This window comes from Anser anser (genome assembly GCF_964211835.1).
Source record: "Anser anser genome assembly, chromosome: 3".
Lineage (NCBI taxonomy): Eukaryota > Metazoa > Chordata > Aves > Anseriformes > Anatidae > Anser > Anser anser.
This window is the reverse complement of record NC_139722.1, coordinates 12132209-12238945: the sequence shown is the minus strand read 5'-3', so window position 1 is coordinate 12238945 and position 106737 is coordinate 12132209. Positions and strand designations below refer to the sequence as shown.

General features: G+C 39.9%; 1 protein-coding gene and 1 long non-coding RNA gene across 9 annotated transcripts; one reads left to right on the top strand and one right to left on the bottom strand.

Annotated features, from left to right (window-relative positions):
- Positions 1–5134: 5134 nt before the first annotated feature.
- On the bottom strand, positions 5135–17730 carry LOC310896223. Its single transcript, XR_014581293.1, has 4 exons — positions 17014–17730; positions 15764–15820; positions 13495–13597; positions 5135–11127 (listed from the first exon to the last, which is right to left on the bottom strand). It is a non-coding gene; the product is annotated as an uncharacterized lncRNA (long non-coding RNA).
- A 122-nt stretch (positions 17731–17852) lies between these two features.
- VSNL1 (visinin like 1) lies at positions 17853–106350 on the top strand. Of its 8 annotated transcripts, none has more exons than XM_083827974.1 (4): positions 17853–18030; positions 55806–55972; positions 104234–104449; positions 105382–106350. In XM_083827974.1, the coding sequence occupies exons 2-4, from the start codon at positions 55811–55813 to the stop codon at positions 105577–105579; spliced, it is 576 nt and encodes a 191-aa protein (XP_083684100.1). In that variant the 5' UTR covers positions 17853–18030; positions 55806–55810; the 3' UTR covers positions 105580–106350. The 8 variants fall into 8 exon arrangements, with proteins under 8 accessions (XP_083684100.1, XP_083684106.1, XP_083684104.1 ...); XM_083827980.1 differs by having other exon boundaries at positions 17859–18030; positions 55810–55972; XM_083827978.1 differs by lacking the exon at positions 17853–18030 and adding an exon at positions 18153–18387.
- Positions 106351–106737: the final 387 nt, after the last annotated feature.

Genomic DNA, 106737 nt, shown 5'->3' with positions numbered 1-106737 from the left:
GTAGCTAAGAATAACATTGCATACAAACAAACAACTCTTCAACAAAGCACATGGTGAAGATACACAATATCTACACTTCTGCTTTCCTCTTGAACTCTGTTTACAGTTAAGAAGTTATGTTTCAGAGGCACACTGTAAAGCTACAAGTTAGTCACAGCTACTTATCAGTAGATTTCTATGTCCTTGGAAATGAGCCTGGTTAACCACAAACACAGCAGCCCCTTCTGCCATTACCCAGTGAGTATACTGTACAAGCTGCAGGGAGCAACTGCTCAGACAGTGTCTAAGACAAGTGGAGCCACTTTGGAGGTGATAAAGTATCACAGAAATTCGCAGAAAGTGCTGCTTTTGTTGGGAAGACGACAGTGTACACGCTGAGCGTGAGCTGTACACCCATAATATTCTGCAAAAGCACATAATCGGCATGCAAAATATCTTTGGGACAACTGAAAAGTTTTGTAGGATAGTTTCCCCTATATTGTTTGCAACTCATTTCCCACATAAGCAAAAGAAAAAGACAACTAAAATAGGTACTGCAGTGTCTTAAGGCAATAAAAGCAGTGCAGACTTCTCAGCTTGGTTCTTGAATTCTCACATAAAGGTACTTGTCCAAGTGCGTGATGTATCATGGCTTGATAATTTGGGGATGTTTAGGAGGCAGAAAAATAATGAACTTCTGTCATCGGGAGAACTTAAAAATTTCTGAAGTCTGCTCAGCCACTTCCTATCTACCTTCTTAAGATTTTTGAGATTTTATTGCTTTTTTCATCAGCAAGAACAGATGACAATTAAGTGTGCAAGATGAAAGTACCTTTTGAAGTGAAAAATCAAAAACTGAAATGCACCTTTGAGTATTGTGCATTTAGCCTCTACCTAAGGCCATCAAACCTCATATGAAACCAAACTGATGAGCTTGACAAGGCCTTTAGTTGTTTTCTCTTCATTTCTGAACAACCTGTGCTGGGAACTATGATGTTCAACATATTCATAAATGATCTGAAAAAGTATGTAAAGCAGATCACAGTTATTAGAGGAAGTCAGTTAGAGCTGATTGTGAAGAATGACAGCATCATCCTGCAATACTAAGTGACTACATGGTAAAACTCTAGATAGATTTTATTATTGATAAATGAGAAGTAATATGTAGAAGAAGAAAAAGAAAACTAACTGTATATATATAGGATACATTTACTAGCTGTTAATACTCAGAAAAAAAAAGGGGGGGGGGACTGGAAGACAATCTCTGAAAGCATTCATTCAACACTATCCATCAGTCAGAAAAAGGAAAAAAAAAAAGGGGGAAAACATTGCCATAGGTTTTTATAACATATGTCCAAATCTTTAGTAGTAGTCATCCTATCTGAAAACTAAACTAAACTAGACTAAACTAAACTAAACTAAAATGGTACCATAAGAGTGCTGAATGTAGAAAAAGCAATAGTGATGATCAGCAATGCTAAACAACATCCAGATAAGAAAATTAAATAAATATAATAGGATTTATAATTGAAGAAGGAAGATGATTAAAGGGAAACAAGATAGAAGTCTATAAAGTCATTAGTTTTAAAAAGCATAATGCAGGTAAAAAGAAAAGATTCACTGAAATTTAGAAGTGTTATACTGAGCTATACTCAGGTCAGTCCAGCCTAGCACCTTATCTGATAACAAACAAGAGCTCAGACAATCTGTGAAGACAATAAGAATGGGCTAAAACATGTGCATCTGCTAAGAACAGTCTGTAACCATTTCTAGTTTGGTCCCTGTCTAAGTATTCAGGATTTCCATGAATTTCTTTTCTATATTCAATAGATCTTTTCTCCAGTCTCCCTTTAAATCCACATAAACTTTTAGCACCCACGAAAATCAGGAACAAAGAATTTCGCAACTTAACCTTAATGATTTTTAGAGCAATCCCTTTTTTGTTTATTTGGAAACCTCCCTTTCTCATGTTGAAAGACAGCAAACACTCAGTCCCTACACCCCCCCCACACCCCCACACCCCCACCATGCTATTTATTCATGTCTTTTTAAGAACTCTATCATATCCAGCTCAGGGATCTATTTTCCAGATTGAAGAAGAATCTTATTTGGTTGATCTTAGTACAGAAGCAATTTAAGTACCTTTGATTATCCTTGGTGCCTTCTCCAAGCCTTTTTCAGTTCTACTATATCCATGTATATAAGATGGGGATCAGAAGTGTATGTAGCGGTCAAGTTACAGGTGCTTCACATATTTATGCAGCGGTATACTAGTATTCTCTTATTCTCTAGTTTGGTTTTCAGTCCTTTCTTAACAATTTTTAACATTCAGCTTGGTGTGTTTTTGTTATGCTTTGTTTTATTTATTTTTTTTGTGTCTTTTTTTTTTTTGGCTGCTGCTGAACACTGACATTTTCATTGAACCATCTATCATAAATTGAAGTGCTGGCTTCTGTGCAATAATGGTCATTTCAAAGCCCATAATTTTAAATGTGAAGCTAGGACTATTTTTTCCCCCTCTTCAGCAGTTTACATTTCTCCAAATTGAATTTTAAGTGCCAGGTTATTGCTCAATCTCACAAGGCCCTTCTATAGTTCTTCACATGTGGTTCTCATTTTTACTGCCCTAAACAAGTCAATATCATCAGTGAACTTTGTCACCTTGCTATGCATTCCTTTTTCCAGATTTATTTTTTTTTTTGACATGTCAGCTAAACTATGAGAAATTCCTTGCAGGACAAGAACTGAGACATATCACTGAAATTAGTATTTTAGAAGCATGGCACAAACAAAACTTAACACTTTTCTTGCATAATTAAAATGTGGAACTCCTGGTAACATGTAGTGATGAGGCTCAAAAACATAAGTGTTTCCAACACTAATAATTAAGGAAAGATATATCCTTCCAGATACTAAGATTCATAAAATAGCAAAATGTTGATTGTCAGAAGCTAGAGGTTACTAAGTGAAGGGTCATTTTATATTTGCATTATTTCTTATACACTTTCCCTAAGCATCAGCTACTGGACACTGTTGGAGACAAGACACCGTGCCATCTATACACAGACCAGATATATAAGTATAAGCCAGTATAGACATTTTTACTTTTTTTTAATTAGATTTGTATTTCAGATTGTTATTTAAAAATATGTTGTATGCTCACAAAATTTACAAGAAGAATACATTTATTTATGTTTAGTTTGAAATATGCCACTAATGAGAAGTGTTCAAATCCAAATATTCATGAAATCATAAGTGACTGGTCTTCCAAACTCGGTGCCCAATCAATATGCAGGTTGAATACACATCCCTCTTTAAATCTATTAAAGATTTTTGAATGAGTTGTTCCTCTTTTTCTTGATTATTCCTGTCTGAATTACTTCCAAAAAGTATATCTTTCCAGTGATAAAAAAGAAGGTATGTTGATCCTTCAGTAAACAGAATAACATAGTATATTTTGTTCTAATAACAGAAGGTTTTGACTATGAGAGAATTACTCAACAATGTTTCAGAGGCTGCTTTCATTATGCATTCATATTCCATGAGTTCTTCATAATAGAAACATCAGATTTGGACGTCAGAAACATTTCCTCTAAAGGGATCACAACTGAAGACTTAACATATTTCTTAGTCAAAGACCTACTCACAGTTATTCACTTAGGCAGTCAATGACTCTAAAGGTCTACTCCAGACACATGCTCCTTAGTTCTTATATACCAGCCATAAATATTTTCTGAATTCTTTAATTTAGTGTGATTAAGACATATCTGCCAATCATGAAGCAAGATTTAAACATCGAGAAATCAGGTGCATTGTTTACATTGTAAGGGAATCAGCACACTGTAACCCATATATACATTATTTTTGTGTGTTTTTATTACTATCCTCCATGTGATCCTAATCTAATAAAAAGTATTATTTGTGGGCACTGAAACACAATTTGTGGGCTTAAAACACGTTTTTGTTCAGACATCAAAATGTGGTTCTCAAGGGTTGACTTTCGGTAGGCATACAAAATTAATGAGAGGTAGCAGAAGTGTGTCACAGAGCACACAGACAACTTATGTGTTCCTTTTTAGTTCTGTAAAGTCTCCAGATGTTGTGGCAGTAAATATCAATATTGTGGATAGAAGCTGATTCCTGGTTTACAAAAAAACTGGAAAAGATTAAGCTCCTGAACTACAGAAAAAATTGTTCTCCTAAGTTTCAACTGTCATCCCAAAATATAATTCCTATCATCATACAAAAGTGAAAACAATTTTATAACATATGGATCACATCCATATGAGCCTTCTACTTTGGAAACTAAAATGATGCTTTTTCTTTTTTTTTTTTTTCCCCAAGGATGAAAAACATCTAACAAACAGGCATGAGTAGGACATCCAGATAAGGTACATCTAGTACATCAACACATCTGGAAATGTGCTGATTTAATGGACAGAAGCCACAATTTTTACAATGTAGTTTGTATAACTGGGCATTTTTAAAACTGTTTTTTCATGCACTTAATATGGAATCATTAAGAGTTGATTATGACTTATTGTGAATAAATCATCTACTATATATAAAATGATGACAAAAATGAATGATGTAAATAATGTTGACAAGGCTGAAACTCAACAGAATTACAAAAGCAAGAATATTTGCTAGTATTTGAGGAAACTGTAGCTTATAATGGCAAAATGCTGTACAATGCTGATAATCAAACTGTAAATATTTTTCCCTGAGGAAGCACAGCTCAAAATTACCTGCTGAATTTGGAATAATCAGTAACAACACTTAGACATCCTATGCTGTACTTGTAAGGTGAAACCAAGTGAACCTAAATTTTTTATCCCAGCTATTTTAAAGAGAATGGATGGCAATTTCCTATTCATAACTTTTAAAGTTATCTTAGTTTAAATGAGACTAAATATAAGAGAAAAACTAAGTATAAAGTACTTTAAATGCTGATGCATCCTTTAATTTGTTAGCATGTAAGACTACAAAGAATAGGAAAAATGAAAAATATGATATGATTAAACATGGAAATCATGATGAAAAATATTATGCCCACATTAATATAAGCAAGCTTATACCTGTTTAAAATGAATAACAAATAAGTAAAAATAGAGAAAAGCATTTTTTTTTAATTTTTATTTTAAGGAAGGTAACAGAGTAGAATGCCACTGCTAAGTAACAATTCTTTGGCATAAAAAACAATGTAGTATTCTTCCTTCTTATTTTTTTAAAGCTTCAACAATCAGACAACAGATTATAATAAAAAACACTGGCTTTTTCTCTCTTGAAAAAAATAACATCCTTTTGTTCATACAGTTTCATGTATAAGATGGTTTCTGACATATACCATGAAGCCACAGCGTAGCTACAGTGTTAACTTATATGCTTATATTTATTTACAAAAATCTTCCTCTCCGCAGACACAGAAAAATCCCTAAAGAAGGAAGAAATAACAAGTAGACAAGCACAGAGATAAAACTTCCATTCATCAGCACTCAGTTCTGCCCATCCTGTTGATTGAGCTGGATGGGAGCATATTTTCCTGTGATCCCAAGCCTTCCTGACACTGCTGCAAATTGCAAGAGCATTGCACAAGAGCAAAGCACGTTGTTTGTGTCTTCAGCAAGCCCCAGGAATCAGGCATAGCGTACAGGTAGGTAGGCTGTTCCTCTCCACTATTTCACAGCATGTAGTGATTTGATATAGCTGAAGGTCAACACTATAAATGAGACATCCTAGCAACTGGTAAATGGTTTCCGTACTGACTGCTTCCTAAAACAACTGCAAGACTATGTTGATTTAATAAGCATTTTGCTTTTAAATTCGGTTATTATTCTTTATAATCTATTTTCATATATTCAGGTGTTGCTAGTTTGAAAGAGAAATGGAATTTCAGTAATACTCCTGGTATGAATAAAGATCAGTTAATCATTTTGATCAAAATCTCCCTTTTAAATATTTTTCACAGTCAGAAAAAAAAAATGGAAATTATGGGGGAGGAAAAATAAATTGAACAAGGACTACTGCGTTCATAAATCCAGGAAGAATTTAATGTTCTTTTTTCAAGAATATGCATCAGACATTTGTGTTCAACAAAAGCCTTAGGGGAAAAAAAAATAATCTTTAAGAACATGAAGATTATTCTTGAGTTTCATGCTGTACAGCAGTAAAGTTAGATGGCTTCCGTCTCCTGCTTGGTCAAAACTAAACATGGCCAACTGTCAACATCTTACTTGGGAGAGAACACAGAAGCCTTTCTTTTTTATAAAGTATCTTGTAAACTGATCAACATCATTCTCACATAAAAGATATACCAGTTATATACATATATATAGATATATACATAGAGATATATGATATAGATACACGATACATTATTGTAGATCATAACTGGAATACAATTTTACATAGAATACATTATTATGTGTACAAAAACACATATACAGAAAAAATAAGCTTTATAAACCCCCTACATTTTTTGTGTATTTTAAACTGTGTATAGCACATTAAAATAGACTCAAGATGAGGAAAGAAAACTGATAAAATGTCTACAAATCAGATGTCCTGTTAAACATCAGATAACTTGTTAAACATCAACAAATTTTTAAAAGGGACCATCCTACAGAAAGGCTTAAAAAAGTCATACCCAGCACCCTGAAAAAAAACTAAATGTCCAGTAAGTAATAGACTAAAAAATTTATAAACCAAATTTTTCAAAGAAGACAACAAATCATTTAGAAAAATCCATAAACAAGAGGAGTAATACATGAGATTGGGCAGTAAAGACCGCAGATTTAACATTGTGTATATTTGTCTGTGTGTGGAGTTGCCTACACCTACAAATTTTCCATATACCCACCCACACCTAAACAACTCTGATAGACCGTAACATACATTTCTCTAGACTTATGCTATTATTCAAAATTAAATTAAACACTTATTAGATTATCGCAGAGTTTGAAATGAGAAAATGATCGGGAATTACTGTCTGTTTTGCAAAGATGAGGAATCTAGAACACAATAAGACTTTAAAACTTAAACCCCAGCTCTCTTAGCATATGATGCCTAAAAGGGATCTTCCTGGTAATAAATAAATGAGCTCTGAACTGTGGGCCTTTTCAATATGTAGCTAATTATCACCTACAACTCTCATTTAAAAGTTAAACGTCCAGGGTGGGAGACTCTTAGCCAGATGGTTACTCACCTAAGTCTCTATGACAAACAAGACATGCTGCCATGTGGTGGTATCACAGCCAGCTGCAGAGAGTGCAAAATGTCTTGCACGGATGATGATTTCTTTATAATAAAGTTTATTTAGGTACAATTATGTCCACTAAACTGCTGAAAAATCAACGTGTTTTAGGTCCAAGAAATAAATCTACAGTTGACCTATTACCCATTTTTTACCAAACTTATCTAAAAGATAAGATTGAAAACAGAGTACTGATTAACGGATTATTAGACTCAAATGATGTTTCATGGACTGGATCCTCTGTTTTAGAAAATACATTATGTCTGCAGAAGAGGAAATATAATCTAAATCAATGAAAATTCAGCAGTGAAGCAGCTGGGTCAGTGGTGTAGATCCCACAGATTTGAGCACCAGGACTGCCATTTATACAATTAGAGATATTTCTTATCAGTCTGAAAACTACAGGGTGCTTTTCATGTAACCTAATTTAGGACATCTGCATTTGAGCTAACCACTCAAAGTTCCTTTTACAGACAGTGGAAAAAATAGGCACTTCTGGGCTGACATTAAATCTCAAGTATTTTAGATGTTGAGGATGAGATAAACCATAAAAGTGCCTATTTCTTCCAACTGACTATACTGGCAGCACAGCGTGGCTAACTCAAATCATAGAATTACAGAATTATAGAATTATAGAATCATAGAATGGCTTGAGTTGGAAGGGATCTTAAAGATCATCTAATTCCAACCCCCCTGCCATAGGCAGGGATGCCACCCACTAGATCAGATTTGCCAAAGTCCCATCCAGCCTGGCCTTGAACACCTCCAGGGATGGAGCATCTACAGCTTCTCTTGGCAACCTGTTCCAGTGCCTCACTACCCCAGTGAAGAATTTCCTCATAATGTCTAGTCTAAATCTATCCTCTTTTAGTTTAAGACCATTCCCTCTTTTCCTATCATTATCTACCCGAGTAAAGGGCCCCTTTCCATCCTTTTTATAAGACCCCCTTAAGTATTGAAAGGCCAAAATGTGGTATCCCCAGAGCCTTCTCTTCTTCAGGCTGAACATCCCCAGGTCTCTCAGCCTTTCTTCATAGGAGAGGTGCTCCAGCCCTCTGATCATTCTCATGGCCTTTCTCTGGACTCACTCTAACGGCCCCACATCTTTCTTGTGCTGGGGGCCCCAGACCTGGACACAGGGCTCCAAGTGGGGCCTCACAAGGGCAGAGCAGAGGGGGACAATCCCCTCCCTCCACCTGCTGGCCAGTCCTCTGTTGATGCAGCCCAGGATGCAGTTGGCCTTCTGGGCTGCAAGCACGCACTGCTGGCTTGTGTCGAGCTTTTTGTCCACCAGAATCCCCAAGTCCTCTGCAGGGCTGCTCTCGATGAGTTCTTCTCTTAGTCTGTCCTCATGTCTGGGATTGCCCCAAGCCCAGGTGCAACACCTTGCACTTGGACTCGTTCAACCTCATGTGGTTCACATGGGCCAACTTCTCCAGCCTGTCCAGGTCCCTTCGAATGACACCATTTGTTCCTTCTTTTGTATCAACTGCACCACTCAGCTTGGTGTCATCTGCAAACTTGCTGAGGGTGTGCTCAGTCCCATTGTCTATGTCATTGATGAAGATATTGAAAAACACTGGTCTCAAGACAGACCCCTGAGGGACACCACTTGCTATTCCAATGTCTGAATTTGGTCAAGGGAATGTTAGCCCACATTTACACTGAGATGTCAGTGACTTGAGAAGGTAATATAATATGGCTTCAGAAAAGGATGAAGAGAAATTAAAGTGAGAAAAGATTGTGCAATGAACTTCACTGCACAATACAATGCCATGAACTCTAAACAATTTTTGCATATAGAAAGCCGTTGCACCGGGGCAATCTGTGCTCTGGAAAGCATTAGCATGACTGGAATATTGCTGGAATCTAAGTGAACTCATTCAGAATTACGTATCTCTATCTGGCAAAGCACTATGAAGCACAGACACATCTTATGACCAACACTATTATTTTATCTTTAACCCCTTGTTAAGCTGTCACTTTTCCACTGGGCAAACTCAGCAGGATTAGAGGAAGGAAATATCTTCACTGAGACTAGTGTTTGCAAGAAACCTTTAGGCTGAGGCATCTAGGCTGCCCTTCAGTTGCTAGATTGAACATGACAGTAGAGTTGCACTATTCAGGAAAGAGAAAGTGGAACACACATTGCTTTTAGTCCCTGGGCAGCTCTTCAGAAGAAAAGGAATGAGGAGCTGTCCCCCTCCTCAGGCTTGTCACTTAGGAAGGCAACTGGCTAAGAGCACAGGAATCATATGCTGCAATCAGCTTCTGGAAAGTTCACAGTTAAGGTATTGAAGAAATATAAAGAGGGGATCTATCTTATTGCTTCATCCTAGTTTATGAGCACAGGGTGTAATGAATCTTTGTCTAATGATGAATGCCAAAGTACAGTGCAATATAGGGAACAGGTCTGAATAGGTTTGCCATTTTCATAGACTTGCACAGTTCCAGTTCAGTTATTAGAAAATTATTTATACTCGTAGTTTTTAAACTGGGAATATATGTGCTCTTTTGGCTTACAACAGTCTTCAGAGCAAACCACTTTGCCTGTAAAATTCTTTCAAAAATTGTTATCTAAGTCAATGGAGAGGTGTATTACAGAGACATTTTTAGCTACTTGTCTAACACTTCTGATCCAGAGAGAAAAATTACTGATCCAAACCTCAGGACTGTTGGGTCACATAACGTTACATGGAGTTAAATACAATTGAAATTTCCTTAGACCTTGTTAAATCTGATGAAAATGTATTATAAGTAATGGTTAGTTAAAATATCTAGTCTAAGGGCTCTATTAGTTTCTGGGTTTATTAAACCTCATCCAACTCAGTACTGCTATCATTTCTTTGGTGTTATATTTCAGTACACCATCCAGTTAGCAGCAGCCTGCAGGGATACAATAATGAGCTAGAGGCATGGTTGCTTTTTTTTTGTTTGTTTTGTTTTGTTTTTCACAGTGAGTTGGTTTTAAATTGATTTCAACTTGGTCCATGATTTTTGGTTCACCTCCCAAATTATAGAAACTGACAGCCGCATTATTGAAAAAAACAGCAGCTGGGAATGACTTGAAGTATGCCGTCCAGTAATTTAGATATCATGTAGTATATATACATATCATGTATTTATGGCTACAAAAATCATGATCAGTAAAGAATCTGAAAATTGGAAGATGAATTGTGTACAGTATACACTACTGTATAACATGAAATACTTTATCAAATTGTTAAGAATTAAAAATCTGTGTTAAAAATGAAATAAGATTCTGTTCACATAACAAACATTCATTATTGCTATATTAAACCCAATTTTGATAAGCACAAAAATGCATGTAATAATGAATAAACATTTTCCATTAATCTCCAGATACATAGATACTCAGGCAACCACAGTGTAATAAACATATCCAGAAATGTTGATAATGCTTCTGACAACAATTTTGCAAAGTTATTTGCTGCATTCGTTTCAGGTGTTCTTGTTTCAAGTCTATACTGCTACAGCATCATTTGTTTCTGACAGCCATACTATACTCTTCCCCCTTTTGCTTGGTTTACTTTTCTATCAGTACTAAGCAAATCACAGGAGCAAGTACAAATATTTAAATTCTCTTATATAATAAGCCACATTTTAATTTTAAAATATAATACATACACAGTAATCTTCCATTTTTATATATATAATAATCCTCCTTTACACACATACACGTATATATATATATACACACACTCCTCCTTTATATAAAAAATATACACTTAATTTTTGGTACAAACCTCCTTTGAGAGCAAGCAGCCATTCTGGGAGAGGGCTTGTGTCCCTGGTAACTGGTTACTCAACGGAGCAGAGGACATGGCAGACTCCAGAAATGAGGTGGTAAACAGAGATGTGGGATCTCTGGGGATCTGACAAGTAGAAAAAAAAAAAAAAAAGGATGGAAATGTAGCAAAAATGGCTAACTATGAGGCTTCAAAAGGGAGTGAAAGTTATTCAGGGAGGTTCAGGGAAGCAGAAACACTTGATAATAACACCTGATGCAGGGTCAAACCATTTATGATGGTTCTCACAGGTAAAGGGTTTTTGAGTTCTTAGGAGTCTTAGGAAGCAGGTTCCGAGAAAATCACCCTTCTTTGTCCCTCCCTCTTCATCCTCCCTCATCAAATATAATAATCTATCAGCACATGCTCAGGTGCTCCCTGAGGTCAGCAGCAAGTGTGTGTGGTGATGTATTATGTTACGGAACACTTGTTTACAAGCTTAAAAAGTATTTTACACATTTATCACAGAAAAGCAGTAGAGTTAGCTCAGTACTAGTCATTTTAAATGTCATGCCTATCTTTATATTATGCATTTTAATAAATATTTACAAATTTGTACTTTAATAGTTACTTTTGTTTTATATGCTGATATAGTAGTTTGTCTTCAGTGTGGCACTACACTTTCCAGCTGAGTGCACTTGGTGTTGTATTTTGGAGAGAGAAGCAACAACATGATTTTGACAAATACAAATGTTGGCAATTAGAAATGTGGGTTAACACATACAGAAAAAGATTACCTAGTATTACAGATGGAAAGATTTAACTGCAAATGAAATGGTGAAATATTTTTTCAATGTGTTGGATAACTTCTTTTGGCTCTGATGAGCACCTCTGTCTGTTGGTTTTGCACACATTACTTCCTGTAGCCTACCTTCTGAGATGCATCTCCACTCTTAGCAGTACATCCTGCTTTTCCAAGTTTGGTTCAAGAGTGCTGATTCTCAAACCAAATTATATCAAAATGTATTAGATCTGAAATAAATTGTACTATGAGAAGTCATTGTGTCTCGCAAGGTAGTTTAATTATAATAAGACAACTTCTTTATTTTTACTTTTTAATTACAGAAAGTCCACGAAGTTATAAGTACATTTTCTCCTTAAGCCAGTAAACAGTCCTGATGTTCTCTCCATCTAGCCTCCTGTCAGTTTTAAGTAGAAAGTATATTCATGTTACGGGCTACAAGTGTATTACTAATGCATAACTGTATGACAAACAGTAATAATAAAGATGATGACAAAAATGAAGCCAAAGTGGTTCCATCCCCACTACCCTCCCCAAAAGGCTAGGTAGCATCTTGTTTGTTTTGGTGTGCATTGGAAAAAATAGGTATTTCATTATTAAGAAATCTGCTAATCTCTCTAACATTTCTGCCTTTCCCTTTATTATTTGCAGTAATTCCACAGCTGTGCTTCAACTTTATTTCTTATTTTTATTTTTATTTATTTATTTATTTATTTTTACATGCCACAATTATAGTATTTTAGCTAAGGACAATCACTTATGGATCAAATAAACAAGCAATACCCTCTTGGAACATCTCAAGACTGCATGACCATTTTGACTTCATAGGAATTGTTTTGTATATGTAAGAGTTCTGCCTTGAGCTAAATGGCAGGGGAAAACATGATGCTATGTTTAGGACATTTATAGAAAATGAAATGCTTGTAAGTTTTGTCATTCCTAAGCTTCTAAACAACCATTTTTTACTTGAAGCTTACACTTCTCAGGTCCAGAACGTCAACTTTTTATTTCCACTTGAGCAAATGCTCACTTAAGAAGAGCAACCGGAACAGCTTCTGTAGGGAACACAGCTTACTGGTGTAAAGTCTGGGCTCATGCCATTTAGCTTTAGACAGTTTACTAAGTGCCTAAATTTAAATGTATTTTTTCTTGATTCTCAGTTGCCAGGTTTCTGGTCTGAATCACTCTTTCAATGCTTCTTTTTATTTCCATTGACACCAGAGGCAATGCAAGGAAACAGAAAATTAACTCAGCTATCAGATTTAGGTATCTAAAGTTAGGCATTGCATGCACTTCTCAGTTGTGAGTGTATTATGTAACATCCAAGATGATGTTACATAAATAGTATTTTCTTTGCATTTCATTTCATGAACCTGACAAAATGAAGACTAACAAATAATGTCATTAATAAAAACAATGAGTTATAAATTATTTGGTTTGGCACATAAAAAAGTGACCTGAATACATAAACTCTTTACATTTCATAAAAAAAGAAAATGTAATATTAGTAAAGTACATCTTGCTTTATCTATATTCTTAGGGGCATCACTTAAAAAAATGAGTAAGACAGATGAATGTGAAAGATACGCATAAAATGTAATTTTCATATAATTATATATAGCACAGTAAAGAAGCAAGACAATCTACAGTCATTTTGAAACAGATAATCTCAGTCACACTCATTGTTTTCTGTTGAGTATCAAGGATCTCACCCTTTTCCAACTGCAGTGTGTTACAGCAGCTCCATTTAATCATAAAGCCTTGAAGCAGCTCCCTTCTGCCAATCCTTGCAGCCGCATTGCTGCTTTCAGCTCCCTATGTAACAGACAAGTAAATTCCAGCATGCAGAAATTGCATGAAGGGGGCACAGAAGGGAGAAAGAAAATATCTCCTTCAAACGGCCTGGCAGAACATGAAGTATATAGTTATAGATCTAGATACATGCTCAAATTCTTTCTCATTACATTTATTCTGCTGTTGATTCTTGCACAAAGCATGTGCGTAGATGTCATTAATCACAGAATCATAGAATGTACAGAATCATTAGCAAGTATATAATCATCAGCAAGTATTCTGCATAAAGGAAGAGAGAAAATACACCCACTGAAATGGTATTCTGCAATTAAAGTGGTGTCTGTAAATTAGGAAGTAATGAAAAAAGAGAAAGAAAGGAGAAAGAAAAAGAAAGAGAGAGAGAGAAAGAAAAAGAAAGAAAAAGAAAGAAAGAAAGAAAGAAAGAAAGAAAGAAAGAAAGAAAGAAAGAGAAAAAGAGAGAGAGAAAAAAGAAAGAAAAAGAAAAAAAGAAAAAAGAAAAAAGAAAAAGAAAAAAGAAAAAAGAAAAAAGGAAAAAAAAGAAAAAAGAAAAAAAGAAAAAAAGAAAAAAAGAAAAAAAGAAAAAAGAAAAAAAGAAAAGAGAAAAAAGAAAAAGAAATATCTCATTACCGGTAAGCCACCTGCTGATACAATGACTCCTCTCAGAGACTACTGTGTCTTTTAATAGTGAAATCTCTACTCTGAAGCAAAGAAGGGAGAGAAAAAATGAGAGGAAGATCCTCGATTTCATTAGATTTTGAATTTCCCTCTGGAGATGCCTATCTCCCTTGGTCTATCTCTCTTCTCCTTAAGCAGAAGCTTAGGGCATCCCTTGGCTTCTTTCAAAGGCATAAGCAGACGTTTAGGATTCAGTGTCCAAAGCTTAAAGGAAACCTGTGTAAGCCATCGGAAACTGTAAAAGGAGCATATACCTAGACTTATGTGCTATTCATTTCCATGCTAAGAATTCTTATGCTTACACTGTTCATTCTTATGCTAAAATAAACTCTGATACAAATTAAATAGAAAATTTTGGGTCAGATCCTGACTTTGTTTAAATTCCTGTGGCTCCATTATAAGCAATCTGTTATTTAGCTTCAAAAAATATTTAAAGTTGCTAACTGGCAACAATTAGCTCCACTTGCAATATCTGAAGAACCAAACAGCAAGAAAATGAAAAATCCTACAATTATCTATATGATAAACAAGCATGGAGAATCTATTTCTCCAGAGACTAAAATACAGTATCATCATTTACATAGATTAAAAATGAATGTGAAGCGGCTGAAAATGCCAATGGTCTGAACTGGTAAAATTCCACACCCAGCTAACAAAAGCCTTCAGTTATTGCATAAGGTATAAGACAGCACAGTCTAAAACATGCCATAATAGCACAACTGATGATAATACCATGATTTCCTTTTTAGTGATAACTCTATGCATCATTTATTAGGCAACATTTATTAAATTGTTGATTTATGGCAAAATAAAGCTTTTTCATGGGCATTTTAGATTGAGCAGTAACACAGAGAGTTTTCACTTATATTTACTTTTCAAATAGTCATTTGTATGGCATTGTTACTCTGATGCAATGCATAAAAAAATAAGCCAAATTTTTCTAGAATGATTAATAGCTTACAGTTTCTCTATTTATATATTTATTTTTAATGAGCATCATGTTTCCAAATGCAGTTGAAACTATGAAACTATGATCTAGGTAACCTGTTTTTATACAGAATTATCCAAATGTAAACAAGGAAAGTCATACATGAAAACACATTATGGAATATCTTCTGCTTAAACTACATTTTTGTATTGTAGATGGGAACTCTGCCACTGGACTTAATGAAAAAAAGAAAAAAAAAGCCACATGAAAAGTCCTATTTAAATGTGCATTATCCCAAATGTTTTAAAATTCAACCTATACTTCTATTTTTTTGCAGCAAGCAAATGCTCAGCACCTTCTTGAAAAGCATGCCCCTCAAGGATATTGACAGGCATGTCATCTGTAACTGACAGTCACTCAGCAGACAACCCTAAGCTAGCTTTCAACTAACTGACGGAGATATCGCCACCTCGGTAGCTATGAAAGAATGAAACAGCAGCAAAACCACCCAAGACACCGAGGTATTACCCAGACTGGCTGCCAACGCAGAGCTCTGTACTCACGTAGCTACACTGCTGTCTCTAGAAGAGTTACCATGATGAGGTGAAGTCATGCAGTAACTGAAATATGGACACAATCAAAATAGGTCACACAACTAGTATTGCACAGTGATGCCAAGAGAAAAACTTACAAAAAACAGAATAAGAGACTGAAAATAGGAAGGAACAAACTGGTTAAAGCTTGTCAAGCAGATGCCACAGCACTCTATCTTTCATTATGCTAAAGATGATTATTAATGATCTGGCAGGCAGAGCAAGCAATGAGGTAGTAAATATGAAGATGACACAAAACAATTTAAATTAATCAAGACCAAATAAAACAGGAATTTCAGAGATACTCGGTGAAGTGAATCACCTCCCAACTGTTTATGCTAAGTCTGGAAGCAATCTAAATTTTTTGCATTTTCAGGCTGCATTTTTTTTTGCACATGCAGAAAATCAAAATATGAATTGAGGAACAGGAATGTTCTGGGAAATTAAAATACATATGTATATAAAATCTTAAAATTATCATCTTATTGCACAAAAATTAAATCTGGGTGTAAAATTAGAGATTTTTGCATATCACACAAGGATAACTTTTGAATTCAATTGTCTGTAAAGTGAAAATATCTTCCCGTGTATTTGTACAGTACCTAACACATCAGTTTGTGTTATAATTGGATTTTTTTGGGCGTTTCACCAGTACACTAAACATTTTTACCATCTATCATGTGTCCTGCATATTCATGATGTTTTTTTTTTTTTTTCTGAAATAAGTAGCAGAATAAAAATGGTCTTGACTTGCTCTAGCTACTCCATTTTGTATGTGCCTTTATTTTGTCCTCCTTTCGTCTCCTTGCTGTATATGTCTACTTTCCTTAGGGTTACTCTTAGGACATGCTAAATGTAATTAATTTATGTATGGTAAACAGTAACAGAACTCACCGTGCATAAAAGTAAACGTTTATGTGCTTCCTTGCCACAGGAAGGGTCTACCAATTAGCTGTATGCCACACACGGTCATCAGGTGCCATGGTCTTTACTACTACCAGAGCACCTACTGCCACTGCAGCAGTGACAACAAGTGAAGGGCAACAGCAGTTAGGTTTTATATTGAAGGGCAACATCAGCTGGGTTTTATATCAAAGGGATGAACAGCATTACACCAGTTAAAACATCTAATGCTAACTTCAATTCTATTTTCAGACATCCGTTAGAAAGAGCTCTTGCTGAAAGTGTAGCTCATGGTGTGAGGCGCTGCCCCCACACACCTGGTGGTTACGGGGAGCTCCAACCCATGGATGGCGGTATGGCCCACGATGTGAGGCTACATCCCCACACACACGATGGTTCCGGATGATGCTGGGGGCTCCGGGAGAAGCCTGTATTTGACCCCTGCTCACTGGGAGTGCTGGGGAACATCTGTGGCAATCGTGAATCATAGAATCATTAAGGTTGGAAAAGACATCCAGGACCATCTGGTCCAACCATCCCCCTACCACCAATGTCACCCACTAAACCATGTCCCTAAGCACCACGTCCAACCTTTCCTTGAACACCCCAAGGGACAGTGATGCCACCACCTCCCTGGGCAACCCGTCCCAATGCCTGACTGCTCTTTCTGAGAAGAAATGTATACTAATTTCCAACCTAAACCTCCCCTGGTGCAACTTGATGCCATTCCCTCTAGTCCTATCACTAGTTACCTGTGAGAAGAGGCCGACCCCGAGTTCACCACACCTTCCTTTCAGGTAGTTGTAGAGGGCAATAAAGTCTCCCCTGAGCCTCCTCTTCCCCAGACTAAACAACCCCAGTTCCCTCATAGGACTTTTGCTCCAAGAGAAGATAAGCAAAGACCGGGGTGTCCCTGGACACTGCCCCACCTCGCCTGAGGGAAGCCCCACACTGTGCCCGAGACGTGGGGACTCCCCTAAGTCCAACCTGAACCCCGCTCTCCCCTCAGAGGTTTCCCGGTGCCTCCACCTTCCCCCCCCCAACACGACGCCTCAGCCCCGGGCGCACTCCTCACCCACCCCTTCCCCTCCCCTCCCTCACGCCCTCGGCGGGCGGCGGCCGCGCGCATGCTCGCGGCGGGCGGGCGGCGCGTGCGCGGGGCTGGCGGCGGGGGCGCGCGCGCGCGGCGCTCTGCAGTGCGGGGCGGGCGGCGGCGCGGGGGCGCGCACTGAGCTGCGGCGCTGAGCGGCGGGCGCGCAGCTTGAGCCGCCGTCCCTCCGGCCCCAGCGCCTTGCTTTCCCTTCATCCTCCTCCTCTTCCTCACCGCACGCTCTGTAAGTGCCCCCCCCTCTGGGGAAGGAGGGGAGCGGGAAGCGCGTTCGCGGCTCCGCGCTCGTCCCCGCCGGGAAAGTTGCTCCGCGGCGGCGCGCATTGGCGAGGCGGAGGGGAGCGGCGGGCGGGTGGAGGGGGAGCGCGCTCCGTGGCTCGTTCGCGCTTGGAAGCGGCTCGGTGACAGTGGAAGTGTTGGGCGGGTTTTTTTTGGGGGGGGTGAAAAAGAGCGAAAAGGTCGCTGGGGTTTGGGGCTTCCAGTAGGAAACAAACCCAAAAACCCGCGCGGGGCGGGAGCAGCCCTCGCAAGGTCATCCCAAAGCGGCGGGCAGGCAGGAGCGCGCCCCATCCTTGCGGTGCCCGTAAGAACCTTTCATTTTTTTTAAATTATTTTTTATTATTATTTTTTTTTTTTTTAGCTGAGTTGTTCTCTAGCAGGACGGGCGCGTCCCCGAGCGGGGGCTGCCCCGCGGCCGGCCGGGGCAGGAGGGGAAGCCGGAGGTGGGAGGAGGAGGCGAGAGGCGCTGCGCGGCCCCGCTCCGCTCCCCCCCGCAGGCGTGAGAAGGAGGCGGAGGGACGGGGAGACGCGAGGCGAGAGCGCTTCGCCTCCGGAGAGCAAAACAAAGGAGCGGCAGGAGCAGGTTGAGGCACAGCGTGAGCAGCGCGGGAGGGGAAGGGGAGGGATGGGGGGGAAGGAGGCGATTGCGGCGCTGCCCCCGCTGCTCGGGATGCGCGGGGGGCTTCGGGGGGGGGGGGGGCGGGGGGGGGCGCAACTTTGCGCGCCCCCCCGAGGAGCGGGGATGGGGACTTTTTTTTTTTTTTAATTTCTCCGTAAAGCCGGGTCGTGGGTGCTGTGCTGGGTGCGGTGCGGAGCCCCGCTGGTCCGGCTCCGGTGAGGGGGGAGCTGCTGGAAGCCCCCTCCCCTATTTCCCCCTCAATTCCCCCCCCCCTTCCATGCATGCCGCCACCTGCAGGGTGTCCCCCCTTCCTCATCCCCAACCCCATCAGCCTTTACTTTATCGGGCTGTCCCCCCCTTCCCCATTTCCTCCCCCCCCTCTTCCTTTGCTCTAGCCTGAGGTTGGCTCCTCCACCCCCCAATGTGGGGAGAAACCACAAGGATTTATTATTATTATTATTATCTGGGGGGGGGGGGACGAGATCTTATGTAACTACAGACACCCCCCTCCCTTCCTCCCCACCCTAAGATGAGCCTGCTTGCGGGCTTTACAGAGCTGGGATGGGGCTCCCCGCTTTTTTGGGTGAAAAAGAGGGAGCCCGAGCCTGGCCCCGCAGTGGTCGCGGAGCCCCGGGGGTGCCCGCAGCTGCGGCACCGCCCGGGGACCCGGACATCTCGGGGTGCACCTAACTGCACCGCCTGGCTTCACGGCCAGGGTAAGTGGAGAGAATGCACCCAAAGGCCAGGGGAATTAGAAAACCTCCCCTTTTCATCGGGATTGAGATGTGGTTACTCGCACGCCAGAGCCCTGGGCAGTTAGCGAAAGGGGCGAATGTAGGGATAAACGCCGTGTTCTGGCGCTGAAGGTGTTAACGGAGCAGATGCGTTTAAGAGATACAGCTACTTTTCCCAACGATTCCGCTGGCAAAATATTTTTAGCGATATTTTATAGCGAGCGTTTCTGTCGATAGGCGTTTTCTTCCTTTGTATATCGGAAAGTTGAGCGCTCAGAGATCTCGCCACCTCTTTCCGAAGAAGAGAAAGATGCACGTATCTATTAACTGGGATTTGCTGAGGAGCAGAATCCTCACATTCAGAGGAAAATGAGTGTGTGAGGAAGCTCAGTCTTTGTAAAATGCATATTCACTGCCTCTTTTCAGAGTACATGCTTATTAGTAGTTTGTTTCTATGGCACGCTTTCAAATTTATTAGATTTCACTACGACTCTTTTTCCTAACAAAATGCTTTTTTTTTCTTTTCTTTAAGAACGCAGCTCATTTAACAACATCCATTTACTTGAAAAGTTTTCCAGTACAATGTTAAACAGCACTATCCATTTCAGTTTTGCGGATTGCGATCAATTTTAATTAAAACTTTAATTACATTTTGCCTCTCCACTCAAACAAAGCATGTATAGTGGTCTGGGCTAATGCTGCTGTCAAGAAAAAATAAGGAAACACGTTCTTAATCTTCATCGTGTATTATTCCTGCTTTTGAATTAAGGACTGAATCCTTGTCCTGATGGGCTCGAAAGGAACTGAATCACAAACTTTTGTGGCACAGAACCGCAGTACTTAGTCAGGTTTGTGGGCTGCTCCATCTTCTGGCCCCATACAAACACATGGTACAAAAAAATTACACCAGTGAATTTTCCCTGATTTTTAGAAGTGCCTCACGTTGTGGAACATTGAACTATTGACACCACATCAGCTGTGTTGTTGAGCAACACCTGTCTCAGACGGTCACGACTTTACGTAACCACCCAACTGCAGGATGCCAGAGCTGTCCCCGATGCTTTCCATTGCATTTCATAGTTCCCCGTGTACACTCCCAGTAACACACCAGAAGAACCACTGTTGTTACAACACTGTGGCACCAACCTGAGCTAAAATGTGGACAGAAGGGTAAAGCAAAGCCTCACTGTGGGCTGGGATAGGGTGGGGTTGGGCAGGGCAGAACAGAAGGATGGCGCTTCTGCTTGTGGAAATCCCACTGACTGTGTAGGGTGGCGATGGTGCAGCAAAGCTGGCTTTGATGCTGCTCAGAGAAGCATCCCGCTGCCTGCAGCGCTCTGGGCTGTGCCAGGTCTCCTCACCAGCCCTCCAGCACCTCTCTGGTACCTGCCGTACTGCGCTCCCGCGTCGCCCTTCCTTCTCCTCTCATCGGTCTGTTGGGGTGGTGTAGCCCTCTGGACTTTTCTGTCTCCACTCTTCATTCAGCTGCAAGCAGGATCTGAATCTCAGAGTGTAGATTCCTTTCAGCAGGCACATGGACGTAGCGAACTTTGTTATGGAGCTTCTGAAATTGTTTACTTGTCAAGCTGTTCTGGTTTTGTTTTTCAGTTTTGGAATTCTAATTTTGTCTGGCTGCACTGTGCATTCCTATGTTTTCGTATTTCTTTTCTTTTTTTTTTTTTTTTTTTAATTGCATCTGTGCCTCGCACTCATTTAGGGATTCAGTTCTGCAAATTCTGCAGATTCCCCTGGATTTCCAGAAGTTTGTGTCGCTGGGGCAAATAATGCTGGCTCATCCTCTGAGTGTGAATTAAACAGCAGTGTACACTAGTTGGAATTAGTTAGAGGGTTTAAAATATGATAGGTAAATTTGTTTTTAAAGTACTTAGAAAGACATAGCACTTACCATGAGAAACTGCGTTCCTTATCTGTGATGTAACATTTTCTGTGATGGTCTTTGTCCCTTCCTTTTTTAATGCATGTTTTTTCCAGTGTGGGTTGGGGCTAAATGCCCTTTGTTTTTAACAGTTGTCTAAAGGGAAGCTTGTTTCAGAGTGGTTTTGATTGCCTATGGATTCTGCCCTTTCTTTTAATTTTGTGTTACACTCATAAAGACGAGCAAATGTGGTCTTCCTGCATTATTTCTCTTGCCTAAGTTTGTCTCAGACTTCATCATAATGAGGCAGATCGTTTAAACTGTCCCCATTTTCTTGTGGGTCCACATTACCCACATCTGCATGCCTCCTGCCATCTCATAAATCCTTTGCCTTTTTCTTTTTTCCTTTGGAGTGTAATTTTGTTTCTTCTCTGACCTTTGTGTGCCTTGATTGCATCTTAGGATCCCTTTTCCCTGCCAATTATGTTCTTCACTGCTTATTTCCCTTAATCCACGGGAAAGATCGTGACTTACTCCATCGCCTCTCTACGTGGCATCGCTAAGAGCGTTGCCTGGTACAAGAGCACAGCACGAGCAGGGAAGGCTGTGAGCACGTGTAGTGCTGTAGGATGTCAGGATCCGGATAGGCTCCCAGCGCAGTGAGGCGCTTTCTCACCTCCAGCTCCCATCTTTATTCATCAGAAGCATCTTATCCTTTGAATTTTATACCGTTGCTTTGAGAGGAATAGCCATAATCCATTTCAAAGATAATGAAACATTTGATGAAAAGGATACTTGTTAGTGGAAACCAAAATCTCCAGGTAGGGCTTCAAATCCACATTGCTTTTTAAGTTGTGACTTAAGTTGCTAAGGATACATACGTACTTTTTTAATTTGTGTTTTAAACTTCTGTGGACATTATCTACGGGGTCTCTTCTTTCAGGAGCTTTTCTACATTTAAATATGAATATGACTCAGAGGACAATAATATGCATGTAGGAAATTAAGTCAGATTATTAGAGATGGTATCGTAGCTGAAAGTTGTAAAAGCTAAGTAGTTTCAAGGAGACAGTTGAAGGAGAAGGAAGAGATGTCAAGCTGTTTTTGTTTGTGGTTATTCCCCCGAGGAGAGTAAAGAGCAGAATATATTTTCTAAAATATCTCATAAAACCACAATTAATTGAAATAAACAATGTTTATTGAGAGTGAGATGATAATGTATTGTTTGTTGACCTGAGAATGATGTATTCTGAAACTCCAATATCGAGGACAAAGGAGGAGGTGTGATGGATCTTATTGAAGATTTTCTGCCTGGAATGAACCCCATTTAAGTCCCAGACTGTACAAATTTAACAGACCATATTATAGTTTCCACAGTTTTAGTGTTTTGAAAGAGAAAGAGTTTGCTATGTTCCTGGTTTTGTCAACAGTCTGTGATTTCTGTAGTCACGAGAGTTGATAACTTGAGGTAATGAAGTGGATGTTTTAAAATAATTAAAATATTTTCCCATGAGAAAAATAAAGAATTAAGAAACAAACAAACAAAAAAATAAAACCACCACTTTATAATGACAGAGCACAGAGCCATTTAGGAATATCTACACAATCAATCCAAAATGAGGGGAAAAAAGAACCCACAAGCTGTAATGGTGATTTTTACAGCTTGTAGACTAAAGTATATGAGACAATAAACTTTTTAATGAGAGTGACTTTTAATCACTTGACTTATAGCTGATTTAATTTTAAATAGTTGATGGTTTCATAACAACGTCGTTGGTTTTGTGCAGCTCCACTGTATAGCTTACGAAATATCAGAAAGAATTTCTTGTCTGCTAACAGACCTTCTCAAAGTTCATTGATGTAAACACCTACAAACTGAGTGAGATTCATGATGGTAACACTTCCAAGTGGTGTATTGGCTCTTTTTCCAGTCCTACCAAAGTATTTCCATAGGCTTAATAGTGGAATTTTGTTTAGCTCCTGAAGAGTTGAATCAACCAATATAATATCAATCAATGTGGTTACTTTGCTTGTTCAGACTTCGATGAAGAATATACTGCCAGCACTGTACAACTCAAAATGTATACTCAGGAAGAAAACAAGCTGTGATGGTAATTTAAAGAGCTTTTAGACTAATAAATATAAAACTCTAAACCATTTGATGAAAATTGCTTTAATTAATTTAGACTTGTAACTAAATGTGAAGTTCAGAGGGATGAAGGGTTTCAGATTCACGAGTGTTTAAGTCTACCAGGGGTATTGAAACTTTTAACCAACTGTCCACAACAGTCCATGAGCCACATTCTTATTTTGGGGGGAGAAAATCAGTCTTGATTTAAAGACCGCAGATAATGGAAAATTATCACAGTTCTCCCTAAGATTTTCTAGTAGTTAATTATTCTTGGTGTTAAAAACGTACACCTCGCACCTTGCTTCTGGACTTGGTTACCAGTTCTTGAGCCAATCAGTCCCTGAAGCAGTTGAAATATCAATCTTAAATAGGTCAGCTGTTGAGCCAGGTGTATGTAAACTATCCATGGCTTGATTTTAGTATCTAAAAATAATTCCACAAAGGCAGTATGTTACTGAAAATGTTTGTGTTCTTTTTTTTGTGTTTTTTTGTTGTTGATTTTTTTTAATAAAAGATTAGTGTTCCACTTAGTAGAAAACATTTTTATTCAAAAGTAGATATTAAATCATTCACTATGAAATGGAATTAAATGGCAGTGAGGAGAGCTGAATAATGTCCTTTTGGCGGACTACATTTCAGAATATCTGTGTATTTAATTAGACTTTATTCAGAATGGAGTCATCTAAAATTAGAACATCTTGTTTATAAAAGCTGGTAGAATACAGCATATTTCTGCGTACTCTTATCAGCTATATTTAGAAATACAAAGTAACTGAAGACTCTTGGAGAATGAAATTGGGAATATTAGCAGTTTGAATTAAAAATGCTTTTGCTTTTTAAAAGAATTTGGCATACAGAGTTTTTTTTTAAGTTAAAAAAAGAACATTTTTACAAGGCATTGGCACTGAAAATAAAATCTGCTTATGTAATGGATAACGCTGCAAAAAATCATTTGTGTCGCTGCCGCTAATACCCAGCACATACCCAATTAATATCACCATAGCTGGTGTTCTTTCATTGCAACAGAACATATACCGTACTTTTTCAAAGCGGTCATTTTTCATTTTAAATGTACATTTTCTTCAAACGGTACAAATGAGTACAGACATTCAGGAGTGATCTTGGAATACCTATATTGAAATGAATAAAAGGCTTTCAATTTGAAAGTACGATAGCCTGAAAAGGAATTTTTGTTTGATAAGTAAAACATTGGATCATACTGCTGATTTCTGCAGACCTGACTGATTTATACAAAAGGACTGTATCTTCAAATACACTCCGACTAATTTTGACCTGCATTTTTCACCTCTTTTTTTTTTTTTTCTGGCATCTCTCTGAGTTAGATGTGTTAGTAGTCTTGGATCTGATCACATTAATCACATTGTAAGGGCAAAGGATGCTTGGCACTGTGCTCCTGCTGGCATGAGAACATGAAGAAGGTTAGTGTATTTTTGCCTTTGAAATCAGAAGATGGCATGTTTTATGCTGTTAAAACTTCTATATTATGCCTCCTTAAATGAGGAGGGTCAAAGAGTTGTAAACTGTTCTTCCTGAATAAGTATGTAAGATATGCCTGCCTTCTCCTGTCACAACATACAGACACAGCTGTATGACTGAAATGACAGAGAGTTTAAGAGCAGTAACTGCCAAGCCTCCATTTCCCTCCTCAGGTATGGTAAGTTGATCACAAAGTAGCCTTTATCATCCTTTATTCAGAAGTTTCATTTGCAAGATCTGTCTCTCACTATGGTACATGTTAGGCAAGTGCTTAACTATTTAGTTCAATGTCTATTTTTTATTTGTTTTGATTCTCACCTGGGGAAATAGGAGGATTGGAAAGGGTTATGATTCTTTGTATTTTTCTCAGGTACCTACCACAAATAGGTGCTACTGCAACACAGGTCAATAAGAAATACTAGTTTCTACATGGTTAAAAGGTGAACATAACTCATCTGGGCTTCCCACTCTGTTATGTGAGAGTGTAATCCTGAAGTGTCAGCAGGAGCTCACTGCCTCCTGTCTTATCTCATCCTTCAGCTTTTCCCTGATCCCTTTTTCCTCTCTCTGGCCTTGCTTCCTCGCCTCTGTAATTCTGCTCCAACAGCCCCCTGCTTCCCGAGAGGCTCCCTGTGCTTGGGGACACCTGGCAGTGCGTGCTGCACCACGGTGCGCGTCTCCTCCATCTTCACGCATCTTAACTGAGCTTTTATTTTTATTTTATTTTTATTTTTTTAACTGTGAGCTTTATAAAACAATGATCTGGCCTTTGTATACGTTCTTGGAAGTGCAGCTGTGTGTATATTTACAATGCTCTAACATTAAATATTTATATTAAAATTTTAACAACATATAGGAGATGTATTAACTGCAACCTGTGCAGAAAGGTAAGATGCATATTCAGGGGTTTCATGGAGTGATTCTGAACCAGTCCATGGCTGGTAGCAGCACCTGAGTCCATCTCCTGCAAGACTAATTGAGGCACATTTATTCTGCAGTCTCTAGGTTGTGAATGAAATATGCTGACATACTCAAACCAGCCCTAAACCGAGCATTAGATGTACCTGCAGCAAGCCGGACACAGCAGTACAGTGCTTAGCATGGCTTATGTGCTCGGGTCTTCGTCCTGCCCTTGAATAGGTTTTGCAGCCTACACTGCCTTCTGCTTTGGCCCCAGTGCCAAAGCCAGCAGGTTCAAAGCTGCTCCAGCTGCAGGGGCTGCAATGCAGACATACCCTAGAACACATTCCACGCAGCTGGGTTTGTATCCACATACCTCTAGACTGGTATTTTCATAAAGAAGTCTGTATGAAGGCACAGTACAGTGTGAGCAGATGTTGAATACAGCTGTGTTCCTCCTGTCTGCCTTGTCTGGTGAATCAGTCGCCAATGCCATAACTCTCTGTATTTTAGTGCAGGGTCCCATGTGTCGCTCCTGGTAAATCTGCATAGTGGGATCAGAGCTTATGTATTATTTTTTATTGTTTTGTTTTGTTTTCTGGCTTGTGTAATGGCAGGGTAGGAAGATGTGATGTAGGAGGCTGAAAATGTAATAATTTAGCATAATACATTCTCTCACTTTATTTCTATGTCTTGTTATCAATGATCAGTATGTATGTTACCAGTTAATGCTGTATCATCTATGTTTGTTAATTGGCTTAACAAAATCCATTAATGCAAGTTCTTCAGTTGCACAGCAGTTTGTTTGCTTTAGACAAGAGTGAGCAAGAGAACAGTTTGCTAGTTAATTGCTATTACATATGTGATGCATTGCTTTAGTACCTCCTTCAAATATTTTTCACTGAATGTAGGTTTTTTTCATGATATTCAACTATAACTGAGAAACAACAAGTTTCTGAATCATTGCATGAGAAATCTGCAGGAAACATAAAAGAATAATTTGTATTTCATTATCAGGCAATCCTATCATTGTTTTCTATTGTTGTTTTAATGTTGGTGAAAAAGTCAATTTAAAGCTAATTAAAAATCCTGTAACTTCATCTGCTTCAAATATGTGAAAAATAAATACATTTAACTGTAGTTTGAGTTTTAGTAGGTGTCTTATATTTCTTATTGGGCTGAAGAAAAGAGAGTAAGATATTTTGTAAATTCCAGTTCTTCCCTATATGTTGCAAGGTGTTCGGGGTCATAGTATACATGCGACCCATTTCAGCAGTATGCAGCTCCCTGTTGCCAACAGGAATGTGTTAGTAATGATCAATTGCAATATATCAATGTCAACTAATCTCCAGATATGTGAAATAGTTAATGGAACATGTGAGTTTATTTGGGATTATACATCACAGCAGTATCTGGAGATTGTAATTCTTCGTGCTGCCCAGTAAACCCAACAGTTCATCATTGTAGGCATCGATATATTCAGAAGGGCTTCAGTGCCTGAAGCTATGCAAGATAACTAACGTATTCAGTGTTTCTGCAACTCTGCATTTATTTTTCCTTTTACTCAGAATAGTAATTTATGAGATTCCTGATTCTAGGAAGACGTACGCAGCAGCTAGTATCTGTTTCAGTCCTGTACTTTTGTTTCCCAATGAAAATACTTTCAGGAAGCTTGCAGAAATGATGAGGTTTTCCCTTGTTCTGGATAATCAAAGTGAGTGGTAACACTCTGGACACTGGAATGATGAAGTATTGTTTTATAAGTACCGAGTCTAGCAGAATAATACAAGAAATAAGGGATCAAATTCACACAAGTTATAGGGACGAAATCACCATGTGTGAACAGTGCTATGGTAACTGGCCATGGTATAAAAATTCAGACTAGAATAGAAGCAACTTAGATGAGGCTGTACAGTGAAAGGAGATGTATGGCATCGGTGGGCAGTGGCTTTAGCACCTGGCATCAGGAGACAAGCAGGGCTATCAGGAAATATTTAGGAGAAATGGAAGGATGGCTTGATGTTTCTTCATTATTAAACATTCTCAGAGAGTTGAAAGTGAATTGAAAATTTCATTTATGAATCAATCCCTTCTTGAACGAGCTGGACCAAAGTCCAACACCACACAAATATATGGAGTCATTCTGTGACCTGCTCTGTGAGATCCCTACTGGGAAAAAAAAATGGATCGAGGAATAGATGTGAATAGTGCAAAGTATAGCCTGAACCACCAGAACGCTTCTGCAGGAGACTAGATCACAATTCATGGGAAAATCTGTTGGTTTAAACTTCGAGTTGACTAGAAATGTAGGTGTAAGTGTTCAGCAAGCTGGTAGCCTAAAAGAGATGAAACTTGGGGAAAAAGAGAAGGTGTGATTCTGAATCATGTCGGAGATGTAGGCAGGATTGGATCTGTGAGGATTTCAGTGCAAGGGATATGAAGTTTTACATGAATCAATAAGGAGTGGGTAAGTGAGCACAGATATTTAGGAAAGGGAATTGGGTAGCATTTGAAGATAACAGAGTGTAGAGGTGTCAGTGTCCAGGAAAGACTGAAAGACTGAAGAGTAGAGAGCCTTTTGCAAAAGAGGTGATTAATTTGAAAAGGAAAGTTACAACAGTTCGAGCACTTTTCATGACTTTTTAGGTGCTGTGAGAAAACTACGTTGAGAAAATATGAATTTGAATCACTTTTTTCTGAACTTCTTCTTCATATGTAATGATAGCCAAGGTATATCAGAGCTGTACTAGAGCAAAAGCATTCACTGAGCTGGGTGCTTAGAGGATGCCTTACTGAGACACCAGTAGTTTGCCTGCTGCACTGAGATAACTTTGTTTATATGTATGATATGGGTGCCAGATGTTGCTGTTGGGGAAGAAGTGGAACTGAGCTGGTTTTAAGTCACGTACAAGTCCTAAAAATGACCGGAGGAGATTCCCCCAATGCATGCTCCCTCTGGCGATGAGTTGTGTGTGGGTGTAGGGGAGATCTTGCTCATCTAGAGGCATTTGGGACATGAAACTAAGCAGGGAGACGGATTGAAAAATAAAATGTGAAGCGTTTGCATAAGACTTTTTAAGTTCTCTCATCATATGATTCATTGGTCTCATGACTGAACTGCTGCTTTTCAAAATCCTGCTTTCCACAGTAAAAAGCTGTTAGTTTGGGGCTCTGATTTTGAAGAATTTAAATGACAAGTTGCTCATTGTTTTGCATTTGTTTTTATGTGCCATGTAGTTTTTCATCACTTATGTCAGTTTTGAATGGGATAAGACACCTACAGTATTGGCAGATTTATAGAATTTGCCATGATTTCATTCACATCATATATGATGAAGCAGGAGGCAGAAATGTGACTTGTCCCAGAGCTTTTAGCAAAATAATGGCAGAGCAGAGGATGGTATCCAGGACCCTGAATATCATAGCAAATTGTAGACTGTGTTTTACCTATCTGCTTGATACGGTGCTATAATGCAGTTCCTCTCGTGGGAGGAACTCAGTTTGCGCTACTAATTTGAAAGTGGTGGGAAAAAAAATGCTCAAAACCCCTATTTCTAGTTGTCACATGTCACAGTGAAAAATGTTTGGCATTTGTATAAATCATCTGCTGAATCTACAAGAGTTTTTCCTGGACATAGTAAAGGCCAATCCCTTCCTCAAAAGGGTTGCCCTTGCAATTCAGGTATAGCTCCCATACTGATGACTGTCTTCTGCATCTGTCAGTGAGAAAACTCATACAAGAGCTTCTGGTGGCAGGTTTGGCGTTTAAAAAGAATGAGAATGTGGACATGGAAATTTGGATGACAGCAGGGTCCCATTGCACTTTTGTTGTTGCACTGGCCTGTCCTGCCATGCAAATCCTTGGTATACTCAAGACATTGGGCAAGGAGTTGTTTCCAAAAAAGGCAGAGATTTTCTTTGGAGGATATAACCCTTTTTGGCAGCAGAAGTGAGTTATGTCAGATTAAAATCCCTATGTAATTATCCTTCCATGAAGTAATGGGACAAATACAGAGCTGTTGTCTGCCTGTGACCTGCCCCTGAGACTTGCCTTTCCTCTTGGCTCTCTGATGTGCTCATCGTGAAGCTAGACAGGATGGTTCAGAAATATTGGCTACCCTTATAAACTCTTACAGAAGCAAGTAGTTTCTGAAGTGCCTGAGTGTATCATGAAATAATGAAAGCAGTAATGAACTAAAAACAATAATGAACTAAAAGTGTTAATTTGAACTTAAGGTATAAAATAATTACTAGGCTACCACTAGTCTAATGTATAAGTGGAAATCAGCAGGTATTTACATTTTTTCCTAGGTTCCTGTGCTTTTGCTGCTGAGATCTGTCGGGTGGTGGCGTGATAATAATGATCCACTTGGGCTAGAGCTGTGGAGGACATGGATTAGAGAGCAAAGATTGGGCTCTTAAAGTAGATAGAGGAGATGCATGTCTCTCTTATCTCTGAGTTTTAATTACATTGGATTAATTACATCACTTTATTACATTTACATACAATTATTGTATCAGTTTTAATTATCAGTTTAGCCGTAGTCCTTGACACATTTTTTCTTCTTCATTTTTTGCATAATAATATGCAGTTATCAGCACTCCACTACATATGTGAAAGTTGCTCATGCACACATGGTTGTACTGTGAAAAAATGAGGTCCCAGATCAGTTTCTCATATGGATTTGAACATTTAGCTTTATAAAGAAGCCAGCCACTGACCTCCTCTCAGTTGTGTGCTTTATGGAAGACTATAAAACAGTAGACGTCTTCTGTAACTTATACCTGAATTCCTCTTTAGGCAGGCTTTGCGGCTTTTCTTCTTCGATATGTGAGGCATTACCTAGAGATCGGTTTGGTGAATAAACTGGAACACAAAAATTTCTCAGAAGAGTACAATAAACCTGTATAACCAGTTACATCCTGCTAATCTGTGGGTTGTGCCTGAGATTTGTCACTACAATAAGAGTTGGCAGAAAAAGCTATTATCTGTGCTTGCTTGTTTCTGAGGGGAATGGGTGTGACACTGTCAAGACTGAGACCAGGTAAAAATAGATTTTTTTAAATATTAGAGCAGAAGAAAATGAAAAGTCCATGTTTTTATGTGGAAGGGCCCAGAAGTTGTGTGTTCCTTGTTACTCCTTTGAAAAATCTCTATTTCTTTGGCCAGCCGCGTTGGTGATCGTTACTGCCCATCTCTTATTATTATGGCAAAATGTTGGAAAGTGAAGTCATTTGAGCACCAATCTCACTGGCTATAAGCCAATTCAACTCCATGAGACTCCATTAAGTTGTTATTAAGTGCTGTCAGCCAGCTCCACATTATGAAAGAAGAGAGATGAAAATCCGTCATGTGTAAGAGTTGGTTATCTAATTTTTTTTCGCATACAAAGAATCTGGAGCTCGTACAACAAACTTTTCATCTTAGTTGTGTGTTCTGAAACTGGAACTCCACAGTCTGGTTGTTCTTCAGCAAAAGAGCTTGCCAGTTTTATTCTGTAGCTCCAGGCCATTCAACAGGACTTTTGAGAGCTCTAAATAAGGTTTTTAAAGGCATGTTTTAGCTGTGGTGGGTCTTTGCTTTTGCTGGAACATCCCATGGCTAGCTGAAGGGGCTCAGTCACTTGATTCTTTGCTTATTTTTCTGCCCAAGACACTTCAACAACATGTGCACTAATGTGTCCCTGCAGTCGAGCTTGTTCCCAGGGGGCAGATGAACGAGCAGGGAGGAAACGGTGTCCATCCTGCTTCTCCTCTGGGCAGCAAGCATCGACAACCAGCAAGGCAGCTCCCTGCACTGTGTCATTCCTGCAAGGTTTTCCCCAAATCTCCCTTCCACTTGTCCAAAATAAAATCAAGCCTCGAGTAGAGGAAAAACAGAATATGCCTGGTGGAAAGCACCAGTGGAAAGCACCAGGCAGCCCTTTCATCTGCAGCAAGCAGATGAAATAGTGGTTCAGAAAGAAGATTATGTTTGAAATATATTCACTAGCATGGAGCTTACTCGACCTGTCTAAATTTTTCTCAGAGTGTATAATCTCCTGAGTGTCTGTACTGCATATATATTAGCTTGTGTGCAGAACGCTGTGGTGGGAAGTAAATCCTTCCTTGGTTGGCATGGACTCCAGCATGGAGCTTGCTATGGGGGTCCTACACCTGCAGGCAGCATGGGCACGGCCTGCTGCACAGCTCACCTCAGTGCCCATGGTGTAAAGGCACCTGGGGACTACCCTGCTGACACTCAGAGTGAACCAAGACCTCGAGACACCACAGACTGCTGACATGACAACCCAGTTTTTCCTAAGAAATACATATCCCTCATCAGCTGTGCCCAGGTCACAAGTTTAACCTCCTGTTTCCCAAAGGTCTGTGTGAAGCTTTGTAGAAAAGTTTCGGCTGTGTGAAGCTTTGTAGAGAAGTTTCTTATTCGGCTGTTTCACACAGACACAGGGTACCATGCCATTTCCTCTGCCCTGTCAGTTGGCTGCAGAAGAGCCTGGCTTTTCCACTTTTCTCTATGTCATTCATGAAGAAATTTGCAAAGCTGCCCTCTACCTACTCCCTCTGTCCACAAACTATGCAGTATAATACTATATAAAGGCTATATAAAGTTTATAAAGTCTTCAACACCAGTTGTGTGGTGCTTGTGTGGGGATCTGTGGGGAATCTTTTTTAAACAGGTTTAATTTAATTTAATTTAAATCTTTTTTAAAATATTATACAGCTCAACACAGAATCTTTAGAATTTTTGAGTATTTTTATGCTGTTATTCTCCTTCCAATACACTCCTGATAAAACCCCTTAGTAGAACCAATTCTGGTCTTGATTATCTATTAAAATTAGTAACAAATAAAATAAAATTTCTGTAAATTTATAGATCCATGGATGTTATGCCTCCTATGTAAAATAAGAGGTCATGTTTCTGTAACAAAGCAAATAGCAAAGAGGAGCTCTCCTGCTTCTGATGTTCTTTGTGAAAAGCTATTCAGAAGTAATTCTATGTATAGATACTCTTAGTCCAGAAAATTGTTGTTCTCTGGAAAAATGGCTATGTTAACAAGATGCTTTTCTGAAAAACAAGAAAGGGATGTGAGTGTTATTACCTTGAATTTCTCCAGAATAGCTTTTGTAGTTGACATCCGCTACCTATTTTAGTCTGAACTAATATTCAGGTGTGGGCATGCCCATAGTGATTGAGTCATTAGAAGAATTTGAAAGAATTACAGGAACTTGAAAGACTGCAGTTATCAAAGCAGTGAGAGCTCAGGAGAGCTCTCTGTATGGAAGAATAGGGAGCTAAGCGTGAGAGTGAAACCATGGCTTCGTAAATGGACTTCTTGCACACGGCGTTCCTACCCACAAAATCCAGGAGGTAATTACCTGGCTTAATCAGTCACAAATGAAAGGCTGTCCCAGGAAGAAATTACCTCATCCTGAGGCTGGAACTAGGACAAACCTTCCTGGGCCTGAGAAAGGTGTATTTACCTTTCTCAGGGTTTTCATGTTGTAACAGCCTGTTCCTGAGGTGGTTGGTGGTTAATATCTTCTTTTTGTCTCAATGACGCAACCAGCCCGAAATCTTTTTCCAAAAGCCGAACGTTGTGTGAAATGCCACCGTGTGACCCGTGGAGCTCACTGCTTGGGTACGTGGAGCTTGAAGGACAGCCTACGCAGTTTCCAGGGTGTAGGAAACATTAGGAAATACTGACAAAATCAGTGTGATGAAATAAATAGTGTTCTCAGGCTGCTCTTTGTGTGACTTTGAAAACATTACTTTTTATGGCCACAGATTTTCCAGTGGGAAACACTGAATGCAGTTCAGGACTAGCTTTGTCTAGACTTCCACTGGTCCTAACTCCAAAAAAAAGCCTATTTGGCTCCTTGCTTAGTGAATAAAGTTGGAATTAAATTCACTTTTTCTGACAGAAAGTCACCGCTTGATTCAGTGCCTAAGGCCATTATTGCAGTGCTAGTGATGCACTGGGGACCCACACTGGTGTTTTTTGATGGATAAATAACTGTTGCTTTACCTACATCTGTATGTAATATCCTGACTCGGGTATAATGCTTGTTGGTCATGTAATCTCAGGTATTTATTTATCTGAAATGTGCTCCGTAAGTGCATGCTGCCTTTGTCTAGGTGGTGGAAGTGGTCTTGCTATTTATATATTGGTGTTCTACAAATATTAATAACGCTGCGCTTCAGAGAGAGCGATAGCCATAAACTCGTGAAACGACTCCCAACAGTTCAGCTTGATAGTCTGTTGAAATTGGGTTGCTCTGGCTGTACCCCCTTGAGGCTCACTGCCAATCTCATATTTTATCCTGAAATTCCAGGAGGAGACACTCAAAATAAACACTACGCTAACAACACTTTGAGTTATCTTTAAGGCAGTAGCTAGCATCAGTTTCTCTTGAGCCTCTGTGTGGCTTTCTTCATTTGAAAATCCATGAAGTTTGACCTTTTGGATACATTTGCTCTTATTTATTCTCTCTGTTGGATACAGTGGGAATTGAATTGATGTAGCTGAGGAAAGAATGGGTATAATGTAGATGCTAACCTGTTACGACTAAATTGTTCCTGTTGGTCCCATGTTGCCCAGTGCCAGCTGCTTTCTGTAGTGCCTATCTTCTCACTAGCTTGCTTTCAGGATAGAAAAACACAACTTTTAGATTTGTGTTTGATTTTTCTTAGGAGGAGAAAAAAAAAAAGCAACCTGGAAATGACAGGACTATTCCAGGCACCATTGCAGAGTTGTTCAGCTTTTTGTTATGCAAATGCTTCTTCTTTGTTACTGCTTTTGAAAATAAGCTGATCTTCTCATTTAGTATTAAAGCCTAAAGGTGAATGTGATCAAAATAACCCGTCGCCAAGGTCGGTATAGCCCTTGAATCAGAGAGGTTTGCTAATTTTAAACTTCAGTGTTTTTCAGAAAGTAATGTATTTCACAAGAACAGAAGAGAGAGAATGTAGGATCCGGACAATACGCATCGCTGTGCACACACATCGCTGCCAATGAAAGCAAAGCTTACAGGTCTAATTTTAGGCATTTCAGCCTTGGTATTGTTCCTTACAGCACAGTTATTTTCCATACAATACAAAGCAGTCCTTTTTTCAAGTTTTATAAACTGCTTTAGAGAGCAAAGCAAGGACAAAGTGAGCATAAGTCATAGTTGAAAGCAAATGAAAGAACCTTAACTAAGGCTGAGGTTAGCAGTGATTGCATGTCGTTTCTATTTTCAGAAGACAATTCTTTAAGAAAAGCAAAAATCTAGAGAAATATATCAGGAGACCTGAAGTAAAGAGAGTGTTATGGTGCCTGAACTAGGACCCTTGGGTATGACTGGATTTGCTTCAGTACATTTAGCTTAGGTAATTAAAATACACTGTGTTTAGATGCCTAGTAACTCATCCTCTTAAAATGTCAAAATTACCCGTAGTGTTTGGAGAGGCAGGACTTCATAGGATGTCTGCCTATTTCCAGCTGCTTAAAACTAAGCATTGTAGCTGCAGTGGGAATGTTATAAATAATTCTTTATGTAACACCATATAGGTGCTATTTTCTAAAATTACCATTTATTGATACATTCATAAATAAAGAGTTTGTAGAGTTCTAGAAATATAATATATAAATGCTTGTGGTTTTTCCTACACATGAAGTACCACGGATGAGAGAGAGGCAGTGGGTACTAAGCTGTTCCCCATGGAACTATCAGAAAGTCAGTGATACAAATCTGTCAAAACTATTCAAAATAGCTTTAAAATTACTTTAAAAACGCTAAATTAAGCTTAAAAAATAATTGAATGTAGTCCCCATTTTCCATCTGAGAGAAGCTTATCAACTAAATAAATGTATGATAATGGCTTCTAGATTGAGATTGGAGAGGACATAAAGCAGACTTTGCTTTCGTGTGATTTTTGTTAGTAAATCTGGGCCCCAAAATGAGCTGTTTGAGGCAGGTGGGTAATTGGCCATATTGTCAGAAAGACAATTTCTTGAGCAGAGCCTACACAGAGGCTGCTCTAACATTGAGCTGGTATTTTATCCCCATGGTTTCAGCAGAGATCCAATGCCTCTTCACTGGATTTCACTAGCCAGTGCCTAGAGGATTGGAGCAAAATTCGGTTATAGGCTCTGCAGTTGGCCTCAAACTGGGAGAGTCAGTGCAGTCTGAGCTCCAGGGGTGGACTTTGTTTCATGCCATTTTAGTTGTCTAAAAGTTAGATGTATAGTGTAAACTAATCACATGGCCATTCCTGCTAGTCAAATGAGACTAAGCATCCCCAGAAAGCAATTAATCCCACTTATCTTGTATATATACTTCTAACATGGGATGAATTACCTCTTGGTGAATTGGGTGCTTGTTTCTCTCTGTTGCACACTGGAGCCTTGATGACTAGTTTAGATTAGATATCCAACTTCTAATGGCTACCACCCAGGTAGAAACAATGGGGATTAATCAAGTTCCCTGCCACATTCACTATTCTGTGCATGGTTTGTGGATACTGTGCTAGAGAAAAGGTTTCCTTGGTTTCCTTTGCAATCATTTCAAATTATGTGGCATTAATAGAACAATTTCTCGGTTTTCTGTTGTCTCTTATCACATGAAAGTTTTGAAAATCGTAACCAATTTTTTGCTATTAACTGTCATCATTAATAATAGAAACTATTGTCATTTGTTTTCTTGAGGGAGCAGATTATGGTACAGACAGGCGGTTTGATGTCCTTCTGGATTCTGGCCAGATTCTGGGAGTCATAAATCAACCTAGCTCTTTTCAAGTTAAGAAGAAAAAACATTTCTAAACAAGTTTGGAGCAGCAATACTGGAACAGGGTGGAAGTATGACATCAACGAAGAATGAGGAGAGTGTCGAGTGCCTTTCCTTGGTGGCAGGAACTAATTTGATGGAAACTTCAAAACAGCAATTGCTTGGTTGTTTGGAGGATTGCAGCTCCTCAGGGCTTTCCCATGCCTGTTGGAGTCAAGAGTTTTTTCCTTTTTTTTTTTTTTTTTTTTGGCAACCAATCTATATGGCAAGCAGAGCAGACAAAAAATTGGTTGTTCCTCTTAACCTTAAAAAGCCTTTTTCTAGATGTTCTGCTTTTTTCTTTTTCTTTTTTTTTTCTTTCTTTCTTTTTTTTTTTTTTTAATGGAGGTGACATCTCTGACCCCACTACCTTTTCCATTTCTATTTTATCCTTTTGTAGGGGCAAACTGGCAGCAGTGAGGGTCAGCTTTGTTTCTGCTTTTGTTGGGGGGGAGAGCAGTTCAAGCCTCTGCTTGAGCTGAGAAACCTAGGTGAGGAGAGAAACTTAGGTGAGGGAAAGGGTAGGCAGGGGTCTCTGCTTCTCCGCATGTAAGTGACAGACAAGTAAGTTTACTTGACACTGCTTTGTTAGGGGTGAGGAGAGAAGGAGGGATATAGAATAAGGAAACAGAAAATAAATAGAATAGAAAATAAAATTTAAAACCTTTCTCTCTGCTACTTTGAATCCTTATTTTCTACTGTAGGACATCAAAATTGTTTCTTACTGCAGGGCTATGGACTTCTCCCGTGGTTCTTCCTCCCGTCCCGCTTTATAGGTGATTACCTTCACCCAGCCCTTTAGGACCCAAAGGCATTGTGCTGTGTCTCACACACCAGCTCTGTCAATGAACGCAGCTGCTTCTGCTCCTCCAGCCCACCAGTCATCCTCCCTGGGAGTGTTTTCTCCTCTGACCAGCCCGCGGTGGTTTCGGGTGGCCAGAGGAGTACACATGGATGCACAAACCCCACACGTTTGCCCACATGTGAGGAGGCATGCAGCGGTCTTGCCTTCCTCCCTGCAACTGCACCTCATGCCTGCAAACCACAGCGTTTCTCGGCTGGCTGCCTTGGGTTGTTTAAGCTTTACCCAACATAATTATAAGCTGCATAATTCACTTAGCTTTACAGCCTGATTTTTTTAACAGAAATGCTCTCAAATGCTGTACAGCGTGCAGCATCGGTTAAGCACGCCGAGGCCTGCCCCATCCCTCCCGTGGGGCTGCTGCCTCTGCGAGATGCTGACGGAGCCCTTCTGGCAGCCCGGGCATCCATCCCTCCTGCTCAGCTTGCCGGGGTGCCTGCGTTATCTTTGTGCCTGAAGACGCCAAGACGGTTTAAATGTCAATAAGACGTTGGCCAGATGATTTTCCTACAGCGTAAACAAGCCTACTTTTTTTTTTCTTTTTTTCTAATGCATACACCTTGCGTGCTATGAACATAGCTGCTCTCGCTGCTTTTGCTGATGAAAAGCCAGCAAAGGAAAAGAAAAAGTGCAGATGAAACAGCAGGGGTGATGAGAATTGGCACTGAGTAGGGAATGAGAGCCAGGTAGGAAGGAGGGAGGGAAGGAAGCTGGGAGAAGGAGTCGGGATGAGCTTGTGCAGACTTACTGGGACTGGCTTGCAAGAGTGCTGGCAGGGCAGGAGGAAGCCAAAAGCACAGGAAAAAGACCAGGCGAGGAGGCAGAAGAGGGACGACCTGGGGCTGAGATTCACAGTCAATTTGCTGTTACCTAACCTGCCTGACAGCAGAGCCAGGGTAATACTGCACGGACACTTAGCGCTAAGCATGTCTGCATAATAAAACCAGCTTAGCCTATATTTCTTGCATCTATATAGATATACATCTGTATAAGTGTAGGTGTTACTCAGCAACATTACAGCCAGGACTTGCACTGAGCCGTGCAGGCACGTTCCTCATCCCAGTCTGTCAATGTGCGCTCCCAGCTTGGCCCGCTCAGCTCCCCAGGACATGGTTAATGCGACATATGATTATTCATGTGCCCAGCTATTTTTATGATGCATTAAATGCCAACCCGAATGTTTCACAGTGGCGAGCATGGGAGAAATTGGGACCTTCAAATTGCTGAGAAGTGGTACCATGTAAAGCAAGGAATGGGTGCAGAGTTTATCATGGTGAAGTTCAGTGCCTGTCCTGCTCTGTATGCTGGTGTCATTTTCTTAGAAAGTAGAGGTGACAGAGTTTAAGTTGCATTTTGAGCAGGGGATGCAGTAGCTAAATACTTCAGATCAGATTTGCATAGCTATTTAGGTAGTTGGTGAGATTTCATAAGAGCACTCAAGCTGCTGGAGAGCCGGTAGGTACATTTATCCTGAACTTCACCTTGACTTGCTTGAATATAAAGGAACCAAGGCAATTAGATAACAGTGTCTGCATTAGCAAGTAGTCCAGGCCCATGGAAGCGCTTACATGTCTCTGGAAATCTGGCTCCCTATACCACTTGCCTTGAAGTCTACGTTTTCCATTCCAAGATACACACATTTTCCCACAGAATATAATGCAGAGTTTGGTGTAAGTGAGAAAAGACATACTGGATCCTTTTCCTTGAAACTATTTCTTGACATACACTTGCTTGCCTCCCCCTTTGCTTGGCCTAAGTAACAGGCCTGCTCTGGTCAGGAAAGTTGAAGGGATTTTTTCCACCATGAATAAAGCAGGCAGATTTCCTGAATATCATTTCTTCTGTATTCCTTTTTTTTTTTTTTTTCTTTTTCTTGGAGATTGAAAAACATTACTACCAAAAGCCCTTCATTTGGAGTCTTTTCAGCTCTAGAGGGGATTCTGTAACAGGTTCTCTTTATACTGAGTCTTTTTGGTGTTATTTACAAAAAAAAAAAAAAAAAAAGTGCTACAACTATAACCAGCTCAGACAACTCTTTGCCTTCTGGCAGCCAACAGTATTTTATATTGCATCCTCTGATTTGATTTACTAGCTGTTCCAAGCTCCTGGCAAGTGCCACAGTAGCTTTTAAGATTACTCTGTTTCTTGCTTCTGCTTTTTTTTTTCTTTTTTTTTCTCTTTAAAATCCAGTGTTTGCCTTATTTCTAAGCTGTGTTCTTCATTTCCTTTAACTTTTCTCCTGTATTGTCATGCTTGAGAGAGTTAACAGCTCTACTGATACAGCATTTAGCATAAGCAGGGCATGATCCAACTATAGACATGATAGATTATCTGTCATTTTAAAGCTTTCAGTCAAAACCAAGTGCCGATCTAAAATCTGTACTCCAGTTCAATGACAAAGATTGGAGATGAACTGCGAATTTCTGTGTGAAACTCTATTTACCTCCTAAGTAATCACAACACTCCTTCCCAAGTTGTTAAAATACATGAATCTATGAAAAAGCTTTTAGACTTTAATGATAGAAACACGTTGAAGCCATTTTATATCTAGTTGTAAAGTTTTAAACTCACTTTTAATATTCGTGTACTCATAATAAGGTAAAAGGTAGTAGGCAGAAGAATAGTTATCACACATCTTTACAATTTATGGAAACATGGAAAAAAAGTGTTCATAAATGGTTTGTGGAGTTGACTAGTAAAGTGAAAAAGTTTACTTATGATTTGAAATTACCCATGACAGTCAAATTTAAATGCAACTATTAAGTGCCACAGCATGATTATGTGCTAGTGAATACTGGGAAGATAAAACAGTAGGAGAATTTGTTGGCAATAAGAAGAAGGTAATGTACGTGGGATAAAATATATTAATGGACTGTAGATAAGTTAATAGAAATCTGGAGAGAAGCTGGGCATTCCTGAGGATAGGTTTCTGAAAATACTAGTTCAGTACAAATAGCAGTTAAAATGGCTAGGAAAGACTAAGACAGAAGTGGAAAAAATATGCCACTGCTTGAGCATGGGGAGCATCCTTTATGTAATTATAGCCACTTGTGCGACTTGGTAAAATCATCAAATTATAGAAAAAAGAGTCACATTTTCTTAGCTAGGCAGAGTCTGGCTGTGTCATGACCGATGAGGAGCAGACGATTAAGAAATAGTCACTGTTTCTCACAGTACAAGAAATAGGGTCACCAATGAAATCATTGTATAACATTTAATTAAATTATGAAACTGATTTCCACAGGATGTTGTGGAGACCAGGATATAAATGTGGTCAAAAAGGGATCAGACAAATTCAGGAAAGCTAATTTAATCAGTGATTATTAGACATGATAGTCTGGAGAGTCAACAGAGAGAGAACAGCACCTCCAAAGTATGACTCATCCCATCCTAGGAGAAATGTCTTAGATCAAGTTGCTGAATCGCTATCTGGAGGTGACTGTGTCTCTCTGTTGGCCTGAGTGACGATCGTCATGTAGACACCAAAATCAGAGAACGTTAAAGCTAGGTGATTTGGATCCCACTGTAGGTGTTATATTCATATAGTAAAGTCGTAGGGCACTTCTGAAGTTAAAAAAGCTGTGGGTAAAATGAGATGGTGAAGATGTCATTGACTGTAAAGAAAGGATATTTTTGTATTTGCCATCCAAGATGTTTTTGTTCTTTCTTACCAGCAGTTGTGCACCCTGTCGCAGAAGCATAATAAATATGAAATAGATTATGTCATCATCAAAATCACTCCCAGCCTCTGGAGTCATTAGAGAGAGCAACAGTCATATTTTATCATAAACCTTTTCACTTCCACATTCTCTAGCGATGAGTGAAGTAATCATGAGGTAATGCCGAGGAGGGCAGTGTTTGATATTTCTAGCTTCCCAAATTGTACAGACCGAAATAGTCCAAGGTAGCTGTCAGTGTGGTTGCAGCTGCTTAGTGTCACAGCTGGGAGTAAAGGATTTCAGCCGCTGCTGCCTCCTGTCACCTGGGAGTAGTTACTGTGAAAGGCACAGCCACGTGAATGCTACCTAGACTCTTCCTCCTTGCCTGTTGCCTCCAACAATTCCCCTTTTACGTGGGGAAAGACTCCCTTGTTGGCTTCAGCAAGACCCTCAAAGTTGTCTCAGCAAGTGCAACTCTCTTTAAAACAGAATTGTCTTTTTTATTTTATTTTATTTTATTTTATTTTATTTTATTTTATTTTATTTTATTTTATTTTAATTTTATTTTATTTATTTATTTTTATTTTTATTTTTTTCTTTTCTGTTCATCACCTTTGTAGTCCAGTTCCATGGGCCTCAACTATTCCCATGGACAATCTAATGACAGCCTATTAGGAGCAAACATCCTGCCCCTTGAGAATCAGAGCTATATGTCATGCCTTCTGGGGCTCATAGCCTATATTATTGTCTTTTTCTTGCTGGGTCTTCTAAAGTAGTTTTCCCAGGTGGCTTTTATCTGTTGAGGTAGGCAGTGAATCAGAACAAAATTTTATTTTCCTAGGCCATTTAATGGAACTGCAGGCTGGCATTTTAGATTTAGTATATTTAGATTTAGAGGCCATTGAAGGGATTTCTGAATCAGCTTGTCAGTATGTAACAGTCTCTATCAATTGCTCTTGTCCTGGCCGATAATAAATGCAAGGAGTTCAGACAGTATTTTTGGTGAATTTCATAATGCCATAATTTAAATATTTATATAGCTTTCACTTGTTTCATTCATATTTTTATCTGCATTGCCATTGCTTCTTTCTGTTTTGTTCAATATATTGCTACCGCCTGTTGTCAGAGCAGTTCCTTTGTAACAGCTTCCTTTGCTGAAGGAGTTCTGCACACACGGATGTCCAAATCAAAAATGTTGCTAGCGCTTTTTTGCTCACCTTTTTCTCTCATCTCCAGAAAGGTAACTCCCGAACTGTGTAACTGTGTGACCTAGAAAAACAGCATTTAGAATGTAGTCTGAAAAGCAAGCATGTCTTTCAAGTAAAAAAAAATATAAAATAAAAAAATCTCTACCTTGTGTGTTGTCTTTTGGATGGTGAGGCACAGAAGTTCTTCTGGATGTGGCAGTACTACAAATATGTCATGTGTTGTAGAGGTCTCTTTCATTTCCTCCTCCTTCCTCAGCAAAATATTATATTTGGCCATGATGAATACTAGTGAAATTTAGATTTTGTCTCTCACTTATTTTTGTCTTTCTCTAATTTCTCACCAAAAAAAGCATGTGTGCGCACACATGGATTCAGCTGGGCAAGTATATCAGTGTTTTATTAGCGCAGCTGCAAAAACTGGTTATAAAAATTTATTCCAGTAGAGCTCTCATTGAAAACAGTTGGAAGAAATTGTTCCAATTATTTTTAATGTATGAAATTACAAAATTATGCAGTCCTTTAGCATGAGAGAATTTTTCTCTCTCCCTACCACCCTCTGGCTTATCTTTTAACAGAAAGACCATATGCTGTGATTCATACTTGGGACTTCTGAGAAGTTCCTTTTTTTTTTTACGTTGCTGTCTTTCGTAACTATTGTACTATATAAAAGAAGCCAAAACTAGAAGAAATAGCTAACAACTTTCAATTGTTGCATATCCCAGGTCTGTTTTGTATTTGTAATGAATTTTATGTTATGAAGGACATACACGAGGCTTAGAGCCTTGCCATTAAGGTCATGAAATAATAATGAGGTTCCTGTACTGGGGACACAGAGTTTCCTCAGAGAGAGACAGCTTTACTTTTGCTTTGTCTTTCTTGCTCATTTTGCAGTTTCTATCGATATTAATGTCAGAGTGCATTCTTTTCTTTTTTTTTTTTTTTTTCCCCTAAATATATAACCTTGCTAAGACCTTTGTCATCTGTAAAAATACTTGTATTTTTACAGGAAGAAGGGTTTGTGAGACTCATCTATGTTATCTGTCAATCTGATTTCAAATAGCATGCACTGATTAATGATGAAATACTAGGGGATGGTAATGATTATGTGCATTATTACTTTTTGATGCTGGATTTGCCCACGTAGAATAGATTCTCCATGCCAAAGAACTCATTTTCTTAATCTCCATTATAGCCATTTTTACATTTTGAATCAATTGTGTGCTTTATGACACAAATTATATTGACAGCTCTGGAAAGTGAAACTCATAAAGGAAGAATCACACAGAATGAACACTTTTAAATTCAATCCTAGAGGGCCCAGTTCAGCTTCATGCTTTCTCAGCCTTGACCTTTTTGCTCTGATGTCTATCAAGGATACTAGCCGAAGCTAAAAAATGACTTGGAGATCTCAACTATGATTTGAACCCCTTGTGTGTCATGCTATAAGCTAGCAAGGACAGGCACAAACAACAGGGCTCCCTGTGCTTAGCAGCTCGCCCTCTGGCACAGCTGACATGATGTCTGACCGCGCGCTCTCGGCTGCTTGCACGCGTGCTTGCGGGAGCGAACGGGACGGCTGACAGCTTCTTGGTTAACATGGCATAGCAGGCAAATGTCAGCTCATTCAGCTAGACCAGGAACACCTTATTTCTCATCTCACCTTCAGGTGCACACAACAAAGCCGTCCTACTAGCATAAGCACGGATTAAGGGGAGGCAGGCATTCTTGAAGGTCCCCAGAGGGTGAGCCTGTCGATAAATCTTGATGAATAAATTTAAATGGTTTCTGTGATGACTTCTCTCTTGACAAAATACAGCAAGGCATTTACAGCTGTCTAAAGTAGGTGGGCAAGATCTCATTCAACTGATTCAGCTGCTAAGCAGAGGGGTCTGGTGCCATCTAAAAGGTGTCTGAGATGTCACAAGGAGCTAGCAGATACCAACACAGAGATCAACTACTCTGTCTGGGCAGCTGAATCCAACTCAGTGTGGTTTAGGTCATTCCAATCAATACTCTCTAAAGCATGACTTCATCCTCTCTTTGCTATGAGATGGTTACCAACATGCCTTCTTAGAATTACAGTGAAAAAATGTCTCAAATAAGCTGTCAAACAGCTGTAAATTAAACTATTATGTTCCAAACTGTAAAAATCAAATGCAATGGAAAAAAACTTTACATTTCACACTAGAGCAATGAAGAATTTCTTGTTTGAAAATTATTTCTGAAGAAAACATTTTCAGGTTTTCTTCTGTGTTTCTTTTATAGTCAGTGTTACTGAGGGTCAGGTTTTAAGTATATTTTTCCTGTTCAAGTTGTTTATGTGATTCATTTGCTCACTTGTTTCTATGAGTAACATTTCTGACTGCCCCTCAATGTCCAACTCAAAAGAGTAAAGCCATTGATTTCATTCTGCAGAATTATGATTCATCATCGCAGTAATGTATTTCCTCTGCATTTAATCATGCTCCATCTGAAGCAGTCACAAGGGATAGTTCTGATGATTGGTTTATAATGTGTTTGGGGTGAGCGTTGTACCAATGGATCACTAGCCGCAATGTTATAAACACTTTGTTTTGACTCTGAAAGGTTTTTAGGAAAATAAAAAGCTGTATCCGCTTTCCTGCTAACTACTTTTGTTAATATCTGTCATAATATAGTCATGTGGTTTTTAGTAATGTAGCTGTTTAGCACACAAGTCAAAATCATCAGTTGAAGTCAGCTCATTCACAGTGGTCAGAGATGTGTGTGCAAAAGCAAGCTAACTCCAGAGTCTTCAATGTTCCCTTCTCATGGAGAAATGGAACAGAAGCAAGAGACTGAAAACATATATATATGTATCAGCTTACATTTATTTCAGTCGTTACAACCCTATTTGTAGACCCTATGCTGTTGTCCCTTTGTCGGTCATAGTTGTCACCACAGGGCACGGGAGCAAGAAAAAGGTAAAAAAGAGAGTTCGAGAGAGTTCTGTGAGTTGGGAACAGAAAGGATCTAATCTAGGCACTAATCTTGCTGCAGTTATTCCCTGCAACAACCATCCGGTGCTCACCACACCTGCTTCTCCCTGTGCATCCAGCACTATGAGACAGTTTCTTGCACTGTTGGGCACAGCTGCAGTGGATAACGAGAGAGCTCGGTATTAGAAAGGGGTTGGAGAAGACCAACTTTTTATATAGCTTTAAGGTGCTCAGAGTGAAGTTTCTTATCAAATAAAATTATATTTAATAATAAGTATTATTCTTTTTACTCTTTGAGGCCAGGGCTTTACTTGACAATAAGAACTATGCTGAGGAAAAAGCACAAAGTGACAAGGGGGTAAAGAGACCGTCTTGAGCAGCATGTTCTCTGCAGTTCAGCCATTCTGTTTTGGGGGAACCTGAAAAGGGTGGAAAAGAATTAATTTTTCCACTGTTTTGATAGGAGAAAATAACAATACAGAAGAGAGGGCTTGTATTTGGTAAACCGTCACATGGTGTTTGTAATGGCATTAGTTACACCTGATTAAAGGTTGTAATGCAGAGGAATAGCAATCAACTTCAGCAATGTGTGCATCTCCTGGTGAGATCAGGAACTACATTTTGATTCGAGGTTCTCCACTGTTGATGAGCAGGATGGGATCTTTCTTGCTTCACTTTAACCATTTAGAAATCCAGTTTCAGATCTAAGCAAGTTTACAAGGCTGCCTCTACAACCGTTAGAAAGAAAGAGACACTTGTAGAGGGTGATTCATCCTGTCTTAAAATAGGCATACATATATTCATCCTGCCTCTTTCAGACATCTCTCTCTGCATGGGGTGAATCACTCTGAAGATGTCTTGCCATCTCCATTGACTGCAGAGGAACCAAAGACAACTAATGTTTTAAACAGCTAATGTTCAATGTGGTTAATCCACCTTGGCAGAAAAGTAAGGTGGTATTGTTTAAAAGCTGCGATAAGGAATGTGGATATAAATGAAGGATGAAGCTTATATCATAAGCAGAGACCAGTGACTCAGAGATGTGGTCCTAAAAGGCACATGATGGGTTCAAACCCAAATTACAATGAGGCTGAAAGGTGAGCAGTAAGCGTACCTATTACTAAACATCCCAACTTAGAGAATTTGGCTAGTTTGCGGAGCAGGTGGGGAGAAGGTACTTCTATGAAATTGTGAGCAATGGCTGAAGTCTTAAAAACTCTTATCCCCAAGCCCAAGGAAAAATAGCATTTGAATAAACTCTGGTCTACAAATTGACATGAAGGCCATTTTTCAGGTAGAGGAAATGCTGGTCAAGTTTGGCATAACAAAATTAGAAGTGTAATTACAGTCTACATAAACGTGATCCCATGGTTCCAGAAGGCTGGAATTCACTCAGGGAAATTAATTTTCAAGCATGCCTCGTCAGTTTTGCCCCCCAAAAAAGAGGTGTGCAGCAGCTGTCGCAGAAGAGGTGGAATACTGAATAGTCAGTAAGTCTCTGAAATACCTAGAAATCACATAAGCAGTTCTTTTGAAATGCAAGAGTTGGAAAGTAATGATCAGTGCTGAAACACAATTTGTTCCAGTGGCCACTCCTAGTGATGTCCAGGAAGTTATGATTTTCAGGGCATCTCACATGGGAAAACCTTTTGGAAGACGTAGATTCTAGGATAAAATCTCAGAGAAATCAGCAAAAAACAGTTCTATTTGGCATAGGACATAAAACAAACTTGTCAGAGCAGTCAAAGCTCTGCTGGTGAAATATTCTGGATAATCAGACTAACTGTTACTCAAGTTTATTGGAAAGGTATTTAGCATATGAATTATTACAAAAGATACAGTAAATGTTCTGCATGCATTTTAAGATTGTTATTTATGAGGACAAAAATGGAGAGCATAGACCTGTTAAGAAAAAAATCAGCTGCTGATAAACAAAACTTCTTCCTCAATTCACACCTCCTTGTAACTTACTAGTGACCACAGCTCACAGAGGCTGAGCCAATAGCAAAATGAAATGATGGCAACTGATGCATTTAAGTGTTTGTCTGACACTCAGCATTAACAAGGATATTGTTCCCTTCAGAAAACATTCACAAAATTGTCTAGGATATCTCAAATAGGTCACCAAATTCTGTCTAAGTATTGGAGAATTAAAAGTGGGCATGACCAAAAGAATTACCATTTAAGTTACGGCGTGCAACAAAACCAAACAAAAGGGTGAAGAAAGAAGTCTTCAGTAAAAAAAAATTTCTTCAGAAATCTTCTTAAGATCGTCCAGAACCAAAACTTTCTGTAGAAATATGGATACCCTCCTCCTTGTGGTCTGAGGCTGAGAGAAAGAGCAAGCAAAAGAGAGATTTTGCCCCCGTCTCTCCAAGGCTAGAGCTAAATGCTAGAGCCTGGAAGCTCTTCTGAGCTCTTGGGTCTGGTTGAACAACCCAGATAAGTCTCTCCTTTATGTATTTATGTATTTCCTCCTATGTCCACCAGTAAAGGAGGAAAGAAGGCTATGGCATGCTGTAAGCAGTTTCCCAATCCAAATGAGGAGAAGGGGCAGAAATAGGACCCTGAGATGTACTTCAGGTTAGTTTATACACAACCTGCTGTCTTCAGAGTCGGGCTTTGAATAGAGCCCTACTGTGACCCACAGGGGTGGATCAACAGTGGAGCTACTGGTGATTCTGGTATTGTCTTTGATTTGAAAATGCAGAGAATTCCCATTTGGTTTTATTTCAGACTCAACAGAAGACAAATCCCAATGTTTTCACACTTTTAATGAAATAAATCCAAATTCTGTTTCCTAGACACCTAAAGAAAAAAAGCCCTACATACCAGTTGTTATTTTAGAGCATCGTCCTGTGTAGCTTTTACCTTTCAAATGTTTATTATTATTGTTATTATTATTATTGCTTGAATCTAATTGAATATCCATCTCATTTCAAATAACATTTAAAAATATATCTCTTTTCTTTTGCTTAAAACTCTTCTCTCCATTTATTATTCAATTCAGTTGGATAATTGCATCCCTTAATGTCATTACTCTCAATTTTTCCCCATTTCTTTTATGCAGAGAGATTGCAGACCTGAATCTGATCTTTGGTAAAACCAGTAGAGTAATCTGAAATCATTGGATTTATTCCAGTTTTTACTGTAGTGTAATACCATCAGAACCTAGCCTGTTTGCTTCACCCTTATTTCATTGTTCGTTATCAGCAGTAAATTATGACTGCTCCTAATTTCAGTATGGGGTTGTACACAAAAATTCTGATTTTTTTCCCCTACTGCTAGACTTCCTACCAATTTTTCTGGTGCAAAGAACAGTATAAATGTGGTGAAAATTTCAGAATATAGGGTTAAGCATTGTATAAAGGGGAGAGCTCTGCATAGCCTGTCCATGTTGGGCTTCTGCTCTGTCTGGTCCCTCTGCCATTATCTGGAGTGTTGCTCCTTGCCTGGCTTTTCTGCCCCAACAGTAACATTGAGAAGTGGATTGCATTCGTCTTCCGCTCCTGCTGGCTGTATCAGCTCTTTCTTCCTGCTGGCAAATTGCACGTGTGGAGCTGCAGTGTGTTAGGATCCATGGGTTCATGGTTCAGAGGAGCAGGAGGAGGGCACTGAGCTGTGGGGAGCTGGGGGTTGGCCTCTTCTCATGGGTAACTAGTGATAGGGCTAGAGGGAATGGCCTCAAGTTGCACCAGGGGAGGTTTAGGTTGGAAATTAGGAGACATTTCTTCTCAGAAAGAGCAGTCGGGCATTGGGACGGGTTGCCCAGGGCGGTGGTGGTGTCACCGTCTCTGGGAGTGTTCAAGGAAAGGTTGGACGTGGCGCTTAGGGACATGATTTAGTGGGTGATGTTGGTGGTAGGGGGATGGTTGGACCAGATGGTCTTGGACGTCTTTTCCAACCTTAAAGATTCTATTACCCTGTGCTTCTGTGATTTCTTCTGCGGAACAACAAGTGTATTTGAGGGAGTGAAGCACCTGTGGTTTGGTAGCCTGCTTCTTTCTATCCTTCATGCTGACATTAGCAGAGGAAAGGCTATAAGTATTAGAAATAGCCCGAGGAGAAAGGAACAATGCTGGGAGTTGTCAGGAGCTATAGTTATTATCAGCACACAGCTGGAAATTTGATAAACAGCCTGATCAAAAATAACAAGAAAATTATTCTGTTATTGTCGATTATGTGCATAGTTCTGTGCTTTCCCCAGCATTTAATTGTTTTGGGTTTTGTTCCCCCTATATATCTCTGTATGTTGGAGGCTATACGGCGCTTAATGTACCGTTTATAGATTTGTATTGTGTCAAAGATTGCAAAGACACCCACCACACTTGCCTGCTCAATGCCTAGATTTCACATGTAGTCCCCAGGAGTCAGCACGTTCCTGTGGGAGCTTGTGGGCTGGGAGTGGGCAGAGGGGTGGGGATGAAGCACAGCTTTCCTTCCAACCTAATGACTGCCTGCCAGCACAGCTGAGCTGGCAAAGTGAACGTTGTCATTTGCTTCTGGCATAGTCCACACAACTCGTTCCCGTTTCCCAGAGCCAGGGAAGAGCAAGAAAAACATGTGCCTTGCAAGGGGACTCATTTAAAGTACACGCCCCATGTGGCTGCAGAGATGTTGATTGACTACAGCTTTCAGCTCAAGCAGGATTACTGGGAAAGCAAGAGCAAGAACACTACCATGTGCGAAAGCAGCCAAAATATATTGAGATAAGTTGGGGCAGTCCCAGTGCTTAGCATCAGTTAACATCAGGTGCTTGTGCCCAGGGATGTGGGTGAATCTGCCGGCACTCCTTCTGGAGTCAGTGAGGGGAGGGAGGTCACCCCAGTCATTCTCCAGATGATCCTTTGGATGAACCCTTTTACTTTCATCTTCCTATGGAGGGTACCTACTGTGGGTATGAGAAGTTAGGCGGTATGGCTGCTGCATTTCCCCCTCATTGTTTCACAGAATCACAGATGCCGTAGGCCAAACCCCTTCTCAAGCAGGGTCAGCTAGGGCAGGTTGCTTAGGGCTGTCCACAGCTGGGCGTTGTGTATCTCTGGGGATGGGGACTCCACAACCTCTCTGGGCAACCTGTGCCAGTGTTTGATCAGCGGCAGAGTAAAAAAGTGTTTTCATGCACCCAGACAAAATTTTCGGAATTGCAGTTTGTGCCTATTGCCTCTTGTCTCACTGGGCACCCCTGAGAAGAGCCCGTCTCTGACTTCTTTAATTTAAATTCCCTCTGGGAATTTATACACACTGATAAGATCCCCCTGAGCTTTCTGTGCTCCAGGCTGAACGACCCCAGCACTCTCAACCTCTCCATGTACGACAGATGCTCCACTCTCCTAATCACCTCCATGGCCCTTCACTGGCCTCTCTCTGGTATGTTCCGGTCTCCCTTGTTCTGGAAGCCCAGCACTGGACCCAGCGCTCCAGGTGCATATCACTGGTGCTGAGCAGAGAAGGATCGCTCCTCTCAAACTGCTGGAAACACTCTTCCTAATGCAACTTAGGCAGAAAATAGCTTTATATAACTGGATTTAAGCAAAGGGAGCAAAAAGGCACAGAACAGGATTTTTGGAGACATGACTGGACATTGCTGATGCTGTCCATTCAAAGGAGTTTGGGTCCTTTTTCAGCACAAATATTTAATCTTTAGCAGCACTCAGTTTACTCTTCCATAGAAATGGGCAGAGTTACATTTGTTTGCACTTGGTCCCTTTGAAAATTGAAAACTTGCCGAGGAGGCCAAAGGGGAATGGAGAGGAGGGGAAAGAGAGGAAGCAGGTGGGACTGGAACTGTTAGCAAGAGTTTGGGGATGTTTTGAAATCATTAAACAGCAAAGGAGCTTCCGTAAGCCATGTTTTGCTATTGACATTTAATTATTATTTTTTTCTGCTTAGGTCTTTGATAAAATTCTGATTTGTAAGACTGACCCCACACTGGTAGTTTAGTACTGGCAAGCCAAGTGGGAGATACAGACCCAATAAACCTGTGTAGGAACAGCTGTAAAATATTCCAGGGGAAAAACAAAACAAAACAAAACAAAAAACAAAAAAACTTCAATTGACCAAGAGATTTGGATGATGTCCGTGTGGAGAACAGAGAACTTTTGAAATACCTGAAGCTCATGTGGGACACACGGTAGCACTGCAGGAGACCTACCAAGCAAAAGATTTATCAGGGAAAAACTGGACGACCAGGTATGGTTTTAAAACCGGAGGAACCATTATCCACTTGCTGCACATGACTTAATCCCTGTTGTCTCCAAAGTCCCTAATAAGTCGTATAAAAGCAGTTTGCTAAGCCATGCTCCTGAGTCCTCTGAGAGGAACTTCCAGCTCCTGCAGCCCCTTGCTCGAGCTGGCTGGTGGTGCCCATCCTGAGCTGCAGCGGGGCAAGTTGTAGGCACATACGTCCTCGTGTTGTTCCTGCCTGCTGCTGGCACAGCCCGCAGGGCTCCTGGATTGGAATCTGTTTAATAAAATTCCAGCTTTTAAAACTGCCCCTCCTACTGTAAAAGCAGCAGCTAAGGTGTTGCTGTGTGAGAGCTGAAGTACTGTAGTACTAAGCATTGCTGGGAAGCTTGTTTCTCTGCCTGGATAATGGTCGCTTGCAGCATTTTAGCTAAGAGGATGGATGTGTTTTTTAAGCTCAACTTTTATTGCTGTTGCTGCTTGTGACACAACACTAGAGTTTCAGTATTTTTCTTGATCTCTAATCTGCATTGTGTTGCCCTTGCTAATACTAATATGTTCTCCTACCAGAGTAATCTCATTGGGAATAAACTTGACACCTTTACTCGTGCTAAGTGCCTCCCTCTTTGCTGGTTCCTTGTTTATTGTGAATCTCTCTCGAACATTTGTTTGGAGTTGAAACATGTTGCCTTTTTTTTTTTTTTTTCCCTTTCTTGTTTTTTACCAATCAGAAAATGCAACAGAAGATGAATAACACTGCTTGAATCGTCACATTGCATGGCTGGAAGCTTGGAAGTTGGAAGCAAATTTAGAGTTTAAAAGAATAAAATTTTCTAAACAAAGAAATGCTTGCAGAGTGACCTTTCCTCTTCTTGAAGACTTAGTGATTGTGCAGCTGTTCTCTCCTGTATTTTCCTAATGCATATTCATAGATTTTCACAAGGAAAAAAAACATGTTTGGGAAACCATGATTCTAAGTTAATTAAAAATAGTTTTTCATTTTAGAAAATTAAATGTGTTGGCAGTGGCTTGCTCATTGCTAATGGGTAATTGTACTTTTTCAATAATAATAAGAGATTCAATGAAACTCTAGAAGATGTTAGAATGTGATTAACTAGATAATCTGTGTATTTGAGTTTTTATTCCCAAATAAGACGGATCTCCCAGAGCCAGAAGTGTGAGTTTATATTTGATAATTATATGAGACTCTTGAGCTTTCTTGCAGATTGTAATTCAATTCTGAAGGGAAAAAAAAAAAAAAGGAAGAATGGGTGCCTCTAATTACAGGAAGACATTGTGACTGGCTCGGTCAGCTTGTTCAGTCCCTCATTTCAAACAGAACAAGGCAGAGTATGTGCCATACTGTGCTGGAGCTGCAAATAAGAGAACAGAACCCATCAGTCCCAAATTATACCTTCCTCAAATACTGGTTGTTTCTGTGGAACAGTTTCTGAAAGTGTTTATTAAGATCCTAGCCATGGTTTTCATTGATTTAGTAGAGGATATTAAATGTTGAAGTGCATTAGAGATGGCTGGAAGGTGTTTAGGATTTATTGGACAACCTGTGGCTGAGCAAGCAGCTTACCAAAACTAGGGACCCGCATCACAGAGGCAGAAATCCTGGGTCTCATTTCTCTGAATCTGATGATAGGACAGGTTTTATGTATGGATGTTTGTTCAGCTCTGTATTCAGGTATTCTTCAATATGTGCAGACCTACTCATTTTCTATGGTGTTTTATGTCCACACTACCAATAATAATAAAGTTAACTTCAGGAGATGGTGCTAATTCACAGGTCTCTGTTTAGTGCCAGGTCCAAGGGCTGTAAAGCTAGCAAAATAAATGCAGAAAAGTTACTTTTACGTTAACAATAACAGAAAATTTGTCAGTGAAAAACACTTGATCTTTGCCCATTGAAAATGCTTTTTTTTTTTTTTTATGTGTAAGTGCTGTTGAGATAAATATTAATGGAGGTAAGGATCCAGGTGAGAAGAGTCAAATAAAAGCACACTTGGCTAAATTAAGAGATCTGGAAGATGCCTTGTGAATCTACCTAAGGTAGTTAGTATAATTGCTGAGAATCTTTAAGGGTCCTCTGGGCCCTAAGCAAAGCACCTTAAGACTTCAAAGGGTCACACAGTTTAAAGGAGAAAAAGAAAAAAAAAAGGAAATAAACAGGCCCCTTAAAGATTAAAACAAATGAAACAAAAAAAATTAAAAACTTAAAAAGCCATCTTAAAAGCCATCTGAACTGGAATTACTGTACTTTAGTCTCTGTGGGATTAAAATTCAGATTATGTCAAATTAGGTCAATCTCATACGCGAGAGGATGGGGACTTCAAAGCTAAGGCTGGGACAATTGTTCTAAATACTATAAATTACTAACCCACCCTTTAGCAAGACAGCTAATTTCTAGGCATCTGCATGTACAGTTAGGCCTGTGGTAATTAACTGGAAGGCTGAACTCTCCAATATGGCTGAGTTTATCAAAATGTGTGGATGGGAGATTGGCAAATTTCCAAAGCGAGTTTGGCACAAGCAGTGTGCTGCCCTTAAGTAGCAGCTGTGTGAGCCCATGTAGTAGGGTTCCTGTAGTTCAGAGAAGATGCAGGGCCCTGAGCAAGAAAGTGCTGCAGCATGTTGCAGGGTTGGTAGAGGAAGGAGGTGCAGAGTGTGGGGAAGGAGCATCTGCTTGCTGAAAGCCCCCCAAGAAATTGTGGACCAGGTCTACCTTCAGTTGCTCATTTAGTAGCCAAGGTCCCGAAGACATCGCTGGAGTTTCTACCTTGATGGATTGTAGCACTTTGCACTGTCTGAAGACTGAATTTCTCAATTTTGTACCAGCTGAATGCTTTGTAGAAAGCCACCTTCCTTCTCAGTGTTGGGGGTGTTTGTGTGACTGAACAGCTTTGGCAGGGATGTCCCAGAAGCCCTGACCATCCCGTTGGACTGTGGGAGGGGATGCTGTGGAGGGGATGAGGACAGACCAGGCAGGGGTGTCCCCAAAGGCTCCCATGTGGTGGCCATGTGGTGTTTCAGGAAGAGAGCTGGTGCCACTGGTAGCATGGCACTGGTGGTTATATTGGTTACGCATAAACCAAGAGGAATGGAAAACTTTGCTCCGGTTCAAAGATGGTTCCTGTAAAGGGAGTTTTATAAATATATTGATTCACTGGAACAGAACAAAATATCTCCTTCTGAAGAGAAAGAAACTAAACTTAGTAATAGGGGAAGATGCCAAAAGCAATAGATTAATATCAGGAATGGGTGGTGATATGGACTAGAAATCAATGCATTCAATGTGGTTCTGTCATTAGAGGCAGATGCTATACTGGAAGATAAAAATGGAAATGCCAAGCTTGGCTCAGGAAAGAAATTATTCATCTCTTTGCAGTGCTGTACAGGACAAGTTAAGTGCTGTGTGTCATCTGATTAAAAAATAACTGAAAGACATCTCCTGTCATGAACAAACTGTAGTACAGTAGTACTGGAACAGGTTAAAGGAAAGGATTTCTTAAAAGATATCTCAAAGGATATCTCAGTTTTGTGTTTCTATATGTTTTATGTGTAACATTTACAAGTATGCCTGTAAGATGCGTATGTCGTGGATATCTCTGGAGTTAACAGTGGTGATAAACCAGTGTGTGGAGCATCCAGTGGTTTATGTTATAAACCTGTCTGTCCATAGCCCTGCACCTGTGAGGAATAGCTGCTAACGTGAGTGTCATACCAGAGAGATTTTCAAGAGAAAGATAAAGAGGAATTCTGCGGGCACCCCTGAATGTGTGAAAAGTTTTTGTTAAATTAAAAAGAAAAAAGAAGTGATCCTTTTTCATCCCTAGTGTGAAGAAAAGCTAGAAATTACAGAAATCACTAAAAACGAGAGGCAGCTTTTCAACGTGATACTAGCACTACGGTGAAACATAGTACTTTCCAGAGGAAGGAAAATACCCTCCCATCAAAGCCAAAAGAAAATAAATCTTTCACTTAGATGATACTATTATTAAAGACAGAAAAGATTTATTTTCATCGTTAATTTAAAGGCAAATGAGCAGTCTTTCTCCAGGCCTTGAGATATGTGAGTGAAAGATGTATTTTTCACCATTTCAGCCTCTAACATTCAGGCATAGCTTAGGTTCCTGTTCACTAGGGAATCTGTAAAGTTATGTTTTGACTAAAAGCAGCAGTGAGTGCAAAACAAGTGATGTGTTCGAGCTTTGTCGCTAATAAGTTTAAAATGATCACAGCAACTTGGCTAATTGTATTAATTTATTTCTTCTTAAGGCAGAATGGGGAAACAGAATAGCAAGCTGGCCCCTGAAGTGATGGAAGATCTGGTGAAGAGCACGGAGTTCAATGAACACGAGCTAAAACAGTGGTACAAAGGCTTTCTAAAGGACTGTCCAAGTGGTAGACTGAACCTCGAGGAGTTTCAACAGCTCTACGTAAAAGTAAGTTATTAAGTTCCTACTGTTTGGCCTTAGAAAAGTTTACAAAGTAATACAAAGCAAACACATGGTCAAGAGCTGTCTTTCATTTAAACTAAGGAATCCTTCATTAGGAGAAGCAATGGTGGATATAAGGAGGTAAATGGGAAGTGCTGCCCTCATTGTACCAGCACTTCTGATAGCTACAGTGACCAGAACCAAAAGTTTAAGAAAAAAAGCCATGGTTTAGTCAAAGAAATACAGTCTCTTCACTCTGTAATTTATGAGCCTTTTTCACCTTCAATAAGAACTTGCAGCCCTGTTCAATAAGCCATGCTTTACCTATGTAATACCACTGGAATGTAAACCCTGTGATTGCTGGACCTACTCATATAAAAGACTTTATTTCTTTTGGTTTCAAACAAAAGTAGCGAGGCTTCGTGGCGGTATGTCCTCCGCAGATAAATTATGCACTGTGTACAAAGGATTTCCTTCTCTAGATTTTGAGTATTGCCTTTCTTTTTTCTCTACTGTTTCTTTGCCCTTGTTAGATATGAAAGGAAAGCCATGCTGCTGTTCATTTTATTTTCTTTTTATTCTTCATTATTTTGTCACGTCCAATGTAGTCTTTTCCTTACATTTAGTATGTATTTATTCTGTAACAAGAAGTGCATGGGGGCAGCATAAGAAGTGTATTTGTGTTACAAAGATAATTATATTTTAATTCAGAATCGAGTGTCTGCCTAAAGGTCAGAGACTTCAAAGTAATTTTAATTAGGAGGAGTACTGGATGGTGATGATGAACGCTAGGATCAGAAACAGTTCATAAATACAATGTGAGGCTCAATGAAAATTTAAAAAGCCTTTCAAATGTGTTAATACTAAGCACACTGACAATTTCTGCAGACAAGTGGGACTATCTGTCTTTTCCCCTAAATGCATACTACAGTCGTATCCTCAATTTCTTCAGTCTAGAACCAGATCACTCTGTGAATCATCACCTAGCCCCTTTTACTTTCTAATGAGTGGTCTTACAAAAACTGTGAACTACAGTTCACATAAATAAGCCTCTGTCTTCATGTTTTAATATTTATGGCTAGAGATGTTGCCCCACAATCTTTTTCTTAAAAAAGACTGACTTTGTAATAACTGTTATTTTCAGATGAAAGAATTTTTCCTGCCTCAGGTATTGTGCTTGTTATTGACTGATAATTTATAGCTTCTATTTTAAATTGTACTCAGTGTACATCCACAGGATTGGACATCTAATCATTTCTCTGACGTGTTTCTGAGGAAAGTTAACAGTCTTTACAAAATATTCCTAATAAAGTATGTCAAGTGTTTAACTCTTTAGAAATAGTTATTTTCTTTTTGGCAAATTGTAATAAAGTGATTTTTTTTCAATGACTTTATGTGTTGTGGGGGAAGCTATCATCTGAAAATAGCTCGAAGCTGTTAGGACTTCCTCCCTTCAAAAGGCTGTTTGAAGTGTTCGCAGATAATTCACGAGATACTTTACTCATGGAGGAAATATCAGAGAGTAAATTCAGGATCAAGTTTACAAAATGGTACTGCAAAATGTAAAACAGAGAGTACAGAAGTACTGAAATCTGGAGACATCTCTGTAGTCTTACTGAACTGCAATATCTGGCTTTTAGTTTTATGGCCTCATATATTTTTAGAAATGCACACCAAATAAGATTGTCTCCCTTGCTTTGGTAGTTATGTTTTTTTGAAATCTGCTCTGTAGTGTTGCTGTTGTATATTTGGTCCAGTTTATTGTTGTTCTATATATAATGTCTATATACAGGGCAAAATACTAATTTTGCAGAAGAGAAATACGATTAGCTGTAGTAAATCCAAAGCTTTACTTCTCCTTCTGTCACTGAAATGCTTCTAAAATAATGGCCCTCAGCTGTCTGAGAAATTAATAGTCTGAGTGTTGTCAGTGGCGGCGACTTCTCGTCCGTAGGATGTTCTGCCTGCCCTGGCTGCAGACAAAAACACAGATCTGACATTTGATCTTTCCAGGAGAAGCCACCAGAAGGAGACCCAAATCACGATTATTACATTTACAGCATTTCAATTTCTTTAATGCATATGTGGGGTAAAAATGTGTGAAGCTAGTATTTATTAATAATTTCTCTGCATGAACTTATAGTTGGGAGAGATGACATTTTAGTTCTTGGTCTGAACTGAATTTTATCAGAGAAGATTTCTGTAAACAAATATACTTGGAAAAGGAAGAACTATTTTTTTTCCAGTTCAGATTTACGTTTTCTTTACATGATAATGTTTCTTTGTTCACAGGAGTTGTGTGGTACACTTTCATATGGGTTGAAGGGTGTTGGTCATCTTAGTAAGATGCAAAGAAAGCTTTTCTTTTACTCATACATAACAGAAAATATCCCCAACTTAAAGAACAAACACATTTTAGGTTTCTCAGGAGCATTATTTTTTGGTGAATTTCTTGAATATCACTAGTTACTACTGTTCTGGCATAATTACAGAGTGGGGTGCACAAACTTGGGGTGCACAAGCTACATTGTTGTGGAGGAAACTTATCTGGAAGATGTGCCCTGGAATCACACCTAATGTATTACTGTTTCTAATACCAGCTAATAAGCACTTACTCCGTGGGTCCAAACTAGAGCTGGTCTGAATTAAAACATCCAGAACATGTGTGATGTGGATGTCAGGTCCTCAACACTAACTCTTCCACTCTACGCATTTGCGTCAATTGTACTGTGCTGTTTACTGGTGTAGATGAAGACAGTATTGACTAAAAGGGAGAATTACTCTAGCTTGGCTTGGAAGCGTTTGCTATTGAAATTTCCATTAGGAATACAAATCATGCAATGCTTAAAATAAATAGCAGTTGTACAAAAATGGACTCTACAGTAAAATTATTTGCAGCACTTTTAGTGGAAGTGCCTATAAGAATATTTAATCAAGAACACTCTTTTAAATAAACAGTAAATAGGAGGAAATATACTTTATACTGCTGCGTATTTAGCATTGCTTGCAGTCTCAGAGGTTCAGTAAAACTTACATTTTTGGATGCACAGATTCTTTTTGGAATGTGGAACCTGTGATGAGCTATTACGGCTTGTGTGAATCCATGGTGCTGAATGACTGGAGGGCTTGTACAGTTTTTAAATTCATTTACTGAAGACTTGTTTGTATATTAGAGTCCCAGAGCCACAAAGAGACCTACATGTTGAAACACCGTGTTAGCTGTCCCGACAGTCTACACAGAACATGGGAGTGGGGAAAATTTGTGGATACTATTAAAAAAAAAAAAGTAAAAATCAAAGCAACATGTTTTAAAGAAGCGTGCCAATGCAAAGCCACAAGGTAATGATCGAGTCAGGAATTTGTATTGAATTCCACATTTCTCCAGGGTATATGCATCTGTTTCCATATGGGAGTGGTATCCTTCAAACCTCTCCTGCAGAGAAATATCTAGGACATTAGAAGTCAAAGCAAAATCAGGTGACTGGAGTCCTTTTACTTTCTCTCTTTAGTAAGGAAGATAATGTGAATACCTTGTCGTTACCACAGTGCTTTAAGTACTCATCAAGCCGTAGGAAACCCAGAATCAATTATCGTGTCCCTGTAAGGAGCTTGAATCTGTACTACTCACCCTCTGTAACTGCTCTGCTGATGAGATAGGTCCTTCTGGTCTGCTGGCAATGCCCCAATCAACCTCTTTTGCTGCAGGAAATAGTGGTAAGTAGCTCAGTGGGTCCATGGGACAGTCTGGTTCCTGCAGTTTCCATCTCCACAGTGCATGTTCTAAGCATTAAGCTAAATCCTTGTTTGTTTTGTTCAATATCTTTTTTTTTCTATCTTAAAAATTCTTTAATTCTTTTATCTTACGTAAAACATCATTAGCATTGTGGGCAGAGAGCTGAAGGAATTAATATACAAAATTCTCATTAAAATAAAATATACCAATAAAGCATGCTGGAATGTTCCCATCATTCTTTAGAGTTTCTTGCAGTCTAGAGGGCCAAATACATTTTGCTTCAGATCTTTTGAATTCACTGGATTTAGATGAATATGCCCTAGAGTGTGCAAGGGTGCATAATCAGTACTAATGTTCACAGGAATTATGCGTGTTTATTAAGTGGAAAATAGGCTTCTATATTGCGATACTTGTTGGAACTGGGTCACTGAACATGAGAAGCATATCTGCTGGATTAATTACGGAAACAAGCATCAATGGTGCTTTAACCGGAAGGGTAGGGTTGAGAATCGTAGTGTAATGCTAGCATTAAATAAAGTGAATTTATTTGTGAATTTATTGCACATCTATTATTTAGCTATGTTTTGGGGTTTGTAGATAACATTTAAGTGAATAAATATAGTAATGCCATTTGATTAATTACAGTCAAATGGTCTGTCATATTTTTGGCTTCTATCTCACATTTCCTGCCTTGAAGGGAATTGATTCCTAGTCACTCATTTTAATATTTGTAGGAAAAAAAACCTCAAAAAATCTATTGATATGTAAGTGCATATGTTTGCATCCTCTTCTTCTCTATTCAGATTTTTAAGACACAGTAACATCCTTCTAAAGATAGCACATTGCTCCTCAAAATGTTAGGTTAGAGCTGCATTTTAGGCTTTCAGTGCATTTGAAGAAGTGGGATTCTGGCTGTGTTTGCAGATGCCCCAAACGTAGATGCACTTCCTCTGGTAAAAGCTGATTTTCCTGGGATCATCTCTTTTAACTGGAAGAGCTGTGCTGGCTTTACAAATACTATTTGGCCGCTGAAGTTCCCCTGTAACAGGAGCAATTTTTAAGTGTATTATACCAATACTCCTGTCTCGCTAAAGAACTACAGCATTATTTGAAATCAGGCAGATTATAAAAAGTACCGATGTGTCTACTCCTACAATGATTTTAGTCCATATTGTTGATACCTTCCAGAAGACTGCATCTGCAGTGCTTATAGTCCTCCTGGGCAATATGGTAGGATGTCTTCGTGGACAGTAAAGCAGATGCACCACCTAATTTTGCCTGCAACTCAGAAAACATCATATGTATTTCTTTATTGTAAACATGACTCTAAAAATCTTTAAACGGGTTATTAATACTGCTGTATTATTAAATTTTTTAAATTGATATGGGATAATAAAACCATTATTGTTACATTAGAGCCAACTAGAGATATTAGTAGATGCAAACAAGTAAAGAATAGCTCTGGTCCGGGAGCATTACAAGGTGGCTCTATAAGAAGCAGCACATATGTAGATAGACAAACTATTAAGTAAGGAAGAGGCTAGAAAGAAGTAAGAGGAACAGTATTTGCATCAGTGAAAGTTTTGCTTTGTGGGAGGGTTGTAGAAGGGTCTGCTAAGTGAAGATTCTTAATGCATTCCTCAAACACTTAAAATCCACACATTTAAGACAATTACAGTAAAATTGTTAGAAATACATGCTCTTAAAGAGGAAAAAAATAAATCTTTCACTAGGAGTGCAGTAAAAGTTCCCATGAAAGGAAAATTAATGTAGCAGAAGCCAAAAGAGAGAGTGTAAAGTATGCTGAAAAGCACAAAGCACATGTATTTGTGGTCCAGCATTATCACAGGGGAGAGCTTTTCAGGCTGAACTATGTGTTTAGTGCTCCAAAGCTGTATTAAAATTGAGTTCTGATGACTTTAAAAACAAAAGAGATCACAACTGCTTTTCATACAGAACTTTGTTGTTGTTGTTGTTGTTGTTTTAAAAGGCATGATCTTGCTGCCAGGATGTCTTCCATACAAACTGCTTTTGCCATTATTTCTCCTCCTCTTTGTCCATATAAACATGAATAGTCAGGTGCCGTGCCAAAATGTAGGCCTACTGGAAAACCACATAAGAGGCTTATTATATGTTTCAAACAGAAGCTGAGATTGTGCTGTATGAATTTTAAAACAAAGGCCAAGGATGCTCCTTACACATAAAAACAAAATCGAACAAACCCCGAAGGCAGTGTTAACTTTGAAGCTGACTTTGAATGATTCAGGGAAGGGGAGGATGCTGCTATCATGCCCTTCTGCATTTCTTTCTCTGCACGTATCCCAGGAAAAATAATGGCTGGAAGTCATTTTACTGAACATCTTTTTAAATCTTTCTTTAGTATGCAGAGCTTTAAAGATCAACAAGCATATTGAAGAATAAAATACAGTAAACAAACATGAATTCTCATTTAAGCTGCAAAGTAGAATGAAAACAGTAATTTTCAGAGGAGGACTGGCACACTGCATAGAGAACTTTTCTGAAAATATGGCCATAAATCACACCACTGGATACTAAGAGCCTTTATAAAAGTAGAATGGAGTCACTTCAGACTGAAATCCTAATCTCATTGAAGCTAATGGGAGTTTTCATTCCTGATCCTTATTTAAGAGCTTAGAGCTGCACTGAGCTCTTGAAGTTGTTTATTATCCTGAGTGCTGGGAAGTCTGGTGTGAGCTCCATTAAAATCCAGTCCTGCAAGCTGGATCTGGTGTCTGGAGAGCTCCTCTCATGAAGTGTAAAGAACATACACAATACTAGCTGTCATTTAAAGGCAGCAGTTATTTATAAACTAAATCTGCACGGATGAGCGTTGAGAGTTAGGGTCCTGAACTTAGAAAAACTTGGAAACGCAGATCCAGAGGCGAAGGACAAATCCCTTTCTTTTTTGCACCATTCTGGCTAGTGGCTAATTTTAAAGGCTAAAATATATTTTTCTTTGCTTCTGTTGCAGAGCACATAATGGCCCATATCCTCCAGATGATCTCTGGAGAATCTAAATCTAGAAAATGAGGAAGTTGGGCAATTCTGGGAGATGAAATCTAAATAACTAAATCTTAATTGCTCCTAATAGCAGCTTGTGGAGTGTCCAGGCTTACGGGATGAATCTTCCTGATAACAATTCAGTTATATATGCTGACACCCGCTCCGTGAGAGGAAGGAGTGATGGCCACAGGAATCCATAAAGCAGTCCAGTCCATCTCCAGGGCAGATGTGTGTGCATGTGAAGGTTTAGACAAAAAACTCTGGTTATTACTAAGTATTTACTAAGTAATGAATAGTTCTGTACTGCAGTGGTTGTATGTGGTTCCTGGAGGCACTCCAACTGGAAGTTCAAAGCATTGAAAAGAGTATGTCCAGCCACAGCAAAACGATCCAACCTGGAATGCTTTCAAATTTTAAAATCTCACCATGTACACTACCTGCATGCCCTAGTTTCCAACTTGTCCTGGTAAGAGAAGCCAGACTGGGTAAATTCGCCAACAATAGCATGTAAATTACTTTTACTGCTTTTTAAAAAATTATTATTTTTTTTGAATGAAGCTTGCTGACTCCAAAAAACATCATGCATTTTTATAAGAAACCTTGTTCCATTACAGCTTAGCTTTGCTCTGTGTTGGATTCCTTCAGAGAAATCAAAACAATGAATTTTGGATGCTGTAATTATTTCTGTAGCAAAACACTGAATTAATGAATACAGTTATGATTTCCCTGAAGGGTAACACAGAAAGCATGGTGCTGCTATGAAGGAGAGAGCCACCGTTAACATGTAACGTGAAAGACCTCAAAAAAGTCCAAACACAACAAATCCACTGTCAGAGCCAAGTCCCATAGCTGTTAAGGCGTTCAGGTTTACTATTTCTTGTAACAGTACTTATTTTAACAGTATTACAATAGTCCTTAGAGCAGTTTTCAAGACTGATCAGTGGTTCACTACCTTTACCCAACCTGTTACAAAAGTCAAATATTTTGGACTTCTTCCATCCTGTCTCCTAAGACCTAAGGTCTTTCAGTGACTTTAGTTTGTCACATTTCTTGGTCTAGAAACATTTGTTTGTTTAAAATAAAAATAAATAAATAAATAAATAAAAAGCTGTTTGGTATTATAGGCTTCCTGAAGGAGCCTTTGAAACCAGGGCATTTCATTTCAGCACTGGAGTAAACTAATACGAAGTCATAGAAGTAATGTAAAGTATTTTATTTTAAAACATAGAAGTGTTTTTCTCCAGTATCAGAGTCTGCTTCCAATATCTCCCTTGCACACAAGACCTGGGGCTGAAAACAGCTTTTGTGTTTCGTAAGGCATAAATGGGAACTTTGTGTTCTGAATGAGTCCCTTGACCCCGATATGACGTCTGTGGCTCCATGCCTTAGCTTCACACCCATTCTGCTCCCTCCACCCCAGTGAACTCATCAGTCCTTCAGAAAATTACCTGAGTGATATGTACTTCCAAAGCTTCCCAGATGGGCTCTTGTGAGTCACCGTAACTGGGTATGAATGCTCCAAAAATTAAAGGATCCCAATTAGTCTGGAACATAGCTCTCCCAGCCATGCATTGCACCTCAGCGTGCTCCATGTGCTTGTGGTATTTGACATGACAAATCACAATTACCACCGTAACGCATGTTGCTGTGAGTAGCTGTAGCTATGCAGGCAACGAAATCTGAGGTGTTTTAACACGGTTCTGAGCTGTGGAGAACCCTCAGAGCTCAGTTAGTTACTAACTTAAATCCAGTTTTTATCATCATGTAGACACTAGTTGAGATTCCAGTCAGGTTTCCACTAATCATAGTCTGAACGTTTCCAGTACCTTGGGATATCAACTTTATTTCTCTTCAATGAGAGTAAATTTCCATCTTCTCATGTTTAATTAAAGCTCATAGGAATAGTTTCTTTTCACCGACAAACCTATTGATTGCTGAATTGAGATAACTTACCGCTGCTTGGCATGAGAATTAGCTAGCTATCTTAATTGTATATTCAAGCACAAACGAAAAAAAATGAGAAAAACATGTGGTCTGGAAGATAAAGTAATCAACACAAGGAAATTCAGACTAGATAATACTGTTGCTATTTTGCAGAAATACGTATGAAACATTTTCAGAGGAGTTTGGTGTGAAATACACCTGTATAAGAAGTTGTGAAGTTCAGCTGTCTGGTTGCACTGATAGCCCAGAACTGAGTACTCAGTTTTAAATAGAATTTCCCTGTAGACCAGAGAAACAGCAGTATAGGCATAAGTGTAAATCAACACTAATAGTTCGCCTCAAAGTGAGTATTAAAAAAAATAAAAAATTGTAACTCATTATCTGGAATAAGATTTTATATGGACCTTGTCAACATTTTTCAGTAGAAGCATATTGAATTATGAAGTTATTTCTAGATGCTTGTATCCCCTTTAGTTTGGAAGGATATATCTTAGAATTACTGTTATTCCTTGCTTAGAAATTACACACCTGTATGCAAACTCATGACTCTTCACAGTTTTCTTTGAAGGGAATTCACTATTTTGCTCCTTCTTGTCAAACTGATCATACCAGGGGACGGTTAAAATCCAATTGCAAGATACATGAGTTCTGGCTGTGTGATTCCTGTTCTTGTTGCTAATACCAAATACCTAAGAACTGATTAAAAGTAAGGTGCAGTCATTGAATTGGCTTTCATGCTTTTTTCCACTTGCTTTCAGGCTCCAGTTACCAGTATTTTGTAAGTCCATGTTGACTAGGTCTATGCCTCTCCTCTTACACCTATTTGGGACTGGAAGCACTTTTAGTTTCATTGGTATTTATTAATGTAGCAATTACAGTGCCTAATTTTATAGTACGTGTCAATGCAAATAGTTATGTAATTAATTAAAACTAGATATTGTGCAGTGAAAGCCTTGCAAGGCACTGCAGATAAAGCCCACAGATGACTTTGGAAGACAACCTCCCTCCTAGCATAGTTCTGCTTTCACCAGAATAAACTCCAGCCAGCTGCTTCTCAGCCAGCTGCTAAATACGGGTAGCTGGAAGGTGATGCTCTTTGGACGTGGTCCCAGTGAAATGCTAATATCCTCAGTTCCCTTCAGTCTCCCTGCCCACACACACATGCCTTAGCCCTGGCAAGAAAGGATGCAGTTCTTCATCCCACTAAATCACTGCTTCCTGCTTTCCCTCTCATGGGTGCTGGTGTCACTTGGGCAGGGCAGGTGCTGTCCCCTCTGCTCGATTAGCACTCCTAACTTCATTTAGAAGTAAACCACATCTCATTTCTTCAGGGTCCAATTTCTACATTTTAGTATCCAGCGTCTTCAACCCAATGAGTCTTATATTACGTGTGGGTTGGTAAACTTGGTGCGAACATTATATGCGCACATTGAACTTTTCCCAGTTTCTTAATTAGAACAAGTCAGTTAGGTGGTGATTCATTGCCCTGAGTTCACAGTTGCATAGTGGGGACCAAATCCCTAAGCTGTCTTGGAAAAATACAATCCTATTGTTTTGTGCACATATAAAGCTGCAGAAAGGTACAGCTGAGCATCAGCTTCACAGTAATAGTACTGCACACAGTTTTCTTTTCATCTCTTCTGTTGCTCATTTGTGCAGAACAAGGGACTCCTTAACATTACAGTTATTGCTTTAGAAACTTACAGTTCCCAATATTTGACTTCTTTAAATAAATGTTGCTTTTTTAAAAAGAAATTTAATACTTCCAATAATACTTGACCCGAGAAAGGTATTTTTTTTGTGTTCCAGTAGTTCTTAAAAAGTGGTTCTTAAAAAGTCAGCAAGAAAACTGCAGTTAAAATCTAGACCAGCTCTTTAAAGCTTATCTAATGTCTTATTTTTATTTTTTTTAAGCTGGAAGAAATGCTGGTATGTGAAATATGATTCTGAAAATGGGCCTTTATAATTGAAATAGTTATATTATTTAATTGTAAGGATGCTGTATTAATATTGGCGTACTGAAGCAATTATTTATCTATCAATTAGTTTTTTTGCTACAGATAAATACATTATGTAACTCAGGGAGCTCAACAAATTGCTGGCATTGTGTTAGAACTGCAAACTCCATACCACAAATTAGCCCCTATGGTGTGTTAGTGTATCTGCTCATTTATTTTTAAGATTCTTTTCCCCTGGAGTTTTTCTATATGGCAGGAAAATGGTGTTTAATGGACCTGATTTTATTTTCACAGAGCCATAAATTCTGGAGTTATTCTAATGTACGGCCAAGAACAGGGAGAATAAGCACGATCTCTACTTCTTGTGTCTTCTACCCTGGGGTGTCCTTGGAACATGAAAGATCATGAAAGAGAGCACATGCTCTAAAAGAACATGTACAGAAGCCCTATCTTCACTCTCTGAAGATTAGGTTGATCATGTAGAAAATCACCAGCAGGTCCAGGGCAATAGAACTGAATAAAAAAAAAATAATGCTAGCAAAAACGGTGGAAATAAAAAGTCTTAATATGAAACCGTTTCTTGTAAAGTGATGTACCTCTTTGTTACCTCTTTATGTAAGAATAATTACATTTCTCCAAAGTAAGCAAATTTGTTTCCAAAGGCAGAATTTAACATATTCAGTAAGAAAATTACATTAACATGTAGCCAAATTTATTAAAGCCTTTGGAAAAGGATTAATTTGGCACACAAATTTCTAATAGGCATCCTGTAGAAGGGAGCTGTCAGTGGGAAATTAGCTCTTGAGCTCTATCCAGCAGGCGATTGACAGTGTGAGGTGAAAGAACCACGTTCTGACTCCATCGAAGAGTGGAATTTTTCCTGCACAGGGACAATAAATACATTTCTGCTAGAAATAAAGAGGCTGCCAAATCAACCTATCTGAATAAAAAGTATGTTGTGCTTTACACATGGGAAAAGTGCTCGAGAACAGTTAATCCCTATGAAAACATTACCCCTGCATTATCGCCAATAGTACATGCCTTTGGGCAGCTTTCAGTTATTTGTTTCCACTTTCTATACATGCACCCAGTGTTCTTTATTTCCATGTGATTGTTCATCTCAATCATTTTCTTTGCTCTCATCTATTTTGGGCTCATGCGCATGCTTTTTACGTATTGCCAGAATACTGTGGGCTATTTTTAAGTTTCCAGATTCATAGAAATACTGTTCTATATACAGTGTTACAAAAGCAAGTGCACAGTCCTAAGAGGACCACTGATTTCCATGGGATAGCTACTGTCACTGCCAAATACAGCAGTGAGCAGGAACACTTCTTCCTCTTCTCCCTCCCTTTTCTGTACAGGAAAAACCTGGAATGGTGTAAAAATCCCATGGGTGATGTGAGTAAGTTAACATAGCTCACGGGTTGAAGCATTTTGATGCAGAAGACGAGAATTCATTCTCTTCCAGTTTTCACTGCCAGCACATTGGTGTAATAGTTGGGTCAAGGGACAGCTGAAGGTTTGTTACTGTGCAGACAAGAATGCATGTCTTGGAGCCAAACGAACAAGGGGGAAACAATTACAAGAAAAGTGTTTAACTTTTTTTGTTTTGTTAACTAATATTTTGTTAGTTAATTCTTGCCATATCTGGCTAAACTCACTAAATGGAATATGATGAGAAATTAGTTTTCTACCCCAAGAAGCAAAATCTTTCCCTCTTTGTGGAGTGGGTCAGAAGATGCAACCTTGACATCTCCAAGGTTCTGTACAATCCTGGCTGTCAGGCATACCACGTCCTGCAAACTACCCCTATCTATTTTTTTAACCATAATGTGCTTTGCTTTTCTTCTCAGCCAGCTCCTCTCTTTCTGTACTAGAGCACTGGCTAGATGAGTGGTGCGGCCTGATGTGATGTGTGTATCTTTCTCCTTTTCTTCTCCAGCTTTTGAATTAATGCAACTTTGTCTTGTTGGGCAAGGGATGCTGTGGCTTCAGCAAAATGAGAAGCTTGCTGTTGGTTGTGCTCATTCAGCCAGTGTTGTGGGCTTTATCATTTTATTTTCTCTCTCTCCTTACCTTGCAAAAAGGGCGGTCCAACATCAGAAAGCAAGCCCAGTCCTTTATGCAAAGGGTGACTTTAATTTATAGCTGAAAATATATGTAAAATATGAATCTATGAGCAAGTTTCTGCATAAAAAAGCAAAGTGAGTGGGCACAGTTGAACATTTCATATTCACTGTTAATGGAGCTTTTTGAGAAATGCTTTAAGAAATGGATGTGTAAATGAAAGTTCTACAGAAAGATTTTTAATTTTTTTTTCTTCTTAATGTTTGAAAATATGCATTTCTAATTTAGTATTTCAATTTTACTTTTTTATTCTCTTTTTTTGCTTTTTTTTTTTTTGACAAAGTGATTGGGGTGTCAAACAGCACAGGTTTAGGTAGTGAAAGAAAATTAAAAAGAGAAGAAATGGAGGCCAGATAGATGTAAATTTACTATAGACACTGGAAGATTTACAATGCCATATGTTATAAACCTAGGTGTTTTAAACCTTAAGACAGATGATGAAGGGAATGTTGTTAGGAGACATTATCTAGAGAATCCATTCCATGTTTGATGTTGCACATCTGTGATGAGGTATATAGTTCTGATAAGAACTGTACTGCCCTTTTTACACAAGTATTCCTTAGGTTACAAATGAACAGATTGAATATCCACTGGTCCCATTGAAATCCATGGGAGATTTTACACCTTCTGTGGAACCAAGACTTGACTGCGTTTTGCCAGTTTCTTGTTTTGTAACATATGATATACTCCGGAAAGGAATGACAGATGGCCTTACAATTCATTTTTTTGTCATGAGAATATGTTCACCTCTTTTTGTCATTTGTTTTGAAATTCCTTCTCTCTTGCTAACTTCCACAGGCAAGTAGTTTGTTGCCAAGCTCATCCTCAAATGACAAATATAGTATCTGGACGTACACAAAAGAAGCTGGACCAGGCACTTCTGGGAACTCCCATTCAAGCCATTGTGTTCCGTTATTCTTTTTTTTATTTTATTTTTCCAGTTCATTTTTTCAGGCTAAGCAAATTATATTAGCACATCTGTTTAGCCAGATGGTCTTTCAAGTGTCATGAGGCAAGTACAGTCAAAATACTGTCTACAACTAGCACAAGAACTGTGGAGTAAAGGAGTTACATGATGGAAAACCACTGTTGATGGCATTTGATGATGACTTACTTTTCTAGGAGGCGAATGAACTATAATCATGATGTTTAGCTGTGGTTGGGGTATGCAGGTAGTGGGGGGGGGGGGGGGAGGGGCAGCCTAGGAGACTGAGTAGTTATCTGGCTGGTCTCTGGATTGCCAGTTAGGAACATTAATCTTCCAAGGTAAGGCCCAATAGGTTTAATGTTATCAAATTTTTTTACTTTGTTTATTTTTCCAGCAGCTGTCAACAAAACTGTATTAAAAGTATCTTGAGTTCATTAGACTAGTTCTCTTTCTTCTATTCTGTTGCATCCATCGTATGTGCATTAGTACTGTTGTATTAGTACTGTCTATACAACATAATTAAAAAAGAAAAAAATATATCAGAATTGTTGTCCTTCCAGGTAAAAGAAATTATCTGAGAGGCTTTTCCAAATTATAATGCAGTTGATTACAGCCCTACAAGGAAGCTTTTCCAGAGGCTAATCCAGCCTTGGTTAACTCCAAAGAATTTGCAGTGAGTGGCTATAACGATAAAGCCAGTTGAAAGTTCAAATGTTGTGTGACACTTTTGCATAGTAATTAAATTGTTCCCATAGACCTCGAAAATTCCAGTATTGCAGCAGAAGATTATGGGAACATGTTATTACTGGAGACCAAAGGCATATCCAATGGACAAATCATCTCATTACAAGACAGATGTATGAGAGAGGTGGCAGAAACCATTCTCCACTAAAGGGTGCCGGTGAATTGTTAGATGGCTAGAACTGGGAAGAGGTATCCAGACACTCGTGAGAGGTATTAGAAACAAAAAAACAATTCTACATAATACATTAAAAATTCATTCTAATTACAACATAACTTAGAGGCTTTATAATGTCATTTTGAACATATAAACGTTTCATATCAAGATCTCATGTTTTCTTATCAAATTGTAAAAATCATATAGATAAAGTCTCTTCACGTACTTTTTTTTTTTTTTTAATTGTTAAAATAAAGGACACAATCTTGCAGCTAGTGTGGTCATTGGCGAGGTTTTCTTTCCCTTTGGTGGAAGCAAAATCAACTCCTTGGTGGACTCAGATAGATAATGGGAAGTAGAAACTGAAATACTTAAAGGAAAAGTGTGCTTATAGGAATTTGTAAGGTCTTTCTTTGCTTAGCTTAGTGCAGTTTTGTACCACAAAAAATATGATTGTTTCTGATTCTTATTAGTTTTATGATAATTATAATAATTACTTTAAAAGTCACAAGCCAGGAAATTCTAAATGAGACAGTATAATTATAATATATAACCATAATAATGCTTCCTTCCATTCCTCACTTGGGTATTGTGAGGCTTAATTAGTTAATGTTTGTGCAGCAGTAAAATGCAAAACACCATACAAGTATTAAGCATTTTTTCCTGGTTCGATTCTTCAGTATATCTGATTATCTTTAACAAACGTCTTAAAGGGGGACAATTTAAAAACATCTATATAAACCAAACTGTATTTTATACCTCTCTTGCCGGTAGTCAAATGGCAAATCACTGTTAACCGCGTCAGTATTTCTTATGGACACACTGACACTGTGACAATGGATTTGACCTAGAAATATTTGTTGATTATCATATTTCTGGGCTTTGCAACAAAACTGGAGTGTTCTCATGGGAGCCAGAGACACAATTAATAGAAGTGAATGGAGAATGAATGACACAAGCTGACAAACCATCATATTTAGAAAGGATAAAAAATCATAAATAAATGGTGTTCAGTTGGAATAAATAAAACCTTTTGTAAAATGTTAGAATAGGAAACTCTGAAATATGATTTCTTCCTTTCTTCTGAACAGAGTTCAGTAAAAAAAAAAAAAGTCAAAAAACAAAACCAAAAACCTTGTGCAACGTGTACATCTGCAATGTGTAAGCACCAAAGGGAGTTAGAGCTCTGGGGATGTGGCACTGTGGCCTGGAATATGATGTTTTAAATTATCTCTGGGTTGATGGGGTACCAAACAAGATCTGGGTATCAAAATAACTACTTTACAGGCTGTAAGAGCCATTCTGGGTTAGGGATGGTTAAGTTAGTTTTCAGGAGATTATTAGCACCTTTGGAGATAGTACTCAGATCTTGTGAGTTTAAATTTAGGACATTGCTTATTTAGTCACATTCATCCTTGCCACTGAGCTCCACCACAGATGTAAGGATTAATTTTGATATCTGAAGGCTAGTTTGTTACTGAGGCTCCATTAGAGTCAATGGAAAGAAAGAGGCATTTCCAGAGGATTATTCATTTTATCTGCTTTATATAAAACTACCTTAGTTTCTTTAATAGCCAGTGGATTGAAGGAGAGTACTCAAAAGAATTCATCTGATCTTAGACATATTTGGAAGAAATGAATGATACTATGGAAATACTATTCACTATAAAGGGATTCTCAAGTTTCATAGATGTCTTTCAGACAATTAACTGTTAGATGCCTAAGCTAGGTTGTATTCTATGTGCAAAGAATTAGGCCTTATACCTGTAGTGATGAACATGGTGATGAACAATTCTCCAGGATGCTACATACCAGCAGAAGATATTTAAGTGTATTTAGGAAGCGACAGCCCCCATCTTTGACCTGACCATGCTCAGGTCTATTTGTTTCAGTCTGGGGACCATTCCTTCTTGCTGATGGTACCATAGAATCAGGAAGCATAAGCTCTAATCCATATGTTTCTGTGAGCATATGGACCTGTCAAATACAGATTAAATACGTATCTTTTTTAAGCAGAGATGAAATGCTAAGCTTTGGTTTCACATGGACATGTGTCATTGCTTTTAAAAATAGGTTTTAATGAAAAAAACGGAGATTTGAAATCCCAGTTCTACAAAGGCAGTAAAAATTTTGTAGTTGACTTTCATGAATCCATTATTTCACCCACTAAATGAAATGGAATGTAATCTGTTTTACTGGTAATCATATGATGGTTAAAATGCTAGAGAGATCAATATATAAAAACAATCATAATTAAATATTGACTCCTTTTTTTTTTTAACCTCAGTCTATTATCTAGGTTGTGTCAGGCTGGTTGGCTTTTTATTCAAGACTATATTTTGTTTGGAAAGAATTTTTCTAATCTAATATTGCCACTTACTCTGCTTCCAGCCGATTTATAAACATCCGCTTTTAGCAGGCAAGAGCTTTCCACTTTTGTAACCGCGAGAATTTCCATTATTGCATTTACATGTGTCTCAGCTGCTGCTAAGCAACAGGTCTGAGTTACCTGCCAAAGCTGGGATTTAAATCCCAGGTCTGTAAAAAAGATGGATAGAAATATAGATGTGTAATATACTTAAAATAACAAGTGAAGAATGTGGTTTTGGAAATATGTGGAAATGTGGAGGTATAAAAGCAACAGAGTTCCAATCTAGAAACATGTAAATGAACGTAGTATATTAGAGAAAATTTAGAGAGTGAAGCAGTTTGTTTTATTTAGGTGATTTGTTCTTGAAAATAAACCGTTAGACTGTTTTTGTTTTGCCAAATCTTACCATGAAAGTCTACATGCAGTGTTACATAGCTGTGAGCAAGGAGTAGGGTGAACATCAAGAAGGAAACTTGGTTAAATATATACAGTATTCACAAATAGACAATGTTTGATTCAGTGTTTTGTATAGTGTTTTCTGTGTTTTTTTGTTTTGTTTTGTTTTGTTTTTTAAGGCTGATGTATTTATATTTGGATAAGAAATGAGTCAGTCTCAAGTGTTTTTCAGAGATTCGATTGACTTTCTTTTCTATTGGTGTTTTTCTTTCTGGTCTCATGTTTGGCGTGACACACTTTAGTGGTGGGACTGTTTCTAAGAAATGGTTTGGATGTTAGAAATGCTGTTGCTGTTAATAGCATCAGCATTTAAGGCTAAGGGTTCATTCACTTATATGTGGTGTTGTACCAACACATGGCATACAGATGGTCCTTACCCTGAAGACCTTAGGGTTTTGTATTTAAGGAGGAAGTCCTGGATAGGGGAAATGGACCACAAGAATAAAAGTGAGTAGTGAAACACCGATAGCCCCAGAATTCACAATCCAAAAGCCAGCCTTTGGTAGCCACAGACAGATTTCAAGAGGACATTTTGAAGAGGAAGAAGTATCCTGTAGTAGGTGTGTAGTGGAAGGATGCATAGTGCTGTTTGCTCCAAAACCACATAGTTATGGGTGGCATCGCTGCTTGAAGAGCTAGTCTATATTTGTCTCTGTGGTGAGATGGTGGGCAAGACAGGATGGAATGATTTTCGAGACAATTAATTTTTGCTTGGTTCCACAAAGGCGGCAAGTTTTTTCACTGCTTTTGAAGCCATTTTATGATTCTTTAAGACACTCCCGCCTTTGAAGAAATTGCAGTCTTTAATAGAGCATTTAAGAGATGTTTTCTACGAAATGGTTGCTCTTTTCTTCACTTCAAGACACAGTCTGATGAGAATATAGCATCATAAAATGTCATTTTAGACAGGTAGTTTATTCAATAAATTCCTAATACTTTCTTTAGTTCCCTGGGTTTGCTTGGAAATGTGTATACATGTAATCCCTTAACACTGAAGCTATAAGAAAGAAAGCAGTTTCACACATATTGCTTGTACTTTGGCACACTGTTTTACTAACAAAACTGTTGAAATGAGGCAACAAAACTGTTGTGACATTTGGGGCAGAACATTTAGGTGCTGAAAAACAATGGAAAAAAAATTGTGCAAAAAAAATGATACTAACAAATTTATGGCTGTGGAAAACAAGAACAGAAAACTAAATTTGCAACATAATTCAGAAAATTCAGGACTGATTTATCTTTCTGTAATAAAACTACACTGTGTTTTTAGGAAGAAATTTGGCAAGAGTCATGGAAAAAATGACATATAAGAAATCGGATTAAATCAGTGATTCTCTCTGACTGAACTCAGATTTTTTCTTCAGCACCCAGATAGCTATATCCCCTTTATCTGTTTTTTAGCAACATCGCTAGTATGAAGTCTGCCATTCATCCACTGAGATCTATGTATTTACAATCTGCTGGGAAAGTCAACACTATGTATTCCTTCCACACCTCTTGGAGTTCTCTGAGGGGCTAGGTGTGGCCTGTGCATGAAGGTAGTCTGGTTGATACCATCTACTTGACTTTCCAAAGACTTCTGACAAAGTCCTTCATGAAATGAGAAATGAGTGTCACCTATATTTTTTTTTTTACAATGAGAAAAGAGATCAGCTCCTCCCCAGGGTCACCCAGCACAAGGACCTCATGGCAGTTCTCTGATCTGACCCTACGTGAAATGTTTCACTCTCTGTTGACTACAGAGGATCCTAAGGAAACACATCTCCCTTGGACAACCCCAGCCTTTAGAGCTGCTCCCTTTATATCCATGCTGGGCCTTTAAGTGGACTTTCTGGATTCCTGTGTCTCACTGTACTTTATTATTTTTGTTGAACATAATATGTTAATACTGTTTTAAAGGGCAATGTATTCTCAGCCTAAACTGTCTTTTCTTCTGGGGATATATCTAACGCTGTAATGAGAAGCAATGGTTATCTCATTTAAAAATCTTGCTGCTATTCTCAGGGAAGTAATTGATATCTCAAGGAGTACGGCTACCTTTTCCTTTTCTCATATGTATTATGATTCATAAGAGTGGATCTAATTACTTCTTGAATAGCAGTACCTGAAGTGCTTGGAATAGAGATTCTGTCATTGGCACCAGTGGAGGAAAGCCACGGGAACAAAAATAAACCATCAAATAATTTGATTACTTCTCATGCCAGGACTTGCATTAAAGTGGGCTCTTACCTGGGCTCACGTGTTTTAGCTTCGCTGAAACGATTTGAGCAAATTTACCCAGGGAGAACTTCAAAAGCAAGATAAGACTAAGACTAAATAGCATTTTAGGTCACAAGTAAAAGGCTTATAAGTAAATTAAACAAACAACATCAATAGAAAAAAAAATCAGCCAAAAAAAAAAAACACACCAAAAAATCCTGGATTACATCAGTCAAGTCAACCATTTATCATTCTTTTCAACAGCCCTCTTAAAGAGAAGCATAGAGGAACCCTGTTCCCCAAGTTAACTAGCTGAGAGAATGATTTCCTAATCACACAGATTTTGGATCAGAGGGGAGTTGTGTTTGCCCGTGGTTGTGCTGGCAGCTGTGCTTGCAGTGACCCCAGCTGGGACTCCCTGGGGGTCAGAATTGTGTTATTGTTCCTGAACCAGCAGCTCTTGAAGCTGGGACCACAGGGCAAATCAGGAAAAAGCAGTTAGTCTTTGTTCTTGCTCTCTTCAAAGTGCCACCTCAAAGCATCCTTGCAAATTGCTGTTCTGCATTGAGCAAGTAAGAAACAGTGCTGTGAAACTGGCAACGCTGTTTCATTTACGGATAAACAGGAACAGTCTACTCAGAACAGAGGGAAAATTCACAGTCAGATGGACAATTCTGGTAATGGACAGACAGCAGGAAAAGAGACTGCAAAAGCTGTGGCAGTTTCAGTCAGTTGTTAAAACAATTTTTAGTTCTTCTGGACAACCACTCATCACTAAACTGAGAAGAAATAAATCAGTGAGTGGTCTTGTGAGACAATGTTTTAACTCATTACGAATATGTGTTCTTCTCGTTGGCTTGCCTTGATCTTTAAAAGACATCTTCCTTTTGTATGTAAAAACACTTTTCCAAGAAGGCTTACTAATATTGGTGCACAACCAAGAACGTGTGGTTGTCATTTTGCTTTCTGTTGCTAGTGGAGAGCTCCACGTGTGCTGTGTGTAATCACTAACTTGTATGTGAGCAGTGGCTGTTCTGTATGGCAAACCATGTGTTTTACAAGCCAGGGACCCATTTATTACAGTGTATTTGCTAGAGTTTGTTTTCTTTTTCACTGTGGCAACTTGTGAGAAAATCATTGTTTATCTGTCTTGGCCAAGAAGAAGGATCTGGAATAGATGATTCAGTGCCAAGATCTCTGTCTTAAACATCCCCATGTTACACTCCAGCTTCAGAAGGGAAAACCAGGTGCTAACAATCTACCTGAAGTACTTGAAGCACTTCTCAAGGAAGAGCTGCCAATTATTTGTGAGTGGACTGATTTGGAAAAAGCAACAAAAAACATCTGCATAGAAGGAAAGTAACTTTGGAGAGAGTTTGTACCAATAACGTGCACAAATTGTCCTGCTTGTACTGGTATAATAAAAATGTTAAAGAAACAAAAAATGGATTGATAGGATTGACCTATCCAGACAGATTCAACAGGAAATCATTTTTCTTTTTTTTTTTTTCTTCACACAAGTTGTATGTGTGTATGCCTGTTCAGTGGGTAGGGAGAGCTGAGACAATTGCGACCTTGTTCTTGGGGGAGAGCTGCTTCTGCGATGAGAAATACCAAGGAGGGAGTTGTAGGTTAAGCCCTGCTTCCCAGCAAATATTCATCCCTAGACCCGGGCTGAAGATGGTTGTGGCCCTCCATTCTCGAGCAAGGCACCAAGGCGAATTCCAGCCTTGCCACAGAAGAAATGTTTCTGCCTCCTTCATAGCTCGCAGTGTAGTACCTAAAGCATACCTATTAATAGCACACCTATTAATAACACACCATTAATAGCCCACTTTTTAATACCTTCATGTAGGAAAGACACCACTGTGCACTGAAACCTTCATAGATATCAGAAAATTCACTTGGGCACTCTACTGTGAGCTACTAAAGGCAATAGAGTCTTCTGCTCAAGAATTTATCTGTCCTGTTTAACAAGTTTGATGGCTCATTCAATATTGTCCTTAATAACTTATGAAGACTATAGAAGCAATCAAGTTCTTGCTTCTCTCCCGTTCTATTAATGATATTTCTAAATGTGTTAAAATATATTAAATTATTTTAATCTTATCATTCTGATTTTTAATGAATTGCTTAAAATCTAGTAGCTTGTAATCAAGCCTTACATACAGATCTTGATAAACGTCCCTGTCTATTGTAAATTTGTTAGTCAAGACCTCGGGTATGTGCTGCAGACTATTTTAATGGCTTTTTAGTTTTGATATATCCCTTAACACTCCAGTGATGTGATACAGTGGTTGTGTATGTGGAAGAGGACTTCATTAATACAGGTAGTAGCTCTCTTTAATAACTACATTTGCTCAAATGTCCCCATATTTTAGAAGCATTTTAGGTTTACGCTTATCTGTGATGTCTGATTTTTGAGGAATGACCAGTTTAGTGCTACAGACAGCATCGTATAATATTTCCCATTTCTTTCAATCCCAAATCAACAGACGAAATCTAGCAGTTTTACTCCCAGTTGTTCCCCATCCATGATACCTTGAGAAGTGTCAGGTTCACTACCTGATGAACTGTATAGCTTGTATCAGAAAATAACTGCTTATGAAAACAATATAACTAGAGCATAATTAGAAGTAATATTAGCAGGCAATATCATGTAATCATTAGAAACCATGACATTGCTAAGTGATTTTTGTTTGCATTATGGCTGAGTTTAATAAGTGCTTTGCTGCAACACATCAGTATTCTAGAAGGGAATAATCTCAATTCCTTACACTGACGGACATCACGTTGTTTAGTACCCATGCAAATTCAAGTGGTTGAAAGATGTGCTGAAGGAGATGAGAGTATGCATCTCTTGTCCAGTATCATGTCTTAAATGTATTTCTCTCTTTGTAAAACTACCCAATGATCTTTTCTCAGGTTAGATCATTAAAATAATCTTCTTTCTTTCTAATCTGGGATGATCAGCTTTAAATGAGGTTTGGGGGTAGGGCTTTCCATTTGCCTGCTGTTATCAGCTAGTGGTGATTGTATTGAAATTAAAAGTCTCGAGAGCTAAGCTGTTAATGCCATAAATGATTGATTTATTATCACTCTTTGGAAATTAATTTTGTCATGGAAAGGGACTCTAGAAATCTGAAATCTCTCCATTACAGATATAAGGGGACAGGTTCTCAGTGAAAAACCGTTAACAAATTTTAAAGAGAGGCTAGGTGTGGATGTCGCAGCTGGTAGACTCATTGATCTGTTACTGTTAGGGAGCATTCAGAAAGGCTCTGTGCCTACCTTTGCAGCCCAACCCACTCACAGGCAGCAGAAGGGCAGAGCAGGTCGGTAACTGTGGGTGCACTTCGCACTGGGTGATGTCCCAGTCGTTCTGGTGTCCCAGCAGAGCAGATGCCAGGGAGGATGATGCAATAAAGGGCCCCTCCTTATGTGCTTTTTCTTAGAGACAGTGTAAACATAAGGGAGGTATAATGCCAGGTCTTCCTTGGCATAGTGGGGAGAGCTGCTCTCGGTGGGAGACAATCTCGGCTGGTCCAAGTGGTCATGCAGGAACTGAGGTCCCAGTTTTTCCCAGTAGAAAGATGTTCCTCCCTCCCTGTTCCCTCCAATTCTCTGTGCAGGACTTACTGCAGTATTCCTGTTCCCATCTAAAATGCCTTGTTGTTGTTTCAGATCAGGTTGGGGGAGGATTTTTGAGGATGATACATTGATTTCAGCAAAAAGCCTTCAACATTGAAGAGCACTTGATTATGCAGCCTCCCGCTGCTCAGAGGCTGGATATTCTGGGGGATATGGTTTGTGGGATGAGCTGTATAATCTAGCCCGCATCAGCAGCACAACTCAGAACTGGGCTACCAATTGTAGCACCTTTCGAAGTGAAGAGCTTTTAAAATGCAAATTGCAAGAAGTTGACATATAACAGACTCTAGATTACAGTACGCCTGAAGAAGTAGTTTCACTTAAAGCTGAAAAAGCCTTTGGGATACAATCCCATTTCATCCAACCTGTTTGCAAATTAATTATGCTAAGCAGGTTCTTTTAATTACATTGCTTGAAGGAAGAGCAGTAGAACATGTAAATTCCATACAAGAGAAAGCAAAGATTTCCACAGCCAATTATGGAGCTAGATTCAACAGAGGCAGCTGAATCATGATGTGATAGAATGCGATTATTTTAAATGAAGTCTAGAGAAACTCCTGAATTCCCCGTTTTTGTTTTTGTATATATACTGCAGAGCTCAACTGTTTCACACTGGGCATGATGTTATTGCAAACTATTAAGGCTTTCTATTATGAAACTTGTGATGCAACAGTCTGTAACACGTTAAAGCACTTGGCTCTTGCATGGGAAAGATCAAGGGTATTGTTGGACTTACACCACAGTGGAGGTCTGTGTGTGAAATGTTTCTTCTTCTTCATTGTTTCTGAAAAAAAGCAACCAGAAAGCTTCCAGATACTTACTGTGTGGTGTACATCACCACCATCTAGTGGTTACCTTATAGCGTGGTGGGTAGTTGGATGGAAAGTACAAAGCAGGATTAACAAGGAAAATGGGTAAATTCTCACTTGGAGCTGTTCTACATCAGTATATTTCAGTATCCTTAATTTGTATACTTAGCAAAGATATTCAGAGACAAAAAAAGAATACTGTTGATAAGTCTATCCCTGCTTATCAGCTGAGTGGCTATTTGAATGAGTATGGAACTTGGACAATGATGCAATAGGAAAGTGTGCTACTTTTATAAGGTAATGCTGAGTGCAAAATACTTGGAAGTGTGTCTCTTGGCATGTCACTTGCACAGTTCCAAAAGTAAGTGGAGAAATTTTAAAAATTACTTTAAAAGAATGAGATGGTTTTACCCTGTTGGGCAGCTGAACTCCACCACAACCGCTCTCTCACTCCCCATCCTCAAAGAAAAAGGGAAGAAAACATGATGAAAAGGGCTCAAGGCCTGAGATAAGGACAGGAAGATCTCTCACTAGTCACCATCACAGGCAAAACAGACTCAACATAGGAAGATTAATATAATTTATTGCCTATCACTACCAGCCTAGAACAGTGAGAAACTACAAGAAAACTAAAAACACCTTTCCCCCATCCACCCTATTCTACATACTCCCCCCCCCCCCCGAGCAGTGCAGGGGAGCGGGGAATGGGGTCTGTGGTCAGTCCCTGATGCTTTGTCTCTGCTGCTCCTGTCCCGGCTCCACATGAGGTCCCTCCCACGGGATGCCGTCCTTCCCGAACTGAGCCTGCGGGGGCTGCCCACAGGCAGCAGCTCTTCAAGAACTGCTCCCACACGGCTCCGTACCACGGGGTCCATCCCCCAGGAGCAAACTGCTCCAGCACGGGTCCCCCACGGGCGGCAGCTCCCCCCAGACCCCCTGCTCCTGCGTGGGCTCCTCTCCACGGGCTGCAGCTCCGGCCCGGGGCCTGCTCCTGCGGGGGCTCTCCATGGGCCGCAGCCTCCTCCAGGCCACATCCACCTGCTCCACCGGGGGCTCCTCCACGGGCTGCAGCGTGGAGATCTGCTCCGTGTGGGACCCATGGGCTGCAGGGGGACAGCCTGCTCCACCAGGGGCCTCTCCACAGGGGAACTGCTGCTGCGTGCCTGGAGCACCTCCTGCCCTCCTGCTGCACTGACCTTGGGGGCTGCAGGGCTGGGTTTCTCACATTTTCTCATTCTTCTCTTCCAGATGCAGTTGCACAACATTTTTTTTCCCCCCTTTCTTCAATCTGCTCTCCCAGAGGACCACCCAGTGTCGCTCACTGGCTCAGCTCTGGCCAGCAGCGGGTCCGTTTTGGAGCTGGTTGGAGCTGGCTCTGATCTGACATGGGGCAACTGCTGGGCTCTGCTCACAGAGGCCACCCCTGCAGCCTCCCTGCTACCAAAAGTTTGACACATAAACCCAATACAAAGAAAAAAAGCACAACTGTTTTGGCATGTTTCTTACGCTGAACAGATAAAACAGTGCTGGTTATTGTGAGGAAGAAAGACTTGAAACCACCATTTTTAACTATAAGCTTCTGTTTAGGCACATAATTGGTTTGTTGTTTTTTGCAAACAAATATCTTTAGGTAACTTGGCTATTACGTGTAAAAATGTTATGCTTTGTATAACAGGATGGCATTCTATATGTAATCAGGAATGCATTGTTCACCCAAAGTATTCATGCAGAATGTTCACAAAATGCTTGAAGAGCCACTCTGTTTGCAAAAGGTGGTGTTCAACTCCCGTATTTTCTGCTGCATTGGAGTCTAAGTAAGTTAGATAGTGGGCACCTCCACCAGCCACCCACTGAGGGAAGAGTTCATCTTACCCATTCCGAGCAGCCTCCTATTTTAAGGACAAATCTGATGGAGGCGATTACTTCTCTCTGGGCACTGTCGATGGAACCTTGATAACTCACTGAGAGGGGATATGTGGTTTTGGGGCAGGTAAAGTGAGATAAATCTCTTCCAAAACAACAAAGGCACAAATATTAGAGGAAAGTAAAAACATTTTTTTTTTTTAATTTAAAAGTAGAAAATAGAGCTCTCTGTTCTTGTCTGCAGCTGGGAGGATCTGTCTGGAAGCTGTAGAATAATCAGGCCTGTCCCATATTCTAAGAAAAAGGCCTTGAGAAAACAGCAGTAAGGACTTCTGCTTCTTATTCATCATTTCTGGGTGGACCCTTGATTCTGACTGTATGACTTAGAAATTCATCCTCTCTCCAGACCTCACTTACCGGTTGGAGTAGTGCTCTTAAGGAGTGGGTTGCAGCACAAGTTAGTGAGATGTGGCCATGCAGGCTGTTCCCACTATCCGTGGTGTCAGGCGTGACACACCTCAGAGGCAGTAGTGGGACCCACAGTGTACGTAGTAAGTGCTTCTCTGGACCAGGTTGTGACAACCAGAGATCTCCATGTGGAGAAAGACCCATGCTAAGGTCATCTCCTGTGCCATCATTCTCTAAGCTTATTCAGAGTACAGTACTATTTCTTTGCTCTCAGTCTCTTTTTCCCTGCTTTAGTCTGCTCTCTGCCTTCCTTCCCCAACTCCATGGCTCCATGTATCTGCTTCTGTTTGAAAATATCTGTGAGAGGTCCTGGGGAATGTAAACTGATGTAGCTTTGGTGGGAGCACCAGCTGGGGATCTAGCCCTTGATCTGGGTTTACGGCAATAGGGTTTCCACAGCTCTCTTTGAACTTTTTTTTTTCTTTCTTTCTTTATCCTCTGTTCCCTTAAAAAAGATTTATTACTCTTGAGATATCTCAAGTTGACACTAACAGACAATGAAGCTTTTTGGTAAGGGTGTAGAGGTCCTCTCTCAATACCCAGTCAGTCCTTGACCTTCCTGCCTAGACTTTTAACAGCATTAACAGCTCTGTTGGTATGTTTTATTTTGCAGATACCACTAGCAATTAAACCAGGACCACCATCTCATTCTTTGTCACTGCCAGACAGCTGTCAGATATTAATGACCAGAGTATGTTATGACCAGAGCTGGATTAAAACTGGTGACCTACATGTGAAAGACTTTGTATCTCATTACTTCAAGCTATTCACCCCTTGCTTTCTTTGAAATGTAATGCTATTTTCTGGCTTGCTCTTATTAATCATGTTTGCTAACGTCTGCCTGCTCTGTTCAGTGAGGTGTCTGGGGATCAATACTCTGTGGTCTTCTCTCTGTTATTGCACACATTTTTCACCCATCCTCAGTTTTGTTCACTCTGATTGACCTTAAGAGAACTAGAAACTGGATAATAACCCAGGAGTAAGAAGATCAAAGCTTTTTGCATCTAGGTCACTACTAATAATCCAGTGGTGGTCATTAGAGCATATGTTTAGCAGCTGATGGAAATTGTTTCAATTGCCTTCCTTGTAGTCACAAAATAAAATGTGGCTTTTTTTTTTCTTTTGACACTTTTGTTGACTTCAGTGGGTGTTTGATTAGGAACGAAGCTTCTGTGAGCATGGCATCTATTCAGGATTTGACCCCAGTTTAGTAAGCTGCTTGGTGACTGCACTCATTTCTGTAAAATGGGAAGCAAATAAAGATCAGGTGTTGGAAAATTAAGATGCTCCAAGCTATCAAGAGTGCTTAGACACTGCCTTGCCATGTGCTTCCATTTTGGGGGAAGATTGTTGATGTGGGGGTCCTACAGAAAGCCTGTAGCTGCTCTGTCTTTCCAGAGAACACATAATATGAAGAAATAAAGGTTCTAGGCAGGGTTCCAAATCAGGGATGTTGCCAGAGTTCAGTCTGCATTTTAATCTGCTAGCACACAAAATTTCCAGACAGACTGGTTCAGCAATTCAGATGGTCCCACCCTGACTCCTGGACAAAGCAAGTGAGATGCATGACATATACACGTGTAAGAGGGAGAAATCATTGTGCTGCATAGCTACTGCCAGATATAAAATACCATTATGGAACAGAGAAATGCTTTGAATTCTGTCATGCATGCTTTTGGAAAGAGAGTGATGTTATTAGCAGTGAGATTCTCTCCTGAAATGGAAATACATAATTCAGTTTGTGGTTGAGTTAGTTCTATTAAAACTTTGTCTTTATTTCTGCTGTCAAAATACATTTAGAACAAAACCTTCAAGTAGAAGGCAGGAAAGATTAAATTGCTCTTATCTTTTCAAGTTAAACTGAAAAGAGATGTTAGTGGAAGGGGAATCTGGAGGTAGATGGAACAGTCTGTGCCAGAGCCTCTTTGTATCTGCTGCCCAGGCAGAGGGAGGACAAGCCTACAGCATCTCCATGCAAGCTGAGAAATGTGGGGGAATCTTCCATTCAATGTCATAAATGTTTCCAGTGCAAGTGGTCACTCTTCTCAGGACCCCAGAGCTCCGCCAGCTCCCTGAAGCTCATTTGGATCCTGCCTGGGTTTTAGCAGACTGCAGATATTAAGCTGTGATAGACACAGGGACAGCAGGAAACCAGCCCCTCACTACAGAGGCCCCTAGTAGGTCCTTTATGCTTTGTATTCCCCCTTGGTTTTGGTCAATCTTTTAAGCTGAAAGCCTGGCTGCAGTGTAAGGCTATGAGTGATGTGGTATTCAAAAGTGGATGACTAACTTTAAGGAAATGGCTGGGACTTGTTCGGAAACATAACACAGACAGAAAAGCCTCATCTTACCTCATTGGTTGGCCTTGGCTCTGTTTCTAGTGCCTGAAAACAAAAACCAACCTTTCCATGGAGAATTTGGAAGAAGATCTGACTTGTGATCCAAGGTATTTAGAAACCAAGATACCACCTGCTTTACATGGAAACTGTAATTCCTGGTCTTTTCAGAGCAGCCAGAAATGTGCTTGCCCTCTCAGTGCTGCACTGTTTGCTGGCTTGAGAGCTGCGGATGATTCAGCCATGCTAATTCTTGCCAATACCAAAAATTCAAAAAAATGCTGGTTCTCATCATTGTGTCTGGACTTGGGAGTCTTCCTGGGGAGAGTTACATGATCCCACTCCTTTCAGTATAAATAACAGTTAAATAGCCACGTCCCAATGCCTGCGTGTTATATAATTTGTGCCAGAGCAATGAGCTTTGCACCTTTTGGTGTCAGCACCGGGCATGTTGTACATGTGCAGATTGATTCTGCAGTGCATGGGCTTTGGCTTTGTTGTGCCCGGTACATCCCAGACTTGCTGTGCTTCAGCGGGGACTCAGTCTGCAAGTGTGGGGTGGCCCTTTCCCTGGAATTTGAGTTTTCCTGAAGGCTGCTTAGAGCAATTAATCTATGTTGATCTCCACCCAAAAGTCACAAGCATGTGGACCCAAAAACTAATCAGTTGATGGGTATAAAAGTGGCAGAATTGGTAGGTGGCTTGTATGTGTATGATCTTGCAAGCTTTTTTATTGTCTTGCTTTGCTGGTACTCTGGTGTCCACCTGTGTGGGTCGACTGTAGGATTAGACTGATGCTAGAAAAGAAGTTTGGGATCACTCAGATCTCTGTAGGTATGAAAACAGCTCTTTTTAAAATTGAAAACCTGTTATTAACCACACATCTTGTGAATCCATATAGCTACCTAAATCTACAGATTATTGCATCTCCTGAAGCGATGGCAGCTTTGATATCTGTCAAAGGAAAAGCACAAAATAGTTTGCTGTGACTAGAAAATGTACATTGCCCTCTTGTGAAAACATAGTCAGCTCCACTGCAGCAGTAGAAATAACCAAAGATACATTTCAGTTCAAAAGTCAACGTGTTATGCCACTCTTTATAAATACAGCACAGGTCAGTTGTTGCTTCAGACTGACATCTCAGAGAGAGTGTGCTCGTAGGACAACAGCAACGAATCTTTCCTATTTATGTGCTCAGGGTAAGAAAAAAAAACACAGCTTCTTTTCCTTGGCTCTCCAGTCATTCTGGATTTTAGGTTCTTTATCAGCATGCTAAATGATACATGTCACCATACTGCTGTGACAGCTTAACTTACATTTCAGTGTCATGACAGGTCTCAAACACATGGTATTGTGACCTCAAATTTGCATTGCGTTCAAGCTTCAGTGCCACACCATCGCTGTCTCTCACTGTCATTTCACATCAGAGGTTAGAATGTTTTTTTACAGATTGCAGATATTTATGAGTTTTACTGGAAATTCAACAGGGCTGTCTAGTTCATTAGTAAATCTAGAAAGGTTATAGGTATGTCATCAGTTAAAGACTGCAGCAGGAAATAACACTTCGTATTTCATCTGAGAATTAAAATCTTGTTCTTTACTGATCTATTCTTGTATTCAGGATAGTGTCGTGCAATCCTTCATAACACAAGTCACAAAGTGCTCACACGAAATGGGATTCATGTCATGGCTGCTGTTACATACCTGTCCTGGGATGCATCACCCCAGCAAGATGCATCATTTCTTTCCATGGATAAAGAAGAGTGAAGCAATGAACTCTAAGCTGGTGTTTGTCAGGCTGCCTGTTAAACTACACATTCCAGACTATTTAAATACATTCACTAACAAAAACATTTTTTTTCAGCAAACGCTGCTGCCAGGATAGAGGTAGTGTATTCACAGGAGCTGCTGTTCCAGTTAGTTATCAGGACTGTCCACAGCTGAGTGGCAGTCAGAAATCTAGTGAATAAGAGAAGCCAGATAACCATTTTTCAGGATGGGGGTGAGGGTCTAAGAAGTATTGATGCATAGTTCCCTCGACAGCAGGTGGAAATGATTAGGTTTGAGACCTTCTTTTTCTACCAGCAGGGCTTTACTTAGGTTGAATTTACATGGTTTTCTTCATGAATAACCTGGACAGCTGTGAAAATCTACCTTTTTCTGTGCTTCCTTTGAGTATGCTATCACTGTTTCCAAAATAAAGAGAGCCAAAAGCTTGGCACAGGGACTCTCCAACTGGTAGACCTCTGTAAAAATACTATTGAGCGCTGTTAGCTTCCTAAGAATTGGTGGTCTGCTTAACCTCTACCGAGAGAAACCGAGCTATTTCAGAGATAAAGACTTTCTGATACTTGGTGTAAGAAAGGAAGGACAGAGTTATCACAGAAAGCAATTTCTGGTTGACCTGTAGAGATTTTGGCACTTTCAAAATTCTCTCCCCATCATATTCAGACAACACAAAATACTGCTACTAACTGCTAGTGATATTTGGTTGTGTGAATGCTTAAAATACTCAGTTTGAGAGCTCTAGTGCTGTGGTTTAGAATTTCACCTTCTTTCTCATGAGCTGTCTCTGCCCAGGGCCATGTCAGATGCTGCTGCCAAATCTGCCCAGGCAGCAAGACCATATCCTAGTCTTGCTATAGGATAGAGTGGACTTCTATATCCTGTGGGCTTCATCCCAGGTGTGGGTTGAAATGCCAGTGTTGTATTTTCTAGTTGGACCCTAGGCCCCAGCCTGCAAGACAGGCTTCTCCATATTTTGACAGCAGTAAAAAAGCACTAGAGCCCATTAGCTATGATAGGCTTTTTTAAATTATTTTCTTTAGACATGTCCTACCTAAGGCATATTTCAAATTTCTTCCCTCCTATTGTTTAACAGGGACTATATATATACATTTGTCCTATGTTTCTTGTTCAGTAAGAACTCATTACACCCTCAGAGACTGAATTCCGTGGCTGCTTTGTTGAAGGTCTTTGCCTGGCTAGTATTATCACCCTTAGATATTTAGCCGTCACTGAGGAAAGGCGCAAAGAATTTCGAGACTCCTTTACAAGGAAATCTGGTTGCAACGTTAGTTATGGAGATGCTGCCACTTCTCCATAAAAATCTCATGCTATGAGGAGGGGGTTATGCCCTATTTTTGTGAGAGCATGTACAGATGAAATGCCAACTCTGTCATATATTTTAAATAAGATGCCATGCAGAGTTACATTCTAGAGACAGCTGTCTTAACAGAGTGGTTTTTCACTGAATGCCTCTGGCAGATGATTTATAGTGTTTAGAGGCTTGAAAATCCTTTGGCCGTCAAAAAGACCCTTCAAGCCAGGAGCGTGTTGAGAAAGGAATGCAATAGGAGGACAAGTCCAGAAAAGCACCCATGCTGGATAAGGTATCTACCTGTTAATTCTGTGGTAATAGCAGCCAATCAAGGTGATGCTTTTTTGTTTAATTCTCATCTTCGTGCAACTTTGGTTTTGATTTTTTTTCTTGTTTGAGAATTTAACACTTTACCAGAATTAGCTCATTATTTTTCAACTTAATTACATTTGATACATAAAGTTGGTCTATCAGATATGTGTGAAATATATTGCATTAGTGTTTCTCTAGAAATGAATCCCTAGAGACCATTATATGCAGTCAACTCATAGAGGAGGTATGAAAGAACTTGGAAATGTCAAGAACTGGGGTGTATCTCCCAGCTGTAAGCTTCAAAAGGACATTTTGGCAATTGGCATCACCAAGAACAGTCAGTGTTCCTTGGAGTATCCCTCTTGGCAAATGTAAACCAGACTCCTTCTGGAAAGCAGCTGGTAGTATAAGAGTTTGGTTATGATTACAGAGTTTTTTGTTCTACTATTAATGTCTGTAGGGCTTTTTGTTCATCTTTATTGACTCTATGATACAAGACTATTAAAGATGATGAGATCTGCTCCACTCATAAGATAAGAGAGCTAACTTATCCAAAGGCATGTATGACTAATCCTCCTTTGAATTCTCACCGCTATACTGAACTCTTTTTGCTATTATTATTGTTATTGTATTGCCTGTTTGCTAAGGATTGAGTAGCTGTTATTGTTTATTCATGAAAGCCTACAAACTGATTTATTTAACATGTTTACCAGAATACTTGGGGGAAAAAGTCAAATCTATTACTCATATTCATTACTCAGTGTGAAAAAGCAACAGTTGTTCCCCAGTGTGAGCTAGTTACCATAATTATAATTCTGGGCTGTTAGATTACATCAGTCTACATTTTTGAGCGTATTTTTGAGGTAATGTTTATTAATGGGAAACATTGGTTCTGATACATCCCTCCAGTTATTCCTTGCTGCATCTATAAATAGACCTTGTATTTTCCTTCTTGCAAGTGTATTTAGTTGGACTTTCAGGTTTTTAGAGGATTTTTGTGTCTGAGGGGAAGAATTCAGATGGACTTGATTTTGAAACAAAATTGCAGTCACCAGTACAGTGAAGGCATAAGCTCTACACTTGTCATTCTCAGAATTTTATGTGTGATGTCAGTGGTATGGATATCTTCAGTTGGTCTGGTGCACAGAGGGTAATCTGATCCGAAGAACGTGTAACTACTCCAAGCTTGTGTGATAAATAAAGCTGTAAGGACTCAACATTAGAGAAGTGTATTGCTGATGTGCCTTTATTGTCTCCTTTTCAGCTGGCTTGTAATTATGTTATTGAAACTTTAGTCATTATGGTGATGTCAAATAGTACATGCAATGAGATATCTTAGTGATGAAAAATGGGCATGGATAGCAGCTTTAAAGATGCATATTGATGTACCTTTTTTTTTAGTAGAATTTTCTTCACCTTTTTAGATAAAGCTCATTTTTAATTTAAAGGTCACATTCTCTGCAGTTTTTAGAATTTATTTTATGCTGTCCTTTTGTATGGCTGTTCTTGGCAGGTCTTACTGCATTCTAGTGTTAAGCCATTTATAGACTGAGTATATGAATAATTGTAAGATCTTAAAGGAAACAAGTGTTGGGTAAAATCTTAGCTGACTGATTTATCAATAACAAAAGAGGCTGCTCTACCCATTATAGCTTTTTGCTTCAGAGCAGCACATGATGGCTTTCTGATTGCAAAAAGGAGCTTCAGCTCCTTTTCAAAGGTTCTATGTACTGACAGATTAAAGTTACTCAAGAGTTTCACTTCATTACTCCAGCAGGCCGATGCAGAAGAGATGCCTGCTTCTCACTTCCAGTGCTTTAAATCAACAAACAGCATGCACCAGTTTGTACTAAAAGGTTTATGTTTTTTCTCTAAAGTGGGCCCTTGCCATCATGTCTGATACCTGGAAGGATGGATAAAACCACAGAGGTCCACTGCAACATGATAATACAAAGTTAGCACTAAGGAAACAATCTGTTGGGTAATTTCCCCCCTCCAAACATCTGGTTCATTTAAATTAATCTCAGAAGCCTGCATCCCCAGGAGTTTATTGGAGTAGGAGTTAGGGATGGAACTGGGGGGAAGCTCTGCTCTGCTAGATGATACTATCTGCTTTAGCTGGCCAATAGCATAAAAAGGAGAAACCTTTGGGAAACATCTATTACTGAATATCGCTACTATCAATACCCATGTTTTATCTGCATTGGCTTGTGAGCACAGTCAGTAATAGCACAGCAATAGCATGTCCAGGGAGATGGCATCTCTGCATAAAGACAGGGATCCATATGTCTCACAGGGAGGTGGTTCTACGTCTCTTTCTACAGATGATAAAAGAACATAAATGATGGAAAAAAATAATTTATATACAATGAGGATTTTCCCTTCTTCCTGAACCCCATTAGGTTCACATGGGTCCACTTCTCAAGCTTGTTCAGGATCCTCTGGATGGCATCCTTTCCTTCTGTTGGATCAACTGCACCACTCAGCTTGGTGTCATCTGCAAACTTGCTGAGGGTGCACTCAATTCCACTGTCTATGTGACTGATACAGATATTAAGCAGCACTGGTCCCAGGACAGACCCCTGAGGGACACCACTCATCACCACCCTCCACCTGGACATAGAGCCATTGACCACCACTGTCTAAGTGCAACCTTCAAGCCAATTCCTTACCCACTGAATGGCCCACCAATCAAGTCCATACCTCTCCAATTTGAAGACCAGGATGTCATGTGGGACCATGTCAAAGGCCTTACCATGTCAAAGGTCCAGGTAGATGACATTGATTGGTCTTCCCTTGTCAGCGGATGCAGTCACTCCATCACAGAAGGCCACCAGACTGGTCAGGCATGATTTGCCCTTGGTGAAGCCATGATGGCTGTCTCAGATCACCTCCTTGGCATCCCTGTGCTCTCCCCATGCCACATGTCTCCACTTCCACTGCCTGTGCATTCCTTCTTACACCTCAGTCTGACCAGCAGGTCCTTGCTCAGCCATGCCAGTTTCCCACCTTCCCTGCTTGATTTCTTACACATGGGGATGGAGAACTCTTGTGCTCTAAGACATGTGTCCTTAAAGAGCTGCCAGCTCTGATCAGTTCTTCTGTTCCTGAGGACAGTGTCCCAAAGGATCTCATTCACCAGTTCTTTAAGCAGCTGGAAGTTCACTCTTTGAAAGTTCAGGGTCCTGACCCTGCTCTCTGCCAGCCCCATATTCCATGAGATCACAAACTGAAACAGGGAATGGTTGCTGCAGCCCAGACTGTTTAGTGAGTTCATCCGCACTGGTGAGCACGAGGTCCAGTAACGTTTCTCCTCTGGTTGATCTGTCTAATACCTGGACCAGGAAGTTATCCCCGATGCACTCCAGGAATCTCCTGGGTTGCTCACAGCCTGCTGTGTGGCTTTCCCAACAGACATTCAGGTGGCTGAAGTCCCTCATCAGGATGAGAGCGTGCTAGCATGATGCTTCTTGTAGCTGAAGCAGCAAGGCCTCCTCAACAGGCTCCCCTTGATCAGGTGGCCTGTGGTAGGCCCCAAACACAAGCTGTCCTTTATTGGTCCAGTCCTTAACTTTTATCCACAAGCTCTCAACCTGTTTGTGACTGTTTCTCAGAGGCAGCTCTTTGCAATCAATCCCTTCCCTAACATAGAGGGCAGTACCCCCACCCTCCTTCCCTGCCTTTCTCTTCGGAAAAACTTGTAGCCTTCTATTCCAGTGTTTCATATACATATGCATGATCCCTAGTACCGGAATGTATTTCATAGTTTTTACACTCTAATGGGATTGCCAGTCTTGGCGTTGACCTTTTAAAATGTTTGTGCTTTAAGAGAAAGCCTAGATACGGAAGAAAATATGTTGTCTTGCAAAGCTGGAATCCTAAAACCACATTGTGTTGAAAGAGTCCTTTTTTGTTATTATTGTCTATGACAACAGAATCTGAAGGTTTGCAGATGGATGAATCTCTTAAGCAGGTCTGTACAATTTTTTCAGAAAGAGACCTGAAAACCTATCTGCTCACAGCTTTGTTGCACAAGAAAAGCTTTGGAATAGACCTTGAAGCACTTAGAAATGTGGGCCTATTTCCAATTTCAGATGATTAGAAACTTCATTTTAGGACAATTCCTCTGTGACTTGTTGGGTTGCTTTCAAACCCAGTACTGAAAACAAAAGTCAGTAAGATGTGCCTAGGGACAGCAAGGAAAAAAAAAAAAAGACGATACCAAGTCACTGCCCATCTACCCCTTATCTATTACTTGAACTATTGCCACCATCCTTCCTGCATCTCATGTCAAACACTGGGGTTCTTTCCATTTCCTCAGCTTTTCTCCCTTTTGTACTGCATTGAAATCTTATTGTGTAATACATGATTTTAACAGCTCTGATCAGGTATCTGTTTATGTGCCAAAAGCTTAGGGACACATATATGGTCTCCAAGCAAAGAGCTGTCAGGATTCACCTGTGTTGGTTTCCAAGCACTCTATCATAAATTAATGCCCTTAGGCATTGGTAAAGGTTTGCACTTTGGGGTACGAAACAAAAAATAACCACTCCCAATCCATTCCCCATGATTGGTTGGGAACAGAGGGATGAAGATGGGGGTTATTTGCATACAACTCCACAATGACTGATTTAGAGACGGTGGGTGTAATCCAGACATTTAGCCTGTTACATATGTTCCTGTTGGGATCGAGCTACCCGCTAGGCATGTCTGGAGGTGCAGGCTGGGGTTCCCTCTTCTGGCCTATGCTGGCAACAAGCAGCAGGGCACACTGATTTTGTGGGCACTCAGCCCTTCCCATTTTCTGTCTTTGAATACTTGATACTATTCTCAGCAGGGCAAGTTCTTGCAAAGTGCTTGTGGTATCGTACAGCTTTCATCTTTCTCCACTCCTTTGGTCTTTCTGGACTGTGAGGGTGCTGAGGCACTGGAACAGGTTGCTCAGAGAATCTGTGGATGCCCCATCCCTGGAGATGTTCAAGGCCAGGTTGGATGGGGTTTGAGCAACCTGGTCTGGTGGGAGGTGTCCCTGCCCAGGGCAGGGGGATTGGAACTGAATGGTCTTCAAGGTCCCTTCCAACACAAATCATTAAACGATTCTGTGATTTCAGGTTTTAGTTGTCTTCCTTGGATTAAAAGGTTTATGGACTGCCCTACTGTCAAAGGTTGGATGAGCTGGAAAAGATATCTGAGTCCACCAGTTCCCAGCTCACTGGAGTGATCTGTACATGTGAGGGAATTGGTAGGTCTCCCCAGAAGCTAAGGCTTTTTGTTGATAACTCCTGAAATGGCAGGTTTTGCACTTAGTATTAAGAAAAGGAATTCTGTAGTTTAGCACTCACTGAGTTCTTGAGGTTCAAATCCTCAGATCTCTGATACTCCCAGCTACAGCCATTTTCCTTCTCTTTCTGCAGTTCCCTTTCTGCAGTACTGAGTTATAACAACTCCATCGTGTTTAAGAATTTTAGGAGGGCATGTTACATAAAGTGTATGAGACATTTCAGGCACGAGGATCTTTTCTGTGGTTCCATCTGCATCTGTTCATAAGATGGATATCTCAGACTTTAGTGACTCGTGTTTCAAATCCCTTTTTGGCTGGAAATAGCACTTACCGATGCTTCTATAGCTCTATTCTTCTCGGAAATTTGCACTAAGGGCTTCACAACACAGCAGGCACAGCATTCAAGTTAATACTCTGAACCTTTGGAGCCAAAACTCACTGGGAAATTAAACCCTTTTTTCAGAATTCGAAAGAAGTTGGATGATCTTTAAGGGGAAAAGAAAAATAAAAAAAAGAAAAAAGAAAAAAGAAAAAAAGAAGTGTCCCAGATCAGTGTATTCTCCATCTGGTATGTTCCCAGATTCCTAAAGAGATAACATAGTGTCAAGAAAAAGGATGTAATTAGTCTGGGGCATAGCTACAGCACAGCAGGGTCCTGACATTGTCATAGCCCTGTGCTATCACTGACCTTGGGGTAGTGGAAGACTGTGCCAAACTTAAAATAAATAAAGTGTTCCAGTGCTGTTTTTCAGTTAAGGAAGATCAAAGAGAAATAACATTTAATTAGCCCTGGTCCTCGAGTTATGCATTAGCAATACTAATTGTTTTGACGACAATTCTCTCTGAAGATTTTTTTTTGTTGGCACTGACTAATAACTGATCTGCTAGCATATTGACCTATAGCACTACCACAGCTCAATTAAGTTTCTCATTGTCCAAATCTAATCAGAGAAAAGCTGAGATTGAAAATCAATTCATTTCCTGCTAGTTAATGACTAATTCCCCACAAATGTGAATATAGAGATTAAGTTTTCACGTTGAAAGTTTTTTAGAGGAAGACCCTGCCAGATGGGTGTTTCAGAAGAGGAAGTGCTGTCTCTTTTTTCCCATCCATCTTCCTCCAACCCCTTGGCATATGCTGGCTGTAGCTTGTGCTGTTTTACTGTGGGACTCGCTTTGTCACAGGCTTTGGTTTGTGCTTGTTCGCTGGTCTCTTAGCCTGACCTGTATCTCACATAAGTGCAAGGAACCAGTACTGATGATCCAAGGTCTGTGCCTGAATTCTCAAGTATTTCTTTTCTGCATGCTCCAAATGGACATTTCCTCAGTGGCTACAAACATGTTCAAGACAGGGTGACTTAGGCCTCAGTACTAATGTAAGAGCTAGTCACTGTCCCTGGAGGCCTGAGAAAGATACAGACTCTTCTCTGATCCTAACTGAACCTGTATAAGTCTTGAATTTTCCCACTGAATGGGAGAAATTTCATGGCTCTTCCAAATATTTTTTCTTTATGTGAAGAACTGACAGCTACTTATAAGCCTCCAGGTGTGTCTATGCATGCACACATGTTCACAGCATTAAAGCTACTGAGCAAGAGACACAATCAGTAAACATCCATGAGATCTGGCAGCTCTCCCCTGTTCTTGCTGGCTCTATGACTCCCACTGCAGCTGTATCTGAAATAGTCACAATCTTTTGTTGTGTTGATCGCCGCACGCCTCTGAGGTAAGGATGCATCATGAACTTACACGTGGAGAACTGAGACCTGAATCTAAAAAGTCATTTGGATTCTGGTATTTGGTAGTCCTCAAGATTATCCTTCATAGAGGCTCAGCCCTGCAGCTCAGCTACTGATTATTTATTTATTTATTTATGCCTGTCCTAAATCCTTGTCTCAAGTCTTTTTAACATTATTTCATTCTTCTCACATCCTTTGATGAGACACATTTCTCATGTTCCTATATCCTTCCTGCTCTGGAACTGATGTTTTATCCCTGATGCCTTTTTTTTTTTTTTTTTTTTAATTGATGCAGAAAATACCTTGCTGGTTTCTGCTTTGCAGCAGTAGCAATGAATTGTGTCAGTGTTGAAAGGCTCAGGTCCATACCTTTCAGCTGAAGCCCAGCTGCATGTGTATCGATCCACTGCAATCCTATGGGGGTAATCTCTGCCCTGATACTCAGCAGAACATAATCAGACTCATATTTTTGGACAACTTGAGAGGAAAACTTGATTATAGGCCTCAGAAGGAATCAGGCTGATAAAACCCATGCGGACCTGTAGTACCAGGTTGTGGTATTACATGCACAGACCTTGAGTTTTCCCATTGTGACAGCCCTGCACCTTTTGTATACATAAAGCACAATAAAAAGAATAGAGCTGAGACAGAAAATGCCTTTCTCCCAGTTACCTCGCAGGGATACACATGCGTTTGGTGAGAAGTGTTTGGGTATGTGTACAACAAGCCAGGAGGAGTTAATAACCCTTGAAACACTGAATGGGAGAAGAGGGTAGAAAGAGGAAATCAGGTCATATTATGCTCTCAGTAAAGGCAGCAGCAGGAGGAACACAAACATGAATCTGACTTCTGAAGTGGTGCAGCTACGTTAACACACGAGAAAAATACATCGATGCAGTTGCTTCATTGCCTATTCCATCAACAGAAGCTGCAGTCTTAACATATGGGCAAGGTAAATGTCATCATCTTGCAGTTTCTTGGGTTATATTAGCGTCTGAGAGTAATACGTGGAACTTGGATTTCAAAAGGTACAAACTCTGATGCAGTAGCACCATTTTTATCCATTTATTTGCATTTTGGAAGGCAGAGAGAACACAATTCATGAATCATGAACAGAGTTTATTAGAGGGCTATGCTTGCTTCTTCCAGCTTCATCTGCAAAGTAAAAATAGCTAGGAAAAGATAATTGAAATGTTCTCCACAAAACCCTGCTGCTATTCCCCGCAGTTTTCACATGCATCATTAACCCAAAGAGCCCAATCAACCAGCCAATTTTCCCCTGGCTTTACCTGTGATGGAGCAGAGACCTAGGCTCCCCCACGAGATCCACTAGTGCAGCACTTGCTTCAGCTCATGTGGAGTGGCACAGCATTGCTTCTGCCCCACTGAGATCAGTGCTGTAGCTGGGGGTGGCTGTTGAGAGAGCTTTGGGAGCTCTCCTAGGATTTTTCTGCCTAACAGAGTGATGAAGCAAGGTGAGGAGGAACATTGGATAGGGAGAAAGTCAGAAGATGTACCACACATCTGAATGCCATGTCTGGAAGTGTTCCTAGTGTTCCCACGTGTTGCAGCATCACATCTCTAGCACAGCATGGAGGCGTCCAATTCCACTGCTTGGAATTTCAATGAAATTGAATCCTAATAGCCTTCACTTGATTTCCAATGTATATGAGCAAAACAGCTCGGCCCATTTAAAGGCATGCGATGCAATGGTGTATGTGTGCCTTTCTGTGCTGATGGCTGCTGCTCTGTGGCTGAGAACTGGACAGAAACGTCCACATCTCTGGGATCCAGATCAGTTAATGCTGGATCAGATTGTTAATGGAAGCCTGCATAGCTTCCAAAATTACTTCTGCTTTCATGGAGCCAAATTCATGGATGCTTGTTTGCCTGACAAATTTGTGCAGTAAAGTTCTGCCTTGGAAAGCTCTGAGACTCAAATGCTCAGTGGTTATCTACATTCGTCTAAATGCTTTTTCATTTAAATGGCAGTTGGGGATAGTATCCACAGAAGGATTTAGTTGGAATATGGTGTGAGTAACTGCCTCTGGAAACAGGATCTCCAAAGTCTGCTGAAAAGACCTGTGTGAGGAAAACCCTTGGAAATCCTAAGGCAAAACATTTGGACACCTTAGAGTGGTGGAAGACCAGGCTATGTATATGGTTGCTCAGCACCCTTCATTGCCTGTGTCCCTTTCTGTGTTTTGCCTTGGATGCCTAAATGCCCTAGGGAGTTTGGACTTAAACACCAACAATTAGTTATGTTTCAGTTCATTAAATATCACTTCTAATCGTAAAATGGTTTGTGTTGGAAGGGACCTTAAAGATCACCCAGTTCCAACCCCCCTGCCGTAGGCAGGGACACCTCCCACCAGACCAGGTTGCCCAAGGCCCCATCCAGCCTGGCCTTGAACACCTCCAGGGATGGGGCATCCACAGCTTCTCTGGGCAACCTGTGCCAGTGCCTCACCACCCTCTGTGTGAAGAATTTCCTCCTGACATCTAATCTCAATCTCCCCTCTTTTAGCTTAAAACCATTCCTCCTTGTCCAATCTTTATATGCCCAAGTAAAAAGTTTTTCTCCGTCTTTTTTATAAGTCCCCTTTAAGTACTGAAAGGCCACAATGATCTCCAGGTCTCCCTGGAGCCTTCTGCTCTTCAGGCTGAACATCCTCAGCCTTCATAAGAGAGGTGCTCCAGCCCTCTGATCATCCTTGTGACCCTCCTCTGGACCCGCTCTATCAGCCCCACATCTTTCTTGTGCTGGGGGCCAGACCTGGACGCAGTGCCCCAAGTGGGGCCTCACAAGGGCAGTGCAGAGGGGGACAATCACCTCCCTCCACCTGCTGGCCACACCTCTACTGATGCAGCCCGGGATGCAGTTGGCCTTCTGGGCTGCAAGCCTGCACTGCTGGCTCATGTTGAGCCTTTCAACCTCCAGAACCCCCAAGTCCTTCTCTGCAGGGCTGCTCCCAAAGAGTTCTTCTCCCAGTTTGTACTCCTGTCCAGGATTGCCCTGACCCAGGTGCAGCACCTTGCACTTGGACTTGTTGAACCTCATATGGTTCACGTGGGCCCACTTCTCAAGCTTGTCCAGGTCCCTGTGGCTGGCATCCCTTCCTTCTCTTTTATCAACTGCACCACCCAGTTTGGTGTCATCTGCAAACTTGCTGAGGCTGCACTCGATCCCAGTCTGTCGTTGATAAAGATATTAAGCAGCACCGGTCCCAGGACAGACCCCTGAGGGACACCGCTCGTCACCGGTCTCCACCTGGACATAGAGCCATTGACCGCCACTCCGGGTGCGACCTTCAAGCCAACTCCTTATCCATTGAATGGTCCACCCATCAAATCCATGTCTCTCCCATTTGGAGATCAGGATGTCATGTGGGACCGTGTCAAAAGCCTTACAGAAGTCCAAGTAGATGACATTGGTCAGTCCTCCCTTTTCAGCTGATGCAGTCACTCCATCACAGAAGGCCAGCAGATTGGTCAGGCACGATTTGCCCTTGGTGAAGCCAAGCTGGCTGTCCCAGATCACCTCCTTGTCCTTCATGTGCCTTGACATTGCCCTCAGGAGGACCTGTTCCATGATCTTTCCAGGCACGGAGTCTTTCCAGGCTCACTGGTCTGTAGTTCCTCGGGTCCTCCTTTCTACCCTCTTTCAAAATGGGAGTCATGAAAAAAAAGGGGAGTAAAAAATGGATTAAAAAATGGGAGTAACGAATAGTAACATAGGAAAACCTTTGACAGAACTAGAAGTAAAGAAATGGTTTCAAATTTAGCATTAACATTCATAGGCACAGTTCAAACCCCACTGAAGTAATTAGATTATTTGCATTGGCCCATACTGCTCTAGTGTCAGGCCCACACAGTATTTAGCATCATAACATTTAAGAGGCAGATGAGCTTAAAAGAGAATTGTGAAAATTACCTAAGATAAAGTAGAGTTTAAAATATGTTTACTGGGGGAAATGCTAGAATCCAAATCTTCTTTCTCCTAAAGGAATTCCTCAACAGCTGATTTGATAAAAAAAGGTTTGTCTCTTTCTGATTCCTCTAATATTAGTTTGGGCAAGCTGTTCCCAGTTTGGCAACTCATAGTCCCCTGATCCCCAGTGAGCTATATCTGGCACTTTTCACCTGAGCTCCAGTTCAGTTTGTCTCAGGCAAGGAAGGAAGCATATGTGGGGTTTCCACATCCAGGCCGAGACCTTTCAGCAGGGGAAGGATGTTGCATCATCCCACTGCTGGGATTTTGGAAAGCCTGGTATGTAGGCAAGCACTGAAAACACTGCTCAGCCAAAAATATATGGAAGATAGCTAGGAAAAGGCCTAGTCTGAGGATTACAAGAAGCCTCCCCATTTAGGACTGTGAAAACTTCTCAATTAAAAATAATTTAAGCTCAGTGATCCTTCTGCTCCCCCTACATCCAATCAAGGGAGAAGTTTCTTTGATGACTTCAGGCACCTCTTCAGAGGAGCCACTCTCCATTAACCCAAGAGTGATGCATGACACATCCCCAGCCGATGCTGTAGCTCTCACACCTGCAGATGTGGGCTCACAAGCAAGGTCCTGCTTGGCCTTGCCCCGTCCTGCTGCTCCCCTCCCTCCTGGTCCATGCCACCCGTGCAGGGATGCTCTTTGCCAGCACTCTCCACTACAGCATGGGCATGGTTGCAGCTCCCAACCTTTCACATTCATTTCACTGTCATTGCTCTGGAGAATGAGACTTAACACGAATAATAGTGGCACATTGTGCCTTACCTACCCTTATTTTGTGCATCCTCAGGAACTCTTTGCAACATGGGTTTTATCTATTTTAAAGATGTATCAGTCCTGACCTGCCCTTGAGCTCTGTTCCCAAGGTAGTCAAATCTCATCCAGAAGGACAGAAGTACTGGGTCATACAGGCTATAAAAGGGCATGTTCTGCCTTCTGCTGTGTCCTTTTGTGCTGTTCTGCTTATGCCCCTGTTACATTAGGTTTCAGTTTTGTACAAAAAGATGCTGGCAGCCCTGCACTTCACCCCGGTGCCAGAGCAGGCACAACTTTCCCAAAGGGTCCCAGCCATCTGAGCCTGTAAGTCTTCTCCTGTTCTCATGCCTTAACACATGAAGTGTAAGAGTACAGTAGGTTATATTATATTACTTTTTTTTTTTTTTTCCTAAAGGACAGAGTTGAAAAGGAACCTGTCTTCTTATCTCACCAGCTCTTGTGTTTGTATGTCAGATTTCTGGCAGGAACCCAGAGCTTTGTCCTCCTGAAAAGCTACTGTGCAGCATCCCACATTATTACAGACATCCCCCTCACTGACCAAAATACTGCCGCAGCTTTAGCTCATGATGAAAATATCCATCGTGCTCATGCACTGTGGTTTCAAACAGATTTAATGCTGTGGCTCTGCAGAGTGGGAAATGTATCTGATCCAGCTTAAAATGATAACACTGACATACATGGCTGGGGATAAGACCTCGTCTCTGAAATTGGTCCCTCTACAGAAAATATGGTGGGTAACAGCTGTTACAACTGTTAGGAAAATACACTTCAAAGGGCTTCTTTCTTCTGAGGATCTGTAAGATGGGACTTGACCAGCAGCAATCGGTGTCTGAGTTCAAATTTAAGAAGATGGCTACAAAACCTATCAGTCTGAGCTTCCAAAAGAAGCCAAACTTTCCAATTTTCAAAGTGCTCATTTTCTCTCTCAAAGGTGAACCGTGTGGCTAGAAAACTTATTAAAGGGATGAAAGAAAACCTAACAGAGTAGATAAATAGAATATACAGCTACTTCCTAAAATGTATTTGTAGCAGGAATTGTCTAAGGCTTTTCCCGTGGGAGCCAGCTGCACCGCCTGCCAGTTGCAATCCCTTGCAGTAGTCTTTTACTGACCCTTGGAGGTTTAAGACTTGCTGGGTGGCAAGATTGCATTTACCCTCCTCTCAGCTGGTCCCAGCTCTGTCACCTTCAAGACATTTTTCTTCTCCTCCAAAATTTAGTGGTAAAATAAGAGGGACTTGTATTTTTCTCTTCCTTTTTCCTCTCCTAATTAGTAGCTGTCTGTAGAGAACAGTTTCTTCACACACCAGCTTGTTGAGCTAACCGGTCTGGGAAAAAGCACAGGCCAGGAAAGAGATGGGACTAGACAAGCAGAAATAAAGAAATGACCGATGTTTGGTCACCCATAGAACTGAGTGCTGTAAAAAACCCAGGCAGGTAGAGCTGGCCTTGATTTTTGGATGTAAAGGGTAAAGCAGGATACCTGACTGGTGTGTAAAGTGAGAGTGCACTTTTCAGTAGTACCGCTGCAGCAGAAGCGAACTGCTGCCTTTAACGTGTAAATTCATCACCTGGGCAGGGTTTCCCGAGGAGGCTGAGGATCCTACGGACCTGCCCGGCTGCTGTAGGCCCCTGAGAATCCCGGTTGTGTTTCTGTGCTTGTTTTTGAAGCGTTCAATGAGCCTATGCCAGAGTGCCATATGAGGCGAACTAAACCACCCTCATATTCCTTCCTGCCAGAACTGGTGTTTGTCTTCCAGTGAGCCTTGTCTCCCATTTCCACTTGGCTAAGACTAACATAGTTAACAGCCTGTTTTTAATGGGAAAAAAAAAAAAAAAAAAAGACCTTTACACCTTGCTAAGGCTTCGCTGTATCTTAATGGATAAATAATATTTTGCCAGAGCTGGCTTCTTTTGCTCTGCAATTGTTTCAGTTTTCTTTTACTTCATTTCTTATTAATGAATCATTTCAGAATGGGCCAATGGACAATGGAAGTCTTCAAGCAGGTTTCTAAACAAGCTTTGACATTGTTTTTGAGTTGTTCTGGGCTAAAAATAATACAAACCAGCAGGTACAGACTGGAGAAGAGTGTCCTCAGTCCCTAAAGGACCTTTTACTGCATTTGCTCCCCAGAGGGAACCAAACAGAGAAAATAAAAAAGGCTTCAAATCCAATCGTTCCCCTTGCTAAGCTGTAAATGCCACCACCTTTCTCAGCTCAGAAGAGAAAAATTGTTGTCCTGTTTGCGTGAGAAAACTGGGAGGACGCTTTTCTCCCTGTTACGTGAGGTCAATGTTGTAAGACAAGAGAGAGGCACAGCTTGCTTATGCTCAGCTAATGAGGGACTGAATTATGTGTTCACGTTTCCCCATGAATAATTTAGAAATAGTCTTCGGCATCTCCAGCCACTGACCCCTGCTAATCCCCCACTTCATCTTGGGGCTCTCGGGTATTTCTGAGTGGCTGCCACCTCTTAGCCATTTTCATAGGTGACCTTCTTCACTGAAATTCAGTTCTTTAGTTCTTCCAGTATACTTCAGCTATGGGAGAAGGAGCCAAGAGCCAGCAGCCGGATGCTGACCCATACAGATTCAAATGAGAAAACAGGAGCTCTAACAGCAATGTTAACCTGAACAAAATACCTCTGGAAAAGGGGTTCGGCATGTCCCCCTCTCTCTGTGCCTCCAGCCTATGCTCCTGAAAAGACATGTGGGAAGTGAGATGAGCATATTTGACACCACTTCTGGGATAATACAAAATCCTTCATTCCGGTAGGGTAATTCACAACAGGGCAATATTCTGAATGGATGGATGTGGACAGAATTTAGCCCTGCAATATCTTTTGAGAGCAAGAAGCAATGTTTGCAATGATTGTAATGCCACTGAGCCAGAGAAGAGATCACATTGTAATCATACCTGTACAGCACTGCAAAGGTTATCCAGAATTGTGTCTGAAAAGTTAATATCAGAGAAAATAAGTCTGGAGGTAACTTTCAGGTTACGACCCCTTGGGCACTGTGCTGGGAATACAGAAACAAGCATTATTTGCATCCAGTCCCTTCGCTGCAATTATTTAAACTCCCTTTCTTACAAGATATATTTTCTTGAGACTGGGCCACAGAAAGAAACAGAAACTACTGCTTCAAATATCTTAAATCATATTTTTTTCAGAGGAAAAATATCAGCCAAAAACCTACATCTGATGGTCATTTGAAATACTTTGCTAAGTGACTGTCAGTGTTCACTGATAGTGGATGTTAAGCATGAACAGCATTGCCCTGTATTGCTTAACTGAATCTCAGTTTTCATCATATGCATTTGTATTGTGTTGTTGGCAAAAGAGAACATATGTTCCTGATTTTTCAAGCTATATGTGGATTTTTTAAATAAATAAATTTTTGTAACAACAAGCCCACACATCTACTTGCTTGCAACAATCCAAGGGCTGGTTACTGATAAGCAGAAAAAATACTGTTAAAATTCACCTTGGTTGCTGTATTTCATAGTCTGACAATAAAGGCAAAAAACAATAACAGTTGTAAATGTAAATGCTCCGCAGAATTAGCAGCAGGCATACAATCTGAAATAGTTTAAAATGCGGTGTAGATCAGACAAGAATGAATGCCAGCCTGGCTCTGCCACTCAAAGCGCCGTCTGTCTCCCTAGCACTGCACTACCCCAAGGTGTGTTTTCAGCACTGTTCACAGCATTAAATAGGATTCAGTCATCCCAACTCGTTACTGCTCAGGAACTGCTTCCTCCGAATAACATGGGCCATGAGATGAACTGCAAAATGCCACAGGTGCAGCTTGAGCCTGAGACAGCTCTGCTCATCTCTCTGATGGGGTTGAATTTAAATCACTGGGTTGAACTTCCAAAGCTGAAAGATGGCAATCTGCATCAACTAAACATGTTTCCTCAGAAAATTGCTAAAAAAACATGGAATGTATGGAATGTAACTGCTGCTTTACTTATTAGGTGCAATCTCTAATTTGTACCCGATTGCATTTTAAGGGTCATCTAGTTAAACTAGCCTTTTTTTTCCCTTACAATATCTCTTCAGCATTAAATCTATCTGTAATACATTTTGCAGTAAACAAACAGATTTTCATAGGAATATTTTTTTTAATAATTATTACACTTTAACTATTGCAGTTTACATGTTTTCAGTTTTACACAAAGCCCACCAGCAAATCTTCATAAATGTCTTACTTCAGTATTTTGCAGGCAGGTGCGCAGTGAGCTCCCTTGCATTACCCACAGTTCAAGTTATCATTTTATTTTGCAGTTCTTTCCGTATGGAGATGCTTCTAAGTTTGCCCAGCATGCCTTCCGAACCTTTGATAAAAATGGAGATGGGACCATCGACTTCAGAGAGTTCATTTGTGCACTGTCCATCACCTCAAGAGGCAGCTTTGAGCAAAAGCTAAACTGGGCCTTCAACATGTACGACCTGGATGGTGATGGTAAAATTACAAGAGTGGAAATGCTGGAAATTATAGAGGTGAGACCAATATGGCACTCAAAAAGAACATGTCTGAACATTAGTAAAGTTTAATTACTTTTTCACATACCTTTTAGACTTTAAGCACATGAGACTTTGCACTCTATCATTAAAAAAGTGCATTCTATATATATATATATCCTATACTGACTCATGCATATGTGGTACAAACACACTAACATTTTAATAGATGTGTAATCTTTGAAAATTGCTGCAAGTACATATGTGCATATAAGCTCTTAAATATCAAGAGGTAAATTTGTTTTCTGATGAAAGGATTAAGCATAAAAACAGCAGAGCAAAGGATTTACAAAGCCCATCTCAAAACCACTTGACACCCATGAAATTACTGTTTTGTAGCTTGAGTGGCTGAAAGCTTAATGGAGATTAAACGATTGCAGAAATTTACAGGGATAACAACGCAGTATTTTAACTGAGCTTTCACAGCTTTAAGACGACCGTCATATATAAGGGGAAGCGTAGTTTACCTCCCTAGTCATCTGCCAGCTACTAGCCACCATGGTTACTGCCTGACTTTGCTCACATGTATGCATGGAAAACTTTTGAAAGAAGATGACTTCTAAAACTGTTTATTCATAGCTTATAGGGGATATCTCAAGGGAGTGACTAAAATGAAACAAATAGTTCATCCAGGGAATAGGTTACAACAGCTTTGCACTGTAAAACAGAAAACAAAAGAAATTTACTCTAATATACAAAATGCAACCATTTAAAGAAATATTTAAAGAAGAAAGTAAAATCCATTCTTCCTTGTTTTAAGTGAAAGGACATCAGATTCTTAGAAAAAGAAAAATCCTCAGGGAAACTGGCAATCAGGTTATTGTTAGAATATCATTCCAGAATTTGAACATATCAGGAAAAAAAATCCAGTTAATCACATGTTGAATTTTCTATGTGGTTTCTTCCCAAAGGCCATCTACAAAATGGTGGGCACTGTGATAATGATGAAAATGAATGAGGATGGTCTGACGCCTGAGCAGCGGGTAGACAAGATCTTCAGTAAGATGGATAAGAACAAAGACGACCAAATCACACTGGATGAATTCAAAGAAGCTGCAAAGAGTGATCCTTCCATTGTATTACTCCTGCAGTGTGACATTCAAAAATGAGCTTGTGTACAATGCATCATAGACTGCACAGAAGTTTAATGTTCCATTCAGTTTGCAGCTATTTCCACACACACAAAAATTTGCTTGGACTACCTATAAATGGACTTGCTTCTTGTGTTTGAAACACTTGTGTGCATGAGAATGTCATTTGCTAAAGAATTTTAAAAGTATATATTATAAAAATAAACTGCCACAACGTGATGTGTGCACTGTCATTTCATAACAGCCCTATTCCTCTGAAGCCTGTGCAGCAGTCCTGTGCTGCAGTGAATTATATTATTTATTGTTCATGTTTTACTGATGCTAGCTCTGTGTCTCCTAGACTGAGTAATGTTAGTGACACTGAATTCCCACGGTAATGTTAACTGTTTATTATAAACCATGTCACCATTCTGCTGTAAAGTAGTATTGGACAGACAGAGGGAAGACTTCCTCAGTTCTTGAGTCTGATCCACACGTGCTTGTATTGTCAGTGGCTATAAATGTACTTCATTTGCATGCCTTTTAGGTTTGCCTTAATTCTTACCTCATTTGCATCCCTTCAATCTGGAAAGAGCTATGTCAGAGGAATGCAGTATAAAAAAGCAAATCCTGCTAAAATGATCCCTTTAAAAGTATATATAAATATATATATATAATGTTTAAAATATTGTTTTATTGGAAGTTTAAAGGTTTTATTGGAAGTGTATTGATCTTTGCCTGAATTTTCAAAAGCTTCCACAGAGGTTGCAATATATATGTCCCAAAATAAATTTATAACATTTGACCTTTTCCCCTAATTCTTATTTCACGTCTTCAGCATGGTAACAGAAAAAAAAAAAAAGTTCTATAATTATCTGTCACTGTACTACTGGGAAATGTATATATTTCATTATGAAAGCATGAAGAAAACTTCTTTGGACTCACTCGGTACAAGAGTCATGTTAAACAAAACCAACAGTTGTAGTGCTTGTGTTACCAACAGAGCAGCTGTTTATCCTCTAAGATGTTAATGCTAAGATTTAACAGTATACCTACGAGACCTGTGCTTACATAACTTTTTCAGCCAGCTGGAAGTCGAATATAGTTTATTTGCTTGGCCTAAACCTGGTCTTTTCATGGTTTCCCCAGCAAGTAAGAATCTTTCCTCTTACGATATGAAACTAATACAGGCATAAA

Coding starts and splice junctions, on each gene's coding strand:
- VSNL1 (XM_083827974.1), top strand. CDS start 55,811: ATGGGGAAACAGAATAGCAAGCTGGCCCCTGAAGTGATGGAAGATCTG. Junction 55,973..104,233: donor TTCAACAGCTCTACGTAAAA/GTAAGTTATTAA, acceptor TTTATTTTGCAG/TTCTTTCCGTATGGAGATGC. Junction 104,450..105,381: donor AAATGCTGGAAATTATAGAG/GTGAGACCAATA, acceptor TTCTTCCCAAAG/GCCATCTACAAAATGGTGGG.